The sequence below is a fragment of the Bufo gargarizans genome, chromosome 1, assembly GCF_014858855.1.
Source record: "Bufo gargarizans isolate SCDJY-AF-19 chromosome 1, ASM1485885v1, whole genome shotgun sequence".
Lineage (NCBI taxonomy): Eukaryota > Metazoa > Chordata > Amphibia > Anura > Bufonidae > Bufo > Bufo gargarizans.
The window spans coordinates 38,681,857-38,791,719 of NC_058080.1; the positions used below are offsets into that span (position 1 = coordinate 38,681,857).

At 45.0% G+C, this 109,863-nt stretch overlaps 2 protein-coding genes across 2 annotated transcripts; one reads left to right on the forward strand and one right to left on the reverse strand.

The window, feature by feature from the left end:
- The first annotated feature begins 8,786 nt into the window (after positions 1 to 8,786).
- On the forward strand, positions 8,787 to 13,244 carry NKX1-1 (NK1 homeobox 1). Its single transcript, XM_044277456.1, has 2 exons — positions 8,787 to 9,234; positions 12,460 to 13,244. Exons 1-2 carry the CDS (start codon positions 8,787 to 8,789, stop codon positions 13,242 to 13,244), a joined length of 1,233 nt encoding a protein of 410 aa, XP_044133391.1.
- Positions 13,245 to 34,549: 21,305 nt separating this feature from the next.
- Positions 34,550 to 103,080, reverse strand: UVSSA (UV stimulated scaffold protein A). Its single transcript, XM_044294917.1, has 14 exons — positions 102,986 to 103,080; positions 100,582 to 100,689; positions 99,271 to 99,601; positions 98,844 to 98,964; positions 96,776 to 97,096; positions 96,465 to 96,574; positions 90,333 to 90,461; positions 72,578 to 72,674; positions 59,705 to 59,870; positions 58,325 to 58,450; positions 51,930 to 52,113; positions 50,810 to 50,921; positions 41,209 to 41,392; positions 34,550 to 35,025 (listed from the first exon to the last, which is right to left on the reverse strand). The coding sequence occupies exons 2-14, from the start codon at positions 100,677 to 100,679 to the stop codon at positions 34,932 to 34,934; spliced, it is 2,073 nt and encodes a 690-aa protein (XP_044150852.1). The 5' UTR covers positions 100,680 to 100,689; positions 102,986 to 103,080; the 3' UTR covers positions 34,550 to 34,931.
- Between the last annotated feature and the right edge of the window lie 6,783 nt (positions 103,081 to 109,863).

The following is a 109,863-nucleotide window of genomic DNA, read 5'->3' on the forward strand; positions in this document are numbered from 1 at the left end:
TCATGGCTCTGTCTGAACCCATCACAGCCCCTCTGATTCAAACTAATTGAATTAGCGCCATCAATAGCCATCAATAATATTCAGCCCTTCAGCGGCTCCAACAAATTGGATGAATGTGTTTTCGGATTGTAGGATTTTAGGCCATTGATCGCAGGGCTGATAATACCGGAGCCTCTTTAGATCTGCTCTAATTGACAGGCAGACATTGACGGATGTCGTTAGAATGTATCCATAAGGTAATCCCGCTCTGGAAGAGGATCAATCAATGGACTGGGATGGGATGGGACATGAGAGATGTTCTTGTGGGCCTGGGTCTATAGTAACTGTATTACTGAGAGGGTCCTGAATGTCCCTTGTCTAATATGAATATATGGACCAGTACTTGAAGAGAGTCATGTAATACAGTCCCTGTAGGGCTATATGCAGCATGATCGGGCCCTATTCTTCAGGGTAGGAAGCAGGGGCGTAGATAAAGGCTCATGGGCAGGCTCGGACTGGCCTACAGGGGTACAGGGGAATCCCCCGGTGGGCCACTGAGCAAAGTGGGCCCCTAGTCCCCCACCCCTGCACAAGTGGCACATAACACAGTAGACTTACTGCACTACATACATATATTCAATGTACAGCACCTCAGCCAGCCTATGTTCATGTAAAAACTTGTTAGATTATTTATTATATTTGAATGTATCCGTATAGTGGGCCCCCAAAATAAATTTTACTAATGGGATCTAGGTACCCCAGTCCGACACTGCTCATGGGCCCTGGTGAAAGAGTTCAGTTTGCTTCCCCCCCCCCCCCCCCCCCCCTTCCTTCAGAGATGGTGCACCTAGCTTTTCTGCTGCCCAAGGCAAAAATTTAAATGCCCCCCCCCCATGCCTAATTCTCTACCTAACCCCTTCTCTCCAGTCCTATTGTTAAAGAGGTTGTCCTCTTTTTATTACTGATGACCTATTCTCAGGATAGGTCATCAATATCAAATCGGCGGCGGTTCCGACACTCGGCACCCCCGCCAATCAGCTGTTTGAAGAGAGGGCAGCGCTTGTACAGTATAAGAGCTGCTTTCTCTGCTCGGTTCACCTGCTCAACGTAGCATTTGCAGTGATGAAAAAAGCGGACAAAGCCTTTAAAGACTTACTTGTAAAACATTACATACAGAACATACAGGGTCACACAGCGCCACATATGTACCTCTTACATCTAGTGGCATCTTCTCTCTGATGTTGATATTCTCTTTCCTCTTGTTCTCCTGTTAGACCAGACCACCATGGTGACTTCTTTCAGCCGCGCCTCGTCTCTGCAGAGTTTAACAAACAGACATCTTACTTTCCTACTTTTCCATCCTCCTCCTCACCTTCTCAACACCCCATCCTGCCACCCCCCCCCCCCCCATACTGTGCCCACTGTCCTCCCCAATACTTTCCTGCAGAAACAGTCCGCCTGAAAATACTGATACCACACACAGTGCGTCAGTACAAAAACACCCCTTTATATTGTGCGCCAGTAGAAAAAAATACCCCCTTCCTTTCAGATCAGACCCCCATATAAAACCAGACCCCTATATAAAACCCTAAATGAGACCCCCCATCTCAGACCAGACCCCCTTTAGACCCCATCTAAGACCCCAGTTTTAGACCCCAGATCAGACCCCCATTGGACTTCCATGTCAGACCCCGACCCAATATCAGACCCTATATAAGACCCTCATTAGATCTCCAGACCCCATATAAGACCTCCAGACCAGACCTCCAGACCCCCATATCAGACCTCAGACCAGACCTCCGGAGTCCCAGTACACCTCAGACCAGACCTCCAGACCCCCATTAGACCCCCAGACTCCCACTACACCTCCAAACCCCCATATCTGACCCCAATTAGACCTTCAGACCCCAAGTCAGACCCCCATTAGACCTCCAGACCCCCATATCAGACCTCAGACCAGACCTCCAGACCCCCACTACACCTCCAAACCCCCATATCTGACCTCAATTAGACCCCCATTAGACCTCCAGACACCCATATCAGACCTCCAGACCCCTATATCAGACCTCAGACCAGACTTCTAGAGCCCCATTATACTTCAGAACAGACCTCCAGACTCCCACTAAACACCCAATCAGACCCCCATTAGACCTCCAGACCCCCAATAAAAACCCCATTAGACCTCCAGACCCCCAATCAGACCTCAATTAGACCTCCAGACCCGCAATCAGACCTCAATACCCCCATTGGACCTCTCCAGACCCCCAGTCAGACCTCCAGACCCCCAGTCAAACCTCCAGACCCCCCCATTAGACCTCCAGACCCCCCCATTAGACCTCTCCAGAACCTGTAAGACCTCCCGACCCCCAGTCAGACCTCCAGTCCTCTCATTAGACTACTCCAGACCCCCAATTAGACCTCTCCAGACCCCCAATCAGACCTCCAGAACCCCAATTAGACTTCTCCAGACCCCCGGACAGACCTCCAAACCGCCCTTCATTAGACCTCTCCAGACCCCCAGTCAGACCTCTATACCCCCATTAGATCTCTCCAGACCCCAGTCAGACCTCTATACCCCCCATTAGACCTCTCCAGACCCCCAGTCAGACCTCCAGACCCCCCATTAGACCCATCAGACCAGCGTCAGGTCAGAGTGTGCTCTGTACGTCCTAACGCTGCAGGCAGCCAGGACACAGCAGCGCGGGACCTGAGAAGAGCGAGCAGGAGGAGAGGTAAGTACTATACAGCGCTCACAGCGCTTCTCTCCCTGCCTCCTGCAGACTAGTGGGCGCTTGCATGGAAGCACTCACTCGTATTCCCTTTATAAGATGCACTACATCTTATAAAGGGAAAATTACAGTATCACTGAAAAGGGGGGCCCTCTGGACCCCCCTGGTTTAGGGGCCCGGTCGCAACTGCGACCGCTGCAACCCCTATAGTTACGTCAGTGGTAGGGAGCCTTCAACAGCTGTAATGCCAGGGGAGCACCAACAATGAGGCGAAGTGAGGCAGTTGCCTCAGGCAGCACCAGGTAGGGACAAGAGGGGGCAGCGGAAGGGGGATTATCTGTTTCCGCAGTATAGTATTTGGAAGCAGTGGGCACAGTATGTGGCGCTGTATTACTGTGTATGTTTTGTAGCTCTGTATGTAATGTTTTCCAAGTATGTCTTTAACAGTAGGGCTGGAGGGAAGGGGCTAGGTTAGGAAATTGGCATTGGGGAATTTGGGCGCCATATCAGTTTTTGCCTCAGGCAGCAGAAAGGCTAGGTGCACCCCTGTGTAAGGCAGATCCTTTTATTGTCCATGCATGGTCCATCAATATTTGATCAGTGGGGGTCCGAGGAATAGCATCAATGGCAGCTACGAGGTGGATAGCCTTGGGGTTTACCAACATGCCACTTTGCTATGGTTCAGGGACAAGTCAGTGAACGGAGCTTTTTGAAGGAAAGCCCATCTACACCTCTGAAGACCCATCATCTGCTCCTCGAACAAGCAGGCTTAGCGTTGTTTGGACTATTTTCTATGGATCCATACGCCACACACCAGCCGATAGGTGGAGGCCTCGGCACCCGAGCCTCACCCATCAAAACTTCTGACCTGTGACTATGTTTTCTGGCACCCCACCATATTAGAGGATCTTCGTTGTTTAAATGGTACAGGAGGTGGATACAACCCCCATCATGATATGGGATATGAAAAACACAAGATCTTATGGTCTAAATGTAAAAAAACTAAAACACCAAAGAAAATAAAAGATGTAAATTGATGGCAGGAAAGGAACCAGATCAGGCGATTTTACCCCATTCTGCACCAGACCCTGACAATGCAGGAAATAAGACCCCTGACAATGAGATGTGTGGCGGGCCCCCGGGCTACTCCGGGTCTTTAAACCTTATATTCCATGTAATACTGACATCAGGGGTCATTTCCAGCCCTTCCCTTATTAAAGCCACATGTCTGCTCTGCTCACATAATTTTACCGCGGACCCCAGCGTGACCATTACCACCTGTGCCCATACTGAAGTCATGACTCATATGCGGAATTTGGGGAGGGGGCTCTACATTCATTTGTCTTAGGCCACATGCACACAACCGTGTCCGCAAACCACGGATCCTCAAAATACGGATTTTATTTGGACATGGGTGTTACCAGTTGTGTGTGTGTCCCTGCACAGTCTGACGCTGGCATCACTGAATGGATAATCTCAGACTGTGCAGGGGCACACACACAACTGGTAACAGCCATCTGGACCTTAGATGCAAACTGCTGGCAATTCATTCATAGGTTCTTGTAGGAATAACAGAGTAATGGCACAGATAGATAGATAGATAGATAGATAGATAGATAGATAGATAGGAGATAGATAGACAGATAGATAGATAGATAGGAGATAGATAGATAGATAGGAGATAGATAGATAGATAGATAGATAATAGATAGATAATAGATAGATAGGAGATAGATAGATAGATAGATAGATAGATAGATAGATAGATAGATAGATAGATAGATAATAGATAGATAGATAGATAGATAGATAGGAGATAGATAGATAGATAGATAGATAGATAGATAGATAGGGAGATAGATAGGAGATAGATAGATGATAGATAGATAGATAGATAATAGATAGATAGATAGATAGATAGATAGATAGATAGATAATAGATAGATAGATAGATAGATAGATAGATAGATAGGAGATAGATAGATAATAGATATGAGATAGATAGATACGAGATAGATAGATAGATAGATAGAGATAGATAGATATGAGATAGATAGATAGATAATAGATGATAGATTACAGTGAGGTCACACAGATTACAGGGCTCTGCACTTACTACTCTGATTACTGTCATTCTTCTTTATACTTATATCTTTTTCAAGTCTTTTTAGACCATTTTACAGAAAATCAGTTTTTTTCAAATCAATATAAAAGAAACCAAAAATGTAGATTTCCCAAGTTAGAGAAATCCCGCGGAGACGTCCTTTGTGTGGAGGAGAGATATGAGCTGTCAGAAGCCATCGGACGCGGGGCCCTCACCGCCTGGCCCCTGCCGCACACATAACAGGGGATGGCAGATGGATTGAGATGCAGCAAATGAGCCTTTAATTGACAATCAATTGTGATTAGAAGCCATAGAACATCTTTCTATCTGCGGGGTCCACACCGAGAGCTGAGGCCACATCTACTGTCACCCGGGATGATAACTGCATGGGGCCCCCGATCACAGGACCAAGGGAATGTACCTGTGAGCTAGAGCCGGCATTACAGGGTTAATAGCTGAGAAATGAGGAGGATTACAAACTCCTCTCTGCAGGTCTGCAGTCTGGTACATGGTATATGTGTGAGGGGTACCAGGTGTGCTGAGACTAAAGATCTATCTGTTATCTGTTTATATTGTGTATCTACCTATCTTTACTCTCCCCAATGTCATATATACCTGTAACATAGCAATCTATTTATCTAATAGACAGACAGACCAACAGACAGCTGGATAGGAATAATAGATAGATAGATAGATAGATAGATAGATAGATAGATAGATAGATAGATAGATAGATAGATAATAGATAGATAATAGATAACATATAATAGATAGATAGATAGATAATAGATAGGATAGATAGATAGATAGATAGATAAATAAATAGATAATAGATAACATATAATAGATAATAGATAGATAATAGATAGATAAATAAATAGATAATAGATAGATAATAGATAGATAGATAGATAGATAGATATGAGATAGATAGATAGATAGATATGAGATAGATAGATAGATAGATAGATAGATAGATAGATAGATAGGAGATAGATAGATAGATAGATAATAGATAGATAATAGATAGATAGATAATAGATAGATAATAGATAGATAGATAGATAGATAGATAGATAGATAGATAATAGATAGATAATAGATAGATAGATAATAGATAGATAATAGATAGATAGATAATAGATAGATAGATAGATAGATAGATAGATAGATAGATAGATAGATAGGAGATAGATAATAGATAGATAGATAATAGATAGATAATAGATAGATAATAGATAGATAATATCATAATAGATAGATAATAGATAGACTGATAGATAGATAGATAGATAGATAGATAATAGATAGATAATAGATAGATAATATCATAATAGATAGATAATAGATAGACTGATAGATAGATAGATAGATAGATAGATAGATAGATAGATAATAGATAGATAATAGATAGACTGATAGATAGATAGATAGATAGATAGATAGATAGATAGATAGATAGATAGATAATAGATAGATAATAGACCACTAACAAAGGAAAGGACATCACAAGGGACCGGTCATTCCTCTTCTGCTCCCGATGAGTGATGTATAATGTGCAGATGATAACGCACGGCTTGGACGCATGGTGTGGAGGGGGGCAATGATTGCAATCAGCCGGTGCAGCTGCAGGACCGGAGCGGAGAGGTCCCCAGAGGGGGTCTTCGTGTCCCACCTTAAACTGCTTGTCTCATTGTTTTAGCCCATTATCCCTAGAACTTTTAATTTCTGCTTTCTACAGGATCATTGCCTCTGATAATTACACAGAGCCGTCCTGGTGTCAGGGGAGCTTCTCCAGGACACAGATATAGCAGAGCTGTGTGTGTCATCAGCCTGATACTGAGTAATGCACAATGCCTACATAATACAGAGATAAGATAGCAGCAGCAGGAGCTGGCCGACAGTCCATGGAGTGCCCCATGACACAGTCAGCCCTGCAGTGCCCACCAGCTGAGCTCTGCCACATCTGTGCCCATGCACACGATACTCCTCAATGACACGTTACCTTCATGTTTTCATATATTTGTTGTGGAAAAACAAATACAGAATATTTGTGTGTGAATGTGCACCGTGTAGCAGAGATGAGTGAGTGTGCTGTCTGTACAATGTACTTGTAATGAATGTTATATGTGTGTATGCGATCAGGGACCTCTCCTACTGACTCTCCAAACTGCCCATCGGGTTTCTTTCTATATGTTTGGATATTTATTCTTTCTTTCATCCTTTCCTTTTATTTTTCTGTCTTTCTTTTCTATTCTTTCATCTATTGATAATCTCCCATCTATTTCTCATATATATCCAATATCTATCTATCTCATATCTATCTATCTTATATATCTTGTTTATATTGTGTATCCCTCTATCTACATATCTCTACTTTACCTATTTCATATATAACTGTAACATATCTATTATATATCTATCTATTATCTATCTATTTATATATTTATCTATCTATTATATATCTTTGTATCTATCTGTCTATCTATCTATAGATTATCTCCCATCTATTTCTCATATATTTCATCTATTTTTCAAGATCTGTATGTGATTGATATACAGATCAACAGACAGATAGAAATAAAGATAGATACAGGTTAGAGAGATATTTGAAACAGGTAAGATAGATAGATATGACATAGATAAGTCTATTTATAGATAGATTTTCATATTTTAGATAGACAGATGATAGATAATAGATAGATAATAGATGGATGGATAGATAGATAGATAATAGATAGATAGATAGATAGATAGATAGATATAAGATAGATAATAGATAGATAGATAATTAGATACATCAGTGATAGATAAATAGATTTGTAGATGTTTCATACACATTGCTCTTTTATGGCTCTAGGTCCCTGTGGGCTCCTCCGGGGTCTCCTGGATGACTAGCACACCCTGGTTCCTCTCTTCTACATTGGGATGTCTTCAGTCATATTTTACCTTGTGGCTTTCTGTAGAAGTAACTATTATAACCCATTAGTCCGGGATGCTGCTCGGCCTATCTGATCTGCTGCTCTCCTTGTGTAGAGAAGTTCCTGCTATTATTGATCCTGGCAATTATTTAAGAAGAAGTCCCATCACCTCCCACTTCTCCAAATAAGGCTATTTAGATGCTGCCCAGATGAATGGAGGATGGAGCTGCTGAGCCAGCCATAGGGTATCACTCAGCATCACACCTCACACTCCACCATCTGCTCCTGAGGAGGACACACTGCAGCCTCTCACTGCTCCAAGTCCATTTCTGGGAACGGTCTTCAATGGCTCCTTTAAAAAAAACTGAGATTTTGAGAAGAAGCACCATAGCTCCATAACCTGATCATTGATAGTGATCCATCTGCTGGAGGAAAAAAGGTGGAGGAGGATCACTAAACTCAGGGAAGGAGTCCATAAAAGAGAGACCTGCCACAGAGATAAGGAGACCTCGACGCAGAGTTTCCAAGACTTGAAGGTCCAAAGTCTGAGAGAAGTCTATCAGTGTTGTCAGAACCCCACAAGGTTGAGAGTTCCACAAAAAGGTCTTCAAAGGAATCATTCGAAGCACAGCCGCTAGTTTCACAAGGTGAAAGATAGCTAACGCCTGAAACTTGGAACTTACTAAGCTCATTGACCCAAAAGGCTAAAAAGACAACAGAAGAGTCCTTAGAAGGTGCCACAAGGTGTGGAGGAACCTGACCAAATATCGGGTTCAACAGAGTTAAGAGTTTCACAAGATCAAAGGGGCCTCCAGTGTCCTAAACAGGTCCAGGAATCCCAGAACTAGGTGTTGAGGAATCCAATGCTGAGAAGTCCAGTAATCCACTAACCCTGCAAGGCTCAAGTGACCCCCATACTGCCTCACATCCTGAACCCGCTATCAGATATCCGGTGCTATGATTTGCTTGTGGTTCTCCAAGATTTAAGCTGGAGGACTAAAAGTTTGCAAGGCAAGGAGCAACAGCTTACCTCAAGAGACCTGCGACCGAGCAATGAATGTTAGTAGAGATAAAGCTCAGGTAGATATCTCAATGCCCCAAGCACAGGCAGCAGTGGTAGTAGAAGCAGTCTCCTGCACCCTGCACACTGGGGAGATCATGGACAGCCACGGAGAGCAGAGACTGACAGCAAACGACCACCCAGTATATGGCTGCCCCAGGGACAGGCAAGGGGACAGTCAGAGTGGCAATACTCCAGGACAAGAGGGCTTGGTGCCAGCTCCACCAGTGGTTCACAGAACCACCTCTTTTTCGGTCCTGGATATCCTGGACCCTAATAAATTTAACAGCAAGCAGAGGCACTGCACACTGGTGTACAGCAAGCCCAGTGACTATATCATGAGGGCAGAGGACAAGCCAGAGGAGGCTGCCATAGATAAACCAAACCAGAAACCTTTCTTAGAAGACTTCGACAACTGCAAGAAGTCCCCAGAGGTTCTAAGTAAGTAACTTTATCTATCTCATATCTATCTATCTATCTTATTGGATGTATCCATGGTCTATAAATTCAATATATTTCTATATATTTCATATTTTCTTTCTCTCTGGTCTATCAAACATCTATCTGTCTATTTTATATCTTTCTATCTATCTTACATATTTCTGTATGGTCTATCCATTTCCTATTTCTCTCTGTATGTTCTATTTATCTATCTATCTACCTATCTATTTATCTACCTGTGTTATCTCTCTGTCTATATTTTATATTTGTCTATATATTTCATATTTTCTTTCTCTCTGGTCTATCCAATATCTATCTATCTATCTATCTATCTATCTATCTATCTATCTATCTATCTATCTATCTATCTATCTATATCCATCTTTCTATCTCTGTCCATGGTACTTTCATTTGGTTATCACCCTGGGTAGAACCACATGTCCCAGCATGGCTTCCTGATGCGGGTTCCGACCTGTTGTTGCTCATACATCACTGCCAGAGATGATGGGAGTGATTTGTAATCCTCTGGCTCTCAGCCCCGGTTCTATATAATGTATGACAGACAGAAATAGGGATTAGTGTTTCTTTCTGTCATTTTATGACACTTACACTTGCCTGGCACATACAGTCCAAGTTCTACATAGAGATGACATGCTGAGAGTTGTAGTACCACAGTATGTAGGGGGGTTTTATGATTCATATCCCGCACAGAGTCTTGGCCCAGGCGACATGTTGCGATTTGTAGTAGTACAATCTGTAAAAAGCCGCAGGTCAGGAGGGGGTCCGGCTTTTTAGCAGGGGCTCTGGATATGGTTTGGGGGGAGTGAGAGGGGATTACATTTTCTTGGGGGGGGGGGAGGGTTAGGAAAAATCAGAATAATTGCGACAAAATGTCGCTTAGCTGTAAGAAAACAATTAAATTCCTTCGATTTAATCGTTGGGAGATTGTGTTGAGCAGCATGAGTGGGGGGGATAATGGGGGCCCCTGGTGCCAGCAGAGCTCGCCCGATCGATATCCTATTATCGAATGCTGCCTATCTCTTACCAGCAGCCACCACTCCCCCCAACATCTAAATTATAGGCTCACAATCAGGATAATGACTCGATTACAATCCATTACACTTATTATCGCCCACCATTCTCTGGGAAATCTTCCCTTCATCCATCGGGGCAAAATCCTATGTATCCTTGTACATTCTGCAAATATCTACTAATTGTTTACATTTTATATTTATTTTTAGAAAATATTTACAGAAATATTATATTCGTTTATTTTTTCGTTGTACAAAAAAAATAGAAAGTAATTATAATGAATAAATCTATAAAATAAAATAAAATAGAAATTCGTCCTTCCATATTGTAGTAGGAATATGAATTATGATATAAAGCTGCAGACACCAGGTCAGAAGATGATCAGCGGTCACAGGGGCGTCAGCTGTGGGGGTTATCATCTATAGCATCCTAGGCATTTTATTTTTCACTTTTAATTTTCTCCGAGACGGACACACTCCTAAAATACAGCAGAGTGTGAAAGGAAATTCTGATGTGAAGGACAAAAGCTCATTTTCAGAGACAGTTACTTTTGTTTTATTTTTCACTAATTAATTTCATATTTTTTTAGCGCATTCAGCAGAATTACACCTGGAAAATCATGGGATGGGGGAGAGCAACTTTTGTGATAGGCATCCTTCCAAAAATGATTATTTTGGGCGATTTTCCGAGGAAATAGAATTAAAGAAATATATATATAATTACTATAAATACTGCTGATAGTATTACTTGATTACTTTTTAATTTTATTACATCATTTTATTAGTCACCAGTTCTGTACTTTAACTTTTTTTTTTTTACTACAAATGCAACACATAAAAACCTACATTTATTTTGTCACATGAATACAATGTAATTAAACCATAAAACCAATATCTATCTATCTATCTATCTATCTATCCATCTCATTATCTATCTCATATCTATCTATGCTATACATGATTACATATTCAAGTCAATCTATGTATCTACCCCATATCTATCTATTATCTATTATCTGTCTATCTATCTATCTATCTATCTATCTATCTATCTATCTATCTATCTATCTATCTGTCTATCTATTATCTATTATCTATCTATCTATCTATCTGTCTATCTATTATCTATTATCTATCTATCTATCTATCTATCTTTTATAACTTTTCCTTCTGATACCTATCTACACACATTTCTAGTGTCTGTCCATGTACGTGCAGTGGCTCCCCGGCTGGTTGGCAGCAGTGTGTGGTGGAGCAGAGCTGGCTGCAGGCAGTACACGTGTTCTCGGTGCTGTGCAGTCATGCAGGACTAGTGATTGCCTCCTGGCTGCACAGTAACACCATGTAATGTATATGGAGTTATATGGACTGAGGAGACCTGCACAATCCATGGACCAGAGGCAGAAATGTGGCCCCTAACTGTATACATGGCGCTGGTATCTGGTTCCCAGTAGAGGGAATGTAAAATTATAGATAGATAGATAGATATAAGATAGATAATAGATAGATTAGATAAGAGATAGATGCTGCAGATAGATATCATTCCCCTTAGGTTACTATATATATATACACATACACACACACACACACATACACACACACAGTGCTATAGATAAAGCTCCTCTTCATCTTCTAGGTCCATACATTTAGTAGACATTAGAGATGATTTGTCAGGTCTCTGATCCTGTGCAGCAGATAGTGATCTGAGCCATCAGTCAGTGTAGGAGAGCTCCTGCTGTCAGTGCACTATACAAGTGCACTGTGTGTATGGACCTGGCCACTGGAGGTGTGCAGAACTCTGCCCAGGTGGACATTGTATAAACCCTCCCTGTATATAGATGCCCATGGCAGCAGGACTGTATTTCACTATGTGCACTTTCTTGGAATTGAATTTTGGTGTAATATATATATATATATATATATATATATATATATATTTCTTGCATCAATAAATATTATTTCAGTATAGGATTATCTGCCCCCAAAATACTCTAAATCTCTATTGCATGTCCTGGGCATTGATGACCCCATGATATTGACTATGCCTCTATGGCCTGTGATGCTGCTGTATGAGGACTCTGATGTCACCTCCAGTTGATCCTCCTCAATAGCTCTATCTCATGGTCTATGGATGATTGGATGACAAGACAACCAGCAGGCAACATGTTCTCTAATCAAACTTTTGTCTTTGCAGAGGATGGAGAGCTGTACCAACAGGCTGGAGAAGATTGTCCAAACCAAGACTACAGCCCCAGTCCTGGCAGTGAGCTGGAGGAAGAGGAGGATGAGGAAGATGAAGAGATTTGCAGTGAGGAAAGCAGCACCTCCACTCTTGGGACAGTGGACAGGGAGTCTGGTGGTGGTGGTGGGTCCTCCCAGGCTGAGGACGGCCTAGAAAGTCATGGTAACACCACTAGCTCACAGCAAGGCAATGCCAAGAACCAGACCCAACAGAACCAAGGGCAGAACCAGCATGGCAAACCCAAGAGGAAGAGAACAGGCTCCGACTCCAAGTCTGGCAAACCCAGGAGAGCTCGAACAGCTTTTACCTATGAGCAGCTGGTGGCTCTGGAGAACAAGTTCAAGTCTACCAGATACCTCTCAGTTTGTGAAAGACTCAACCTGGCGTTATCGCTAAGTCTGACTGAGACTCAAGTCAAGATCTGGTTCCAAAATAGACGCACAAAGTGGAAGAAGCAGAATCCTGGAGCAGACACAAGTGCCCCTACTGGAGGCTCCAATCATGGGGGAGGGGGAAATGGAGGTATGGGGGGGCTCAGCCCTCTAAGTCATTCCCCGCCTATGGGTAACCCACTAGGCATGCATCATGGACACCCAGGTTATCCAAGCCATGCACCTGGTGGCCTGATGTGCACAGCTCAGTTACCCTTCCTCACAGGCCCTGCTGCAGTTCTCTCACCCTTTGTCCTGGGGTCCCAGACTTATGGAGCCCCAGCATTTTATGCCCCTCACTTATGAAGGTGCATTCACTGACTGTACAGACTTCAGCTAAGCACAAGTCTTCCTGGACTGAGCAATGGACCCTGAATTCAGTAACACATACCCCAGGAGGACAACTGCATTCAAACATGGGGGACCCAAGAGCTGGCAATCTAAAAAAAATAATCCTAGCAGCACTTGTGTCATATGCATTTACCTCCCTTTCCTGCAGCACATTGACTTATGCTATGTACTAGAAGCACAGCACCTTTGTATCTGACCAGAAGCCCACCTATCTACTGATCTCACATGGGGAGCACTTTAAAAGGACTGTCCACACTTCTATGTATAGAGCAACATTTAAAGGGGAGCTCACTGATCAAAAGAATGGCATATTGAAATGTCCCTGTAAATTGTAAAAATACATTTTAAAAAGTTGTATTATTATTTTTTTTGTCACCAAATTAGTCAAAGTCACTAACTTTCCTCGTGGAGGCCATATTCTGTTCATAGAAATAGCTGGGAAGCCACATCCAATGCCCAATACTTCCCAGTAGGAAATCACTGCAGATTGTTTTCAATATGAACTGGTGTGTAAATAATGTTTCTTTATTTTTGTTTTTTTACATGGGTAGGGGGGCTTGATTTCATAAAAAAAATTAAATTAAATAAAAAAAAAATAATAAAAAAAATGACATTTATATTCTGTGCCAATTTTCCTCTCAGGGTAAATAGGAGTTTAGGAAGTCTGGAATAATCTGCATTGTTGAAATATACAATGGACCTTCTGTTCGTGATATCACGATATACAGTATATATAGAGAATTTATGCATTAAAAAATTAAATAAAAAAATGGAAAAAAAATCCCTTTCTAGAATTTCTGTATGGATTAGTCTTCTGCAGATTTTCTGGTTTCAGATGTAAATATTAATTCAGTCTAACTGCTGTTATTTTATTGTAATTTTACATTTGCTTTCTTTGAGTAAATATTTGTTGATGATATTAATTTTTTTTATATTTAATTGTATGACTATAAGGCGTTACTATATAGAGAATATTTCAAGCACTTTGCTGAGACCTTTAAACATTGAACAATAAACTGTAATATAAAGAGATCTATTTCTTGGTGTTTCTTTTTATTATTATTATTATTATTATTATAATAAATCATTTAGTTTACTTTAATTCCTTTTCTTTTTCTTTTTATTATTATTATTCTTTCAATTACAATCTCTTTGCTGTTTTTATTTTAATTACTTTTCTGATAACTATCATTTTTATTATTACTAATATTATTATTATTGCAATTATTATATTATTTGTATATTTATATTAATATTTGGGGGTTTTAATTACTTTATTATTATTATTATTGTTATCATAATCATTATTATAAATATAGTTTTTTATTACTTTTCTTATTCTTATTCTTATTATTACAATATCATAGCTGTTTTTATTTTTATTACTATCTGATAACTATCATTTTTATTATTACTATTATTATTATTATTATTTTTATTATCATTACAATTACCGTATCAGTTTTATAATTATACTAATATTCATTTTTATTTATTTATTATCATTCTTATTATTGTTGTTATTAATATTATTATCATTATAAATATTTTCGCTTTTTTCATTACTTTTCTTCTTCTGATTATTTTTATATTATATAATTTTCATGTCTTATGATATATTATTATACATATTCAGATTATAATTATAATCAGATGATGTATTATTAAAAATAATCATTTTTAGTTAATAATTACTATTGTTATAATTGTATCCTATTTTGATGATTATAATAATAATAATACAATTTAGAACACACAAATATAAAAAAGTTACAAAAATGTAAACAACTTAACATAAGTACATAGAGTATTTAAATAGCATTAATATTAATATATAGCATAATATTGTCTTGTTATCGCAGTATTTTTTTTAATAAAGTGGAGAATTATTCTGACAGCACATTTGTTTCTAGACGTGTCATATATGAAATAACGACATAGATATTAAGACCATAATTATTTTTCCAATATAGTTCTAAAAAAAAATTGGAAATCATAAATAAAAATCAGACTTTTTAAAATTCCCCGTGCAGAACGGGTGCAAAACCAGGGGCCGGCGGTGTCTGAAAGGTGTCAGAGAACTGCAGAGCCCGATCTAATCGGCGGAACAGCAGGGGCACAGGCTGCATCGGTTAGCGATCTGATACTTCATATTCTCCAGGTATTTTGCTCACAGTTTCAAGAATTGGACAGAAACATCGGTTGCAATTTTGGGAGATCGTTACTTTGTATCTGTCAGATCAGTCGGCTGTCACCGGCAGTGATGTGGTTACTAGTATTACTAGTCTACATGTACAGAGCACATACAGAGATGTGGTTACTAGTACTACTAGCCTACCTGTACAGAGCACTCATTGGCTTACTAGTATTACTACTCTACATGTACAGAACATACTAGCAGAGTTGTGGTTACTAGTATTACTACTCTACATGTACAGTTCACACAAGCAGATATGGCTGTTACTACTAGGTCTACATGAGCAGTTCATACTCCTTGTATTACTAGTCCGGATGTAAAATGATCACACCAGCAGGGATATGGTTACTTGTGGTATTACTAGTGTAGATAGGCAATGTCCTAATCTGCAGGTATATGGTTACTTTTAGTAATACTAGATAGCCAATGTCCTCACCAGCATGAATATGGTTTCCTCTAGTATTACTAGTCATGAGGAACAATGTCCTCACCAGCAGGGATATGGTTACTAGAAGTATTACTAATGAAGAAAGGCAATGTCCTCACCTGCAAGGATATCTTTACTTTTAGTATTACTAGTCTTCAGAAGCAATGTCCTCACCAGCAGACATATGGTTACTAGAAGTATTACTAGTCTAGCTGAGTTCACCCTATCAGATATATGGTTACTTTTAGTATTACTAGTCTTCAGAAGCAATGTCCTCACCAGCAGACATATGGTTACTTCTACTATTACTAGTTAAGAGGAGCAATGTTCACACCAGCAGAGATATGGTTACTAGAAGTATTACTAGTCTAGCTGAGTTCACCCCATCAGATATACGGTTACTTCTAGTAATACTATTCTAGATAGGCAATATTCTACCCAGCAGAGATACGGTTACCTCTAGTATTACTGGTCTTGAGGAGCAATGTCCTCACCAGCAGACATATGGTTACTAGAAGTATTAATAGTCTAGCTGAGTTCACCCCATCAGATATATGATTACTTCTAGTATTACTAGTCTTGCAATGTCTTCACCAACAGACATATAGTTACTTCTACTATTACTAGCTGTGAAGAGCAATATTTAAACCAGCAGGGATATGGTTACTAGAAGTATTACTAGTCTAGCTGAGTTCACCCCAACAGATATATGGTTACTTCTAGTATTGCTATTCTAGATGGGCAATATTCTACCCAGCAGAGTTCTAGGTACCTCTAGTATTACTTGAGGAGCAATGTCCTCACCAGCAGAGTTCTAGGTACCTCTAGTATTACTTGAGGAGCAATGTCCTCACCAGCAGAGTTCTAGGTACCTCTAGTATTACTGGTCTTGAGGAGCAATGTCCTCACCAGCAGAGTTCTAGGTACCTCTAGTATTACTTGAGGAGCAATGTCCTCACCAGCAGAGTTCTAGGTACCTCTAGTATTACTGGTCTTGAGGAGCAATGTCCTCACCAGCAGAGTTCTAGGTACCTCTAGTATTACTTGAGGACTGGAGCAATGTCCTCACCAGCAGGGCTCTGGTCAGGATCCACACTGATTTCCACCAGAGGTCCTGCAGATATTGGGTCATGCCAGGGACTTGGGCAGGGCACATCTTGATGCTGGTGATGTTGCAGGTCTATAATAATGCCAGCATTGTGCCCAGCAGAGCACCAGGGTGACCCTGCACCCCCTGTAGTAGTGCAATGCAGCGCAGTGATCAGCATCTCAGGGGTTAACCGTGGGATGCTACTTAGCGCCCCCAGCCTGGCAGCAGTTTACCCTGCACTCCAGCATCCGGGTGACAGTATTAAATGATATCTCTCTAATCCCATTAGCTCCTTCCTCTTGTTGGCTTCCTTGAGTGAGCATTTTTGACAACCTTTGCTGCGGATGCTGACACTTGAAGCGTGAGCAAGTTATAATTTCTGACAGGGAAATTACATCTTTCCAGAGACATTGATGTCTTGCAATGTAAATGGCAGCAGAGATCTGGGGAGGATAGAGCAGAAAATGCAGCAGAGAGCAGAGTGCTATTCGGGCAGTGGCCGGCAGGTGGCGCCATAGAGACTCCAGTATAAGGACAGTCACTGGTTATTATAGGGCAGCGAAATCCCAGCAAATAAAGTGGATTTATGTGTCCTGAGTGTTGTCCAGGTCTCTGGTCACCCATACCACCCTTTTTTTGGTTTTCTGTTCCTGTTATTTTATTTTTATTTTGCTTTTTTTGCATAACACTTTTGCATTTTTTTATTTTTCCTGTAAGATCTTCTGTACAACTCTTTTACAAGGCCAAATCTATTCTGTCCTATTCTTTAGTTTTGGCAGACTACCGATGTTTGGCTTGTGGGTCAGATCCCAGGACATGCAACCTTTACATCAGATTGGTATATGTGTAAATTTATTGATGGTTTATAAAAAAAAAAATGCATTTCGGATGCTTTTTTGCCCATATAGTGCGTTTCAGCACCTGATGTTTTGAATGCATAGCCTTTTTTAGACTAACGTATGCCCCCCCATTGATGTCACTTTCTCTGGAGAACTGTAAAAAAAAAGCATTAAAATAAAAGTCATGTAAAAATTGCATAAAAAAAAAAGAAAAGGAGGTCTGTGGGAGAAAATGCCAGACCTACCAGATGTAGAGCAAGCTGTAATGTAAAACAAAAAATGCCACTGACCTAAAAAAACACATGCTTTAAAGGTAAAACTAAGTTCACCCCTACAAAAATTGCCTGTTTATCCCGCATTTAAAATTTCCTATTGACTTCCATGCAAATTCTCTAGCTGTTAGTTTTTTCCTAAAAAGAGGTAAACTGCAAAACCCTCCATTAAATAAATAAATAAAAATAATAAATAAAAAGCAACAACTTATGTGTGACCCTTAAAAAAGGGCTTTCCAGTACTTAGATATTGCTTACCAATCCTCAGGATCAATATCAGACTGTCGGATGTCTGACACCCAGCCCCCCGCCCCCCCACACTATACAGTGGGCTCCATGTAGTCTTCGGCAGCGGTTCTGCACCGCACTGCTGCATCAGGCTCCATGCCCTTTATAGTATAGGGGGCCTGCGGGTGATTGGCGGGGTGCCGGGGGTCTGAAGCCCATTGATCTGATATTGATGACCCATCCTGAGGATATGTAGATCCCTTAAAGCAAAAATATTCTCTAAACTGTTTACAGCTCCTCTGTGAACCCCCCTGCTTCTATTTTACATAATACAGGCCGACCCTCTGGTTTTGCTGGGAACCACTGTCAGTGTAGTGGTGCAGACTGGGGGAAAGCAGTATCTGACGGGTAGGATTTAGTTCTGTATGATACTGCATCTATCTATCTATCTATCTATCTATCTATCTATCTATCTATTATCTATCTATCTATCTATCTATCTATCTATCTATCTATCTATCTCCTATCTATCTCTCTATCTATCTCCTATCTATCTATCTATCTATCTATCTATTATCTATCTATCTCATATCTATCTATCTATCTATTATCTATCTCATATCTATCTATCTATCTATCTATCTATCTATCTATTATCTATCTATTATCTATCTATCTATCTTCTATCTATCTATCTATCTATCTATTATCTATCTATCTATCTATCTATCTATTATCTATCTATCTATCTATCTATCTATCTATCTCATATCTATCTATCTATCTATCTATCTATCTATCTATCTATCTATCTCCTATCTATCTCCTATCTATCTATCTCATATCTATCTATCTATCTATTATCTATCTATTATCTATCTATCTTCTATCTATCTATCTATCTATCTATCTCCTATCTATCTATCTGTATCTATCTATCTCCTATCTATTATCTATCTATTATCTATCTATCTATCTATCTATCTCCTATCTATCTATCTATCTATCTATCTCATATCTATCTATCTATCTATCTATCTATCTATCTATCTCCTATCTATCTCCTATCTATCTATCTATCTATCTATCTATCCTGTAGTATAGGAAGCTCATACTGCATGGGAACATCACATTTCAGCACCAAGGACAGCGCTGGGTTAAGCTACTTTCACACGTTTTTGCTGGATCCGTCATGAATCACCAAAAACGCTTACGCTAGGGCTACTTTCACACTAGTGTTTTTCTTTTCCGGCATAGAGTTCCGTCCTAGGGGCTCAATACCGGAAAAGAGCTGACCAGTTTTATCCTAATGCATTCTGAATGGAGATAAATCCGTTCAGGATGCATCAGGATGTCTTCGGTTCAGTCCCTTTTACGTTTTGCATGCGCAGACCTTTAAAAATGCAAAAAAAATAATAATTAATTCCGGATCCGTTTTTCCGGATGACACCAGAGAGACGGATCGGCTATTTCAATGCATTTGTCAGACGGATCCGGATCCGTCTGACAAATGCCATCAGTTTGCGACCGGATTGCCGGATCCTCTGCCACAAGTGTGAAAGTACCTTTACTGATAATACAACCATCTGCATCCGTTATGAACGGATCTGGTTGTATTATCTTTAACATTGCCAAGATGGATCTGTCATGAACTCTATTGAAAGTCAACGGGGGACGAATCCGTTTTCTATTGTGTCATATTGTGTCAGAGAAAACGGATCCGTCCCCATTGACTTGCATTGTGGGTCTTGCTCCGCATCCCAGGACGGAAAGCAAACTGTCCGGAATGAGAACGGAACGGAATGCCTTTTGGAGAATTCCGTTCTGTTCAGTTACATTTTGTCCCCATTGACAATGAATGGGGACAAAACGGAAGCGTTTTTTTTTTTTTTTTTCCCGGTATTGAGACCCTATGACAGATCTCAATACCGGAAAATTTTAGCCATGTATTTTAGGAAGCACTACTCCCATCATACTGTTTTGCCTGTGGGCAGCATACATGCAGTTTACACTTCTATAGACATAAACTGTAATTAAAGGGGTTTTGCATTTATTATGCAGAGAAAGTTTCCATGGTTACGACCACCCTGCAGCCCAGCAGCAGTGGTCGTGCTTGCACACAATAGAAAAAAAGCACCAGCCAATGTGCACTCCCACGATCCCCGCCACCAGAGAGGCTGGCACTTTTTCCTATAGTGTGCAAGCACGACCACCACTGATGGATTGCAGGGTGGTCGTAACCCTGGAAACGAGCAGTGTATAATGTGATGGAAAAATGAATCCAGCCAGCAAAGGAGGCAATATGGAAAATCACAATACATTAGTATTGTGTTAACTTTCTCTACATGATAAATGCCACTTGCTGAAGTGAGAGAACCCCTTTAAGACCGCCGCTGCAAGCAAGTGTGCAAGCACGGCCACCTCTGCGGGGCTGCAGGGTGGTCGTAACCATGGAAACTCTCTCTGCATAATAAATGCTATTTGCTGAATTGGCAAAACCCCTTTAAGTCAACATGGTGGCAGCTAGAGACACTACACTAATGATCTCCAGTCTCCAACCATTGGAAAACCATAACTCCCAACAAGCCCCAGTAGCCGTATGCTGGGAATGGTAGTTTTGCAACAGCCGGAGGGAGAGCCATCGGATGGCGATCAGCACATTACGCTGGTGAAAAGTATGTGACCTCCTTTCTTCCAGTCAGTGTCCATGTTTACCAGGTGTGTAAAGTGATGCGGTTTGTACCGCCATAGGACACCTGTGCAGCTCCCTACCCTGCTGTAACGACACTTCAGCTGTGAAGCAGCCAGCTGTGTCAGCCCTTAGGACGAGATCAGCCTGCACCCCCGGGGTTTTCTCTCCTAGGCCCTATTCACACACGGCAGCATGGTGTCCATATTCAGGAGAAAACGTATAAAAGACAAGTGGAACTCCACATTTTTGGATCCAATCCTGGTTTTGTCTGACAATAAATGATGCAAAAACTGCAGTGTGTGAACAAGCCCCAAGGAACACAGGGTGCTAAGACTTCTGCAACCACTTGTTCCTTGCTGCAATGCATCTAAGAAAAAACCCAAATGAAGCAACTTTGCAAACTGTCTCCATTACACATGCAGGGGGTCATTTACTTAGTGTTTGGAGTAAAAAAAAAAGTCATTTTGTGACTTAAAAAAAACCCTAACTTTTGCACCTCCTCATAAATTAGGCATTTCCTTCAGCAGTGCAGGGGTTATCAGACACCAGCATAAACGTTGGTCTTTGATAAATGACCCCCATCCTACTGGTTGGTGTATGCAGCTACTATGTCTCAGTGTAGGTCATCTATATCTGATTAGTGGGGGTCCCAATCCCGGCATCCCCTTCGATCAGCTGTTTGGGGAGGCCATGGAGCTCTGGTGAATGACTTCACACTCATCGGTCACATGACCTAGGTGCAGCTCAACCCTATTCACATGGATGGGCCTGGGCTGCAGTACCAAGCACAGCCACTACACAAAGGATGGCACTGTATTTGGTATGCAGAGAGGAGGCCGCAACGCTCACCGGAGCTCCGGGAGTCGGAACCCCACCAATCAGATATTGACGACCTATACTAAGGATAGGCCATCAATATAATACTCCGGGAAACCCCTTTAAGGTGTTCCCTATGTTAATGGAGTTATCCCATGAAAAGTATTTATCACATATCCACAGGATAGGCTATAAATAGATGACAAGGGTGTGACCGCTGGGACCCCTAGAGATGTCCAAGAACAAGGGATCCCAAATCCTTCTTTGAATGGAACGGTAGTACATATGTTGGGCCACCACTCCATTGACTTCTATGAGGCTGGCAGTGAATGGAGCAATGGACCGACGTGGTGCACTACCGCTCCATTGACTTCTATGAGGCTGGCGGTGTAAGGAGCAATGGATCGATGTGGTGCACTACCGCTCCATTGACTTCTATGAGGCTGGCGGTGAATGGAGCAATGGACCGACATGGTGCACTACCACTCCATTGACTTCAATGAGGCTGGCTGTGAATGGAGCAATGGACCGACATGGTGCACTACCGCTCCATTGACTTCTATGAGGCTGGCTGTGAATGGAGCAATGGACCGACGTGGTGCACTACCGCTCCATTGACTTCTATGAGGCTGGCGGTGAATGGAGCAATGGATCGATGTGGTGCACTACCGCTCCATTGACTTCTATGAGGCTGGCGGTGAATGGAGCAATGGACCGACATGGTGCACTACCGCTTCATTGACTTCTATGAGGCTGGCGGTGAATGGAGCAATGGATCGATGTGGTGCACTACCGCTTCATTGACTTCTATGAGGCTGGCAGTGAATGGAGCAATGGATCGATGTGGTGCACTACCGCTCCATTGACTTCTATGAGGCTGGCGGTGAATGGAGCAATGGACCGACATGGTGCACTACCGCTTCATTGACTTCTATGAGGCTGGCAGTGAATGGAGCAATGGACCGACGTGGTGCACTACCGCTCCTATGACTTCTATGAGGCTGGTGGTGTATGGAGCAATGGACCGACGTGGTGCACTACCATTCAGAGAGGGGACTCTGAGGGCCCCTTGTTGGTGGGATTACTAATTGTCCCAGTGGTCAGAATCCCCCATGATCCGATATTGGATAGGTGACAACTTTTGTAGGATAACCCCTTCAATGGACAAAACTTCTTGTCTGTGACTGATCCCTAGATAGGTTCCCAGGGAAGCGAGGGCTGGGGGCCCCGAAGGTCAGTGCTTAGAGAGGGATGTGTGGGTCACATATAAACAAAAGGCCTCATTTATATAACCTCTCGGTTGCCCATAGCATCCTATCAGAGCTCAGCTTTTATGTTCCCAGAGCAGTTTAAGAAATGAAAGCTGAGCTCTGATTGGTTGCTATGGGCAACACAGACAGTTTTGACAAATGAAGCCCAATGTTCCTCCGGGAGTCAAAATGTCTCAGCCATGCTCCATATGCAAGGAAATGTCTCACACTGTGCAAGGCATACAACCCTCAATATAACAAAACAATAACAAATACAGGTGCACTCTGCAGTCTCACTAAACCCTCAAACTGATTTTAAAATTGAGAGAATAGTCAACATGTCCTACAGTGGAGGACATGTCTGAGCCCGAGCACCGCGCCAAGGTTTCTCAAGTAGCCCGAGACCTAACGCTCTCCTACCTGAGCCGTATGGGCGATACCAGGAGCCAGTGGGCAAATTACAGGAGCGTGAGGCCGACTCACAAACAGCTCACCAGTTACCTCCAGCATGTAACCATGCTTGCAATGGGAGGAGGGAGGAGTCTGCGAGTCCCACTCAAGACTGACTGATATGGCCCAGGCCTCGCAGGTGCACCTAAATGTGGCCTGTGGATGGAAAACAGGCACATTTAAATTGGAGTTTATACACCTCCAGGAATCTATATATACAAACTAAGACAGGGTGGCATTAGCAGGAGGTGCTCCCCTATATATATATGCACAACTGCATGTGGGTTTGAGCACCTCCTGCTAATACCACGCCATTCTTTTCAGTTTGTATATAGAGATTCCTGGAGGTGTATAAACTCCAATTTAAATGTGCCTGTTTTCCATCCACAGGCCACATTTAGGTGCACCTGTGAGGCCTGGGCCATATCAGTCAGTCTTGAGTGGGACTCGCAGACTCCTCCCTCCTCCCATTGCAAGCATGGTTACATGCTGGAGGTAACTGGTGAGCTGTTTGTGAGTCGGCCTCACGCTCCTGTAATTTGCCCACTGGCTCCTGGTATCGCCCATACGGCTCAGGTAGGAGAGTGTTAGGTCTCGGGCTACTTGAGAAACCTTGATGTGGTGCCCGGGCTTAGACATGTTCTACACCGTAGGACATGTTGACTAATCTCTCAATTTTAAAATCAGTTTGAGGGTTTAGTGAGACCGCAGAGTGCACCTGTATTTGTTATTGTTTTGTTATATTGTTATATTGATTGACATACGCACTTGTTACCTTGTGTGAGATGTCTATTGTGGTACTTGTGGTTCGCCGCGGGCATCCTCCACCGTATGCATTTTGCTGGGGATCGCCATTAGCAACGGGCCACAAGTGCAGGATTTGCTCCCCTGTATATATGCACGACTGCATGTGGGTTTGAGCATACAACCCTCAGCATGATACTAATGTCTCCCATTTTTGCGTACTTGAATATGGATTTTTGGTGCAGAAAACTGCCAAATATGACCTAAGAGCTGCATATTCCCACCAACTTCCAGCTTTCCCCAGAAGCTGACATATTATGAGGTGGATTGTCAAGGCCCTCGCACTGCAGATGTGATGTGATATTATAGTAAAAATGAGCAATTTCTTAGAAATGTCAGTAATGTAAATGTTCTTTCTTGGTAAGCTTGTTTAGAAAGCTGACAGAAAATGCAGAGTTGCAGTGTAAAGCATGAGGGTGACAGAGCAGCAATCTGAACCTCTGATGAGACAAGAGGCAGATTACAGACAGTCCCATACAATCCCTTTAAATGGGTTGTCCCATACCTTTTTACGCCGGTCACTAAGGGGCCTTAGGTTGGGCCGCCGCTTTTTCACGGCGGCCCAGTCTAAGCGCTGCACGAGTCCCCAGTGCAGCTGGGAGCGGGGGCTCGGCTCTCACATGAGAGCTGCTCTCCTGCTCTAACAGCCCAGACCGGCAGAAGTGCCGATCCGGGCTGTTTAATGCTTTATATGCTTCCTCTGTCTACCATCGGCACCCCACAAATGCGATCGCGGGGTGCCGATGTGTCTATAGACTTGCTGACTGGGGTCTGGTATAGGCCCCAAGCCAGCCTTGAGTATTTTCCAGCAGGCTACGCCTCTCTGGTCAATGTCAGTATAGCACTGACATAAAAATACAATGTACTATACTGATAGTGCATTGTATTTTAAAAGCAATCAAAATATTGTCTGTTATAGTCCTCTTGTGGGACTATCAAGTGGTAAAAATAAAAGTAAAAAAACCAAAACACATTTATTCGATTAAACAATCCAGTAAAAAAAATACGCTTTTTTTCCATTGAAAATACGCTTTCAATGAAAAAAATAGCAAAAAACAATCTCCTCCATATGTTTGGTATCACCGCATCCATAATGACCCACACTACATAAATATCATGTAAATTATCCCCGACGGTGAACGCCGTAAAAAACAGAAGACAGAATTTGCGCATTTATTCTGAGCTGCCACCGAAAAAACGTAATAACAAGCAATCAGAAAGCATAATTTACTCCAAAATGATACCAATGAAAACTACAAGCAAAAATCAAGCCCTCACACAAAAATATAAAAGTTATGGGTCTTGGGATGCGGTGATGCAAAAAGATTTTCTTCCTTTTAAAAAAAAGGGGTTATATTGCACAAAAGTAGTAAAACATAAAAAAAAAACTTTATGTATTTGGTATCACTGTAATTATACCGAAAAATAAACGCCGTAAAAATTTATAACGTAAAAACTCAGTGGCAGTATTGCTGTTTTTGCCATCTCCCTCCCAGAAAGAGTTAATAAAAATGAATCAGAAAGTTATGTGCACCCCAAAATGGCGCCATTAAAAACGACAACAAGCCCTCATACAGGGACATATAAAAAAGCTATAGCTCTTGGAAGATGACGATGAAAAAAAAAGGAAGAAATACGCTTGGTCAGTAAGGACCAAAACAGGCTGATCGCAGACAGCGAGCGGGCGCCATCGTTAAAGACCTGCCCTGTGCTGCACATGTACGGCGCTGGGCGGGAAGGGGTTAAGGTAACTTATCCCCTAGCCACAGAATAGGGGATAAGTGACGACCTCTGGGGCCTCCCCCATCATGCACAAGAATGTGGTCTCGTACTCCCCATTCGAATGCATGCATGTCCGCCATGTCCGCCATGTCCGCCACTCCAATCAACTCTACGGGACTTTCGGAGATAGTCAAGTACAAGTACACTCGCCCATAGAGCTGCATGGTGCGGTAGTGTGCATATATGACCGCCACTCCATTCAAACGGGGACCCGCAGGCCCCCATTCTTGTGACCAGAGGGTGGCCCAGTGGTCGGACCCATGCTGAACAGACATATCCCCTATCCGGTGGACTGGGGGTAGTGCTGTTTTTGGAAGAAAGCAGCCATGTTTTTCTACTCCAAGAACAACCCCTTCGAAGCCGCAGTCCTTGTGTGAACCCGGCCTAGACGGGAAACCGATCTCCCATCCGCACATTTAGCAGCCGGGATGTTTGCGGAGGAACTGCCTGCCCAGATGACAAATACAAATTGATTTTGTCATCGACATAAATATTTTACAGTCTACTGATAGAAGCAAAAACTCTCTAATGGCCGGATGGATAAATGAAAGCAATGGTCTATGGCGGCCAAACATTACCTTCTAATTATGTAAATTAAGGATTTAGGAGGGAAAAACGGAATGAAGCAATTGGGAAAATCCTGGCGCTTAATGTCCCTCATCTAATTAGTACATTTTTTAGGATGATCATTTCTAATGAATTTATTTTCATAAATTATACAGCCGGCAGAATACACATTTATTTTCAGATTCTTTTTTTTTTGTTTCTTGCATGTTTGCTTTAAACTACTTTTTAATAATTTTTTTTTTTGGAGAGGAACAGACAAACCACAGCCTAAAGTCATTTTACATCTCGTGTGATGCAGCCTGCATTGGGTCATCAAGGCCTATTGCAGCGAGCCCCGGAGAAACCGGTGCAGAGGATGGGAGTGGTAGTGGCCCTGATGAAGTGTTGTGTCACGGTGTACTCCCTGGGGATCGGTGCAGTGTAAATATAGTACTGAAGAATGAGGCCGGAGTTAAACGTAGAACAGTCTCTTTTGCTAAGTGCAAGTAGAACTTCAGGTACATTCAATAGCAGCTGATTTCAAGTGCAAGCTCCTGGCACCAGTAAGGAACACATGTTGTGTTACTTCAAGATACTGTTCATTTACAGCAAAAGCATTTTACTGCAAAAACTGCATTACTATATCCGTGTAATTGAACACGTTTTAGTGCAAAAACTGCATTTGTATTACTTCAATAAGTTTGTTCAGTTACAGCAAAAGCATTTCTAGCGACGTGCCAGGCCATAGGGGCAACACATGAGTTATGGTGGGCCGATGGGAGTAGTAGTTCATTTACTCACGGTTAGCAGATGCCTCCCGGGGCCGGCAGTGCAGTGGAGGGGAAGACAGCACTAAATCCTCCGGGGCACTCTCTATTGCAGGGAACACCAGTCAGATGGAAGTTGAGGTGCCCTTGATGGTATAGGTGTTTAAGGTGCTTTGGTGGATGGGCCCCTGTGTTTGTGACGCCAGCACCATAAGGTGCAAATGTTGAGGGTAGTAGAAAGGATGAGGAGTCAGTTGTAATAAAACACAGTCGAACATTTACTGAATCAATGGTCTCAGGACAGTTGTTACAGTTCATTTATATATCAAAGGTAATAATCCAGATGTTACTTAAGATGGAATTTCTTAATGCAGGTTTGGCAATTATCAGTTGAGCGGTTCTCTAAATACTTTGGCTTTAACAGGCAGAATGACAATTATTTCTTAAATAGTTTTGAACTAAGTCCACTTTCTAGCACTCAGGTACTGAATATAATGGTTTCCTTACTTTTATATTGAGAAAACCAAAATGGGCGTTCTCCCTCGTGGCAGGCAAACTCTCTGCTACATTATTTGATGCAGGATGCTCTCCTGAAATATTCAGGTCCACTATGTCCCATAAGGCGTTTAGTGGAAAAAGGACAATTCTGCGCACTAATTATCCAGTTGTGTCCAGGTACCTTTAAAGGGTTATTCCCATCATGCTGTTTCATACTTACCTGCTCCGGGCACGCTGTCCACTTCCTGAACGCGCACATCGCCGCGCATACGCCCTGGTGACTTTTTCCTGGCAAGCATACTATACTGGCCAGGAAGAAATCACCATAGCGCATGCGCAGCGTCAGCGTGCGCTTTCGGGACTGCGCGTGGCCGGCTGGGAAAAAATAATAAGTCGTCTGCGCAAGCGCGGCCACCGCGATTCCGGAGAAGAGCGGTGGCCATAACCAGGGGAGACGGAAGACAACAGTCAGGTAAGTATATGTTAATTTACTTCTAAGGGGTGGGAATTAGTTAATTAAATATATTTAGAAAAATGATCACTGTTAAATCATTAACAGATTTAACAGTGATCATTAAGATGGGAATACCCCTTTAAGGTCCTCCTGGTCACTGGTGCTGGTGAAGTCCCTTGGCTAGACTCAGCTCTAATCTTCACTAGACTTGCTTTATATTCGTACTTAGACTTACTGTGCTGGACTGCAGTAAGCTCTTGGTTTGTCCTCTCCAGGCTTGATCAGTGCCAAGAGGAAAGAAAGGCTACATTGTGGAACTTGCCTGTTCTCCCCCTCCATTAACTTCCTTCTCCTCTCTTACTCCAGCTAACTACTTCCTCTACAACTCTCTAGTCAGCAAACCCCAAGCTATATATCAACTATGTGGAGCTAGCACCACCTAGGGGGGAAGAAATGTAATGACAATGGCAGCCTGATATTAGGAAAATACAATACATTAAATATGACAGTTAGCAGCAAAGGTTTAAAGTGCCCACATACAGCACATAGAGGGACACTGCACATTCAAATACAAAAACTGCATTGCTATACCCGTGTGATTGAACGCGTTTTACTGCAAAAACTGTGCAGCATCTTGCTCCCGGAGTCGCGTATACAGCAGGGTGCAGAAGTGTCATTGATAACAGTATGTGTGGCCAGGAAACAACTCTACGGGCCCAGCAACCCGATGGTGTGCAAGCTTAATTCCCATTGGCTAAGTTGCTGGCGGTGCAGTCGTACCGCTTAGTAGAGTCTGCTGCCTTTAGGGGACTGATGGTGTTCGCTCAGCCATGCTGGAAGATACCTAGCTGCTTTTATTTTTCCAAAACATCCATTCCTGCATTGTATATTGTATTGTCATGTGGTGGAGAACGTGGGCCGCTCCTTGCAATTGTCGCTATGTGACAAGGTGGACACCTGGGACAGATGTCACGGGAAGGAACAGTACATGTCTTTCACCGCACACTGGGCCAATTTTTTTTTTGTTTTGTGGCAGCAGCGAAGAAGCACTTGTAACACCCCAGAGTGGTGTTACCACTCCTGCACCCGGCTACTGTCTCTAATGGGCTAACACCAATGACATTTATGTATTTCTGTCCAGGTCCTCTATTCTGTGCATTCCTAATCTCGTTATGCAACTGTTCTGTTCATGTAATATGCCTGGTTTACCAGCAGGTGGCAGTGCAAATGGCAGAGCTAAAGTTAGAGAGAATGGAACTTACCATTCCATTCTCACCCCTTTGGACAGAGGTGGGCGAGTCCTGGATCCTGCTGGAAGGGTGGGGGCAGAAGTTTCCAGTTAGTTGGAATCTAGTTCTAGACAGGAGAGGAGTGTAAGCAGGGGCACGCTTAGGCGTGCCTACGCCAGCCAGAGCACCCTAAGCTCTGCTGACCATGGAAGCAGATGTCTGGAAGCCATAGTGGCCAGAGGAATAGTCCTTCGGCCACCATAAGAGAAATCAGCAAGACGAAGAGTTCTTCAGCTGAATATAAGTTTTACTTAGTGTCAGGAGGGGAATAGCAGTCGATGGCACCCCATCCAAGGACACCAGAACAGACCTAAAGTACAGTAACCAGACTTAAGCAGAATTTAGTGCAGCTTAAAGAAGTAAAGCAAAGTATTAAGCAAGCCTGTCAGTACAGCAGAGAGAGAAAGCAAGCAGAGTTATTAAGAAAGCCTGCCAGCTTATGCTAAAGCCTGCTGGGACCAAGATAAAGCTTGACGATGGTTTTTAATGAACGTTTATTCAAGTAAAGCTGCTGTTCAACTACATACAAGCTCTGGACTCAATCTTTCTTTTATCCCTCAATTATTCCCCCTTTTTTATTGCTTTGAAGCCAAAGCCTGGGGTCCGGCAGTATCCAGGTAGCAGCCCAGTGACACACATAAAGAGACATTTAGGCCGCACTACACCACTAGGACGCGACAGGGCCCTGTGGGGCGGCGCACGCTGCAGCAACTAGCTCGGGTGCTATTGATAACTCCACATTTGTGTTGGTCTGGTTCCCACACCAGCCACTTACCTGACTTCTCTATGTCCTCCTCCATGGACACCTTCCTGCCCCTAACAAAAGCAGGGCAGAGCATTGCTCCCACTTCCCCTCCCTCCTATCATATATGGAAAGTGAAGCATTGCCGTGCTGTGTTAGAGCTGATGAATCACGACAATAGTAGCAACATGTTGGCCGCACTGCTATAGGGGGAAATAACACATGGTCCCTGCATTGTGCACATGGCAAATTTAGAAACACGGAAAAAAAAATTCAAGAAGTTCGCTCACCACTACTTCAGAGAGAAAAAAAGGAGTATCAGGTATTTATCACTCATAGGCCTCATGCACACGACGTGTTTTTTCACTGTCAGTGATTTGGCTTCAGTGGTCCGTGTCCGATTTTGCTTCAGTTGTGTTTCCTTGTGTCTTCTTTTTTTTTTGTCTGACAGGGGGGGAAAAGGAAGGGTAATGAAAAGTGTAATTTTATTGCACCAAGGTCTTGTAGAAAAAAAACGGACATGGACGCGGACACGGATGACATACGAGTTGTGCATCCGTTTTTTTTTTTTTGACGGACCCATTGACTTGAATGGGTCCGTCCTCCGTTTTCCACTGACAAGAATAAGACAGGTTATATTTTTTTGACGAACTGGAATCACGGACGCGGAGAAAAAACGGAGGACTATCAGTTTTTTTTCACAGCTCCATAGAAATTAATGGGACCTCCGCTTAACTGTGAAAAATGACGGAACGGACGCGGATGCACACAGCGGTCGTGTGCATGAGGCCTTATACTGAGGGGAAGGAGCCTTAGTAGGGAGAGAAGTTTTAAAGGAGTTCTCTGGATAGAATGGTGTTATGCCTAGTGTTGGTCATGACAAAGACAGCAAAGTGGAAATCTGTCAGGCTCCACGTCTTAGGTCCTACACTGGGCATAACGTGCATGTGCCTTTTTTAGGGCTTACAATGATTAGTGAATGGAGGTCGTGATGGTGATGTCATTGCCTTTACTTAAAGGATATGTACACCTCTGGGGGGATTTTAAAAAATATATTATTGCATTGTACTTATTTTGAGCTAAATTGGTCTTTATTACAAATATGGAGCCCTTTTTTCTGTACAGAGCTGAGATGCTCTAGTAGCAGCCTATGAATTTTCTATCTTCCGCCAGCCTGCTAATCTGACGGGCTCCTTATCTCTGCTCTCGGACATTATAAACACTCATTACAGCTCTTTTCTTATCTTATTGATAAGAATGTGGCTTCAATAAGGGTTTATGACCTCTTAGTAAATTAGAGATAAGGTTTATTAGATGACGCCACAAAGTGAAAGTACCAGTCACACAAATAGGAAAACAGTTAACCCTTTGTGACAGAACTGCTCAATATTTTTAATAAAGACCAATTGAAAGAATGATTTTTAGCCCAAAATGAGTAAAATCCAATTGTAAAAAAAACAAAAAAAAATGCCTCTAAAGGTGTCCATAGCCTTTAATATGAAAAGTTTCTCCATGAAGACAAAACTGACTAATGTTCATTGGGTTCTGTGCTGTTTTTATTGTCTGATGGCCAAAGGAGACTTTTATATCTATGGAAGTTTGAAGATGCTTTCACGATCTGCATATAAGACACAAACACAAAGTATCGTCAAAATAGTATATCCTTTACTACAAAATGTCATAAAACACCTGTATTCAATCCAAAAAAACACCCAATCATGACATGAAACAGAAACCAATGTAGATAAAATGCAAAAAAAAAAAAGCAGCTCAGGGGGCATGTCCTTTCTGCTGCAGCACTTTCACTGTAAATGTTCACATCTTCTAAAGGGCACAGTCACACAGTCAGGTTTTCTGATGCAGTTTTGTAAGCAAAAATCAGGAGTGAATTCAAAAATGTATATGGGGCGTCCCAACTCTCCCTCTGTGGCAGGTTTCAGAGAAAAGAAGGAGCAGGCATGCCCGTGGGAGAAAAAAAAAAACATCTGGCAGCAGCTTATTCCTCTGAAAACACATGCACGCGCAACCGAGCGGAGTGCACGCGGATAGCACCACTTACTTTTGGGGCGTGTATATTTATAGCATACCAGCTGTTAGAGAATACCTCTGATATTCTCATCAGTTGGGGGTCCGGTCACTGAAGCCCCAACATTCTGGCTTTTAAAGGGAGTCTGTCACCACATTTTAGCATGTTAGACCGTTAAAATAGGGTTATGTGATCCAGCCAGAACATAAAAACGGTACCTTTGTGGTAGAAAACTGACTTTTCTTTTTGCCGAAAATGAAGTTATAAGATTATGTTCTGAGCCCTCTCAAGTGCCCAGGGCGGTCTCTCAATCCTCGGAGCCCCAGGCAGGCACTTCCTAAACGGCTCATAACCCCGCCCTCCGTGCGCCTCTGCCCGCCCGTTTACTCCCCTCCCCTGTCCTTTTCCACTGCGGCTGTGTGGTCCAAATCGTAGCGGGCGCATGCGCAATGCGATACCCGCTCCTGGCAGGGCATCGCAATACCTACTGCGCATGCGCCCGCTACGATTTGGACCGCACAGCCACAGTGGAAAGGGACAGGGGAGGGGAGTAAACGGGCGGGCAGAGGCGCACGGAGGGCGGAGTTATCAGCCGTTTAGGAGGTGCTGCCTGGGGCTCCGAGGATTGAGAGACCGCCCTGGGCACTTGAGAGGGCTCAGAACATAATCTTATAACTTCATTTTCGGCAAAAAGAAAAGTCAGTTTTCTACCACAAAGGTACCGTTTTTATGTTCTGGCTGGATCACATAACCCTGTTTTAACGGTCTAACATGCTAAAATGTGGTGACAGACTCCCTTTAAGTAAAAGGACACGGTCCAGGAGCCGACGCTGCCGGGCCCTTCAGGTCGCACTTTAGCAGCTTCAGTCTAGTAAGTGGAGAAGGTCTTGGATCCCTGTCCGCCACCGACAAATGCTGCTGACACCTCTTTCATTGGAGATAGATTTTAGCCACCTTCGATTCCATTGCTTGGGTTCTTCCTTTACATGTAGCAGTGCTGTGTGCGCGCACAGCAGTAGGCAGCCATAGACGTGTCCTAATTTTAATTACAATGTAGCAAAATCGCCAAAACGGAGCACATCAATTTTTGACACTTGGGGGAGTAAATCTGTTTAGATTATGTGCCAGCCCATCTTACCTTTAGGGCTCATGCACACAAACGTACTTTCTTTCCGTGTCCGTTCAGTTTTTTTGTGGATCGTATGCAGAACCATTCATTTCAATGGGTCTGCAAAAAATGGAAGTTCCATTCCGTAAAAAAACAACAATATAACATGTCATATTATTGTCCGCGTTACGGACAAGGGGGCCAGCTGTTCCGTTCCGCAAAATACGGAATGCACACGGACATCAATCGTACGTTTTCTGGACCTCAAATAAGATACGCTCATGTGCATGAGCCCTTAAAGTGATTATTCACCTTTTATCTCCCTGCCATTATTACATCCAACATCCAGAGTGGATCGATGTCATAATACACTGAAGCTTTATAATGGTTAGAACTCCATTTTTTATATGGCGCGCCAAATTCCCTACATGAACTTAGAATTCTATATAGATAACCACTAGGGGGAGCTGTGGATCTTACTGTACATTGTTTATTATAGAGCTCCCTCTAGTGGTGGCCACTACTCTCATGATGCAGTGAGTACAGGACAGGAGATGATGAATCACTATGATGCAGTGAGTACAGGACAGTAGATGAGGAATCACTATGATGCAGTGAGTACAGGACAGTAGATGAGGAATCACTATGATGCAGTGAGTACAGGACAGTAGACTCGTGGTTGGGCAGGAGATGATGAATCACTATGATGCAGTGAGTTTGGGACAGATGAGCAGCAGTTGGCACCCACACGTGGACCATATTTTCCAAACTGAACGGGCTCATGCCAGTTCATGCTCCGATGCTACAACTCTTTTAATGGTTGGTACTGCAGTCCTGGGTTCAAATCCCATCAAGGACAACGGAACATAAAAGTCCAATTTTAATCAATTTCCTATAAAATTGGCCCTATTGTGTGTCAAGCAAATAAAGCGAGGGAGAGGAAGTGACGTGGGTGAATATGTTACTGCCAAATAAGCATCAGAAACAAATAAAACATTTTTAATTTAAAAAAAATAAAGATAAAAATTAAAAAATTTTTTTTTTTGTCACAAATTATAAACGGTAAACAGTTTACAATTTCCAACCCTCGGGGTTGTGGTGGTTTATCTTTGTCAGCATTAAAAAACAAAAACAAAAAAAACAAAAACATTTTTTACTACAGCAATTTTCTTTAAAATCCCCTACAAATCTGTACAGATGATCTTTTAAAAAATATTTCATAACGCACAGCAAATTATGCAAATAAGTTAAGACATTAGGGATAAAATATCCATATATTACAACAATTTTTCTTTAAAGGTCCTTAAAGCAAGTCTTCCATGTAGAAGGTGGCTTGGCGGTTTATCTCTTCCCCCGGCGGGTTTTTTAATTTAATGCGTAATTAAACTGGTTTGCAAACTTTTCGTGTCGCCTCTTATCCATCTGGTTCATTGCGCTTATCACTCGTTTTACTGATCCCCTGCAAAATAAAAAAAATAAAAAATGAAAAAAATGTACAAAAAATAAAAATAGAAAAATCAGACAAAAATAACAGACATCTTGGCTTTTTCTTCTGTCTTTCTTGTCGGAGTGTTTATGGGTATTGTGAAGGGGAAAAATGGAGGCGGCATCATTAATTACCGCTCGTCCCTCCTGCGCTGATGAGGCAGAACAAATTAGACGTGTTAACTAAATTAAGTACCGCAATACAAATAGTTTTAATTCAACATGGTTTTAATAACAGGAGTAAACAAATTGAACTCCGGCTTTAATGTGTGCGCTCCACCTTTGTCATTATTCTTTACCACCGACCTTACAAGATAAATGGCAGCCGTCCAAGGAGGGCTCTTACTAGACAAAGGCGAGGCATCCTTGTTATCCACACTGTGCTCGGGACTCGACTCTGGACGCCGCTCGCACTTCTATTCCTTAGACTGGTATTGATTTTGGGTACGTAAATGATGGAATGCGCCGCCTGCCCCTGGTTATACTATCTCGGGCTATATTCATGGCCGTGTAATGGTAATACACGATAGGTGATAAATGTATGATCGCTGGGGGTCCTATCAATCATGAGCGCGGTAGTGAGCATGTGTGACCACCGCAACACTTACATAGGACTCCTCTTCTCGTGACCAGTGATCTTCGGGCTCTTTCACACCTGCGTTCTTGTCTTCCGGCATAGAGTTCCGTCGTCGGGGCTCTATGCCGGAAGAATCCTGATCAGTTTTATCCTAATGCATTCTGAATAGAGAGAAATCCATTCAGGATGCATCAGGATGTCTTCAGTTCCGGAACGGAACGTTTTTTGGCCGGAGAAAATACCGCAGCATGCTGCGCTTTTTGCTCCGGCCAAAAATCCTGAAGACTTGCCGCAAGGCCGGATCCGGAATGAATGCCCATTGAAAGGCATTGATCCGGATCCGGCCTTAAGCTAAACGTCGTTTCGGCGCATTGCCGGATACGACGTTTAGCTTTTTCTCAATGGTTACCATGGCTGCCGGGACGCTAAAGTCCTGGCAGCCATGGTAAAGTGTAGCGGGGAGCGGCATACTTACCGTCCGTGCGGCTCCCGGGGCGCTCCAGAGTAACGTCAGGGCGCCCCGCGCGCATGGATCACTTGATCGCATGGCACGTCATCCATGCGCATAGGGCGCTCTGACGTCATTCTGGAGCGCCCCGGGAGCCGCGCGGACTGTAAGTATACCGCTCCCCCGCTCCCCGCTACTACTATGGCAACCAGGACTTTAATAGCGTCCTGGCTGCCATAGTAACACTGAAAGCATTTTGAAGACGGATCCGTCTTCAAATGCTTTCAGTTCACTTGCGTTTTTCCGGATCCGGCGTGTAATTCCGGCAAGTGGAGTACACGCCGGATCCGGACAACGCAAGTGTGAAAGAGGCCTTACACCTATCATCTATACCTATAAATACTGGGTTTGGGGAAACCCGCTTTAAAGTGGCCGTATCAGAGTCGCATTCCCCGTGTAATAGCATCTATTCTTATGACTCTATGATGTGCCATTCTTCTATCGTTCCTGCTTTATTCTGCAATGAAGGTCCAGCTGGGTGTTACCAGATGGGCGGGGTGTCCCTGCACAATCTGGCACTGCTAGCCCAGATTGGATACTGTCAGAATGTGCAACTGGTAACACCATGCTGGATCTCCATTGCAGACTTTTAGTAATTCTAGCAGGAATAATAAGGGAATGGCACAGCATAGATCCGTAAGGCTAGATGCTCCAGAGTTGTTATTACAAGGGGAATGCAAGTAATTACTGCAGTAGAGATGTCAGAAGAGGAGGGGGATCCTCTTTAAGATGAGAGTGCTAGATAGTCTTCCTTCCAAGGCAAAATCAGACTTTTCTCTGCAGCGGCCACTACAGGCGAGATTTAGTATTACATGCAGCAATTCAACGCAATGGTTGTCTATGTAATAATACAGTACATTGGTTAGGTCTAAAAGAGCAAGACCCACTGATTATTATAGATTCTCTGTCCTCTGGACCCCCCCACCATGATGTGTATGTACCATATTAAAATGGCACAGTTCCCTCAAAAATCTATGTGTTGGGATAGAAAGTGCACAAATACTGGGTTGGTGATGTAGGGGGCTCCAGACCACAACCAATCCTTTTGGGATGAAAATTTTTCTGAAAAACAACCCATTTGAAGAGGCTTGGATCCAGTAACGGGTTCTCCTTACTCCTCTTTAAACCCTTCTCAAAACTTCCATGTACTTCTCTCCTTTGATTTTCTACTCCATTCACACCCAAAGCGGAAGTAATACTTCTGTTGCTGGGTCCTTCTGGAAATCTGTATGTGGTATATAGGTGTATGCCATTTTCTACTCCATTTACACCCAAAGCGGAAGCAATACTTCTGAGCTGGGTCCTTTATGTGGTATATATGGTATATAGCTGTATGCCATTTTCTACTCCATTCACACCCAAAGCGGAAGCCATACTTCTGAGCTGGGTCCTTTATGTGGTATATATGGTATATAGCTGTATGCCATTTTCTACTCCATTCACACCTAAAGTCGAAGCAATAATTCTGAGCTGGGTCCTTTATGTGGTATATATGGATACATAGCTGTATGCCATTTTCTACTCCATTCACACCTGTATGCGTTATATGGTCATGTGAACTAACAGCGGAGCAGCTCCCACAATGCAGTGCTCCCCGATGGGAACAAGGCTTTCGGTGTGAACAGAAAACAAAAATCCTGAAATCAATACAGATGGGTGTAGTATGATCAGTGTACATGGAGCTGCCGCCTGAGAGATGGGGCAGAACTGCACCAGGATGCCGCCACGTCTGCCAGCGGACATCTTATTTACCGCAGTGGTGAATTACTTGTCAGCGCTTCCACAGCTGGACGCACGATTTCCCCCGAGCTAATTAAATCTGGTTTGTTCTCAGGGAAAGGGCACTGTTAATTGATGTCTGGCGCACTCCTATAGATGTCCATCCACAGGGTAATTAAGACCTGTTGCCGTCATATAATTTGTGCTGTGATAGCGGCTGTCAGACGCCATGTTTTATGAGAAGTGCGGGGGGTGGCAGTTGTGTACTGGAGGGGGGATTGCGGTACGCACTCTCAGCTTAATATATTCATGTACACACTGCAGGTCATTTCACTGGGGAACACATATGGTACACGTGCCTTCCATAGGCCCCCCCATACCCAGAGCCTCCGCTGGGGTAGCATACACCAGAAGGCATTGTTTGGCGGTATAGGAAAGTGCTTTCCTATACAGTACATTTTATTTTGCATGGTGGCCAATGGCTCGTGCATGCCACTCTACGACATACTACACCTAAACGCAATGTGAACAGAGCCTTACGCACTACAGTTCTCATTCTGCCCATTCCAGCTCTCTAGTTTTTATAGGCATAGGCTCAGGGACTACGAAATGCCGGGTCGGCGACCTGCCTTCCTTCACCTACACCAGGCATCCTCAAACTGCGGCCCTCCAGCTGTCTTAAAAATACAACTCCCACAATGCCCTGCTGTAGGCTGTTTGGGCATGCTGGGAGTTGTAGTTTTGCAACAGCTGGAGGGCCGCAGTTTGAGGATGCCTGACCTACACCATAAAGTTTCATGCCCCTAGTGGCCAATCACTGCAGTGACGCCTGTATCTTTCAAAGGCCACAGCATTGGCAGTTGTACAGCAGCTGGTGCAGAGGTCACTCCGTAGAATTTGCAGGCACGGACAATACTGTAGTCTGTCAATTAAGTGGGTAACTGTCTTTTCTTTTTTTTTTTAGGGGGGGGGGGGGTCACTTCTACAGCTCTGGTGTCAGAAATACTACTAGAACAGGGGTTCCTTGGTTGAACTTTATGGACCAATACCATGATTTACATTCACCAGCTATTGCTGTACCCACTTGAAATTGTATGTTTCTTCACATTAATTCCAATTAAAACAGAAATTATAACAAGGGTTAAAAGAAAGAAAAAAAAAAAAAAAAAAAAAAAAGACTGGACAGTTCCTTCCTCATCACTGCCAACCTTGCCCATCTCCATACCCACACTGTATACAGTCCTCATTAATATGATATTATATTTAATCTACATGTAGCAGAGCTGAATGTGCTATTATAGGAGACAGGATAATGCGTTCGGTTTCGGCTACGTCCACATCTGCGTTACGGTATTCCAGTACTCTGTCCCGGCAGAAGAGCAGACTACTAGAATCATCAGATCCGGCATAGCTGGATACCGGCGGATCCCTATTCCCTATAATGGGATCCGTCGGGCTTCTGGTAAGAATGTCAGCTTTCTGCCGGAAGAAAAAGGCGGCAGGCAGCAGTTTTCTAGTAATTAGGGATTCGGCCACTGTGGTTTCCAGCTACAGCGCGTATGATAATTGCAGTAGTCTGCTCATCTACTGGAATACCGTAACGCAGCTGTGGAACTAGCCTTACCGCCGGACCTATGTGAAAGTGCAGATGACATGTCTAACTGGGCTCTGCTACATCTGACTAACCCATAAAGTCTCACTTACCAGCTAGGGGACAAGGGGCTTTACAGTTTCAGTAGAGGACAGAATTCCCTAGGCATGACGGGTTCTGTAGTTCCGCTATGGTTTACCATTTCCCTAATTTATTTCCATATTTTAAAGAGTCACTGGACTATCTAAAAACTATAGATATCGTAGCGACATATCAAAGGTTCTAACCCTGAGGGTCTGAGTGCGGAGACCACCCCCACGATCACTAGGACGAGGAGAGAGAAGCGCTCACATAGCGGTGCTCTCTCCACGCTGCAGGAGACGGGCTCAATAGAAAGTCTATGGGCCCATCGAGATTCCGTCTCCTGCAGCGAGGAGAGAGAGCACTCTATGTGAGCGCTTCTAGCAATCATGGGGGTCTCAGCACTCAGCTCCCTGCCAAGCAAAACTTTCCATGTGTTGCTATGAAATATTGAGGGTTTTTTTCAGGTTTTTTTTTTTTACACATGTTTTAAAAAGGTCGTCCTAGATGGACAATCGCTTTTCATTACAAGGGTCACCTTATGATCTGATGCACAACTCAGTTTCCATCAAAGGCTATGTACACCTTTGGGGGCATTGGTAAAATGATTGCATTTTACCAATTTTGGGCAAAAAAAAAAATCATTCAATAGATCTTTATTTAAAATGTTCTGCCATTTCTGAGAAACAGGGGTTAAAATTTTTTTGTCTGTTCTCAAGCTGTCACTTCCTGTTTTCTTTGTGTAGATCTTATCTCTGATCTCCTGACCTCATAAACACTTATTTAAGTCATATCCTTATCTAAGAGCAGATGACAGGACTAAAAAAAACAAAAAACAGAAAGTGACAGCTTGCAAATAGACTAATTTTAACCCCTGTAACACAAAAACAGCTGAACATTTTTAATAAAGACCAATTTGAAAAAATATATGATTTTTAGCCCAAAATTTGTAAAATGCCATCATAAAAAATTGCCCCAAAGATGTCCATAGCCTTTAACATCAGTGGGCTTTCTGTGTGATGTGTCAGCAAGAGAGGTTCTTTGTAGTTGCTCTTTGCTTTGGCTAATCGATGAGGATCCTACATAGAGGACGCCTCTCTATTAAAGGGGGTGTCTCACTTCAGCAAAAGACATTTATTATGTAGAGAGTTAATACAAGGCACTTACTAATGTATTGTGATTCTCCATATTGCCTCCTTTGCTGGCTGGATTCATTTTTCCATCACATTATACACTGCTCGTTTCCAGGGGTTACGACCACCCTGCAATCCAGCAGCGGTGGTCGTGCTTGTACAATACAGGAAAAAGCACCGTCTCCCTCTGATGGTCGGGACTGTGGGAGTGCACATAGGTTGGTGCTTTTTTCCTATAGTGTGCAAGCACAACCACTGCTCTTGGATTACAGGGTGGTCGTAACCATGGGAATGAGCAGTGTATAATGTGATGGGAAAATGAATCCAGCCAGCAAAGGAAGCAATATGGTCAATCACAATACATTAGTAAGTGCCTTGTATTAACTTTCTCTACATGATAAATGCCATTTGCTGATGTGAGACAACCGCTTTAGGTCACAATTCCCCAATAGGCTATATGATTTTATCTAAGTTCTATAATTCTGAATTTGAAGCTCAGACAACAAAGCCTCTGGCGGGTTGGATGAGAATGGTGACCAGCGCCTTACGTGTTAAACACTTTCTTCTGCAGGCGGGAGCGGGATGTGTTGGCATTCTGCTTCAGGTCTGTTAGGTTTGGATATTTTTTCTTTTTCCCTTTCTTTTTCTGCTCTTTCTTGCTATATCTGGATGATCCAAGGTCTGCCCCCGTAACTTGCTCAATTTCTCGCATCAGTTCGGGGTCTCTCCAATCTAAAAAAAATATAAAATAAAATTACCATGAAATGTTATACCGCAATTTTATGCCAGGGGGCACTTTCCAACCTGGCACAGCTATGAAAGTATCATGGCTTCAAAAACTTTACAAATTTAGTTTAAAGGGGTTGTCTCATCACAGACAATGGGGGCATCTCGCTACGATATGCCCCCATTGTCTTATAGATGCGGGTCCCACCACCCTATATCGAGAACGGATCCCCAAAAGTGGTGAAGGGCGCACTGTGCATGCACAGCAGCCCGCCATTCATTTTCTATGGGGCCGCCGAATATTTCCGTTGAGCCTATAGAAGTGAATGGGAGCAGTGGCCGGTCATGTGCGGTGCGCTCCCATTCACTTCTATAGGGACCGCGCTTGGTGGTGGCCGGACGGGAGTCCTCCAGCCACCAATTTACGGGGCTCCATTCTCAATATAGGTGGGACCTGCACCTATAAGACAATTGGGGCATATCCTAGCGATATGCCCCCCATTGTCTGTGATGAGACAACCCCTTGTCACATGAAGCATGCAGAATGATGTGTGGGCAACATGTTATAAAGCAGGAGGAGCTGAGCAGATTGATATATAGTTCTGAGGGGAACGTTTCGTCGCTTTAACTCCCGCACGTTCTGTTCTTAGGAGTCCAGTGGGCGGTCCTACTCATTGACTGGCAGCTATCACTGTATGCCTTTAAATCCTTCACGTTCTGTTCTTAGGAGTCCAGTGGGCAGTCCTACTCTGTGACTGGCATCTATCATTGTATGCCTTTATTTCCTGCACCTTCTGCTCTTAGGAGTCCAGTGGGCGGTCCTACTCGGTGACTGGCAGCTATCACTGTATGCCTTTATTTCCTGCATGTTCTGATCTTAAGGGTCCAGTGGGCGGTCCTACTCATTGACTGGCAGCTATCTCTGTATGCCTTTATTTCCTGCACCTTCTGCTCTTAGGAGTCCAGTGGGCGGTCCTACTCATTGACTGGCAGCTATCTCTGTATGCCTTTAATTCCTGCACGTTCTGCTCTTAGGAGTCCAGAGGCTGGTCTTACTCATTGACTGGCAGCTATCACTGTATGCCTTTAAATCCTTCACGTTCTGTTCTTAGGAGTCCAGTGGGCAGTCCTACTCTGTGACTGGCAGCTATCACTGTATGCCTTTATTTCCTGCACCTTCTGCTCTTAGGAGTCCAGTGGGCGGTCCTACTCTGTGACTGGCAGCTATCTCTGTATGCCTTTATTTCCTGCACGTTCTGCTCTTAGGAGTCCAGTGGGCGGTCCTATTCCAAGACTGGCAGCTATCACTGTATGCACACAAAGCAAGGAATCACTGAGGCAATTGGGAGAAAAGTGGAAAAATGTGTCAGGGGATCCCGACAACGCACAATGTGCCCCAAATGCTTAGATAGGAGATACCCCTTCAAAAAATATATTTTAGATTTTTTTTTTTTGCCCCACTGACAAAGTAGTTCTTCAGTTTCCTCCAAATAAAGATCACTAATGTTACAATGAAAACCTGTCCAGGCATCTCATATATGTTCTGTCTTTCGCGGCTTCACAATCCCTGCTTGCTGTCACTCAACAGGAACGTTCGCTATTTACTTCCTACACAATGAAGGTTCCTAATTAATGACAGCAAGCAGAGATCTTAGAAACGCTGAGACACTGTTAGAGAACGTTTTGATGACACAATGCATTTCTCACAGTCAGTGTTGTGAGCCAAAACCAGGTGCGGCTCTTCATTTGGGGACACCTGTGTGACAAAAAGGGGTGCAATCATGGCAGCTCCCACATGCGACTGTCAACGCAGTGCCTCATTTGTAACGCCAGGATGGAAGGGATCGGCTTCAATGGGACAGTAAAAAAAAAATAATTGTCCATTTTTGGGGAAAAAAAAAAATATAAAAAGAAGGAGGGGGGGGGGGGGTGTCAAATGCTTGTTACCATTATCCCCTGGACAATGAGAAGACTGAAGATCCACTCACATATCTCCACGTCCGCTCGGGTTAAAATTCCTGGTAAAGTAGTGCGAGACCAAATCCGAGCCGGCGGTGAGATACGGGGGATTAAGGGGCCGCGTGTAAAGGAGTTTACCTCGCAGGAATAATAAGGCGTCACAGTTTAGTAACCGAGCGGACGAGCCGATTGTTTAAACACAAGGAAGGAATACCGCCATTCAGTGCTGATAAAATGACTGCTTGAGTCAAATGAAGGAGCAATTTAAAAGCTTTTGAGAAAAATCAATAACGCGGCAAAAAGAATTTTTTTTTTTTTTTGAGTGCTGATGGGGTCCAAAACCTTTTTTGTGTATTGTTACCGAAAATTTAGTGGCCGGGGAAAGAAAATGACACAGGACGCGAGGAATCAATACTGTAGTTAGCGCGGAGATGCTATTTCACAAGTGACTGACTCAGGTACGGCCTCCTCATACCTGCCCGCTAACAGACGGCCCTCCTCGCTGGCGACGCGAGAAATGGCCACTTAATTCGCTTTAGTGTTTGAAGCCGCTGGAAATGATGAACACTGCAGATTAACAGGTCAGAGCAATCAGTTCTAAACCGCAGGGGTCAGCTCCCAGCTGGAGGGGACCAGGAGCGTGTGGTCAGGGCCTGCACAGCTTATATCTGCCTCCACACAACGGTGAAAAACTACTCCACGCCGAAAAAATAGAAATAAAATGCATAAAGTGCACTCGAATGCCCGTCAGTCACAGTCAACTAGCATAGATGTGACGATAATGGATACCCATCACATTGTTCCGAGAATGGGCTATGGTGACGTAAATCTGCACCTTTTACCCTCATGTTGTGGTTAGGCCCAGTATCCTGTGCTGATCATGTATGTTAATATTCATAATTATTATTAATATATTAATAACTAGCTGAAGGACCCGGCTTCGCACGGGTATATTTCATCTATTTTATTTAAAGGGTTATTCCCATCTTCAGTTTTCATACTTGCCTTCGTCCAGCGTGACGTTCACTTCCTGGATTCGGCGGTGCTTGATTGAAGTCTTCTCCCGGCCAGGCCGCGCTTGCGCATAAGACTGAAGATTCTCTCCCGGCCGGGCAATGTCCTGAACGCGCACATGCGCCATGGTGACTTATTCCTGGCCTGTATAGTACAGAGCCGGCATGCGCGTTCGCGGCTCTGTACTATACTGGCCAGGATGAAGTCATCATGCCACATGCGCGTGCGCGTTTAGGACATTGCGCGGCGCGGACGAGAGAGAATCTTCAGTCTTCTGCGCAAGCGCGGCCCGGCGACATTCGACAGGAGAGGTGGCCGTAACCAGGGGAGACGAAAGACAACAATCAGGTAAGAGGGGACTTATTTTCTCAAAAAGGGTGGGAATTGGGTAATGAAATGTATTTAGAAAAATGATCACTGTCAGATCATTAACAGATTTAACAGTGATCATTGAGTTGGGAATACCCCTTTAATGTTTGTGTGCGTCGTTAACAGATATCCACTATAACAGTGACCTCCACAGCCCCCCACCCCTTAACACCGACCCCCTACACAGTGCCGCGTCTCCTTAACCCCTTCCAGACCAGGCCAAATTTTGCAAATCTGCCATGTGGTAATAACTGTGGAACACTTACTTAGCCCTGCCATTCAGAGATCGTTTTCTCATGACACATTGTACTTCATGTTAATGGTAAATGTGAGTCAATATGTTTTACCTTTATTTATAAAAAAATATATAAAAAAATAAAAAGTTAACAAAAATGTGAAAAAAATTCACTGTTTTCTAAATTTTAATCTCTCTGCTTTAAAGACAGTGATGCCTCAAAATATTTATTAACATTCTCCATATGTCTACTTTATGTTGGCATCATTTTAGTAACGTAATTTTGTTTTTTTTAGGACGCTAGAAGATTTAGAATTTTAGAAGCAATTTTTTAAATTTTTAAGAAAATTTCCAAAGTCAACTTTTGTTAACCTGGGCGCCGCTCCGTTCGCCCGCTGTGGCCCCTGTTAAATTCTCCCGCCCTGTATGCTAATTTTCGCATTGGAACAGGGAGGAGGAGACTGTCCTGTTTCTCAAAGGATGTCTCCTTCTCCCTGGCTGTGAGCTGTCCAATTGCAGCGGAAGGCGTAACAGCCAGGGAGAAGGTGATTTTTTATTTTTATTTTCTCCCTGGCGGTGACGCTCTCCGCTGCGATTTGACAGCTCACAGCCAGGGAGAAGGAGACGCCCATTGAGAAACAGGGCAGTCTCCTCCTCCCTGTACCGATGCAAAAATTAGCATACAGGGCGGGAGAATATAAAAAAAACAAAAAACTAAAACGAATCTTCTCCCTGGCTGTGACGCCCTCTGCTGCGATTGGACATCTCACAGCCAGGGAGAAGGAGACGCCCATTGAGAAACAGGGCAAAAATGAGCATACAGGGCGGGAGAATTGAACGGGGGCCACAGCAGGTGAACGGAGCGGTGCCCAGAAAAAAAATAATAAGCACTATTAGATCCCCGCTGTATGCCCTACATACCCTGATACTTAATGTATAAAGATGTCGGGCGGCACTGCGTCACAATGTGGGTGCTCGGTCAGCGGGTGTCATCCCAAGTAGGCCAGTGAAGAGAAAAACCGGCACTCCAGTTTAGGCAATTCTTTTATTGGTCACTCATAAATGCAGTGACGCGCGTTTCGGCTCGTACATTTGCCTTTTGTCAAAGTCTGGACCCATGAACGGTCCTCTTTAAAGCAAAATAGAGGTGAAATTTCAAAATGTCACTTTTTTTTTGCAGAGTTTCTATTTTAATAATTTATTTCCTGGAACACATCAAGGGTTAACAACAAAACAAACCTCAATATCTATTACCTTGATTGTGAAGTTTGCAGAAACACCCTATATGTGGTCGTATACCGCTGTTTGGGCACACGGCAGGGCACAGAAGGCAAGGAGCGCCATATGGTTTTCGGAGGGTAGATTTTGCTGGAATGGTCTTTGGGCGCCATGTTGCATTTGAAGAGGCCCTGCGGTAACCCCATGGTGAAAACCCCCAAAAAGTGATCACATTTTTCAAACGACACCACCCAAGAAATTTTTTATGGGTGTAGCGAGCACTTCACTCAACATTGTTTCAAAGAATTTTTAATACTTGGGTGTGAAAAAGAAAAAATTACAAGAAAATGGTGCTTTAGGCCCAAACTTTCTTTTTCACAAAAGATAATAGGAGAATATCCCCCCACCCCCCCCAATTTTCTACCCACTTTCTCCTGAATACAGTAACGCCCCAATTGTGGTTGTAAACTGTTAGTTGGGGATACGCCAGGGCTCAGAAGGGAGGGAGCGGCATCTGGATTTTCTGTCATGGTTTTTAAGAGCAATAACTTATTTTTTGTTGAATGAGCTGCGTGACGGCTTATTTTGTGCGAGACAAGCTGTAGTTTTTATTGGCATCATTTTGGCGTACATGTGGCTTTCTGGTTGCGTCTTATCTCTTTTTTGGGAAGTGAAGTCACAAAAAAAGATGTTTGGTGTCATTTTTCTATTTTTGTTTTTACACTGGATGGGGTAGATCATGTGATATTTTTATAGATCCAGTCATTATGGAAGCAACGATACCAAATATATATGTCTAGTTTTTTTTATTTTTACATTTTACACAAAAACATTTTTAGAAAAGAAGTTATGTTTTTGTGTTGCCATTTTCTTAGAGCCATATTTTTTTCATTTTTCTGGCTATAGTTTTGTGTGAGGGCTTGTTTTTTGCATGACGAGGTGACGTTTTTATTGCTACTGTGCTGTCTGAGTGTGAGCTGCAGGGAGAAAGTCACCCACTCTCCCACCTCTGCAGCTGACACAAGTTGATTATTACCTTCATTTTTTTCAATCCCCGTCGGCTCAGGAGTGGGAGGAGGCATGGCCTAACCAGATCAGGGGCGTGGCTTAGGGGTGGGGTTTTAAGTCTTTTGAGGGTGGACACATTGTGGCAGGGGCGTGTCTGGGCTCCGTCCTGCAAGAGCGACGCCCCTCTGGGCACCTTACTGGCTCATTTGCATACCGAATAAACTGGATTTTCAGAGGATAAAAACATCTATTGCTGGAACAAAGGCACCTCTTGAAATAAGGTACTAAGTGCTATTAGACCATGGCTTTACTGCAATAGGGATTATCCTGGTGACAGATTTCCTTTAAAGCTCTCCTACAGCAGCGAAGATAAATGGCTGGGTTGTTATGGACTGTGGAGGCTGGAGGACCTGCGAGCTTCTATTGGCTGATAATGTGACCAAGCTTCTATTAGCCAATGCATTTTTTGGGAATATATCAGGAACGTCCAAGAGAGCTGAGACTTGGTCTAAAACCTTTCCGGACACCTGATGTACCCGTGTGCCAAATTTCGTGATTGTAAATGCGACGGTGCGGATTCCTTTAACGGACATACACATACACTCAGTTTTATATATTCTGATACAGAGCTCCAAATTCCATGCACAGACACGGATTTAAATGATAACCATCTACTTGCCTGTTGTCGCACAGTCCGGATACTTCGGCGGGGGGGGGGGAATCGGGATCGCACCATCCGGATAGGGGTTGCACCGTCCAGATACTTCAGGGCGGGGAGGGGTAGCACCGTCCAGATACTGGGGGGGGTAGCACTGTCCGGATACTTCGGGGGGGAGGGGTAGCACCGTCCGGATAGTTCAGAGGGTCACACTGTCCGGATAGTTCAGGGGGTCGTATTATCCGTATATTTCCTGCTATTTCTTCTACATAAAGAAGCATTTCGTGATGGTCTTGTGTGCAGTTTCCTGGGTGATGAGATGTCAGTACGGCTTAATGACCCCCAGTCTCATTATGTCTAAATTTCACCGTAAATCAAGGGATGCTAACGACACTGGGGTTAAAGTTTAATGGCTGGAGTGCTTCATTAGGCCAGGCCCATTTAGGCTGCATTTAATCACTAAACATTATGAAAACGTAACCGTTTACACGACTGGTCGCCTCATTCCACCTGAGCCAGCTCTATATGGATCAGTACCTTCTGGGATACATGAGGGATATACCAACTGAAAACATCTAGAAATAATATTCAGACTAAAGTTTGCTTTGTTTTTTTAAGATTTTAATATTTATGACCTATCCCGAGGAGCTATATCTGATCAGCGGTGGTCCGACACCCTGCCACCCCGAGGAGCTATAGCCGGCAGATCTACAGCAGAACAGCTGATCGGCAAGAGTGCAGGGTTTCGGATCCCCGACGATCAGATATTGATGGCCTATCCTGAGCATAGGCCATCAATATTAAAGTTCCAGAAAATCCCTTCAAAGGGGTTGTCCCACGAAAAAAAATTATTCTACAGTTTTCAAACCAGCCCCTGGATCTGAATACTTTTTAATAAAAAATTTGCATAGCCACTAAGTTATTCAACTGCCTCCTGAGCTGTGAATAGGGAGAGCTGAGACACGCCCCCTGAGCTGTGAATAGGGAGAGCTGAGACACGCCCCCTGAGCTGTGAATAGGGAGAGCTGAGACACGCCCCCTGAGCTGTGAATAGGGAGAGCTGAGACACGCCCCCTGAGCTGTGAATAGGGAGAGCTGAGACACGCCCCCTGAGCTGTAAATAGGGAGAGCTGAGACACGCCCCCTGAGCTGTAAATAGGGAGAGCTGAGACACGCCCCCTGAGCTGTAAATAGGGAGAGCTGAGACACGCCCCCTGAGCTGTAAATAGGGAGAGCTGAGACACGCCCCCTGAGCTGTAAATAGGGAGAGCTGAGACACGCCCCCTGAGCTGTAAATAGGGAGAGCTGAGACACGCCCCCTGAGCTGTAAATAGGGAGAGCTGAGACACGCCCCCTGAGCTGTAAATAGGGAGAGCTGAGACACGCCCCCTGAGCTGTAAATAGGGAGAGCTGAGACACGCCCCCTGAGCTGGGATAGGGAGAGCTGAGACACGCCCCCTGAGCTGGGATAGGGAGAGCTGAGACACGCCCCCTGAGCTGGGATAGGGAGAGCTGAGACACGCCCCCTGAGCTGGGATAGGGAGAGCTGAGACACGCCCCCTGAGCTGGGATAGGGAGAGCTGAGACACGCCCCCTGAGCTGGGATAGGGAGAGCTGAGACACGCCCCCTGAGCTGGGATAGGGAGAGCTGAGACACGCCCCCTGAGCTGTGATAGGGAGAGCTGAGACACGCCCCCTGAGCTGTGATAGGGAGACCTGAGACACGCCCCCTGAGCTGTGATAGGGAGAGCTGAGACACGCCCCCAGAGCTGTGATAGGGAGAGCTGAGACACGCCCCCTGAGCTGTGATAGGGAGAGCTGAGACACGCCCCCTGAGCTGTGATAGGGAGACCTGAGACACGCCCCCTGAGCTGTGATAGGGAGAGCTGAGACACGCCCCCTGAGCTGTGATAGGGAGAGCTGAGACACGCCCCCTGAGCTGTGATAGGGAGAGCTGAGACACGCCCCCTGAGCTGTGATAGGGAGAGCTGAGACACGCCCCTTGAGCTGTGATAGGGAGAGCTGAGACACGCCCCTTGAGCTGTGATAGGGAGAGCTGAGACACGCCCCCTGAGCTGCATCAGAAGAGACACGTCCCTGAGCTGTCAGCTTGATATAAATCTAGCAGAGCAACGAATGAGGAGATCTCTGGATCCATGTGAGGTACAGGGCTGGTTCTAGATTTGTTAGAAAAAGAGACGGTCATGTCCTATATGATGTCTGATTTTAATTTTTTACATTAGTCATGGGACAACCCCTTTAAGGTGAAGCGGAAAGTGACAACCTATTAGCCATTACCACTTACCCATACACAGTGTATCTGTCTGCCTTACACAATTCCATAACCTGCATAAAACGGCAAATTAGATTTTTGCCCAATATCTTAACCCCCCAAAATTGCTGAGCATTCCTAAATGTCTCCCTGGGGTCATCTCACTCCCTCAACAATGGGTGTGCATGAAAAACAACAATTTAAGGAAAAGGGGGGCTTAGATTGCCATGTCCATGGCTAGTGTGAGCTTGCTGTAGTAGAAACCTCCCTCCACAGCTCTGAAGGACTAGAAGAAAACGGACCCCTGCTTTCACCACCAGACCTCAACGTAGGGGGCTGGTTTTAAGGACAGAATCACGGGGTCAAACTAAAGAAATGAAATGTTATTTGGTGGTATTATGTGAGGTACTATGCAATATGGCGGTATAATCTGCACCTATTATTTTAGTACTGAATATCATCTGGGAACGGTGTGGTGTTATAATGAGAAGTGTACATGGTATTAGTATGTTAGCACTAGATGACGGCATAAATACCCACTGTATGAGCGCAGCGCACATTCCACAAGTAAGTGGCTGTGGTGGAGGAATATCATCTTTCTGGCAGACTTGCCATAATGATACCACAACATACCGCACATAGGTGCTGAGAATGTAACATGGAAAAGAGATGATCTGCAATGTTACAAACCTTCTTCCTTGGCTTGCTTCTCAAGTTTCTCCTTGGCTTCTCTCTCCCGATCCTCAGGAATTACTGGCACTCCAAGCTCATCACGTGGGATGATCTTCCCGTGGAATGGACACTGGAAAGGGAAAGAAAAAGGGGGATAAATCACATGACTTGCAATAAATGACTCCTAGTAATCCTGCTACCAATACACTGTGGACTAAAGAATGACTGGCAGGCTCTGGTCACAGCCTTCATAGCTCTGGGCTACTCTTTAAAGTCCATGTCCAAAAAATGATTTAAAAAAAATATATTGGTGGCAAGAAAAAATAAATAAAATAAAAAACACTGATTCTACAATTTCCTCCTTCCTCCCCCATCTGTTCCACTGGTTTGTTTTTTCTATCTCCTCTTTAATACAGTTCGACCTGTATTGAGCTGTCCTCCTTGGATGCTTTCCCTTCTCTCCACACTCTGATCTGCTGTGCACAACCTCCTCCCCCTCCCCGCCTGCAGCAGTGTGCTGTCAGTCTTAACCGCACCAGCATGTACCCACACTCTGCCGAAGCAAAATAGGTCATTTTAATAAAGACTAGTTAGAAAGCTGCTTAATTTAGTATTCTGAAAGCAAATGAACAATAAAACACCGTCAATAGTGTTTAATACTATAAAAAAATACTGCAAAAAAAATATAAAAAATTCGACTAGACACAAAAAGTTGTGATGAGCGAATCGATTCCTTCATCCGAACAAATTTACCCAACAGCTCTGGACCCTCGTTCTTCCGGCAGAAGACGTGGCCTCACATCGCGCGTGGACTCGGGAATCTCACTGCGAGTACCGGCGCATGCGCAAGGATATCAAAACAGATCCGTCATCAATGAATTTGCATGAATTTTAGTGGCGTGCGCACAATCGCCGATTTGGTTTACCAGGCAGATCATGCGCGGATAGTCGCTGTAACGAGATGATCATGGCCGCGCGAGGTGCGCGGCCATGTTACTCTGCTGTAGGGGGAAGCTCCCTCACAGATTCATCACATGATTCACGCATCCCTAACAAAAACCTATAAAAAAATATATACTAAAAAGTGGAACAACACACATTTTGGGGTAGAACATAAGTACAATATTCGGCCACCCACCTTCACCCTGTCCTGCCTCTCACACAGCGACCCATTGGGCAATGGCGCATTGCATTTGTGCTTCACTGGTTCGTACTTGCCCGGGAAGGTGATGTATCTGGTTTTTAACATGGCCTCCACTTCTTTATTCTCCACCTCCTCTTCAGTCTCATTAGGAGCCCAGAAGCGATGCTGGGAGCTGAACCTGCGAGTAGGAATATAGGCGCTTGTTCACAAAGTAAATATATATAGTAAATCTGATATTTAAAGGAATGCTCCAGGCAAACCTGATGTTATGTCTGTGGACTCATGCACAAGGCCGTGCTATGTTTTACGGTACACTAATCACAGATACCGGCGGTGTGTCTTCCACATTTTGCGGAATGGAAGGTCTGGCACGCCATAGACCAGTGAAACGGATAAGAATAGGACATATTCAATTTTTTTTCTGCGGAACGGAAGAGTACTGGCCGCATCTTTTGGATTTCAGGGTGGTCGTAACCATGGAAACGAGCCAGCCAGCAAAAGGAGGCAATATGGACAATCACAATACATTAGTAAGTGCCTTGTAGTAGTAACTTCCTCTACATGATAAATGCTATTTGCTAAAGTGAGACGACCCCTTTAATAGGATTAGCTGATCCCTCATGATTTTGCCAGAGGAAGTCGTCTTCAGCTGCTCATTTCCCCTGCAGCGGCCACTAGAGGTGAAATGTGGTATTATCGGATTATCAGTGTAATGTGTTTTACAAAAAAGGAAGAATATCCTATTTTATGCAATCGGTTTACGGATTCATCCTCTCACTACATGTGCAAGAATTGCTAGATGACAAACTCCAATTTACGACATATGTAAGAAACGCCAAATTCCATACATCTGTAAAAAAAAAAACAAAAAAAAAAAACCACACACTAGAAAACTAGATCCATTTTGCTTAAACTAAATAAAATAAATGCTAGATAACAAACTCCACACTGCTGCATCGGTACATGGACATGCCAGATGACAAACTCTGCCCCACTACATCTGTAAGTGACACCACATGACAAACATCTGCTCTGCTACACATATAATGAAAGCCAGGAGACACTCGGCACTATTCCATCTGTAAGAAATGCTACAGTAGGTGACGAGTTGAAATGCCAGATGACAAACACGGCTCTTCTACACCTTTAATTAATACCAGACGCTGAACATTTGTTCTGTTACATCCATAATGAAAGCCAGAGGACAAACTCCACACAACTGCACCTGTAAGACATGCAAGATGACAAACTCCATCTCAGCTTCATCTGTAAGGTATGCCAGATGACCACTCCGCTCCACTAGATCTGTAAGACACGTCGGGTGACAAACACCCACTCTTTTACTCAAATGCCAAACTCCAGATGACAAACTCAGCTCCACTACATGTCAAAATTACCAGAGGCTAACCTCAGCAGCTGAAAAAGCGTGCCCTGCTACAACAATTAGACATTGCAGGTGACAAACACTTCTCTGCTACATCCATAGAAATAAATATGCATTAGCACTAGATCTGACCTACGCTATATCACAATTATAAAGTATGTGCCCACCATCATCCTGCCCATATCATACCCTGCCCACCTGGGGTGGCCCCCAACACGTCTACATCTCCTGGGTATTGTAATGGTGTTTTTTTTTTCGCGTTTCTTTCTGAACACCATGGTCGGCCTCAGACAAATTTTCTGCATCGAGAAACGCTGAAATCACTGCAGTCCTATCGGCCGTGGCTAACGAGTGACAGGTCCGCGGGCGCCGGGTATAGCGGTGTGCATTGTGCCGCCACTGCCCTAACCTGACGGAAGTTTAGCTACAAATTCATCTTGTCCAGAAAGCAATTAAACGACACCAGTCCGTGGTCAATAGCGATGTGGATGAGATAACCTCACCGTGTAGAAGCTGCCGCTCTATGGACGTTCTCACAGCCATCAGCGGGCAGGAAATGTGACATGAAACGCGTCAGTGCTCTGCCGCACAGCGAGGCCATCTAGTGGTGACGTTTCACGTGCTGCAAACCTGAACCGTAAAAACTAAACCTATCCTCAGGTTAGGTCATCAGTATCTGATCCTCCGTGGGGTGTGACACTGGGACCCCCGCCAATCTGATGTTTGAGGAGACCGCGGCACTACAGCGTCTAGGCGATGTGACCGATGAACGTGACATCGTCACTGGCCTAGGGTACGATGCAGCTGATTGGCGAGGGTCCTGGGTGTAGGACCGCCACGATCAGATACTGATGACCGACATTAGTATAAAAAAAAAAGTCAGAAACCCCCTTTAATTACTGTATAATGTAATGCGCTGTATGTTTCTAATATACTTTCTGTTTAAATTCCTAACCATTTTTAAGATCTCTGTTTGCTGTCAATGAATAGAGGCATTCTCGTTTAGTCGTAGAGATTGGAAACCCTTACAGAACTAATACTTCTCACCGACAAGAAAAACTCTAATAATGGGATGGCACAATTGGACAGTCTCATCTTAGAATGAAGCCGCCCCACTGATCACTGGCGCAGGAGATGACCGCCCGCCCCACCGTGATGGGTCATAGACATTAGTAGCGAGGCTGATACTGTGCTATGCCTAGTGCAAGGATCATGACTGGTCTACTCTCTTTAGTACTTTCCAAATGTGTCAGGCTCCGCCCCTTTAGGCCCTGCCCTCGGGATAACACAATGCATCAGAGTGCTCTTTTAAAGGTATATTTCCATCAGGGTTATTGGAGTCTTAAAAACCTCGGCAGATCCTATGTTATTCTGATAGATGGAAGCCTCAAAAGTTTCCAATGGGAATGCCCCTCAAAGGGCTATGGACACCATATGATTCCATTTTACTCATTTTGGGCTAAAAACATCTTTTCAATTGGTCTTCATTAAAAAATGTTCAGAGATACAAGGGTTAAAAATCAGTCTGTTTGTTGTCACTTTGTGTTGTTTTTTTTAAACTCTTTTCATCTGTTGGCTCATGTGTAGTTCTTATCTCTGATCTCCTGAACTCATAAACACTCATTACAGCTCAATTCTTATCAAACGGATAAGAATATGGCTTAAGTAAGTGCTTATGAGGTCAGTAGCTAAGAAATAAGAGCTACACATAAGCCGTCAGATGACAGGATTCAAAGAAAACAGACTTGCAAACAGACTGATAAAGACCAAATGAAAAAATTATTTTTCAGCCCAAAATGAGTAAATGGCAATCATAAAAAAAAAATCCCCCCAAAGATGTCGCTAGCCTTAAAATTGTTACTTCCTTCATACCAGAAAAGGCTATGCGTCCATGATGTAGGAGCTGGAGACTAGAACCTCCGCATCAGAGGATTGGAGCGCTGACCCCTATAAATATTCAACACAATTGGTGCAGAATGTCAGAACTTTCTAGATGCAGAAATCCAGCCGGTTAGAAAAAGTGAGGATGGCGTTCAATTCCCATCTCTCCCGCCATCTATAAAGTGATGACCGCGGCTGGAAGTAAATTACGTTCTGTTAGTTTGGCAGATGTGTAGTAATAAGCTGTGGGGTTCAGAGGTGCCCCCTCTATTTTATGGCCAGGCATAAAAGTGAAGGCGTACAGCAGGCGTACGACAGCCGGTGAAATATGCTTTTGATTTCACCTGTGACGTGAATAACTCAGCTGTAAAATAAAAACGCCGAGGCTCAGACAAGTGCCGGCCGAAGGGGGGAACGAACTGCTCGGCACCAAACCTCCACTGAAGGCCCAACACTGCTAGTCCTATCAACCGCAGCAAAAGAGGGGTTTATTATTTGTCCTGAAGAAGGGTTTTTCTTAAAGTTTGTGGACTGCTGCTGTGGAAAACCATGTTGCAGTGCCTGCAGTCACCACTAGTGGGAGTTTACTGTATGTTGTTCATCAATGTATTAACAGTATGAAATGAGCTCCCTCTGCTGGTGACTGTAGGCAGCCAGGATATTTATGCCATTGGCTTGTGTATCAGACAAAAAAAAAAAAAAAATAAAAAAAAAAATTATATGACAAAAAGTGAAAAAATACGATATTTATTCAACACATGTTGATACAGGCAACGTTTCAGCTCTCACACAGAGCCATTACCAAGCCAAGTTTGGCTCTGTAAGAGAGCTGAAACGTTGCCTGTATCAACATGTGTTGAATAAATATCGTATTTTTTCACTTTTTTTCCAAGGAGTGCTGCGTTACATTTATTTGGATTGTGTTTGGACCCCAGGACCAAGGGGAAAACGCTGGCACCTGAAACACTTGAAGCTAGGAGTGCTGCCCTGCCATTTTCTGGATATATATATATTATATCTCAAAAAGAAAATTCAAGGCAGCACACAAAAAATGTGACCAAGGTAAGGAGTGCCAGCAATAAGACGCAACCCACCGTCTTAAATTACAATGAAGAAAAGACTGCAGCACTTCCAATCGGTAAAAAAAAAAGTGAGGTCCTTTATTCACCCATGCAACGTTTCAGTCCGCTTTCTGGGACCGTTCTCAAGCAATATATATATATATGTACACACACACACACACACACCACATGGGTATATTTCATTTACTGTTTGTGTGTGTCGTTAAAAGATATTGACAGTATCCCCCATAACACTGACTCCCCACAGTGCCTCACCACTTAACACTGACCCCCCCCCCCCCCAACAGTGCCCCGCGACTTTAAAATGGGACCTCCACAGCAGCCCGCCCCTTTAGCAGTGACCTCACAGTACCCGGCTCCCTTAACAGTGACCTCACAGTACCCTGCTCCCTTAGCAGTGACCTCACAGTACCCCGCTCCCTTAACAGTGACCTCCACAGTACCCCGCTCCCTTAACAGTGACCTCCACAGTACCCCGCTCCCTTAACAGTGACCTCACAGTACCCCGCTGCCTTAACAGTGACCTCACAGTACCCCGCTCCCTTAACAGTGACCTCACAGTACCCCGCTGCCTTAGCAGTGACCTCACAGTACCCCGCTGCCTTAGCAGTGACCTCACAGTACCCCGCTGCCTTAGCAGTGACCTCACAGTACCCCGCTGCCTTAGCAGTGACCTCACAGTACCCCGCTGCCTTAGCAGTGACCTCACAGTACCCTGCTGCCTTAACAGTGACCTCACAGTACCCTGCTGCCTTAACAGTGACCTCACAGTACCCCGCTGCCTTAACAGTGACCTCACAGTACCCCGCTGCCTTAGCAGTGACCTCACAGTACCCCGCTGCCTTAACAGTGACCTCACAGTACCCCGCTGCCTTAGCAGTGACCTCACAGTACCCCGCTGCCTTAACAGTGACCTCACAGTACCCCGCTGCCTTAACAGTGACCTCACAGTACCCCGCTCCCTTGACAGTGACCTCCACAGTACCCTGCTGCCTTAGCAGTGACCTCACAGTACCCCGCTGCCTTAGCAGTGACCTCACAGTACCCCGCTGCCTTAACAGTGACCTCACAGTACCCCGCTGCCTTAACAGTGACCTCACAGTACCCCGCTCCCTTGACAGTGACCTCCACAGCAGTTGCCTCTAATAGTGGCCCCCTGTCCCCTTAACAGTGACCTCCACAGTGTCCGCCCCTTTAACAGTGACCTCCACAGCGTCCTGCCCCCTTAACAGTAACATCCACAGTGTACACCTCTTTAATAGTGACCTCCACAGTGCCAAGTCCCCTTAAGCAAGTGATGTGTATACCAAGTTTCGTTGAAATCGATGTATGCGTTTTTGACTAATCCCAGAACATACACACATATATACGTTCTTCTTTATATATACATATCTTTGTGTATAGTGTATATATATATATATTAGTGCATAGTGTGTATATAATAATATATATATTAGTGTCTAGTGTGTGTATATATATATATATATATATATATATATAATTTTGTTGCTTGAAAAAGGTTCCATTGAGAGGACTGAAACGTCGCACCTGGAGTAATAAACACATTTATTATTTTTTGAAAATGCTGTGGATAGAGATATATATATATATAAAAATAAAATACATGTAACCTTTCTGACATTTATTTCTGCAGTCTGAACATGCCCTGAGTACCTAGAGTGGCCACAGAGTATTTTATGGTAGTCCTTGGCGCGCTGGAGATGGCGGAGTACAGTGCGCTCATGTAATGGTGGTCCAGAATCCCTCTGGCTGGATTCATGGCCACTAGTGAGTAACCACCACAATCCTAGCTGTAGGACTGTGGATTTCCCGGGGGTTCCTGGCCCGACTGTCACCTCTCCGTGAACCAGACTGTCCTTCATTCCCTTAATCTCAGCTCTGCGGCTGGACCCTGACCTCTACTTAAACAAGCTGGCCTGTAAGAATAACAGCCCCCGAAATTAATACTAATAGGACTGAGAACGCCGACATCCTCCCCTCCGCAAATCCCCACTTGTGAAGAAGACAAACAGTTTACGGACTTGAGTATTTTGCCAGCTGTGGGCTGATCCTTGCCCCAGTAGTGCAGATCTAGCCCGAACGGGACGACAGGTGCTCTCGACAACTCATCCTCCCGCTTTACACTTGTACTGCTGGGCTCGCCTGTGCTGAGAAGGGAGAAGACATAAGATTACATTACGATGACCAACCCTGGTTCCCATGGTGTAGAAGCCCTAATATTCTGTTCTCACTCCCTCCTCGGTGGTATCAGTCGCTGCACCCGATGTATAAAAACCTTCCTCAGGTGCCACCACATTTACACAGTCAGGCACAACATGGACATTGCAGGACATAACAGAAGTAAGGGGTCCTAAAAATTAGCTTTTTGGGGGTTCAAATATTACAGCCATTGCCCCAGGTATGATGATTATTGATATAGTATTTACTGACACTCCTTTAAATCCAGCCAGAATGACCCTCCTAGGTGTCGAAGAGACATGTGAGGTCTGTTATTTGGAACCACCTCTAATTTCACAGCTCTAAGGGGGCTAAAAGGGGTTGTCCCATCACAGACAAGGGGGGCCTATAGCTAGGATACGTGGGGGCCGAGAACGCAGACCCAAATCTTGTGGAGGGCGCACTGCACATGCACAGCCGCCCTCCATTCATTTCTGGCTTGGCTATTTTCCTTGGGCCCATAGAAATGAATGAGAGCAATGGCTGCGCAAGTGTAGTGCACTCCCATTCACTTGTATGGGGAGAGCGCTTGGCTGTGGCCGGACCCTGGGAAACCCTCCAGCCAACGCTCTCCCAGCTCCGTTCTCTGCGTTAATGGGACCCGCACCTATCAGACAATGGGCGCATATCCTAGTGATATGCCCCCATTGTCTGTGATGGGAATACCCCCTTAAAGGGAACCTTTCAGGTGATTTCTGCTGCCCTGGAAGGAGGGAGAGAAGCTGAACTCTGTGATATAAAAGTTTATGTCATTTGGAGCGAGATTTCTGAGTAAATCCTGACAGGACTCCTAGGAGAGGCAGTAAGAGTCCTGCTGACCACACCCACAAACGCTGATTGACAGATTGCTCTATACACACGCCGATACAGGGAGCGTGGTCAATGGTCCTGCGTGGGCAGGGCAATCAGGACTCCTTATAGGATTTACCTACACATAACGGAGCTCTGCTTCTCTCTATCACAGGCCGCTCTCATGTAGGACATTGCCTTGGACCCCTTTGGCACTACACAAAGATTTCTGATACTGGACATATGCCATAGCAATGGAAGCATTACACAGTTACCATTGGAGTCAATGGGGGAGTGGCCCACAGAGCTCGTATGTGATGTATTATAGATTATATATCTGTATATTATGGTATGGTCCAAATGCTGGCCCTGCTGATCGGAGATGGAGTAGGTACCTGGAGGCTGAGGAGGTGAAGGCTGACAGCTTGTCCCGCATGGCCTTCAGAGTTGCAGCAGCGCAGGTCGGATCAGATTCTTCATCGTTTCTCTTTGAATTCCTGGGTTTTATGTGAATCATTTTTTTTTGTACTGGTGGGGTGGACTTCGGAGCAGTAGCCAAACCTGTGACAATAAAATCACATAAAAAATATGAATACGTTCAATACACTGCGGATAGAAGAAAAGTTGTCTTTTTGGGCAAATGAACACGCTCAGGATTTCTGTGCAGAGAATCCGCACTGAAATCTGCAGGGAAATCAGTGCAGACAATCCCCATCAATTGATGCGGATTTGCATGCGGTTTTGATGCAGATTTTTCTCTCCCCACTGTAGTGAATGGAGAAAATCCAGTGAGAAAAACTAAAATAAATTAACATGCTGCGGATTTTCAAATCCACATGGAAAAAAAAAACGCATCGTGTAAATGAGATTTTCAAATGCTCATAGAATACAATGTGCATGACCTACGGTGCAGATATTCTGCAGAAAATCCGCACGCAATCCCGATCGTGTGCATTTAGCCTTAATGGGACAACCCCTTTTTAAAGCATTAATGTTGCTTCCTAAAAAATTTTGACCGGCCAGAAGTTCTGAACGATAGGGGTCCGGGAGCTGAGACCCCAACTGATCGGTGAACTGAAGGGGCGCCAGCACTCTACTGAGCATGTGCATCTTTGGCTGTGATTAGCAGGATACGGATCGCGATGCTAGGGAGGCTCGTCCCAGTGCCCATCCGCCATTGGCTGCTCCCCCCAACACCGGATGTTTTAATCCGCGCACGGGGAGAAGCAGAAGCGGCAGTGCCGGGACCAGGAGCCAGGTAAGTAGATTCAGTGTGAGGGGCCTGGGCATATGGGGGACATTTTTTAGTCTTGGAAATCTCACTTTGGCGCTACTGTAATATGCAGCAGATTTACCACTCGCAAATCAGATGGAAAAAATAAAAAATAAAACAAAATCGGCAACATTTTCATTACATATGTATACAGAACGAGCAACCTGAGGAGGATATCCCTTAGGTATACGGTGGAGGCCCGTCTGCTGGGTGAGTGGACCGTACAAATCTCCGCAGGTCGACGGCAGTGGAAAAGTGAAATCCGTCCAGTTTAAATATAACCCAACGTCCTAACAAGAGTCAAAGCGGCAAATCTCTCGTACGATTCCATAAAGAAGCGAGTTAAAAAACATTTCAGCGCAATCCTAACGCGGCCGCAGAATTTTTATATATATTTTTTTCCCTCTCTTAATGCCTTAAATGACCAAATGGCACCTATTTGCTGAGAGAAATAAAGAGGACTGTGTTCAGAAAAATCGATCGATAGTGGGAAATGGAGAGGCAGGGGCTCCCGACGCGGAGATAGGCCGCCGAATGCTGACATTATTGATTTTCGCCAGTTCAGCTGGTCTGGTAATTAAAATGTAAATTTGAGAAAGAGATTATGTCCTGACAGAAACGGTGGGATTAGAGAGGGTGATAAAAGCCCGTGCGCGCAAAAAATTCACTTGCTGGAGATAAAAGCGGAGTCTATGTACCGGGCTTAACAGCTGTGTGGGCTTACTAAGAAAAACCAACATGCGACGGCTCCGAGCTGCCCGGCCTTCCTATGGACACTGTGCAGACCTGGACTAGAAGAGCTTGGGCTAAAAATATACGAAAAGGGCTCAATGGCATATTACATCGGCGTACGTACATAAGGGTATATTCACACAGCATATTCCAAAATCCACCGGAAAACCACATGCATTCCGCCTCCCATTCTTCCTGTGTAGCTCCTATGGTGCAGATTTGAAATGCGCTTCACAAAGAAAAAAGAAATGGGCCTGCCAAATCTTGGAGCGTTTTTTTTTTTTTTTTTTAGCCCAATAGAAATACATTAAAAGGAAATCTGCAGAAGTCACCAGTTTAATATTTTTCCCTGCATATCTAAAATAAAAACTGTCTACCGTTTTTTGGATACAGCTCCTATGCAGACCTATATTTTTTGTCGTAGTAACAGACTATGACTAAACCCTGTGTAGTTTCTTTCTGCAGCCATTTGACCTTCCATCTGCCTCACTTCTTGCTAACATATATTTGGTAGAACAATAAGAAGCAGGTGACGGATGGACAAGAGTATGGCGGCAGGATCAGACTACACAAGGTGGATTTGTAGTCTGTTACCATGGAGATAATTACATTGGCATTCCAAAGTTTATGAACCCTCCAGAACTTTCTGTATTTCTACATAAATTTGACCCAAACCACATCAGATTTTCACACAAGTCCTAAAAGTAGATCAAACGAGTCAAAAAATATTAGACTGAGGAAAAAAGGATCCAATATCAGACATCAGCGAGTGACAAAAGTATGTGAGCTTTTAGGATTAGCAGATAATTTGAAGCTGAAATTATAGTCACGTGTTTTCAATCAATAGGATGACAATCAGGTGTGAGTGGTTGACCTATTTTATTTAAGGAACAGGCATCAGAGGCTTACACATTTGGGGAAGTGTATTATGAACAAAGGAGATTTCTGAGGACCTCAGGAGAAGAGTTGTTGATGCTCATCAGGCTGGGAAAGGTCACAAAAGTATTTCTAAAGAGTTTGGACTCTTTTTTTGTCAGACAGATTGTGTACAAAATGGAGGAAATTCAAGACCATTACTACCCTTCTCAGGAGTGGTCGACCTACAAAGATCTCACCAAGAGCAAGGCATGAAATAGTAATAAAGGAACCTCTAGCTAATGCGATAAAGTCCTTTAGTCGCTTAATGTTAATGTTCATGAAGTCCATCAGGAGCACACTGAGCAACAATGGTGTGCATGACAGGATTGCAAAAAGAAAGCCTCTGCTCATCAGAAAGAACATTGCTGCCCGTCTGTAGATTGCTAATGATCACCTGGACAAGCCAGAAGGTGACTGGAACACTATTTTGTGGATGGATAAGACCAAAATATAACAAGTGTGTTATGTTTGAATTCCATTATAAAAAACTTCATCCCATCTATGAAACACATTGGTGGTGGGATCATGGTTTGCTGTATTTGGGCCAGAAATTTCCAGCAATTTCTTAAGGAAAATGTCAGGACATCTGTCCATGAGGTGAATCTCAAGAGAACGTAGCTCATGCAGCAAGACAACACAAGTCATTCTACCAAAGAATGGTTAAGGAAGAGTTAAGTTAAAGTTTTGGAATGGCCAAGTCAAAGTCCTGACCTTAGTCCAACAGAAATGTTGTGGCAGCACCAGAAGTGAGCAGTTCATGGGAGGAAACCCACCAAAATAACAGGTGAAGTTGTTTTGTACGGAGGAATGGGCTAAAATTCCTCCAAACAGACGTGCAGGACTAATCAACAATTACTGGAAACATTTTAGATGCATCAGAATAACATTTGGTTGTGAAGGGGAACATTCCCCATATACTTTATTAGGAGACCCTTTGTCCACAACAGGAGTACCGTCTGCATTTCTGATTGTGTCTGTTCATTACATGCACAACCTATAGATGTACAGGTGAAACTCGAAAAATTCGAATATTGTGCAAAAGTTAATTTATTTCAGTAATGCAACTTAAAAAGGTAAAACTAACATATGAGACTCATCACATGCAGAGAGAGATATTTCAAACCTTTATTTGTTATAATTTGGATGATTATGGCTTATAGCTTACGAAACCCCAAAGTCACAATCTCAGAAAATTAGAATATTACATTAAATCAATAAAAAAAGGATGTTAAATAGAAAAATGTAGGACCATTGAAAAGTATAATCATGCATATGTACTCAGTACTTTGTTTTGCATTAATTACTGCCTCAGTGCGGCGTGGCATGGATGCTATCAGCCTATGGCACTGCTGAGGTGTTATGGAAGACCAGGATGCTTCAATAGAGGCCTTCAGCATTGTTCAGTCTCATCTTCCTCTTGGCAATGCCCCATAGATTCTCTATGGGGTTTAGGTAATCCCATGGTCATTGAACCAGGTTTTGGTACTTTTGGCAGTGTGGGCAGGTGCCAAGTTCTGCTGGAAAATTAAGTCACCATCTCCATAAAGCTCGTCTGCGGAAAGGAAGCATGAAGTGCTCCAAAATCAGCTGCGTTGACTCTGGACTTAATGAAGCACGGTGGACCAACACCAGCAGATGACATGGCTGCCCAAATCAACACAGACTGTGGAAACTTCACACTGGACTTCAAGCATCTTGCATTGTGTGCCTCTCCATTCTTCGTCCAGACTTGGACCACTGAGCAACAGAGCAGCTTTTTTCTTTAGCCCAGGTAAGACGCTTCTTGTTTGTTGTTCAGGAGAGGCTTGACAAGAGGAATACGACATTTGAAGCCCATGTCCAGGACCCGTAGTTTCAGCCCTAAATCATACCCTCGATCCATGCAGGGAAACTTGGGCCATAAACTACCTTTGGTCCGTGCCTCAAGAAATATGGACCTGGAGGCTATTGAAGGCAAAGTCAGTGTCCCACACGGACATGTGGAGCTCACTGTGCATTAATAGTCGTTTGTGCGTTGCGGCTGCAACATGGGAATTTTAATACAGTCATCTACATCCCGCCTGCTAGGTTAATCTCACACTGGGTTTTATGGACCAGGCAACCCCTTAAATCAGGGATCAGCAACCATCGGCACTCCAGCAGTGGTGAAACTACGACTCCCAGCATGCACACTTGATTGGTTGTTCTCAGAACTCCTATAGAAGTGAATGGAGCACGTTGGGAGTTGTAGTTTCACAACAGCTGGAGTGCCGGAGTATGCCGACCCCTGCCTTAAATAATTAAGTGCTCCTCTCCATAATTTGGGAGCTCTCGGCCACACTATGGGTCAATTGACTTTCTTAATGTCATAATTATGAAATTCTTCCATGACTGATTCTTAGCTATTTTCCCCCAGTCACCTCCGGCACCACTTATTTCTGGTGGAAACAAAAGAGATAACATGAGGAACATTTCATTGTCGGTAGACCCCACTGAAATCAGCCAGACCATATCTCAATCTATGGTCTGCAAACTTGAGTTTACCTTGAAAGGAAGCTTCTATCATGGCCGGTTTTTGTGAAGTCCATTCCCGGTGATGAATTTATGAGTCTATTAGGCTCCAGACGGTGTAAACAACACTTTTAATCAGTGCCTGGCAAAACTAGTGTCTACAGAATGCAATTACTTGTTTGTTTTAATCATGTTTTATTCCTGTTTAATTACAGAGGAAATAATCACTTCACCGGTCCCTCATTGTATCAAAAGGCATAAAAGCAGCTCATGAGAGAGAGACAGCCTGACGGATGGGACACTTCCCTCTACTCCCACAGCCATCCATATTCTACCTCTTCTACACATTTATATCACTAGTCTTTTGCTTTTTATTTATTTCTTTTTTAACTTTGCATACAACACTACACTACGCAGAAGAGCCGGCGACGTAGGACACTACGCAGAAGAGCCGGCGACGTAGGACACTACGCAGAAGAGCCGGCGACGTAGGACACTACCCAGAAGAGCCGGCGACGTAGGACACTACCCAGAAGAGCCGGCGACTTAGGACACTACCCAGAAGAGCCGGCGACTTAGGACACTACCCAGAAGAGCCGGCGACTTAGGACACTACCCAGAAGAGCCGGCGACTTAGGACACTACCCAGAAGAGCCGGCGACTTAGGACACTACCCAGAAGAGCCGGCGACTTAGGACACTACCCAGAAGAGCCGGCGACTTAGGACACTACCCAGAAGAGCCGGCGACTTAGGACACTACCCAGAAGAGCCGGCGACTTAGGACACTACCCAGAAGAGCCGGCGACTTAGGACACTACCCAGAAGAGCCGGCGACTTAGGACACTACCCAGAAGAGCCGGCGACTTAGGACACTACCCAGAAGAGCCGGCGACTTAGGACACTACCCAGAAGAGCCGGCGACTTAGGACACTACCCAGAAGAGCCGGCGACTTAGGACACTACCCAGAAGAGCCGGCGACTTAGGACACTACCCAGAAGAGCCGGCGACTTAGGACACTACCCAGAAGAGCCGGCGACTTAGGACACTACCCAGAAGAGCCGGCGACTTAGGACACTACCCAGAAGAGCCGGCGACTTAGCACACTACCCAGAAGAGCCGGCGACGTAGGACACTACCCAGAAGACCCGGTGGTGTAGCACACTACCCAGAGGACCCGGTGATGTAGAACACTACCCAGAAGACCTAGTGACGCGAGGCCCTACATTAAGGCCTCTTTCTCAGAAGCAAGTTTTCCATCCAGATGCGATGTGTGTTGCAAACGGATAGCATCCGGACTGAATCTTGACCCAGTCATGTCAGTGAGTCTGTGCACACGAGCGTTGTTTATACCTGCTCATCACTGCGTTCAGAAAAAAAATTGCAGCATGTTCTATATCTATATTGTGTGCTTTTTATGCAGATCTGACTCCATAGTGAATGGGACCTTTTGAGTGTTATTCTTCCGTTTTTCTTCATGAGAATGAAAAACAGATTTTATCTGAACACAATCACAGGCAAAACCATCAATTTTTCCCTGAACAGACCCCGACTCATTCCGTATCGATCATGTGCAATAAGACTAAAAAAGCCGTCATAAATTGGAAATACATGACGACTTTCTTTAGAAAACAAACAAACAAAAAGCTCCACACCTGTCCACAGGCAGTGTACGGTATTGCAACTTAGACTTCTTCAATTCACTGGATTTGAGCTGTAAGACAGGACAGGTGTGCCGACAACCCCTTTAACATATTTTTGAGGGCATCAGTAGATTAAAGGGGTTGTCCCACAATGGATATTTATCACCAATCTACAGGATAAGTAATAAAAATATGACTACTGGGGTCCCACCAAACACTAGATTGGGAAGTTCCAAACTCCTTGTTCCTCCACGCTGCATGACCACAGTGAGGAGGAGTTTGAGTGGAGCAGTGGTCGGGCATGCTCATTAAACCTCTACAGGACTGACGTTAATCGCCAAGTGCTGTACTCCGCTGTCGTGCCCTTAGCTGAGGTAGTTCTGCTCGTGGAAATCATTTAATAATTCTTGGATCTAGGGATGAATTTCCCGCTCGCCATCGCCTCCAGTGACCTCCCATGTTGTCGAACATCTCTTCTTGTAGGAGTTAGTACACCCTCCACTTCGCACGCCCGTTCCTCCGCTGTGGTCATGTGATCAGATATATTTTTAAGATCTTGACAAAGTATATTTAAGTCCTCTTTAATACCCCCAAATGTGTACGCTCAGAGCATTTATAAGAGGCTGACGTATGGCGGCCATTACATCAGCATGGGGATCCAAGTGGAGGCTGTGGTATACCTACAGGCTTCCGCTCAAGGTGGGCGAGTCACCATCTTCCAAACCATCTGAAGACATTAGATCTTTGCAAGGACCCTTTCAGCGCTTTTCTGTTGATCGGTGGAGCGTTTAGCACGTGATGGAGTAGCCGGGACGGCGCCTTCTTGGATCTCCTTCTCCAGTCCCTTAGCGGCTTTTCTTCATTTAGTCATGCCGCTGCGAACGGAGAGTGGGGTCCGTGAGAAAGCCAGTGGTCTCCAACAGTGTTTACAGCCAAAAGGGCGATTATCGCTTAATATGAATTTGCCGGAGTCAGTGCAGGAGCTCGCAGGGACTGCGTCCTCTCACATCATGCCATGTCCCACCCAATAGGTCCTTCTACTAATAGGAAGCAGATGCTGGCTTCCAGAGACTCGGGGACTGGATGCAAAAGTAGGAGACTTTACTAATGAAAAGTGATTAAAAACCCTGAACGGCACCATTTGCTATGACACGTGGTAATGGGTAATGGCTTCACAGCTCACTTGGCTAATCCCTTAATCACCGACGTTCTTAGTGACATTTTATTACATGGAGGAACCCAAGACCATTACCCCGTGTTCAACTTTTATACAGATGGACAGTTAGGCTACATGCACACGTTCAGGATTCATGTGTGGAGAATCCGCACTGAAATCCGCAGGTGTTCACAGGCAAATCCGTGCGGTCAATCCGCATGAATTGGTGCGGATTTGCATGCGGATTTCACTAAGTAACTTAAGAAAATCCGGTCAGGAAAAAAAAAAATTATTGACATGCTGCGGATTTTAAAATCCGCACTGCAGGTCAAAATCCGAGCGGAAAAAATCTGCATCGTGTGCATTGAGAATTTCAAATTCTCATAGAATACAATGTACATGACCTACGGTGCGGATTTTCCGCACGCAATCCTGATCGTGTGCAGGGGGCCTTACTGTCCATGAATACAGGATATAAAACCCAATTTTAAATAAATAATAGTAATAAAAAAAATTATTTTACACCCGCATACCCTTATATTTTCTGAAAGCAGGCACTTGCCACCTTGTGCAAACCTTTATGCAATTTCGCATCAAAGATGAAATAGAAAGTGTAACTCCCTGAAATGACCCTAGACATTCCAGCAGCTAACACACGGTCACGACCCTTCAGCACTGCTCCATTGAGAGGACATAGGTGCCATAACCGGCAGTTCCCAGTGTATACCACTTGGTATGGCTATTGGGCATGCTCCAAAAGAAGAGAAAACTTCCTCTTAATAACTTGGCAGTACACCACTGACGAGGAGCAAGAACTATATAATAAAAAAATAAAAATTAAAAAAATGTCTACAGATTGGTGTCTCTGGGGGGCGTTGCCATTACACCTAGAGGCTCCGCTCTCTCTGCAACTACCACGCCCTCTCCACCATGATTGTCAGGACCAGGTGTGATGACGTTTTCACTCCCTGGTTCTGTCATTCAAAGTGCAGAGGACGCAGCAGTTGCAGAGAGAGATCAGAGCCACTAGGTGTAATGGCAACGCCCCCGTTGCTCCTAGAGGCTCATTTGCATATAACAAATAATCATTTTTCTCAGCAAAGCAGGCACAAAGGAACGTGGGACCAAAACAGATGCCTTCAGCTACCAAGCGCACATGTAACAGGTCAGCCAGTGTTATAGGTACAAAACTGCTGACAGATGCCCTTTATGGCTCATGCACATTGATCCGCATTTTTGCAGATCGGATGGGGGACACAAAAGATGCGGACAGCACACTGTGTACTGTCTGCATCCGTAAGTCCGTTCCCGCAAAAAAATAAAAAACTGATGTCCTATTCTTGTCTATTTTGCGGTCATGGATAGGACACTTCTGAAGGAGTTAAAAAATAAAAACTGGCAGCAGCCTCTCAGTCAGCATCCGTTTTTTGCGGATCCGCGATTTGTGGACCGCAAAAACGGATATGGTCATGTGCATGACTTTAAAGGGTTTTACATGAACGTATAGGTCATCAGTATCTGATGAGTGGGGGTCTGACACCGATCAGCGGTTTGGGAAGGGCACCGGCGTTCGCAGTACCATCGCAGCCTTCTCCGTGCTTACCAAGCACAACGCCATACATTGTACAGCGGCTGTGCTTGGTATCAGTGAATGAAGCTGAGCTGTTCCTAGGCCACGTGACCGATAAACGTGTCGTTTCTGGGTTAGGAAAAGCTGTGAGAAGGCCACCGCGCTACTGCGAGCACCGCTGCCTTCTCAAACAGCTGCTCGGCGGGGGTCTCGGGTGTCAGACCCCCACTGATCAGATACTGATGACCTATCCAGGGGATATTTCATCAGTATTAACGTCTTGGAAGAGCCCTTTAATGTGTTGAACGCTGATTTACAAGGCAGTGACCTGTAGATGGCACTAGAGACCCTTTTCTTCCTTCTGGAGGAAAGCTCATTTGCATACTTTTTCCCAGGGTGCATTGCTGTTCACCAGCCGGATCTCCACAAGTAGAATAATGTTAGTACCTTCTAAGAGCTCTAGTATGACAGGTATAAAGGAAGCAATGTGGATCACAGCTACGCATCACAGACTCACTAAGAATACAAAGCGTCTCCCAAGCTGGAGCTTTCTTCACATTGATCTTTGATTGACCCTGGATTTCCTAGCGGTGATCCTTCACATCCCGCGCGTTTCCTCCCTGACACAGTAAGACTTGCAGCTACAAGAAAATGGAGAAATATATTCTCACGCTTTAATATCGTAGCGCAAAAGATCAAACCCTTCCTGACCGTCCGTTATCTCGGGATCAATTTAATCCACTCCTCTGATGCCATCTCCAGACTGCAGGTAAACGATCGGCAATGTCAAGTCCGGAGAGAGGCTTCTGACCTTGTAGAAAAACCCAGAAGGTGAACACGTAAAATATACGGTATTTTACTGGTGGCTGCGCTCGTCAGCGCTCAGGGCAAAATTAGCAAAATTTTGTGGGGTTTTTTATGTTACTTTATAGTCTTTGATTGTCAATAAAAAAATAAAAATAAAATTATATATATATATATATATATATATATATATATATATATATATATATATATAAAATTAAATCACATTTCACGGCACCTACTGCAAAAAATATTTTAAAAAAACTGAATATGCAAAAATCAGGTTTAGTCCACGCCGTGGATGGGAGTGCTGCCGAACAGAACAGCAGGGGGATCGTGACATCATAATCTAGATGTGGACCCCACCACTTTCAAATCTGATTTATTGTAATCCAGGGGAACACTGCCCATATATATAACACTATATAAATATATAAAAAAATAATTATTGGCTCAGATAAGTGCGTGATAACAACATGCTGTTCAGAGAGGAGATGGAATTTTGAGGGGGTATATCCCAAATAGAAAAATACATCCCCTATCTACTGGTTAGGGGATAACGGTTAAACTGGTGGGGGGTCCAAACACTGGGACCCTAACTGAAAAGTGTGCTTTGTACTCTTGTAGTAGATGCCCACAAAGGAGTGGTCAGTCGTGTAGTACAACTGAAGGAATTTCGGGGCACTCAATTGTACTACACCCCCCCGAGCGGTCATATTGAGACGGCTGCAGCAGAAAGGGCACACCCCCTGAGCTGCCGTAGGGAGAAAGCTGCAGCACATAGGGCAAACCCTAAGCAGTGATATTGAGAGCTGCCACAGAAAGGACACACCCCTGAGCTGTGATAGGGAGAGCACTACAGCAGATAAGACACGCCTTTTGATCGGTAATATTTAGAGCTGCGGAAGAAAGGACAAAAGACACGCCCCCTGAGCTGTGATATTGAGAGAGCTGCGGCAGAAAGGACACGGGTCCCGAGGTGTGATAGAAAGAGCTGCGGCAGAAAGGACACGCCCCCTGAGCTGTGATATTGAGAGAGCTGCGGCAGAAAGGACACGGGTCCTGAGGTGTGATAGAAAGAGAGCTGCGGCAGAAAGGACACGTGTCCTGAGGTGTGATAGTAAGAGAGCTGCGACAGAAAGGACACGTGTCCCGAGCTGTGATATTGAGAGAGCTGCGGCAGAAAGGACACGGGTCCTGAGGTGTGATAGAAAGAGAGCTGCGGCAGAAAGGACACGTGTCCTGAGGTGTGATAGAAAGAGCTGCGGCAGAAAGGACACGTGTCCCGAGGTGTGATAGTAAGAGAGCTGCGACAGAAAGGACACGTGTCCCGAGGTGTGATAGTAAGAGAGCTGCGACAGAAAGGACACGTGTCCCGAGGTGTGATAGTAAGAGAGCTGCGACAGAAAGGACACGTGTCCCGAGGTGTGATAGAAAGAGCTGCAGCAGAAAGGACACGTGTCCCGAGGTGTGATAGAAAGAGCTGCAGCAGAAAGGACACGCCCCCTGAGCTGTGATATTGAGAGAGCTGCGGCAGAAAGGACACGTGTCCTGAGGTGTGATAGAAAGAGAGCTGCAGCAGAAAGGACACGTGTCCTGAGGTGTGATAGAAGGAGAGCTGCGGCAGAAAGGACACATGTCCCGAGGTGTGATAGAAGGAGAGCTGCGGCAGAAAGGACACGTGTACTGAGGTGTGATAGAAGGAGAGCTGCGGCAGAAAGGACACGTGTCCTGAGGTGTGATAGAAGGAGAGCTGCGGCAGAAAGGACACATGTCCCGAGGTGTGATAGAAGGAGAGCTGCGGCAGAAAGGACACGTGTACTGAGGTGTGATAGAAGGAGAGCTGCGGCAGAAAGGACACGTGTACTGAGGTGTGATAGAAGGAGAGCTGCAGCAGAAAGGACACGTGTACTGAGGTGTGATAGAAGGAGAGCTGCAGCAGAAAGGACAAGCCTATGGGAAAGGACACGTCCCCTGTGATGTGGCAGAAAGGAAATGCACCCTGAACTATGAGAGGGCGAGAGCTGCAGCAGAAAGGAAACACCCCCTCTAGTGGATTGATGAATGGGTAGATCTCTGGATCCATGTGAGGTGCAGGGCTGGTTCTAGCTTGATTGTCATGAACTATATCGTGTCTGATTTTCATCTCATAGCATAACCCCCATAAGCGTTCCCAGTGACCTCCCAACACAGAATTTGGCCACCGGCTCTGCGCCCCCTCCCACGGAAAACCGCTTTTCTATGCAGGGCATTAAAACACCAGCGCGGCCTCTATCTGTTCTTGAAGCTTAAAACTCAGGTGGCTCTGTGTAATGGGATTTAATTAAACAGATTTACTGTAATTGGAGAGCTCCCGGGAAGCCGTTTACAAGAGCGGCGTGTGAAGTCGCAGATTCTTCTTCCACGCCAAATAAATATCCTTTTATAAATATTCCTTTGTAGTCCACAGCAGGCTACATGACTGAATGAAATAGAGCCGCCGTCTCCGAGGCTACGTCCCCTACAAAGTATTTGTTTGTCTGCAGCCAATCGAGGCTCCGCTACCTCGGTAATGACTTCCTCGCGGCGGTCGGAGAGATTACCCACAACAATGATCTCTTTATTACTTCATAATGGCTGTTTATTTACTTTACTGCTGCAGTAACATGCCGCCATACAGCTCTTCACAGCTGGCCAAACTCACCGTACTCAGCGCGAAGGTGGTCCGGAATGTGAGGCTCGTAACCTTCCTTCTCCGGGACCTCTTCAAAATCGTTGTCCTCGTCGTCGCTGTCCACCACCTGCGGGCAGAACACAAAATGAAGGGACAGGAAGATAAACTGGCTTATTTCTTTAGGGCTCCTATGATATAGCGGTGACCACATGTCTGAGGGCGGTATTACACTGCCCAATGCTCAGGCAGTGCGAGCGCTGATGGACAGGGACGGGCCGGGAACTTAAAGTGGCCCTGGAAAAAAAAAAAAAACGAAGGCTAGTTTCACACTGCCGGAGCTATCTGGATCCAGCATTACCGGGTGTTTACGCGATGCCCGCCAGCTCCAGCGGTATTTGTACGGCCGAATCCCAGCACGTTTGCTGGGTAGTGGAACAGCCCGCCGGATCTACGCCGGCAGTGTGAAACTAGCCTAAAAGTAGCCCTATTTTGTAGCGACAGAAGGCGGGACCAGCAATACCATATATTTTGGCACATTATACCACCCCACTAATAAATCACAAAATACTTCCCCAAAAACTGCCCCTCGGTGGTAGCCAGCGCCAGCTGCCACATTTGCCTTAGGATGGCAATACAGATGAATTCAGGAGGGGGGCGTCAGATCAGTACTTACCATGGCTGGCCCACCGGGAAGTTTCCCGGCAGGGTCTATGGCCAGTCTGCCCCTGCTGAATAATAACTCATCCATCGACACCCATTGGCACCAGCCTGGGGGAGGGACGATTGCTGCCATAGTCCTTCCTCATATTCAGTTCCATCAGTGATTGGCAGCACATCCCTGACGAGATGTGCGGACGACAACTGGGCGTCTACCATCAGCCGAGTTTGCTTATATATTAGACGATTGATTATACTGGTTCCCGACAACTGGGCCAAAAATTGTGTAGTCTACTAGGGCCCTGACCCTGAGGATGGGGTCCTATCCCACCATGACTACTACCCCCAGCAGCAAAAAGTATGATCATTATAATCTCCACCATAATTACTCAAGACAGATTTAACATTGAGTTCAATAGGGAACGTATGAATTTATTTCCAGCAAGCTCCCCCTAGTGGTGGTCGCAGGGAGCAAAAATTGTATCATTAAAGGGATTGTCCAGTAATAATTATTAAAACTCCAGGGGCAGGCAGGAGTGTCTAAAAAATAATAAAAAAAAAATAAAAAATAAAAATCACCTTTTAATACACCCTCCCATTCCAATTCCCCAGCACCCAGAGGTACCCGCCACACTGGAAGAAGTGATCGGGAACCCGTTCTGAAAGGAGTTGTCTTACTTCAGCAATAGCACATTTATTATGTAGAGAAAATTAATACAAGACACTTACTAATGTATTGTGATTGTCCATATTGCTTCCTTTGCTGGCTGGATTCATTTTTGCCATCTCATTATACACTTCTCGTTTCCATGGTTACGACCACCCAGTAATCCAGCAGCGGTGCCTGTGCTTGACCACTATAGGAAAATGCACCAACAGAGAGGCCAGCACTTTTTCCTATAGTGTGCAAGCACGACCACCTACTGCTGGATTATAGGGTGGTTGTAACCCCTGGAAACGAGCAGTGTATAACGCGATGGAAAAATGAATCCAGCCAGCAAAGGAGACAATATGGACAATCACAATACATTAGTAAGGGCCTTTTATTAACTTCCTGCCATTTGCTGAAGTGAGACGCCCCCTGTAAGTCTCAAGACTGCTGCAGCCACTCACTGGACTCAGCGGTCATGTGTGCAAGGACAGCAGTGACGTGTCATATATAAAATGTGAATAAAATAAAGCCGGCACGTCACCCAACACTATAAAATCTTACAATAATGCATCCGAGTGTAATGTTTTGCAAATGCAGAAAAGTTCAAAAGTCTGAACCAAGAAGAGCCTGAGAAGCAGAGAGCTTCCAAGAATAATAAAATACAAAAAAAAAAAAATATAACATTTTGCACCACAATTCTGATGTAAAATTCAAAGTGAGCCAACCAAAAGTGTCTGTCCCTGCCGCAGATGTGTCCTCCAGCCTGAGCCCCTGTGATAGGTGCCGGTCTACACAGCGCGTCTAAGCTTACGCCATCTTTAGGATTAGAAATCTGGGACTCACTGTACATAAAAAAATGCTCAAAACGCAACAAAAAAAATCATTAAAAAAAAAACAGCTGGCCAAAAAGAAAACCTACAAGGAGCCGTTCCATTCACTTCTATAGGACGGCTCCTTCCTACTCAAGTGTATACTACAGAGCCGCCCCATAGAAGTGAATGGGTGCCGGACCCCCGCCAATCTGATATTGATGACATATACTGAGGATAGGTCATCAATATTACAATCCCGGAAAACCCATTTAAAGAGCTTAGCCTGGTTTGTAAATGATCTCTCTTTAGGATAGGCCATCAATAGCAGATCGATGCCCCAGCGATCAGAGGCCCAGACACTCCTGATGGTCGCCTGTAATACAGGTCGTTTTCCTGTACGTTTTCGCCAGGCGGCTCCACCGCTCATGGTGCCCATTTACAGACCAACATGGACTAACTTTATCAGGCTTAAAGGGAAATAATATGGATGATCTATCCACAGGATAAGTCATCAATATCACACCAGTGGGCATCTGACACCCGGCAACACCGCCGATCAGCTGTTTCGGGAAGCCGTGGCGCTCACCTGAGCTCTGGCGAGTGTGGCGGCCTCCAGGGCGCTTACCAAACACAGCACCGTACATAGCATAGCAGGCTGTGCTTAGCGGAGCTGCAACTAGGCCACGTGACTGATGTACGGTGACATCACATGGCCGGGGTGCTCTATCAGCCGATTGGCGGGGGTCCAGGGTGTCAGACCCCTCCCCGATCTGATATTGAGGACCTATCCTGAGGATAGTATAATTTCAGACCAGACAGCTCACCAACATTGGTCAGTTTCCGTATTTATCACTCCATTCAGCCGTGAGTAGTGCAGACATCAGAAGAGCAACGTTTCGGGCCCTTAGACCTTTCTCAAGCAAGTCTGGAGCACTTTCAGCGTGAACCGGCTGATGGGCTGGGGGTCCGCATGAGTTTAGGGGTCTGGTGTCTAAAAGAGGTTATTCCATTATTAATACAAAAAATGAAAAATCAGACATCATACATAACATGACAAAGCTGGAACCAGCCCGGCACCTCACCTGGATCCCAAAATCCCACCATTGCTTGCTCTGCTAGAGTTAATTCAAGCTGGCAGCTCAGGAGGTGTGTGTCCTTTCTGCTGCAGCTCTCTCCCTATCACAGCTCAGGAGGTGTGTCCTTTCTGCTGCAGCTCTCTCCCTATCACAGCTCAGGGGGTGTGTCCTTTCTGCTGCAGCTCTCTCCCTATCACAGCTCAGGAGGTGTGTCCTTTCTGCTGAAGCTCTCTCCCTATCACAGAGCAGGAGGTGTGTCCTTTCTGCTGCAGCTCTCTCCATATCACAGCTCAGGAGGTGTGTCCTTTCTGCTGCAGCTCTCTCCCTATCACAGCTCAGGTGGTGTGTCCTTTCTGCTGCAGCTCTCTCCCTATCACAGCTCAGGTGGTGTGTCCTTTCTGCTGCAGCTCTCTCCCTATCACAGCTCAGGTGGTGTGTCCTTTCTGCTGCAGCTATCTCCTTATCACAGCTCAGGGGGTGTGTCCCATTTGCAGCAGCTCTCTTTTTATCACAGCTCAGGGTGTGTGTCTTTCTGCTGCAGCTCTCTCCCTATCACAGCTCAGGGGGTGTGTCCTTTCTGCTGCAGCTCTCACCTTATCACAGCTCAGGGGTGTGTGTCCTATTTGCAGCAGTTCTCTCCCCATCACAGCTCAACAGGCAGTGGAAGGATGGAACTGATGTGTCCATCTCAGCGGCGCTATACAGATACATTGCATTGAATAACTCCGTGGCTATGATACATTTTTAATTACATGCAATTACACAAGAATTCAGGTCCAGAGGCTGCTTTGAAAATGTCAGTTTTCGTGGGACAACGCCTTTAAGTAATTTGGGGGTCTGGTCTGTGCTCTGATTACTTTTAGGGGTCTCTTATCTGTTTAACTTAAGGCGTCTGAGGTCTAATTAATATAAGGTGTGAATTATAGGGGGTGTCGTAAGTAATTTTGGGGTCTGGTCTTGTTTTCCCACCTATTCATTTTTCACTCCCCATTCACAACACATGCATGCTGAGCCAAGCCGAGTGTGCGTGTGTATGGGGGAGATGGAAGGAAGAGCTGCTGGCTGCGCTGGCTACAGCTATGGAAGGTGTATGGCCAACGTTCGGTGGGACCTTCCCCTTATCACAGACCCTGGTCAGCGGACCTTACTGGTTGTGTATCCCTGGCATAGATGACCCATTTTAAAAAAAATTCCCTGCAGGGGAAAGTGCGGCACAGTACGTATTTTTTATGTCGTGATAAAAAAAAAAGTAAAATTACAAGGAGCGGGGTGGAATGTGACCCTCTTTTGGTTACCAACCATAGGAATAAGTTCGGCGCACGCACAAGTGTTCCTTGCCCATACAAATGTAGTACAAAAACCCTATGTGGATACAGCCTTAGGGCCCATTCAGACGGCCGTAGGCTGTCTGCAAAAATGCGCATCCATTTTTATGTTTTTTGCAGCATGTCCACAAAAATATGGATTGCATTGCGCATTTTTGCAGACCCATAGACTTCAATAGGGCCACGTCCTGATTTTCACTGACAAGTATAGGACGCGTTTTGTTTGCGGCGCCGTGGAACGGAAAAGAAAAAAAGGGCCCCACAGAAGTGAAAGGGGCCGCGACTCAGATGCGGAAAGCAACGTACGAGACCTCAGTCTAAGTGCGTGGCGCTAATCCGAATCTTCCCACCCGCCTGTCTGCCGATACAATACCCCAGCCTTCACCCTAATGGTGATATGGAGAGAAGGGCCTGTCATACGAAACGGGTGGCGGGGGCAAATCTGACACCGCGGAAAATCTGTGTACTGATAACGAGAACACACTTTTCTCTTTAGTCCTCTATCCTCCCATTAGAAGAAGAAGAAAAAAAAAAGAAAAAAACGCGAGGCCCGCTATAACCCATAATCAGATGCAAATTCATTTTGTTTAGGCGCGATGCATGAGCGCTGCGTTTAGACGCTATGGGCCCCATCCATCACGGGAAACTGTAATTTTTGTTATCAGTCTAACACTAATCAAAAGGGAAACCCTGCCACTATCGCTGACCTGTGAAACGTCCCAATTATACCCCTGGAAATGACAGGAGCACTTAACTTCCCCACCGAGTAAATGACGACCATCAATCAGCCCGGAATAACAATGAGCCGCCGAGCTGAAAATTATTTTTTGTATAGAATCTCCCCAGGAATTTATGAAAGGTGAAAAGCAACCCAAGGTTTTAGGGGGCATTACAGCCTTCACCGACGGCGGCGCACATCAAACACTAAACACAATTTATGGCTTTTAATTTCCTAAAAAGGTAGATGTGAGCTGGGCTCTACAATGCAGAACGTGGAGGTGCCAGGCTTCTTTTTTTTTTAAATATGGGGGTCATTTTAATGGGACGCTATGCTTATTGTATGCACATTTCATGCAAGTAGCACCTTGGCGCTGACCTCTGCTCGCCGGATACATCCGAGGCTATGGCCCTACTAGTAATGCCACTGCTGTATAATAGGAAAGCCATTACGGACAGTCTAAAAAAACGTGCGCAGGGACGCCGCTTGTTCTAAAGGTTTCCAGCACAGTCGTCCGCAGCTAAAATCCGCTTTTATTTCTTGGCATTAAAATATACAGAAACAAGAGCAGCTGCAAAGCTTTCCGCGTTTTCTGGTTATGATTTAGGGTCCATTCACACGTCCGCAAAACACGGACACCGGCAATGTGCGGACTGCACATCGCAGCCACTCTCATAGAAAATGCCTTTTATAGGCTGCAATTGCGAACAAGACTAGGACATGTTCTATTTTTGTGCGGATCCGGAAGTGCGGATGCGGACAGCATATTCCGGCCCCATTGAAAATGAATGGGTCCGCACACCTGTTCCGCAAAATTGCGGAACGGATGCGGACCCATTTTGCGGACATGTGAATGGACCCTAAGGCTACTTTCACACCGGCGTTTTTTGCTTGATCCGTCATGCAAAACGGATCCGGTTGTATTATCATTAACACAGCCAAGACAAGTCGGATCCGTCTCTAAAACCGTTGTAAGTCAATGGGGGACGGATCCGTCCCCATTGACTTATTGTGTGTCAGGACGGATCCGTCCCCAGTGACTTACATTGTGTGTCAGGACGGATCCGTCCCCAGTGACTTACATTGTGTGTCAGGACGGATCCGTCCCCAGTGACTTACATTGTGTGTCAGGACGGATCCGTCCCCAGTGACTTACATTGTGTGTCAGGACGGATCCGTCCCCAGTGACTTACATTGTGTGTCAGGACGGATCCGTCCCCATTGACTTATTGTGTGTCAGGACGGATCCGTCTTGCTCCGCACCACATCGTGGACAGAAAAACGCTGCTTGCAGCGTTATTCCGTCCGCGATGGGGACGCAACCAAACGGACCGGAATGCATTCTGGTGCGCTCCGTTTCGATCAGTTTTGCCCCTATTGACAATGAATGGGGACGAAACGGAAGCGTTTTCTCCCTCTATTGAGATCCTATGACGGATGTCAATAGCGGAAAGGGAAAGTAGCCTAAGACTGGGTCGAAACGTGTTAACCTTTGCACCGCCTCTTGTTTCTGAATATTTTAATGCCAAGAATAAAAGTGGATTTTAGCCGTGGACGACCGTGCTGGAAAATGGCATCATTTTTATGTAGAAGTTGATAGGCACTCGCACATTCGGAAACGTATGAAAGCAAATGTATTTATTACATTCCACTAAAAACAATAGGGTAAAATAGCTAAAAATACCTAAAAATAAAATAAATTATACACAGATAGGTGGAGGATATTCCCTGATAGAGTTTTGGGGTCCCAGTCGCTCCACTATTTATTACACTATATCTCAATACTAACAAACACATACAAGGCCGTCCATAACCTGTCCCCTCCCTACATCTCTGAGCTACCCCCCCGATACACCCCCCACACGCACTCTCCGATCCTCCTTCTCTCCTCTTATCGCCTCTTCCCACAATCGCCTCCACGATTTCTCCCGCGCATCCACCATACTCTGGAACTCGCTACCCCAACATATCAGACTCTCACCTACAGTGGAATCCTTCAAAAGAAACCTGAGAACCCACCTCTTCAGACAAGCCTACAACCAGTGACCCTGCTGCCTCTATACCGCCATGACCAACTCAACCCGCACCTACTGTGTCCTTCTCCCATACCATGTAGATTGTAACCCCTCACGGGCAGGGCCCTCTCTCCTTCTGTACCAGTTTGTAACTCGTCTTGTTCATGATTAGTGCAATTGTCTGTATTATGTTGTGTGTATTATCATATGTACAGGGGATGAATGGGGCTATAATAACAAATAATAATAATAATAATAATAATATCAGTGTGGTGGAGCAACTGGGACTTATTATTCACCATCTTATCTGCTACCCCAAAACTCTATCAGGGAATATCCACCACCTATCTGTGTATAATTTATTTTATTTTTAGGTATTTTTAGCTATTTTACCCTATTGTTTTTAGTGGAATGTAATAAATACATTTGCTTTCATAGGTTTCCGAATGTGCGAGTGCCTATCAACTTCTACATAAAGTATCCACTACAGACCAGGGCGAGTCAATCTGAACAGTGCCCCCTATCCCTTACGAGGGGAGCCGCCTTATTCTAGATTTCTCTTGCATCATTTTTATGTAACGTCCTGGCGCGGGGGTTCCCTGCACGCGGTACACAGGAGGCGGGCGAGCTGAAATTGTTTGCTGCTTCAGCATCTTGGACTCCGCTGTATGACAACGCTTCTCGGCACCACAAACAAGGAAAATGCAAGAGGAAACAGTGATCGTAGTAACGCTCATTCATCCCCACGCAGCAGTGATGATTGCCGAATCTAAATGTGGTTGAACAAGTAGGACCCCCACAGATTACAAGAATAGGGGTCTCTGAGTCCCCGGAGTTTATGGAGCGATGGTCACGTGTGCGCTGCTGCCGGAGATGGCCAAATGCTGTGCTTAGCTATCTCCAGCAGTCCCACAGACATGAATGGAGCTCTGTTGTCATTATTGGTGGGGGTCCCTTCTCATCAGATGTCAAAACAGCGGGTAATTAAGACAGTAGATCACTTATAAACCTGCAGCAGACTCTCTGCGCGAGTCTCTCCGACTCTCTGCGCGAGTCTCTCCGCCTCTGCTTGTCTGCAGCAGACTCTCTGCGCGAGTCTCTCCGCCTCTGCTTGTCTGCAGCAGACTCTCTGCGCGAGTCTCTCCGCCTCTGCTTGTCTGCAGCAGACTCTCTGCGCGAGTCTCTCCGCCTCTGCTTGTCTGCAGCAGACTCTCTGCGCGAGTCTCTCCGCCTCTGCTTGTCTGCAGCAGACTCTCTGCGCGAGTCTCTCCGCCTCTGCTTGTCTGCAGCAGACTCTCTGCGCGAGTCTCTCCGCCTCTGCTTGTCTGCAGCAGACTCTCTGCGCGAGTCTCTCCGCCTCTCTGCGCGAGTCTCTCCGCCTCTGCTTGTCTGCAGCAGACTCTCTGCGCGAGTCTCTCCGCCTCTGCTTGTCTGCAGCAGACTCTCTGCGCGAGTCTCTCCGCCTCTGCTTGTCTGCAGCAGACTCTCTGCGCGAGTCTCTCCGCCTCTCTGCGCGAGTCTCTCCGCCTCTGCTTGTCTGCAGCAGACTCTCTGCGCGAGTCTCTCCGCCTCTGCTTGTCTGCAGCAGACTCTCCCCCCACAGACTTCTAAGTAATCTGATCCTTCAGCGAGCAGGCAGCCTGTCTTCATTGAAGATGCATCTGAGCAGTGGATTTAGAGTTTGTGAAGAGGAAGGGGGGGGGGGGTGCAGGAGAGGAGCCAGATAAGGCCCCCATTACATATATATTCAGTGATTCGGCTCACTTACCCTCTGGCGTGACGCAGAAAACGCTTGAGAAGAACTGAACCTTAGGGCTGATCCCATAGTTTTCTATAGGATCATTTTTATACATCAAGTGCAAAGGTTGTGATGCTGGATGTCGAAGAGCGCAGGACAGTGTATAGACGCTGCATCCGTGCACTGAAATGCACACATATCAGTTGTGTCCGGCTCCCAAACTAAAACAGCTGACTGGTCACCACTGATATATGTGGAGCGGGCCTAAGAGGACAAGGAGGCATCGTTCTCTGATGAGATATATTACAAAGTCTCTTAACACATACCGTTCTCTTATAGAAAAATGAAATGACGGTAACTCTTTAGTTCCTTTTACACCATACAGACCCCTCAACCCCCTCCTCATCTGTGCTCTTAAGGGTTATGGACACATTTTAAAGCTTTTATTTTATTTTAATATTGCATTGTACTTATTTTAGGCTAAACATTCAATATGTGGTCCTCTGCAGCCAGCTAGTCACACAGACTAACCCATAACTCTGCATTCCTGGGAGCTCATAAACACTCATTTAAAGGGGGTGTCCACCACCACCACAGCAATTATTTTTTTTTTTTTTTTAGCTAGGGCCATAACTAAAAGACACTAAGCTATACAATGGAGCTCCGTCCCATTGCAGAGGGTCCCGTCCTCACTGCTTCCGATCCCCTGTGGACCAGATGTAGCGGGGAGAGGGCCAGCGCTGGATAGGTTGGTCGGTGACTAGAAAGTGTCTTTGTCAGGGCCATAACAAAAAAAAAGGAGTTGTGTACCTGGGCAGAGATGTGAAGGGAAGCGTACTTACCTACTTCCCAGCGCTGCCTCCGGGAATCTTCAGTCCTTTGCTAACCCCTGGGCTCAGCGGAGAACAGCGATTGGCTGCGGCAGCGTCAAAGAGGAATTCTACATCCAGGGAGCCCAGCGGAGCCTTAGGCCAGGGAGCGAAGGAGCCGGGAACCAGCGCCAGGAGGCAGGTAAGTATGCCTCCCTTCGCATGCCCGCCTAGGAGGCACCAGCACACCAGTGTGTCAGTGTAGGGTGCGATTTCCATTAGGCTCCATTCACACGTCCGCAATTCTGTTCCGCATTTTGCGGACCCGTTCATTTCTATGGGGCCACACTATGTGCTGTCCGGATCCGGAAATGCGGATCCGCACTTCCGGGTCCGCAATTCTGTTACCGAAAAAAAATAGAACAGGTCCTATTCTAGTCCGCAATTGCGGACAAGATTAGGCATTTTCTATTCTAGTGCCGGCGATGTGAGGTCCGCAAACGCACATTGCCGGTGTCCGTGTTTTGTGGATCCGCAAAACACATACGGATGTGTGAATGGACCCTTATAGAAAGAATGATTATGATAGCCAGGTCACTGTCGCACATATACTAAGAGAGCCCAATAAGGGGGCTATTCTGTAGTTTGGCTTTTAAAAACATGGTTTTATGCAATTTTAAATTAAAGGGATTGTCCAGAATCAGAAAAAAACAAGGAGGCTTTCTTCCAGAAACAGCACCACGCCTGCCCATTGGTGGTGTCTGGTATTGCAGCTCAGCTCCACTGAAGTACATGCAGCAGAGCTGCAATATCACTTACAGTCCATGGAGAGATGTCGCCATATTTCTGGAATAAAGTAGCCATATTTGTCTGATCCTACACAAACCCTTTAAAGGGGGTTGTTCCACCTGGGACATTTACAGCTTATGATCAGGATATGTCATAAATGTCAGATAGGTGCACGTCCCACTTCTGGGACCTGCACCTCCATCTCAAGAATGTGCCCTAATAGGAACGAAGAGCACGCCAAGGATGCCCAGTGCCCTCTCCATTCACTGCTGGCTATATATTAGCAAGTCCCACAGTGATGACTGGAGGGTGGTCGCACATGCGCAGTGTGCAGGTAGGACCTGGGACAGCCACACTGCAGTACTGGGCAGCAAGCTCCAGCAATGCACAACCTCATGCTATCAGAAATAGAAAGGCGGCTGCGCATGCGCAGTGTGCTCTGTTCATTTTGGGGCTCCGTTCTTGAGATAGGAGCAGGTTCCAGAGGTAGGACCTGGGACAGCCACAGTATTGGGCAGCTGGCTCCAGCAGTGCACCACATCTGGTGCTATCAGAAAAGGAGAGGCAGCTGCGCATGCGCGGCTCTCTTCAATCACTTCTATGCGGGTTCTCCTTTAACACACTGATTTTCTCCCATATTAAAAACTTTATTGCTGCCAATTAGCAAGAAAAAAAACAAAAAAATAAAATAAAATAAGAAGACAAGATCCAATCTAATCAAGCCTAATCAAGCTAAATAGCGTGGTGTACACTAATGATATGGGCGGAGGAGACGGCGAGAGGCCAGCAGGCGAACAAGACCATGGTCTCAACCCAGCCTTAGGACCGTTGAAGACAGTTGCCAATTAATTTGCTTTGCAACCTCAATTATTTCTCCTCCCGGTTTTGTGTCCGTCCTGAAGGCGCCTTTTTGCCTGAAATAAATAAGCGAAAGGCGCGCGAGACGTCTTCAGACACGTGAACTCTAAACTTCATTTGTCTTTCAGCAAGCTTGATGGCCGTGCATTTAAAAACCCATTCTGTCTTATAAACTAAAAATTAAATGTACTCAGCTGTGATGGCGACCACCGCATCTGCTATTTATATGCTAATCCTCGCCGGTGGAAGGCCCCGCAAATTATTCTGCCACGCCAATATCTCATGTGCATCTACTCACCCGTCCCATCAGAGAGATGGGCGGCCTCTACCGCAGCATGAAAAAGAATAGCCCGGCATGGGCTTCTGTTAACCATTTCACTGCCAAAACCAGACCTAATTCACATGTTCCTTAGAGGGGGACGCTGCTGCTGCTACTTTATGCCAAAGAATACGGAGCGTCATTTCTTTTCTCCATGCGAAAGGTAGGAGCACAAAAAGTCAATGTACATCACCCATTCATACATACATATATATATATATATATATATATATATATATATATATATATATATATACACACACACACACACACACACCTTTCTAATGGAGAGCATGGCGTTCAATGGATGGATCTAGAGATGAGCGAATTTCCGCTTATGAAATTCGTTTGCGTTTCGTTTACTGGTAAAAGCAGAATTGCAATTGTCTGTATTATGTATGTATACCTCTTCTCATATGTACAGCGCTATGGAATGAATGGCGCTGTAATAATAAATAATAATATAATTGCGTTATGGATTCCGTTACCACGGACCATAACACAATGCCTTTAGAGGCATTTCCATTATTCATTCAGTCATAATGGAAGTCTATGGGCTGCATAAACGGGAAACCGGACGGAGAGGAGTCCCCTGCAAAACGGGAAACCGGACGGAGAGGAGTCCCCTGCATAAACGGGAAACCGGACGGAGAGGAGTCCCCTGCATAAACGGGAAACCGGACGGAGAGGAGTCCACTGCAAAACGGGAAACCGGACGGAGAGGAGTCCCCTGCAAAACGGGAAACCGGACGGAGAGGAGTCCACTGCAAAACGGGAAACCGGACGGAGAGGAGTCCCCTGCATAACGGGAAACCGGACGGAGAGGAGTCCCCTGCATAACGGGAAACCGGACGGAGAGGAGTCCCCTGCATAACGGGAAACCGGACGGAGAGGAGTCCCCTGCATAACGGGAAACCGGACGGAGAGGAGTCCCCTGCATAACGGGAAACCGGACGGAGAGGAGTCCCCTGCATAACGGGAAACCGGACGGAGAGGAGTCCCCTGCATAACGGGAAACCGGACGGAGAGGAGTCCCCTGCATAACGGGAAACCGGACGGAGAGGAGTCCCCTGCATAACGGGAAACCGGACGGAGAGGACTCCCCTGCATAACGGGAAACAGGACGGAGAGGACTCCCCTGCATAACGGGAAACAGGACGGAGAGGACTCCCCTGCATAACGGGAAACAGGACGGAGAGGACTCCCCTGCATAACGGGAAACAGGACGGAGAGGAGTCCCCTGCACAAAAAAAATAATGCACACCAGAAAATCTGAATGTATTCATTTTCATTTTTTACAATAAAAAAAATGTAAAACTTTATACTTTAGATTTAAATCAGCAACAATTCTAATAGAATTGGGGCCAAAGAACAGAAAAATCTTCCGAATTATATATATATTTTTTTAATATAAAAAAAATAAAAAATAAAATAATCATGAATGCATTTCATTTTTTTTTCAAATTTTTTTCCCAGTTTTTTTATGATGAAGGTACAGGGTTGGAGAATCCAATGTGCCCCCCGTGCCTCAAACGTCTGTGTGCCTTACAAATAATACACAACAAAATAAATAAAAAAGGGGAGGGGGGGGGGAACAACGACGACTCAACTAGTTGACAGAAAGCAGCAGCTAAATAGCAAGAAAAAAAAAAAAAAAAAAAAAAACAGGGTTTATCTGGGCCCTTAACTGGGAACATTCATTTTCATTACGCGCGGTATATTCTGGAGCGGAGCGGCGCGCAGTTTTGTTTTCATTTGAATTATCTTTATTTACAGGGCAATGAATTTCATGGCCAATTTCACTGAATTTGATATGGCGCCCAACTGCATTAGCACTACAAGGAGGCAAAAAAAAAAAAAAAAAAAAAATCTATCAGATAGCGGGATGCTAATTTCTCTCTGGGGAACAAGACCTTTGTTTTCTGATTGCACCGCATTATAGGGCAGTAATCGCCCAGAAAATAGCAATTTAAAGGTGTCACCCGACTTAGAAGTCGTTCGTTTTGATACTTTCAACATATTCATCAATCGTTGTTATAATCCATCATCAACTAAAATAAAACAATTTTCAAAAAGGAAAATAAAAAAAATGTGTAAAATGTACCTAATTCCTGTAAAATTGGCCTTTAGAGAGATTTTGCGGAAATTCTAAAACATGTTATTCCACTCACTTGACACATTTTTCAGTAAGGTAAAAAAAAAAATATATATATGTTTTTAAAATTCCAGTACAAGTCGTTCTTTCTAGTGACCGTGTAACATTGCATATGAGGGCTCATTTCTTTTTGCGGGCCAGTCTGTAGTTGTTGTTGATACCATTTTGAAGTAGGTATGACTTTTGGATCACTTTATTCAATTTTGTTGATAAGGCGAAGTGATGAAAAAAAAATAATATGAAAATCAGCCTTTTTTTTTGTCCTTTATGATTTTCACTGTACGGGATAAATATGATCCCTCGATCTTGGCGCGGGGGAGCTGTTCGGGAGCGGTTTTCACTGCTCAGATGCCATGGTCGCAACTGACCACGGCATCTGAGGGGTTTAATGTCTGTGACCGTCGTTATCGCCGACCATGGACACTACCCTCCTGGTGTTGGCTGTGTAAAACAGCAGGAACCCTGGCGGCTACAGCGCCTACTCAGCTTCTGAGCGAGACTTCCGCTGAGGGGTTAAAAATGAAAGCGGCGGCGCGGCAGAACGTGGCGTGTGTACACGCGGGTTAATGTGGTGACAGGATGAGCAGTTTATGTACACAACATACAGAATCAGTGCCTGTATAAGGGCTGCACGTGTGTGTTTTATGGAATATCAGATTAGTAATATATATAATGCTAAATAAAATGACCGCTCATCTCTAGGCCGGTCGCCATCAATGGGTTAACGGAATGAGAAAGTGACAGCTTATAACAAGCCGACAAAAACAATCCCGTCCTATGTCAGAGCGTGAATGATCTACCCGCTCTATTTACCAGGCTGGAGAGAAAGGGTATTCTGTGTGTAGGCTGCTCCCTCTAGTGGTCATCATGCAGAATGCACAATGGAAAAATATTCAAGGACCGGGACAATTTTATTTATTATTTCTTCCCTGCCTTCCAAGAGACATAACACTTACTTTTCTGTTCAGAGTTTTTTTTCCTGTCAAAGTTTTTGGGGTTCTGATTTTACAGTGTTCACTGTGCGCACAACTTATTCTGTGGGTCAGTACAATCATGGTGATACAAAATTTATATGGTTTTGATTATGTTTTTCTACGTAAAAAAATAAAATAAAAAAATTCTAAGGTTTTTTTTAAGTGTTGGCATCACCGTATTCCGACACCCATTACTTTATTACTGTCTACAGAGCGGAGTGCTCACAGGGCGAGCTGTAGTTTTTATTAATACCATTTTGGGTTATACAAGGCTTTTTGTTCACTTTCTATTCCTTTTTTTAAGGGGATGAGGAGACCAAAAACAGCGATTCAGACATTAGATTTTTTTTTTCCAATTCAGGATGAATCTGTACACCAATTATGCATTTTTTTTTATTGTTTATTTTTATATATAAAATTGGGAAAGGGGTTATTTAAATATTTGTCTTTTATACATTTATTTAACAATATTTTTCGATGGGCCATAGTTTCAGTCCACATCCGATCCTGTTTTTTTGCAGGCCGAATGCGGACCCATTATCTCAATAGGGCTGCAAAAAAAAATATAACATGTCCTATTCTTGTGCATTTTGCAGACAAGGATAGAACATTTCTGCAGGAGTTTAAAAAAACAAAACTGGAAACATACACACTGGGACGCCCGCATTCCCGGACCTGAAATCACAGCATCACACAATGATTTAGGATGCTGTGAGTGTCTGCCCTAACCATGATGAGTCCACTGTCAGGCAGGAGCTCACATAAATCATGATGATGCAGCGTACGGCATACATATTAGGACATCCTCAGACATCATCCACAACTCCCTCATCCGTCAGGCTAAACGCCCTCCTACCTCATCCAAAACTCCCTCCTCCTTCAGACGTCAGCCAAAAATCCGTCACCCCCAACTCAAAACTCCCTCGTCCCTCAGACGTCAGTCAAAAAATACCTCCTCCATCAGCCCTCAGCCCTCAGCCCAAACGCCATCAGCCGTCAGGTGTCAGACATCGGGTGTCATCCGTCAGCAGTCACTGATCCACTACACAGCGGTCACAGCAGCAACCTTAGTGTCTCTCCTTGTATTACAGGTATTTACTTTACTCATGGCTCAGGTACATTTTGTGTATGGTGGGACTCAGGGTGGGTGTCTCTGTCTCTTAAAGGGCCAGGGACATGGAAGCCATTTCATAAAAATTTATGGGATGGAACTTTATGACAGGTCTTTTTGACAGTTCCCAGCACATGGGCGAACTGATCTAACACATAGCGGTCACTGTCATAAAGTTCCATCCCATAAACTTTTATGAAATGGCTTCCATGCCCCCCCATGTACTATGCACAGGGCAGCAGGGAGAGCGTGAAGTCCTATTCACCGTGATAGCGCTATATTCGGGTGAACAGGACAAGGGATGAAAATATCCCAGGTTCTAGCCCCTAAGGGGGGAAATGGTTATTAAATTTAAAAAAATTAAATAAGTATAAATCACCCCTTTTCCCAATTTTACAAGTAAATTATATAAACAATAAAACATTTTACATATCGCCATGTCCAAATAGTCCAAACTATTAAAATATAAAAAAAATATCTCCTATGCGGTGAACACCAGAACAGAATTTATTTTTTTTATAAAAACTGAGCAATTCGTCAGTTTTTAGTCACCTTGTCCCCCCCAAAAATAGGATCGGACTGTTCGATTATGGGCCTGACATTACATAAAAATGCGGAATGCACGCGGCTTTTTTGGCATTTTTTATTTTTTTTTGCGTGGTATCGATTATCGCAATACTTTTATCTGGTATCGAAATCAAATCAAAATTTTGGTATCGTGACAACCCTAGTCTGAAGTAGCACAAAAAGAGAGTTAAAGGGGTTGTGCAGTCGCAGCATAGGTCATCAATATCTGATTGCCGGGGGGGCGACATCAGGGACTCCCACTAATCAGCCGTTTGAAAATAAGGCAGTGCTCCTGTCTCCTCTTCAAACGGCTGATCAGCGGCGGGTACAGGGTGTCGGACTCCCACCGATCAGATACTGATGACCTATCCTGAGGATAATAAATACAACCCCTTTAAGCCCCACCCCTCATCTATAAAATAGAGTTAAATCCCATGCACATGAGGCTGTATGGCAGCTCAATACCACAAGGCCTTCATCGGCTGTTTCAGCAGCTCCCATAAACTACAACCGAGAAAGCCACTTGCATGCACGGCCTCCTTCCTTCTGGTGTGCCAACAGAGGAGAAGGGGACCGGATTCTCCCGACCGGTGGGATTCCTGGAAGTGCGACCGGCAGCTATCAGATATTTATGTCATATTAATCTGAAATGTATTCAATATTTTAGATTGAAGTAGCACTGTGGCCCTTGGGACTGGATTCACTCTGACCCCCGTGGCCCAGGAATGGTTGTGCAGCCTTGGCATAGCTTGAATCCCTGCTTTATCACTGTCTACTGCAACCTGCTATGATCAAGGCACACATGGGGTTAAACAACGAAGAGGCGCCCCTTAGGATAGATCACCAATATAGGAAAAGTGGAGAACCCCTTTAAACACACCCATCAGCACTCCATCTCCATGACTGAAGCATGAGTCACCAGTATTGAATGCTGGACTATTCATTCTAATTGAAAAAGCCAAGAAGACGACTAGAGAAATGTCTCCAAGAAAAAAAGACAAGTCCAGCGGCTCTGCCTTACTACTACTGATAAGTATTTTTATATTTCTATTATTTCATATTTATTTTATCATTATTCTATTGCATTTATTTTCCGGGGCCATCGGCACTATCCTTACACACCATGCGCAGCGCTGATAGCATGTACAGGGACCTGCTGCTTCCTACGGAGGCTGAGGAGGGTCAGTCCAGGAGGCCGCCCGTTACTCACCAGCTCTCTGCCCTGGGTCTTGCACTCCACATTCATCTCCTTGTGCTTCTTCATCACGGCTTCTAGTTTCTTCTTCACATCGATGGCACACTTCAGGCTGTCGCCACTTACTCCGGCCTTCGTGAAAATCTTCAGAATAGAAGCAGAAAGTTAGAAGAAGAAGCAGCGTCTGGATAAGTGGACAGATAAAGCCGCCACATGGGGCGAGGGGTCCAACAAAATACTTCAGGTACACTTCGCACGGATAGCTGAGCGTTCAGGAATTCTTGGCTGTTCATTGTAAATGGCCAGTTGGTGAATTTTAACTCATTAATAACCAATGTCATGGTTACGCTGAGCTGTATGCGATACTTAACACAAGCGGTATGGTAGTTCCGAAAACAGCCATGTTTTTGGCTACAATACAGGACCTGTCAGCTCTCCTAATTTCTCTTCAATTTCTCAAGAAAATAATAATTCTTAAGCACATTTATTGAATATTATGCTGTTCCCGTTATTCCACCTGTAAATGTACGATATAAACTGAAAACTGGATGTTACTTTCCCCCCTGGCCATACACATTCTGATACTGTCCAATCAGTGCTGCCAAGGTCAGTGTATAGGGATAAAGCCAATGGTAACGCCCAGTAGACATTTTAGTCATATACTACCAGGAGGAATAACAGAGGAACATCACACTGCAGAGTTCTAACAAAATATTATTTCCTGGGGAATACATTTGCTAAATTTGAGGTCAGGGAAGAGGGCAGCTCCTCTGTAAGGAACACGGATTAAGGCCTCATGCACACGACCGTTGTGTGTTTTGCTGTCAGCAAGTCGCGGATCCGCAAAACACAGATGGCGTCCGTGTGCGTTCTGCAATTTGTGGAACGGCGCGGACAGCCTTTAATATACCTACCTATTCTTGTCCGCAAAACGCAGACAAGAATAGGACAGAGACTTCCGGTTCCGGCGCTGAGATGGAGGACGCGGAGTAAGTGAGCTCTGTCCTTCCCTCGCCTATATAGAGCTCCGGACGCGCCATATCAGCGGAACAAAGGTCGAGGCAGGGATCCTGGCCGCCCCAGAACACCCTAGCAGGGGGCTCATGGATAGGTACCTGCTCCGGAGCGGCAGGAAAGAAGTACGGAGCGGCGCTGCACTCACTATTGCCAGCGTGCCAGACAAGATGGAGGACCCAGAGCCGGCATCCCCATCGAGCGCAGTGGAGAGCGTCATAGATGCCCTATCTAACTCGCAGCCAGAGGAGTTTTCGGACGTGTCCAAAATTAATTATAAGGCACTGGCCATTGAAGTTGCCAGACTTCTGGCTCCCGATATAAAAGAGACTCTCTCCAAAACGCTGGCCTTGTCCCTGCAGCAGCTAAACGAAACAGTGGCGCAGCATGACACGTGCTTGGCGGACCTGGAGCAACGTTGCACATCTATTGAGGAAGAGTCATCCAAATCTAGTATTGCCATTCAAGAATTACAAAAGCACAACATCATCCTGAGGGATCGCCTCGAAGATTTAGAAAATCGTTCCAGACGAAACAATTTGAGGCTTCTCGGCCTACCGGAAGGGGTTAAAGTACAAGCTTTGAAGGAGCTATGTGAAACTGACCTCCCAAGAGCTTTGGGGCTGGATGGCAAGCATAAAGTGGAACGGGCACACAGGGTCGGTCCACCCCCAGATCCGCGCAGTTCCCCTAATCGGGACAGTAATAGCCTCTCACAGAGACCCCGTCCAGTCATCATGAGGTTTTTGGACTATTGCGACAAGGAGGCGATTCTCAAGGCTTATAGAGCCAGGAGGGGCTCATTGAAAATTAGAGGACAGACCATATTGTTATTCGCAGATTACTCGGCACAAGTCGCTAAACAAAGGAGGGAGTTCAGTAGCCTATGCTCGGCCCTGTTCCGCCGACAAGTTAAGTTCCAGCTGCTGTATCCAGCCACTCTGAGTGGCCATGTTGGATGGTTCTACGGCCACTTTCAACGATCCCTCTACGGCGACAGAATTGCTTCAGGACTTACTGACTGCCGAGGACGCGAGGGATTTGGCGGGCCGAGATGACTTTAACTCCCAGAGGAGGGAGAGAACAGGTGGCCTGGATGGGAAGCACCTTCCTCAAAGAGACCGTGATCGCGGAAGCAGAGAGCAGCCCCAGGGAAGAGGTCGGATGCCTCGTGTCAGTTAAGGACTAACCAGCACTGGTTATGGTGAAATACAGTAAACTGCTCTCCCAGAGTCTTGGGTAGATATGGGCATAGTTTTATTATGGGCGATAACATGGGCGCTAACATGTTTTAATATGTTTCAGTTATTTAGTTTTTTTTTTATAATGTGCAGGCCGCCAGTTTCACTGTATACGTGACGTACTATGACGTAATAGTATGGCTGGGTAAACTAGGCGAGGGATTGAGAGTTCCTTGCAGCTCAGAAAAAAGGAAGTCCTAATAACAGAAATAACAAGGTGAGGAGTAGGGATTACTTGGTAGTTGTTACTGACGCTTATCGTTCTACGGATAAAGGAGGGGAGGGGATTCCCTAGAGGTGCAAGGGATTTGTAGGTCGATATTCCAGGGAGACATAGTTTGATAATAGTATGGCAGGGGCACAAAGCTTTGGGGTATTGTATTACGCATCGCCTAAGGTAACAGGAACATGAAGGTCATTTCTTAGAATGTGAAGGGCCTAAGATCACCCCAAAAGAGGTGGATGGTACTGCGTCACTTGAAGAGGGCCAAACCAGATGTGGTGCTACTTCAAGAGACACATCTATCAATGGGGGACTTCGCAAGAATGAATAAGTTGTGGGTAGGCTCAGTGTATGGGTCGGCCTCAGTAGCCAAAAAGGCCGGAGTGATGATCCTTATAAATAAAGATCTGAATTGTCAGGTTCAGGAAACATCATATGATGAAGGGGGTCGTTTGAGTCATATCCATATTGTAGTCCAAGATGTCCATTATAGTATTTACAATGTTTACGGCCCCAACAAAAATAATGAGTTTCTTTAAAGATCTGGAATCCAGACTGCTATCTGACCCGTGTGAGAATAAAATCGTAGGGGGAGACTTTAATACTGTGGTGAAACAGGAAGAAGACAGGCAGCGTAATGTCCCTTTACAGGTGAGGACCAACAAGCATGACAAAGCATTGGGGAGGCTGATGGAGGGAGTGTCTTTGGTGGATCCATGGCGCCAGTTGCACCCGGATGAGAGTTCCTATTCCTTCTATTCTCACTCACAGGACTCCTGGTCCCGTATTGATTATATGCTGACCAGTTTTAATCTGTTGAGGAGGGTGGAATTGGCTGAAATTGGTGACTTGGTGATATCTGACCACTCCCCAATCTGGATTCAGTTTAGGGACACATACCCTAAGGGCCAAGACTATTTATGGAGATTTCCCTCGCAATTAATAAAGAATGAGGACTTTGTTAACAAATTGGTTGCCTGGTGGGAGGAATACATGGGAGATAATCAGGAACACGTTAACTCACCAGATCTGCTATGGAACGCCTCTAAAGTGGTCATTCGGGGTAGGATCATGAGTTACGTTTTCGGTAGGCGGAAACAAGCTCAAGCACGTTTCGAGCAAACTAGTAGGCTAGTGCGGATTGCATGCCAGGAATATAGGAGGATTCCTACCGCAGCGAATAGGCAGAAATGGATGGATGCTAGGAGTGCTTTTGAGGCCAATGAGAAGGACAGGGAGCTGCTAAATAACGCGAATCTGTCAGCAACGCTGCACAAATACGGAAATAAGTCGGGCGCCTGTTGGCAAACCTAGCAAAAGGCAGACGAACTCCTCAGCTCATAGGCGGGCTTAAGGGAGGGAATGGACGGGTCATTACCGACCCGTGCCAAATTAACTCAACGCTAGGAGATTATTATGAGGCATTGTATCAGGACGACACTACGCCTGACCTTACCGACTCTTTATTGGATAAGGTCAAATTACCGTGCCTAACTACGGAACAATTACATTATCTTAATGGGGAGGTCAGCTTGGCAGAATTACAGTCTGTTATTACAAAGTTGGGAAATGCTAAGGCGCCTGGCCCAGACGGATATACGGGGGAGTACTACAAGACATTGTTAAACCAGGTGTCCCCGGTCCTAGTGAAATGGTATAACGAAGTTTTAAATGGTACAGCGTCCCCAGACAAGGAAAATGTCTCTTATATTAAACTACTTCCCAAACCTGGTAAGGACCCCTTATTGCCGGGATCTTACAGGCCGATATCACTTATCAATGTGGATACTAAAATACTTTCAAAGATTATTGCGGATCGTTTGGCCACCATTTTACCATCAATCATCGGCAAAGAGCAGGTGGGTTTTGTGCAAGGCCGGTCAGCGGTTACCAATATACGTACGGTGTTAACAGTGTTAGATAGAGTCTGTCACCAGCCAAGGCCAGGTGAGGCTCCAGCCATGCTCACCTTAGATGCGGAGAAAGCATTTGATAAGGTGAGGTGGGCATGGCTGGAGGCAGTTTTGGATAAGATAGGTATTACTGGGACTTTTAGGATTTTCCTCTCAAAACTATACAGACTCCCCAGAGCTCGGATATATACCCCAGGTTTCCTATCCAAGCCATTTTACCTCCAAAAGGGGACACGCCAAGGTTGCCCTTTATCACCCCTCTTGTTTAACTTGTCAATAGAGCCGTTGGCCAGGTTCCTATGTCACTCAGATCTGTATGAGGGGATAGGGATAGGCACTAGGCAGATAAAGGCAGCGTTGTTCGCAGATGATATAATATTATTTTTAGCCAATCCAAAACTGCACGCGGAACGGATTTTCCTGGCGCTTGAACACTTCGGATCTTATTCAGGGTATAGATTAAACGCCTCGAAATGCGAATTGCTAGCTTTGTCCCAGAGGGATTTGGGAGGATGTCTGATGCCTAAGCACTTAAAGGTAACAAAAGCGAAAGGGAGTGTCAATTATTTGGGAATAAAAATAGGCAGGGATCCACACTCACTATATTCACTAAATTACCCTCCTCTCATTGCCAAGATCGTGCAAGAGCTAGATAGATGGCAAGGATTGCCTCTAAATCTGGTGGGGAGGTGCCATCTCATCAAAATGATGAGTGTGTCCAAGCTCCTTTATCCACTCCAGACCATTCCATTGTTACTGCGACATGCAGATATCCAGTTGTTGGAAAGTAGGTTTATTCGCTTCATATGGCAGGGTAAAAGGCCCAGAATATCTCTGGATAAACTAAAACTTAGGAAGGAGGAAGGGGGCCTAAACTTCCCGGATCTTAGGGGTTACAATCTAACGTGCATAAGCAGACACATTTTAGATTGGGTTAATGGGACGAATCACTACTCGAACCTGGCTCTGGAAAGAGAATTGGTACTGCCTTGGGATTTGGTGGCCCTGCTACATGCCAAAAGATCCACTTTGCCGGTACACATCAAGTCCTCCCTGGTAGTTAGGGACACGACAATTGTATGGAAAAAACTTAGAACCCATTTTCACCTTCCATACCAGATTTCCAAGCACCTCCCCTTGAGAGGCAACCCTACCTTTAAATCAGGCATGGATAGTGTGTTCTTCAAGGACTGGGCCCTTAAGGGGGTAAACAAGATGGGAGACCTATTCCACGAATCTGAAGGGAGGTGGGTGACCTTGAGCGAACTAGAGGGCAAGTTTTCGCTAGGAAAATCAGCATTTTTGCAGTACTCTCAAATTAGAAATTATTGCAGGAACCTTTACACCAATTTCTGGGTAAAGGGGGGGCGAAAACTGAAAATTGAGATTCCAATTGTTATGTGTGATTTGCTTTCTTTGCTTTATCTGATTTAATGCAATGCTGAATGGAAGAAAATGTAATACTTCCTAATTGCTTTATGACATGCTATTACTTTGACATTGTATGAGTCTCATGAAACTTAATAAAAAGATATTAAAAAAAAAAAGAATAGGACAGGTTATATTTATTTTTTTGCGGATCACAGAACGGAGCAACGGATGCGGACAGCGCACGGAGTGCTGTCTGCCTCATTTAGCAGCCCCATTGAAGTGAATGGGTCCGCATCCGAGCCGCTAAAACTGAGGCTCGAATGCGGATCAAAACAACGGCCGTGTGCATGAGGCCTAAAGGATAGGACACAACACCAACTAGTACCTGAATCCAGGACTGAACGGCAGGCCAGTACTTGTTCTTTGCCATCTTCCAGGCATCCGTTAAGCTGTTCAGAACGTCTGTATTATCTTCATTCTCGTTTACTTTCATATCTATGAGAAAAGGTCAAGTAAATGCTTGTTTTCGCTCTCGTCCCCCCACTTCGGCTCCCTCTCCCAGCATGGTGCGCACAGACATAGAGAATAAGAAAAACTGCAGCTGCATCCCCCCCCCCCTCCCTCCCCAGGTCACAGACACGTTATCAGCTGTACTAACATTGCCCCCCGTCCCGCAAAGCTACAGCTAAGAGTCACCTGTTGATATTTCGATGTCGAGTGCGTACGAGTGAGACCCCAGCCCATGTTCTCTGATGAAAGACTCTTCCACAGGTTCAAAGCCGTTGTCAGACTCGTCGGAGGAGCTTTCCTCGGCTTCAGGTCCACGGCTGGTGCTGGGTATGGTTAGTGTGGGCAGGTCCTTGCTGCAGCATGGTTGCTCGTCGTCAGGCGCATTGTTTTTTGTCACGTCGCCATCTTTTTCATCATTCACCAGGCTGAACTGTTCAGGATCTGGCAGCAGCAAGCTGAAGCAGTTCTCCATCTCTGTGAGGCAGGACTGGATGTCCTCGAGCATTTCTAACGGAAGGAAACAGAAGCCCATGTATTACTGTACGTTACTGCGGAGGGGAAGAAAGTGCGGAGCGTGTCGCAATGCAAGCAATACAGTTTTTGCCCAGACTTTCCTTCTTTCCTGGAAACAGTACAGCTGCTTCCATAACCCCAGCCACCTCCGGGCCACCACTTACAACAAGTATTCCCATTGGCTAAGGTGAAAATACACCTTTAAGGGTTTTTTTTTTAGTAAAGGGCTCAGGATGTGTTAAACGAGTATTCCCATCTAAGCCATTGCCGCTAGGATATGCCATCAATGCCACATACAGCAGGTGAGGGTTCCACCTTTGGGACCCGCTCATATCTCCAGAACGGGCCAACCGAAGTGAAGGGTGAGCAGCTGTGCCCGTGTGGCCACCCTCCACTGACCACTACAGCAGTTTGAACATTAGCAGAGCGCTGGCTTGGCTATTTCTGGCAGTGAATGTGGGGGCAGCCACATTTGAGCGACTTGGTCTGTCCACCGCGATAGCTGGCTATTTTTGGAAGTCCCATAGTAGTGAATGGAGAGCAAGTCGCGCATGTGCAGTGCAGTGATAAGAATGGGTCCCAGAGGTGGCACCTACACCTATATGACATTGTGGGCATATCCTAGCCATATTGCATCAATGTCCCAGATGGGAATAATCTTTATACAAAAAAAATAAAAATAAATAAATGAAGAATCGATGCTCACCTCATCGATTCCTATGCTTTCCAGGACCCCACCGATCTCTGCTTCCTGGTCCCATTTAGACACACATGAAATGACAGAAGATGCTGCTGAGCCGATCACCGGCTGCAGAAATGACCCGTCTTACCTGATTGACCGTGACCTGTTCTCCTGATTCAGAGGAAAGGGGGCGGGGGACAAAAAACATCAGTTATGATCAGTTTGTGTCAGTTGCATCCGAGATAAGTTTTTTTTTAACAGAGAAAAAAGTTCTATATGAAGGACTTTTTCCCCCGTCACAAATAACTGATCTCTAAGGGAAGTGACGCAAAGTGATTAGAACTGATGCTCAGAATAACGGATCCTTTTTTTTTTTTTTTCTGTTCTTCTGACCCGACCTTAACAGAAATCTCCTGGCATTTCCTGGGTGTCGAGACAGGACCAGGAAGCAGAGACCCTGCAAGCATCAGCATAAGAGCAGCGGAGGAAAGGATCAGAGAGGTGAGCATCGCTTCTTTTATTTTATTTTTCTTTAAAGAGGTTGTGTCACTTCAGTAAGTGACATTTATCATGTAGAGAAAGTTAATACAAGGCACTTACTAATGTATTGTGATTGTCCATATTGCTTCCTTTCCATCGCACTAAACACTGCTAGTTTCCATGGTTATGACCACCCTGCAATCCATCAGTGGTGGACATGCTTGCACTCTATAAGAAAAAGTGCCAGCCTCTCTAGTGGCCAGGACTGCGGGAGCTCACATAGGCTGGTGCTTTTTTTCTACAGTGTGCAAGCACGGCCACCTCTGCTGGATTGGAGGGCGGTCGTAACCATGGAAACGAGCAATGTATCATGTGATAGAAAAACTAATCCAGCCAGCAAAGGAAGCAATATGGACAATCACATTACATTAGTAAGTGTCTTGTATTAACTCTATCTACATGATAAATGATACTTGCTGAAGTGACACAATCCCTTTAACTCACTCTGAGCCCTTTAGCTGGACAACCCCTTTAAAGAACAAATACAATATATAGGGGAAGACTCTGCCACACGCTCACCTTCCATTTCAGTCTGTGCTCTCTTGGCTTTCTCTTTATAGATATTTTCTAAGCGTTTCTGCTTTTCCTCTTCTCTTTTTCTCTCGGCTACCGTCCTGGACCTCACGTCCTGGAAGTCCACCTGAAATGTCCACAATGTAAACCAGATGCTCAGATACTGAGGACGCTCTATACAAAGGACATAGGGTGGTGCTTTTTCTTAAAGTGTACAAGCACGACCGCTATTGATGGATTTCAGGGTGGTCGTAACCATGGAAGTCAGCAGTGTATACTATGATGGAAAAATTAACCCAGCCAGCAAAGGAAGCAATATGGACAATCACAATACATTAGTAAGTGCCTTGTATTGACTTCCCCTACATGATAAATGCTATTTACTGAAGCGAGACTATCCCTTCAAGGCCTCAAACCATCCAGGAGCAGCTACCTTTTTGTTCTTTTTCAGAAAGTGGTATCCCAAGGACAGCTTCTTGTAGGCTTCCCCAAACTTCTCATGCCATTCTTGTACAGTCTTAATGGCCAAAATCTTCAGTTTCTGTGCCACTTCCTTGGGAGGAGGCAGTGGCTGGTCAAGATCCGTCTCCACAGTCAGCTCCAAAAACTCCTGAAAGTTGGAGATCAGCAGCGTCCTGAACAAGTGCGACCGACTGAACAGCTCGCCGACTATCTGGAAGGCGGACAGGCGGATCTCGGCATGCTCCTGGTTCAGCTGGGTCATCAGCAGGTGATAGACGTGTCTGATATGTGCATCTGAAGACCTGAGAAACGAATGGAAGTGTTAGCTGTGCGGCCTTCACACAGGGTACATGAAGAATGCTCAATTATTCTACTTAACATGAAGAGTAACTTCAGAGCTGCGCTCCCAATTCTGATAGCTGCTTATGGCAACTATTACAGCTAAACCCTTCCTGTATGACGTCCCTACTGCAATGCGATGTAGTAATACTGGCGCAGGAGCCGTGCCCATGCCCTCAGCAGGGGGTACCAGCAGCGGTTTAGGACGTTATCCTACTCCAAAGTTACCTCCAATTCTATCCGTTCAACGGCATACATGCTGCTGGAATTAAAGGGGGTATTCCCAGCTGGGACACTGACGGCTTATCGCTAGGGTATGCCATCAATGTCACATAGGTGCGGGTCCCACTCCTATCTCCAGAACAGGGCTCCCAAACTGAACAGAGGGCGGCTGCGAATGTGTGGTCACCCTCCGCTCACCGCTATAGGAGCTCTGGCTCGGCTATGACCAGCATAAAGCGGTGAATAGGAGGTGGCCGTGCTTGCACAGTGTGCTCTCCAGTGTACACGCCCATGGTGATGGAGGGCACGTCATGCATGCGCGGGGTGTTTCCCTTCACTACAGTGGTCGCGTTCTCTAGATGGGAGCGCGTCTCAGAGGTGGGTCCTACACCGACCTATGTGACATTGAATGCATATCCTAGCAATACACCATCAATGTCCCAGATGGGCCGACCCCCCCTGGATTGGTGGGGGGTCTGCACCCTCACTGCTCTGACCACCATATGTAGTGGACGCAGCTGGTTACAATGACTTCCATGGGGGCAGTGCAGGATGAGCAGCTCCGTCCACCGCGCACATAGGACAGAGCTGTCATTCTAGCTACTGCAGGAGAGCCGGGGGTGCGAGGCGTCACTGCCCCCTCCATGTGACACCGCCGTACAGCCGAGAGGTTATGTGGCCCCATCATGCAGACCCAGGTTATTTCCAGCAGAACACCTACCTGCAAATCTTCTTGAGCTGCTTGAGCTTTTCGGGGTTAAGCTGAGGCTCCCCGGATGTTGTCAGCGACTCCACCAGCTCCTCCAGCGTCGGCTCCATCCTCACATGTCTGAGGAGAGATACAAGATACGTCTCAGTCCCAGCTGTCCCAACTGAAAGTATAGTATTGTGCTTCGGGATACAATGGCCCCCCGGTCCCCAAAGCGGGACCCCCCGTTTTCCAGTATAGGACCCCGACCATACCCTGCAGAATTTAGCGTCTTTGCCATTTTAGGGTAACACTGACTTGGCAAGGAGTCTGCTTGTGTTCGGATGAGTGTAAGAGCCGGAGCTGAGAGCGGGCGTTCCCTCCTCCGTTACACCCATGTGCCGTCATATAGACAGGAGGGAAGTAAGGCGGGTTTATAAAACCGGAAAAACCGGGCGCCGGAACTGAAAAAAAGAATGCAATTCCGTCATAGTTTTATGGGTTTTACAGCGTCCACTATGGGGTTAAACTGACCTGTGCTGTCCGTTCTTCACAGCGATACCACATTTATATTGTTTTTTATTGTGTTTAATACTTTTAAAATAATAAAATCAAAAGTCTTTTTTTTTTTTTTTAATATTTTGACCCGGTAACTTTTTTTTACGTCTACAGAGCCGCTGCAACTCTGCGCTTTTCGTTGACGCCATTTTGGAGTGTTTATGACATCACTTTTTTGGAGCGCTGAAGCCGCCATCTTTTTTCTTCCGTTACGTCGTTCACCGCTCGGGAGAATTTTTTTTATAGTTCAGACGTTTTGTTACGCAGCGATAATAACGACCCTTACTTTTATTATTGTCCATTTTAAAACGTGGAAAGGGGGCAATTTGTATTTTTATATATTTTTTAGATTTTTAAAAACTATTCTGACATTATTATTTTTTTTAGACCCCCCCCCCCTCCCCCAAAGGGAACTTAAAGGAAACCTGTCACCGGGATTTTGTGCATAGAGCTGGGGACATGGGCTGCTAGATGGCCACTAGCACATCCGCAATACCAATAACCTGATATGTGTCCTGTATCCGGAGATGAGTCCAGCGGAAAGGAGCCCAGCACCGCCCCGCGTCCTCCGAATCTCCTCCTTGCTGGCTGACTTCACAGAGCTGGAGCGCCGAAATCTCGCGATGCGCGAGCTAGCGCATGCGTAGTTCGTTCCCTGTGCTGATGCCAGCACAGCGAATGAACATGATGCCGACGCTCTCGCATCGCGAGATTTCGGCGCTCCAGCTCTGTGACGTCAGCCAGCAAGGAGGAGATTTGGAGGACGCGGGGCGGTGCTGGGCTCCTTTCCGCTGGACTCATCTCCGGATACAGGACACATATCAGGTTCATTTGCATATCGAACAAAACGGGTTTTTAACACAATAAAGGCACACAGAGCTATGGGGACAGGGTATTGCGGATGTGCTAGCGGATGTGCTAGTCCCCAGCTCTATGCGCAAAATCCTGGTGACAGGTTCCCTTTAACATGTGAACGTCTGATCGCTTTTCCCCTAGACTGCAATGATTTACCACCGCAGTCTATGGGAGATTCACTACGTTCCTGCCACAGGCAGAGCCTAACAGGAACTTCACTATGGCAGGCCTCGGAGCCTTCAAAAGGCCTGAGGCTGCCACAGCAACCCAATGGCTAGTCGCGTGAAAGCCGGTAATTCCCCGGGAGCCGAGCGCTCTGGTTAAAGGGGTTATCCAGGTAAAGATAATGGAAACCTATCCTCAGAATAGGTCACCGTTATCACATCGGTGGGGGTCTGAGTCTTGGTCCCCCTCCTCTCATTGCTCCTGGCAGCTTTCCAAGCACAGCACCGTACATGGCACAGTGGGAAGGGGTTAAAGGGGACAGCAGGACAAGCATACCCTTTGTGGAGCTATTCTCATCAGGAGAGGTGTGAATATGAAGTTATATTCTGGACCTGGCAGAATAAAACTTCATATTCACACTGCTCCTGATTAGAAAGGATCTACAGGTATGCTTGTCCTGCTCTCCCCACCTCCTCCTTACTGGTGCTATCAGCAGTTCAGCATGGTGAAAAACTGATGACAGATTCCAACTGATGTATCCATACATTTCCAGAAAGTATAAACCAGGAACGGCACCATGAAGAGGAGGAGGGATGTATTGTGTCTGTACATATCTACAACCTGCGATTACGCGGTGTCCGGTGACTGCGACAGTACGGCGGCCGCAGTCACATGACACCATCATAGCTTATTGTATGTTATTATACTATTATCAGGATATAATCCTATACAATATAGAGCCTCCATCCTCCCCCTCCCCCATCATACCAGCAGGCGGCTTCCAGCACAGTACAGCCGCCCTGCATATAGAGTACCATACACATTAGCAGACACAAGCCGCACTGTCTCCCCCACGTACCTGCCCGCAGCTCACTGGACGGAATCCTGCCCGGACATCACCCACACAACACAGCGTCCTGCCTGGCCACGCCCATTCCGCTGTAAACACCGACGTCATCACGCTGGTAGCGGCGTCATTTTAGGTGGGTGTGGTTACGTGTCGTCATGGCGATACATACACATTATTGCCCTGTTATGAGCGCAGGTGGCCAATCGAATGAAATCAATTACAACTTTATTTATAAAAACTGCCGCAGACAAAACTGGAAACGTTTCCCATTGTGGCCAATTAGATGGCTGCTGTCTTTATGTACAGTAAACGTTCCCCTTCAGGACCATCCTTTTGGTTGCGGGACAAGTTGTACTTGAAAATGGAACTATTTACTGTTGCATATAATTAGGGATGAGCGAATCAACTTCGGATGAAACATCCGAAGTCGATTCGCATAGTACTTCGTTCCGTGGCTCCATTTAAGTCAATAGGTCCGCAAAAAAAACGAAACACATACGGAATTGCATCCGTATGTCTTCCGTATCCGTTCCGTTTATGTCGGAACCATCTATTGAAAATTTTATGCCCAGCCCAATTTTTTCTATGTAATTACTGTATACTGTATATGCCATACGGAAAAACGAAACAGAAACAGAAACACAACGGAAACAAAAAACAGAACAACGGATCCGTGAAAAATGGACCACAAAACGCTGAAAAAGCCATACGGTCGCGTGAAAGGCCTAATGCGGACAATAATAGGACATGTTCTATTTTTTTGCGGAACGGAAATACGGACATACGGAAACAGAATGCACACGGAGTAGCTTTTGTTTTTTTTTGCGGACCCATTGAAATTAATGGTTCCGTAAACGGTCCGTAAGAAAAAAACAGAACGAATATACGCTCGTGTGCATGAGCCCTTATGCGAATCGACTTCGAAAGTTTTATCCAAAGTCGATTCGCTCATCCCTACATACAATGTAGTGAGAAAAAAATTCCAAATGGGGTGGAATTATAAAAAAAATAAAATAAAAAATTCCGCCATAGTTTTGTGGATTTCGTTTTTACAGAGTTTCCTATGCGGTAAAACTGACCTGGTGCTTTCATTCTCCAGGTCGTTACGATTACAGGGAAATGTATAGTTTTTCTTGCATTTTAATAGTGAAAAAAAAACAAAAAACTTTGCATCAGCATATTTTAACCTCCATAAGTCTTATTTTTATGTCTACGGAGCTGTGTGGAGGGTCATTTTTTGGGGAAACAATCTGTAGTTGTTATTGGGGTGTGTATGACTTTTTGATCACTTTTTATTAGTTTTTTGGGGGGGAGGTGAAGTGACCAAAAATTGTCGAATCGGTGATTTTTTTTATTTTTTTCATTACACTATTTATCGAATGGCATAATTATTTTAATATTTTTTATTTATTTTTTCTCATTTAGGTTTTATTTAGATTTTCCAACATAACACATGTGCATTCTGAAATGAGTTTGAGGAACGGAATCCTTCCCAGGGGCCCCACGTTTTCACATATTACGAGGTGTCTGAGGACGTAATGCTGATGAGATCTTCCAATCTCTGATATAGGGCGATTTCATCAAACCACTGCTCAGGTGAGGGAGGAGAGGTAGATTTCCAATGCCTAGGAATCACCGCTTTCGCCGCTTGCACCATATATTTTAAGAGGGATTTCTTATATGCTGGGACATCCAGGACACAGTCGAACAGTAGTAAGGCATCTGGGGAATTCTGAATGGGGACGCCCGTGATTTCCTTGATTGTTTTATGCACAAAGTTCCAGAAAGAGCGCAAGCCGCTACAATGCCACCAAACGTGGATCATGGTGCCGTCCTCTGTAAGATATCTCCAACAACAATCCGACACTGTCGGGAACCATTTGTGGAGGATCGCTGGTACTCTATACCATCTAGATACAATTTTATAGCTCGTTTCTTGAGCTGTGGTGGAAATTGTGGATTTATGAGATAGTAGGAAGCATTTGTTCCATTGAGATGGGGTATAGTGGTTACCCAGATTCCGCTCCCAGGCCTGACAATATGGAGGAAGGCACAAGGAACGCCGGTGTATCAGTAGCTTGTACACGGAGGATATGGGATGTAGGATCGCTGAGGGAGAGACACACATCTGCTCAAACTCAGTGAGTTTTCAGGTCAAGGTGTAAGTCTTGTTCAAAAAGAAGTAGAAATGCTGGAGTTGCAGATACTCAAAGAAGTTATGGGCTGATGGGGTCTCAAGTATTTGGGACAGAGGTTTCAGTGCGAAGCCTTAGAGAACATGCCAGAACCTGATCAGGCGGGTTCTGGTGCCCTGGAGTCTGGGAGACCCACCCCTCCAGCTTTCTTAGTGCGGGTCATTATTTCCCATTTTAATCGCGGCAGATGTGAAACATCTACGAAGTTGAGACCAGAATGTGGATGGGATGCGAAGGGGGAGGGTCTGTAAGAGGTAAAGTAGTTTTGGTAACAGGGTCATTTTTAAAATACTAATCCTACCAAACCAAGAGAAATCTCGTCTGCGCCAACCATCTAGATATTTTTGGAACTGTTGGAGGAGAGGTGTGAAGTTATTCCAGGATATGTTATTCCATTTGGTGGCCAAGCGAAGGAAAAAGAGGCTTTAAGGGAGGAGGTCAGAATGTCTGGTAAGGAGAGGTTTAGGGCCTCTGATTTGGACATATTAATTTTAAAATTACACCAAGCGCCAAAGAGAGATATCTCCCGAAGCAAAGATGGCAAAGAAATGCATGGATTGGTTATGTAGAGAAGGAGATCATCGGCAAACGCCGCACATTTATATTCGTGCGATCCAATCTTTATTCCTGAGATGTCTGGATTGGCACGAATGGAGGCCAGTAGGTGCTCCATGTGCAGTACGCCGCCCTGCAGGGTATTGCGATAGTGAGGTCACGGTTACTTAGGCAAACGAGGATTGCTCTGGGTTACTCACAGTTTTTTTGAAAGACCCTGGGCAGGCGTACAGCAGTGATGGAGAGGCTGGCACAGGAGACCTCTGGGGCACTCTCTGTATTTAGGGACCAGGCCTGATGGTAGATGAGGTGCCCTGGATGTTGCAGGTGTTTAATGTGTCCGGGGGCAAGGTCCCTTTAAGGTTCGTGACGCAAGTGCCTGTAACGGTGGCACACCGATTTATGATAGGAATAATTGAGGAACACGATGTTGTGGTGAACCAAAACTTCCTTTTACTGGAAACAGTTAACTTTGTACAGTCTAGGTTCAGTTCCACATGGCAGTAGCAATCATAAGCAGGCTTTCACAAATGGCAGGTACAATGTTCTTGCAAGATACTCAGAGGGTTAAAACACTTACAGATCAGGCTGCACCTTTCCTCAGAAATCCTGTGCACTATTCCTCAGAACTCCTGTCTGTCTTAATCCCAAGGCCCGTATGCCCTATTGAGGGCTTTATCCTTGGTAGAGAAACTTCCTCAGGTATATATATATATATCCTTGCATTCAGTAAGATCCTTCTGCCCTTCAGCCCTCAGGTTGGCTGGTTACTCTTCTGCTCTGCTCTGCACTTTGGTTGTGGGAACTGCAGGTTTCTCAGGAGGTAACTTCTTCCCCTGGTGATCAGCTAGAAGCCTGGGCTGTCTAGCTGCATGTCAGGAGGTGGCCCTCAGCTCCTCTCTGCTGAAGTGCACACTCCCTTCTGTCTTTACCCAGACTCCTGACTACACAGCCCCCTTCCCTGCACAGGACCTGACTATTTATACTAGGGGTTCCCTAGCTCCCTCTACTGTCTAGGAGGAGGAACTACACCCTGATAGGCCTGATACACACATAACAGGGAAAAATACACATAAAAGCATAGCAATACACATTAAAATGGACTGTTAAATACAATGCCACTGTCCCTCAGGAGTAGGAGAACCACGTGGCCCAATTGACCCTTGTGTAGTGCCCACATCTACCTAGTGGGACACTACACATGACCAAGACGTATAGCAAGGGGGATAATGGGCATCCCTGCCGTGTCCCATTGTGGATTTGGGAAGGGGGGGGGGAAAGAGCACCATTCATTTCAACTCGAGCTGTGGGATGTTGGTATAGTGTTAGGATCTTTGACAGGAATATCGGGCCTATATCTATGTGTGAAAGAACAGCATGGATGGCGTGCCAAGATATCCGGATAAAGGCCTTTTCCGCATCTAAGGAAATAATCATGAGGGGGATCTTTTTTGATTTAGCATAATGGATAATGTCTAGGGTTTTGAGAGTGTTATCCTGGGCCTCCCTCCCCGGCACAAACCCAACCTGGTCATTGCAGATCAATAATTATTTTAATATTTTAATAGTACGGCATTGTCACACGATGCCCATGATGGTTTATTTTTTATTGTTTATTTTAATTTTGCAATAGTTTCCCCAGGGAACTTGAACAAACAATCATCAGACTGCTGTATTGGAGTCTATGAGAATTACACTATGTTCCTATGAAGCCCTGCCTGTCGCTCGCATACATTACCCCCGGGCACCTGGGGCCATGGCACTCGCTGCGCTCGCAAGCGGATGCCATAATTAAATACCCAACTTCTGCCTGTAATTCACAACGGGAGGCCGGAATGGTTGCTATGGGCAATGCAGTTGGTTTTTTCTTATATATAAACCCTATTTTACTGATTTTCTTTATTGCTCCTCAAAATACATTTTTTTTCTTTTTTTGCAACTTTTTTGTTAACCCAGTATAAGTAGGGGCAGTCCTGAATGGGTTCAGTTCCAAGTGGTAATAACGTTGGCTCATCGGAGCCAATACATTCTTGAAAGAAAGTTTCATCTGAAGTCGATTCGCTCATGCCTACTCTTGACCTTCTGATTATCTTCTCTCTGGAGCATTTTTGATGATAAAGTTGCTTCCTTGGCTGTAGAAGTCTCAGAGATAAAGGTTTTCATTCTAGCACAGTGTTCCTCAACTCCAGTCCTCAGGGCCCACTTACCGGTCAGGATTTGAAAATATTCCACAGAATGAAAATACCCGTGGTAAGTCCTGATGGATAAACCCTAATTATATCACCTGCTCGATACTAAGGTAATCCTGGAAACATGACTGGTAGGTGGGCCCTGAGGACCGGAGTTGAGGAACCCTGCTTTAGCACAGCTAAGAACAGACTCCCCAATGACCAACCAAGATGCAGACCCAGGTCTATCTCCTGGCAACCAAAGAGGAGCAGCCAAGGTGGGTATACTGTTCATAATGCTATTAGACATACAAATACAATAAATCAGAACATTTCACTTAGCAACATAACATCATAGCAACTTTTGCAGTAACCCTGTTCTAGGGTACCGCACATGCATCCAGAGAAATAACCTCTAGAAACTTGGTCGGGTTTGAAGGTATTACCTGCAGATCTTACCCTGGATTCTGTTTCTAAAGCCCCGTTCACACTTACAGTGGAATCCAGACATTTCTGGAGTTTTTCCGGAGGGGCTGTATGTGTCAATGCAAACATCCGCAATATGTGTCCCAGACTTCACCCAGACTTTTTCTCCCCAGAGCCCTGGTACTAACTCTGGGTTATGTCCGAGTGAGCGCATGTGTGAAAACAGCAGTAAATGTTCCAGAAAATCACAGTGGGTCATGCCTAAAGTTCCCACCACTTGCCTAGGGACCTGGAACATTGCCTCTGTAGTTGGAGCATCTCCGGGGTGATAGCTACATGTGTGAAAGGCCAGCTACAGTAAATCTCCGGACCTGATAATCTGGAAATATTCCGGAGTTTAGGTGTGAAAACAGCATTAATGTTATATATTATGTTATATATATCCACACTTAAGCAGGTATTCACTTCATCTGGCCCAGGACAGACACCCTTCAAATGAATCGCAGTCTACTTCTACGCAGATTGGAACTCAGCATATCTATGCTGGACCGTCGTAGGCTCCTCTGCAAGATGTCATACACCGCACAATAGTGAGAGTACCTCCGGCACAGGTAAAAGATTCTGCTTTATTATACTCACAGAAATAAAGTGATTTTTCAGCATATCAATACAGCAATAGTCTTTCGCACCCTCAGCGGTGACCGCTCCCTCAGCGATACCCGTTACATGCTGCAGTAATAGTAATAGCGGTAGTAATCACTGGAGAGGAAGATCAGACGTATTTCTGACAGATGGAAGTTCCCGTCAGTCACAACTGATATTCTTTATTGCTGACTGTCGCCAGAAACCATCAACTTCAATTAGTTTCAAAAAATTCAACCAGTATGACAAACCAGGGCAAACTGGGCTCCTGCCTAGGGCTGCACAGTTTAGGGGCAGCATTGAAATAGGCGGACGGGATGATAACGATCAGTGACAATAATTTCAGCTTTTATTTATAATTTTTTCCTTAAAGGGGTTCTGTCACGAAACATATTCTAGATTTTTTCAAACCAGTGACTGGATCTGAATACTTTTGAAAGTGCACGTAACTAACAATTTAGTATAGCCGGTGAGCGATTTAATAAAATGTATCTGTATAGCGCCACCTGCTGTTTGGTCTTTCCTGTATTTCTTGTCCACCTCACTGAGGTGGTCACACGCGCTCAGTTTAATTCTTCAACTGCTACCAGCCATATCTTCTGTTAGAAGCTGCGGCAGTTACAGGGAGAGAGAGCTGCAGCAGAAAGGACGCGCCCCTCAGCTGCAGCGGAAAGGACACGCCCCTGAGCTGTCAGCAGGAAGGACACGCCCCCTGAACTGTGATAGGAAGATAGCGACCGCAGAAAGGGCACGCCCCCGAGCTGCAGCAGAAGGGACACGCCCCTGAGCTGTTAGCGGAAAGGACATGCCACCTGATCTGCCAGTTTGATATAAAGCTAGCAGAACAATCTAAGCAATGACTGTGGAGATCTCTGGATCCATGTGAGGTACAGGGCTGGTT

What these genes read in the sequence shown, in the direction of transcription:
- NKX1-1 (XM_044277456.1), top strand. Translation starts at nt 8,787, where the DNA reads ATGAATGTTAGTAGAGATAAAGCTCAGGTAGATATCTCAATGCCCCAA. An exon ending in GAAGTCCCCAGAGGTTCTAA is followed by an intron (nt 9,235 to 12,459) that starts GTAAGTAACTTT and finishes TTGTCTTTGCAG; the next exon opens with AGGATGGAGAGCTGTACCAA.
- UVSSA (XM_044294917.1), bottom strand. Translation starts at nt 100,679, where the DNA reads ATGGAGCCGACGCTGGAGGAGCTGGTGGAGTCGCTGACAACATCCGGG. An exon ending in CAGCTCAAGAAGATTTGCAG is followed by an intron (nt 99,602 to 100,581) that starts GTAGGTGTTCTG and finishes TTCGTTTCTCAG; the next exon opens with GTCTTCAGATGCACATATCA. An exon ending in CAGAAGAAAGTGTTTAACAC is followed by an intron (nt 35,026 to 41,208) that starts GTAAGGCGCTGG and finishes TTTATTTTGCAG; the next exon opens with GGGATCAGTAAAACGAGTGA.